This window comes from Vipera ursinii (genome assembly GCF_947247035.1).
Source record: "Vipera ursinii genome assembly, chromosome: 1".
In the NCBI taxonomy this organism is placed as follows: Eukaryota; Metazoa; Chordata; class Lepidosauria; order Squamata; family Viperidae; genus Vipera; species Vipera ursinii.
Window position 1 is genome coordinate 353548027 of NC_139512.1, and position 132500 is coordinate 353680526.

Consider the following 132500-nt stretch of genomic DNA (forward strand, 5'->3'; position numbering starts at 1 on the left):
AGACCGAGTGCCCAAACTGCAACCCAAAACCCACTTATGTATCCTCGGATGCCAGGTGGGCGTGGCCCATTGGGTGGGCGTGGCCCATTGAGTGGGTGTGGCCCATTGGGTGGGCGTGGCTGCGGTGGTAGCTGCAGACTGGGTGCGACTAAAATGTTCAATCAATCAATTCCAATTTTGCGAGAACTTTTTTCCCCCCACAAGACGTTGATAAATTGAACCTTTTTTGGGGGGTACATGGTGGCAGAGGCCTAAAGCGAAAAGGTTTTATAAAACCCAGCTGAAGGCCTAGGACTGGGGCGATGGTGCACGTGCCCACAGAGAGGGCTCTGCGTGCCACCTGTGGCACGCGTGCCATAGGTTCGCCATCACAGCCCTATGCCATTTCAGACAAATGGCTGTCCAGTCTCTTCTTAAAAACCTCACAGCTTCTGGAGGCAGGTGGTTCCACTGGTTAACTGTTCTCACTGTCAGGAAATGCCAAGCACGTATCTCTCAATGGTTCTTTGCGCCCCTCGTAGCTTTTGTGTTGATTGTGAGGTTAGTGTCCATATTTCACCGGCATGTTATAGCAGGTAGCACAAACCGATCGAAAACTTTTCTCTTCAGGCATAGGAGGAAGTTTTTGAAAACTACAGTATCCTTAGCTTGCCGAATGCCTGCCAGCCAGATTTAACATGCCATACAATTTCCTTTATTGTATAACCTTCCATTGAGATCCATTGGCCCCAAACATGGGGCAAATCTTTATTTCCTGTTTTCAGCCTTATCTCAAAGGCCATCGAACAGGCTGTAGTCACACCGGACAGTTCATATATTTGTGTAAATTACTAACAAAGAATTTAGGGAGGCTGATATGCATTTCAGACTCATTAGTCTTCATCAGTCAGTCATACCCTTCATACCCAGGTTCGAATCTCAGAAGGGTATGACTGACTGATGAAGACTAATGAGTCCGAAATGCATATCAGCCTCCCTAAATTCTTTGTTAGTAATTTACACACATATATATATATATATATCTTTCTGCGGTGAATTTATTAAACATAACCTGGCTCTTTTTCAGAGTTAGGTCTTACCTTACCTTAATACAGCAATGCAGGTAATTCTCAAATTATGGCCACCCAAAGTCTCCCTTGCTAAGCAAGCCAATTGCTAGGTGACTATTGCCTCATTTGAACACCTTTCTTCGCGCAGTTGTTAAGTGAACCACTGCAGGTGTTAAGTTAGTAACGTGGCTAAGTGAATCCAGCTTCCCCATTGACTTTGCTCGTCAGAAGGTCGCAAAAGGGGATCATGCGACCCACGGTCACAAGTATGGACCAGTTGCCAAGCATCTGAATTTTTATCAGGTGATCACGGGGGATGCTAAAAAGGCTGTAAGTGTGAAAAACAGTTATAGGCCACTTTTTCAGTGCTGTTGTAACTTTGAACAGTCACTAAATGAAGTGTTGTGAGTCGAGGACTACCTGCATTTCTTATCAATGGAAGAGAATATTTGTAGCTCAGGGTTGAACTGTTGTGCTCACTGGCTTTGGTTATTTTCTTGCCGACGTTTCATGACCTAACTAGGTAACATCATCAGTGCTTGAAGGGAGTTGGGTTTGTTCTTATATTTATATATGAGTGGCTTGCCCTGTCAGTGTTGGTGGGAGTATCCTTGGTGGTTGTTTGATTAGGCTGTAGTTTACTGTTAGCTTATGCATCTGAGTTGGTAGTTCCTTGATTGGGATATTGTTTATTTCTCAATTGTTGGGCTAGTGCAGGGGTCCACAACCTTGACAACTTTAAGACGTCATCATCATCATCATCGTCATCATCATCATCATCATCATCATCATCATCATAGTTGGAAAGGACCTTGGAGGTCATCTAGTCCAACCCCCTGCTCAGGCAGGAAACCGTATACCATTTCAGACAAACGGCTGTCCAGTCTCTTCTTAAAAACTTCCAGTGTTGGAGCATCCACAGCTTCTGGAGGCAGGTTGTTCCAATGATTAATTGTTCTGTCAGGAAGTTTCTCCTTAGTTCTAGGTTACTTGATTAGTTTCCATCTGTTGCTTCTTGTCCTGCCCTCAGGTGCTTTGGAGAATAGCTTGACTCCATCTTCTTTGTGGCAGCCCCTGAGATACTGGAACGCTGCTATCGTGTCACCCCTAATCCTTCTCATCATTAAACCAGACATACCCAATTGCAGCAGCCATCCCTTACATGTATTAGCCTCCCCTGATCATCTTTGTTGCTCTTCTCTGCACTCTTTCTAGAGTCTCAACATCTTTTTTTCATCGTGGTGACCAAAATTGGATGCAGTATTCCAGGTGTGGCCTTACCAAGGCATTGCAAAGTAGTATTAATGCTTCACGTGATCTTGATTCTATCCCTCTGTTAATGCAGCCTAGAACTGCATTGGCTTTTTTGGCAGCTGCAGCACACGGCTGGCTCAATTCAATGCCAGAATTCTGGGAGCTGAAGTCCACAAGTCTTAAAGTTGTCAGGGTTGCAGACCCCTGGTCTAGTGTTAATCCTGGTGAATCACTGCTCATCTGGGTATTAATTGTTTGGGTCTTTTTGTTTCCTTTTTGGCTTTTTGATTGTCTCTTTTGAATGACGGGTAGGTTTAGGTTTAGGTTTAGGTTTTATTAAATTTTTATACCGCCCTTCTCCCGAAGGACTCAGGGCGGTGAACAGGGCATATCATAAAACTACAAAAATACAAAAGTTAAAAAAGAATTAAATTATTGCCCACAGTAAAAACAATAGAAAATATATATAAATATTAAAACCCTAAGTAACTCCCCATCAGGCCAGGCCAGCTTGTTCGAATAAATGGGTCTTTAACCCATCCGGAGCTCAACCGGCAGCTGATTCCACAAAGCCGGAGCGCCCACAGAGAAGGCCCTCCCCCTGGGGGCCACCAGCCGACATTCTCTGACTGGAGGCACCCTGAGGAGGCCCTCTCTGTGGGAACGCACAGGGCGGAGGAGAGTCGACGCCGGCAGCAGGTGGTCCCCGAGGTATTCCGGACCCATGCCATGTAAGGACTTAAAAACCATCACCAAGACCTTGAACCGCACCCGGAAGACAACTGGTAACCAATGCAACTCGCGGAGCAAAGGTGTAACATGGGAGTACCGGGAAACTCCCAAGACAACTCTCGCGGCCGCATTCTGTACCAGTTGGAGCCTCCGAGTGGTCTTCAAGGGAAGCCCCATGTAGAGAGCATTGCAATAGTCAAGACGAGAGGTCACGAGCGCATGAGTGACCGTACACAGGGCATCCCGGTCTAGATAGGGCCGCAACTGACGCACCAGGCGAACCTGTGCGAAAGCCCCCCTAGTCACGGCTACTACATGATCTTCTAAGGTAAGCTGTGCATCTAGGAGGACTCCCAAGTTGCGAGCCCTATCTGTTAGCTGTTGTTTATCTCTATGTGCCTGTGGATGGCCGATATGTCTGAGTGTCAGGCTTCCTGGAATTCTTTGGCATTTTTTATACTTGGTTTGTTCTAGGATGCTTACATTTTCCCATTTGAAACTGTGTTGAAGTCTGTCCCTGGGTTGTGCAATTAAGGAGCTTTCTTCATGTCTTCTGATCGTTAGCTGGTAATCTCGGATGCTCTTTATTTCTTATTTAGGACATGTAAGTAGACATTTTCCATGGAGACAGAACAGGGATGGCATCATCATATTTATAGCTTCTGTTGTTTGAGGTTTGGGTGTCACTGCGTTATTTTATTGGTTTTGTTGACGATTTTTTATTAGATGTTTTATTGAGGGCATTTTTAAACTGTATTTTTACTGATTTACAGTATATATTGTTGGCCGTTGCCTCCAGCTTTTGGGAATTTGAATTTCAAACAAATAAATTGCTACTTCCTGGGAGGTTAAAAATGCAATTATTGGATGTTCCTTAGACTTTGTTTTTCATTGCAGGGCTTTTGAAGCATGATTTCACGAGCGGAAATGATTCACAGCCAGAAGGAAATAAATCTGATTTTAAAGTCATTTAGTCCTTTTTAGTCATTGGTTTAAAGGGGTTTTGTCATTTTTCATTGAGGCTGCCTCCTCTGAATTTTGCAGACAGGGCCCTGGTTAAGATTTTATGACATTTTAAATAGTGTCTTGATTGAGAATGATCAGTCCAACAGGAGAAAGAAATTAAAGGTTGCTTTTTTCATTCCTGGAAGCCACAATGTTTTTTTTTCCCCCGCTTATTTTTTTTAATGCCCTTTGAATTAATTTAAATTAGTTCTTTTCCCCCCTTTTATTCTTTTAATGTCTCAGAAGGGGGAAAGTCTGCACAGCAACTGAGAATTCTGTTGTCTAATGAAAGTATTGAATTTATTTACGTATTTATGCAATTTATGTCTCATCTTTCCTCCACAGGTTAATGGCAGTACACATAGCAATCTCTCCTTTTTTATTGAAAAGTTTTAAAATACATTTTATCTTTAGCAATCCCCCCTCCCCCTCCCCTCCCTATCCCTCCCTACCCCTCCCCCCTCTCCTTGAATGTTAGCCCCTAAATGTACCTGGGAGTTAAATAATTTAAATAGTTTCCAAATCCCCTTTGCCCCATATGAGTTGGCCTTGCCATTCTTTGTGCAGTTTAAATCACTCTTATTAAACTCCCAAATGCAGGTGGTCCTCAACTTACGACCACAACTGAGCCCAAATGGGGTTGTTGTTAAGCTGAGACATCTGTTAAGTGAGTTTTGCCCCAATTTACGACCTTTCTTACCACAGTTGTTAAGGGAATCATGCAATTGTTTAATTAGTCACACGGTTGTTAAGTCTGGCTTCCCCATTGGCTTTGCTTGTCAGAAGGTCGCAAAACTTGATCACACGATCCCGGGACACTGCGACCGTCATAAATACGAGTCAGTTGCCCAGCATCTGAATTTTAATCAGGTGACCATGGGGATGCTGCAACGGTCATAAGTGTGGAAAACGGTCAACAGTCACTTTTTGCCGTGCTGTTGTAACTTTGAATACCCCCTAAACAAATTGTTGTAGGTTGCCCTGTTTCCTGATTTGAAGAAGCAAGATTCTAGTCCACATTGGGACTGAAATAACTAATAGGATACAGTGAAAATGAGAAAGAGTCAAGACTAAAGAGGATGATACAATAGCAATGCTTGTTTCTGTAACAAAAGATGACGATTTATACTCCACCAGTTCCGTGGAGAAAAGGCTTTTCCACGGACCAGAAAGTGCGTGTTTTTGTGTGCTGCCTGCATCCCACGGATGGGGCTTTGCTTGTTTGTGTGGACCAGTTGCTGGCATGCCATGGCCTGGTACCGGTCCACGGACCAGGGGTTGGGGCCCCCTACTCTAACTCTTTCCCAGATGAAACATTATTTATTTAATTTATACGCCATCTATTTCCCAATTGCATGACTTCTGGTTGATTACATTTACAGGCAGGTCTCAACTTGCAACCCTTTCTTTAGTAACGGTTCGAAGTTGCAATGACACTGGGAAAAGTGACTTACCACTAGTCCTCACGCTTACGACCATTGCAGTATTCCTCCCCCCCAGTCATGTGATTAAAATTCAGACATTGGGCAACTGGCATGTATTTAGCACAGCTGCAACCGCTACGGCAAAAAAAGTTCGTAAAGTTGGGTGCAACTCACTTAAAAGGCACTTTGCTTAGCAATAGAAATGCTGGTCCCAATTGCAGTCGTAAGTCGAAGACTACCTGTAATCCTTTCCCTGGTTTCCTTCATCCCTTTCTCTTCAAACTCACTCTCCTGAGTCTAGTTAAATCTTTTATACTTGAAGATTATCTACCTGCTGCCAATTTACTTGTGCCATTAGCAGAAGCCAACTCCGTTTGTAGTACTGTTGATCAGGGGTCCATCAAAAAGAGTCTCTCCTTGATGCCCACCCTCGAAGAACATTAAGGGGAGCTCTACTTTGACCGCTGATGGATTCTCTTTTGCTTTCGTAGGGTAGCTGATCCTTTTGTTGTTGTTGTTAGCTGCGAAGTCGTGTCCGACCCATCGCGACCCTATGGACAACATTCCTCCAGGCCTTCCTGTCCTCTACCATCTTCTGGAGTCCATTTAAGCTCACGCCTACTGCTTCAGTGACTCCATCCAGCCACCTCATTCTCTGTCGTCCCCTTCTTCTATTGCCCTCGATCTTTCCCAGCATTAGGCTCTTCTCCAGTGAGTCCTTCCTTCTCATTAGGTGGCCAAAGTACTTGAGTTTTAGCTTCAGGATCTGGCCTTCTAAAGAGCAGTCAGGATTGATCTCCTCTAGGACTGACCGGTTTGATCGCCTTGCAGTCCAAGGGACTCGCAGGAGTCTTCTCCAGCACCACAGTTCAAAGGCCTCAATTCTTTGGCGCTCAGCCTTTCTTATGGTCCAACTTTCACTGCCATACGTTGCAACTGGGAAGACCATAGCCTTGACTATACGCACTTTTGTTGACAGGGTGATGTCTCTGCTTTTTAGTGTGCTGTCTAGATTTGCCATGGCTTTCCTCCCCAGGAGCAAGCGTCTTTTAATTTCTTGGCTACAGTCCCCATCTACAGTGATCTTGGAGCCCAGGAAAATAAAATCTGTCACTACCTCCATTTCTTCCCCATCTATTTGCCAGGAATTGAGAGGGCCAGATGCCATGATCTTGGTTTTCTTAATGTTAAGTTTCAACCCAAGTTTTGCACTCTCCTTCTTCACCTGCAACAAGAGGCTCTTTAGTTCTTCTTCACTTTCTGCCATTAGAGTGGTATCATCTGCGTATCTTAGGTTGTTGATATTTCTTCCGGCAATCTTAATTCCAACTTTTGATTCATCTAGCCCTGCCTTTCTCATGATGTGCTCTGCATATAAGTTAAATAGGCAGGGCGACAGTATACAGCCTTGCCGGACTCCTTTCCCAATTTTGAACCAATCAGTGGTTCCGTGTCCAGTTCTCACTGTTGCTTCTTGACCCGCATATAGGTTTCTCAAGAGACAAATAAGATGGTCTGGTACTCCCATCTCTTTAAGAACTTGCCACAGTTTGTTATGATCCACACAATCAAAGGCTTTAGCATAGTCAATGAAGCAGAAGTAGATGTTTTTCTGGAACTCCCTAGCTTTCTCCATGATCCAGCGTATGTTGGCAATTTGATCTCTAGTTCCTCTGCCTCTTCGAAATCCTGCCTGCACTTCTGGTAGTTCTCGATCCACATACTGCTGAAGTCTAGCTTGTAGGATTTTAAGCATGACTTTACTAGCATGAGAAATGAGTGCAATGGTGCGATAGTTTGAACATTCTTTGGCACTGCCTTTCTTTGGAATTGGAATGTAAACTGATCTTTTCCAATCCTGTGGCCATTGTTGAGTTTTCCAAATTTGCTGGCAAATTGAGTGTAGCACTTTTACTGCATTGTCTTTTAAGATTTTGAATAGCTCAGCTGGAATACTGTCACCTCCACTAGCTTTGTTGTTGCTCAGCTTTTCTAAGGCCCACTTCACTTCACATTCTAGGATGTCTGGCTCTAGGTCAGTGACCACTTCATTGTGATTATCAGGGACGTTAAGCTCATTCTTGTATAGTTCTTCTGTGTAATTTTGCCACCTCTTCTTAATCTCTTCTGCCTCTGTTAGGTCCCTGCCATTTTGGTCCTTTATCATGCCCATTTTTGCATTAAACGTTCCCTTCATTTCTCCAATTTTCTTGAAAAGATCTCTGGTCCTCCCTATTCTATTATTTTCTTCTATTTCTTTGCACTGTTCATTTAAGAAGGCATTCTTATCTCTTCTAGCTATTCTCTGGAATTCTGCATTCAATTGGGTGTATCTTTCTTTTTCTCCCTTGCCTTTCGCTTCCCTCCTTTCCTCAGCTATTTGCAAAGCTTCCTCAGACAGCCATTTTGCTTTCTTGCATTTCTTTTTCTTTGGGATGGTTTTGGTTGCTACCTGTTGTACAATGTCGCGAACCTCTGTCCATAGTTCTTCAGGCACTCTGTCTATCAGATCTAATTCCTTAAATCTATTTGTCACCTCTACTGTATATTCAACAGGGATATGATTTAATTCATACCTGAGTGGCCTAGTGCTTTTCCCTACTTTCTTCAGTTTAAGCCTAAACTTTGCAAGGAGAAGCTCATGGTCTGAGCCACAGTCAGCTCCTGGTCTTGTTTTTACTGACTGTATAGAGCTTCTCCATCTTTGGCTGCAGAGCATATAGTCAATCTGATTTCTGTGTTGACCATCTGGTGATGTCCATGTGTAGAGCCGTCTCTTGGGTTGTTGGAAAAGAGTGTTTGCTATGACCATCGTATTCTCTTGACAGAATTCTATCAGCCTGTGCCCTGCTTCATTTTGCACTCCAAGGCCAAACTTGCCTGTTATTCCAGTTATCTTTTGGCTTCCTACTTTAGCATTCCAATCCCCCATGATGATAAGAACATCATTTTTGGGTGTTAGTTCTATAAGGTGCTGTAGTGCTTCATAGAACTGGTCAATTTCATCCTCTTCAGCACTGGTGGTTGGGGCATAGACCTGGACTACTGTGATATTGAATGGTTTGCCTTGGATTCGAACTGAGATCATTCTGTCATTTTGAGGATTGTATCCCAGTATTGCTTTTCCTACTCTTTTATTGACTATGAAGGCTACTCCATTTCTTCTGAAGGATTCTTGCCCACAGTAGTATACCTGATGGTCATCTGAATTAAATTCACCCATTCCTGTCCATTTTAGTTCGCTGATACCTAAGATGTCGATGTTCAGTCTTGTCATCTCTTGTTTGACCACGTCCAGTTTTCCTTGATTCATGGATCTTACATTCCAGGTTCCTATGGAGAAAAAATCCTTACAGCATCGGACTTTCCTTTCACCACCAGACATATCCACAGCTGAGCGTCCTTTCGGCTTTGGCCCAGTCGCTTCATTCTTTCTGGCGCTACTAGTACTAGCCCTCTGCTCTTCCCCAGTAGCATATTGGACACCTTCCGACCTGAGGGGCTCATCTTCCAGCATCATATCGTTTTGCCTTTTGGTACTGTCCATGGGGTTTTCATGGCAAAGATACTGGAGTGGTTTGCCATTTCCTTCTCCAGTGGATCACGTTTTGTCAGAACTCTCTGCTATGACCTGTCCGTCTTGGGTGGCCCTGCACGGCATAGCTCATAGCTTCATTGAATTACGCAAGCCCCTTCGCCACGACAAGGCAGTAATCCATGAAGGGGAGCTGATCCTTTAGGAAGCCTCAAAGCCTTGGTGGCGCAGTGGGCTGATGCCTCCTTAAGTAACACCAGCTGCCTGCAATTAGTGCAGGTTCGAGTCCCACCAGGCTCAAGGTTGACTCAGCCTTCCATCCTTCCAAGGTAGGTAAAATGAGGACCCAGATTGTTGGGGGCAATTAAGCTGACTTTGTAATAATGCCGCTTGGGGTGTGTGTGAAAGCCCTAATAAGCAGGCATATACATAGAATGAAGGCTACTGCTAAGCTTGTAAGCCGCCCTGAGTCTTCGGAGAAGGGCGGGATATAAATGGAATTTTAAAAAAAAATTACTCATGCACTAAGACTTCTGGGGGTGAATTGCAGTCGCACGATAACCGGATCCTTTTTTTTTTTATGATGAACCTAGCCAGCCTTCAAGCCTAATTTAAAGAGATCTGGTTCCACAAAGTGGAATTCGGCTAGAATTTCATGAGTAAAACCTCAATATGGTTTTGAGTACTTCCATTGCAATGAATATCTGAAGGGCAAGTGCATTTTTTTTTAATACCGACATCGCTACAGTTCTCTGGTTTGGAAGGAAAGGGAAAGAAACGAGAGGAATTTTTTCAATTTATACATATCCAAAGGTCCTGGGCAATCTCAGAAGAACATAGAATAACAGAGTTGGAAGGGATCTTGGAGAGCATCTAGTCCAACTCCTTGCTTGAGCGAGACACCCTGTACCATTTCAGACAAGTGACTGTCCAGTCTCTTCTTAAAAGCCTCCAGCAATGTTTTTATGTTTATGTTTTATGTTTTATTTAATTTATATACCGCCCTTCTCCCTGGGGACTCAGGGCGGTTCACAGGGCATATAAATAAAAATACAATACTATACAAAAGTTAAAACAAAGATTAAATCAGTGCCCAATTAAAAAACAATAATACAATCTAAAATGACAATTTAAAACCCAACTCCCCCATCAGGCCAGACCGGCCAATTCAAACAAATGGGTCTTCAGACCACGACGGAAAGTTCGGAGGTCCGATGCCGTCCGGAGCTCCACCGGCAGTTGGTTCCACAAAGCCGGGGCACCCACAGAGAAGGCTCTCCCCCTGGGGGCCGCCAGTCGGCATTCCCTGACCGGAGGCACCCTGAGGAGGCCCTCTCTGTGGGAACGCACAGGGCGGAGGGGAGTTGAAGCCGGCAGCAGGTGGTCCCCGAGGTACCCCGGACCCATGCCATGTAGGGACTTAAAGATCATAACTAAGACCTTGAACCTCACCCGGAAGACAACTGGTAACCAATGCAGCTCGCGGAGCAAAGGTGTAACATGGGAGTACCGGGAAACTCCCAAGACAACTCTCGCGGCCGCATTCTGTACCAGTTGGAGCCTCCGAGTGGTCTTCAAGGGAAGCCCCATGTAGAGAGCATTACAGTAGTCAAGGCGAGAGGTCACGAGCGCATGAGTGACCGTGCACAGGGCATCCCGGTCCAGATAGGGCCGCAACTGGCGCACCAGGCGAACCTGGGCAAAAGCCCCCCTAGTCACGGCCACTACATGATCTTCTAGGGTAAGCCGTGAATCTAGGAGGACTCCCAAGTTGCGAGCCCTATCCACGGGGGGTAAGAGCTCACCCCCCATAGAAAGAGATGGAACATTTTGAATGTCCCGGGATGCCGGAATGCACAGCCACTCAGTCTTGTCAGGGTTGAGCTGAAGTCTGTTCCTCCCCATCCAGACCCGAACCGCCTCCAGGCAACGGGACATCACAGCGAGGGCATCACTGGGGTGGTTTGGGGTCGAAAAGAAAAGTTGGGTATTGTTGTGACTCAGGGCCAGCCTGTGGGTCCGACAGCTGGCTCCGACGTATCGGAGGACTCAGATGAGGGGGAGGAGGGAGACGAACCGGCTGATGATGGTTTGGAGGCTTTGCAGAGTCCTCAGCCGGGGACCTCTTCTCAGCTGCGTGAGCCCGAGAGTGCGGAGGATGATGACCCACAGCTGGCCCTGTTCAAGGACGCCCGACGCAGGAGGCAGTCGAGCAGGAACAAACAAAGAAAGGCTATGGGACTCCTCGGGAGGAGGCACAGGGAGACCACGCCCTGAGCTCTCTATAAAAGGAGTGTTTGGGGAGGGGCTGGTTGCTGAAAGCAACTTTTCCGCTTGAGAAGACAAGCTCTAGTGTTTTTGTTAACTGCGTAATTAAATCTTGGCAGAAGCCTTTTAGCCTTGGACGCTCTCCAGTCTCTTCTTTCTGATAAGGGGTTTGTTAGAAGAGGGCTGGTTCAGAACAGGTATCATCGGCATATTGATGATACCCAACTCCAAAACCACGAATGATCTCACCCAGCGGTTTCATGTAGATGTTGAACAGGAGAGGCGAGAGAACCGACCCCTGAGGAACTCCACAAACGAGAGACCTCGGGGTCGATCTCTGCCCCCCTGCCAACACCGACTGCGAACGTCCCAGGAGATAGGAGGAGAACCACCGAAGAACCGTGCCTCCCACTCCCAATCCCCTGAGACGCCGCAGCAAGATACCATGGTCGATGGTATCGAAAGCCGCCGAGAGGTCTAATAGGACTAGGACAGAGGAATATCCCCTGTCCCGAGCCCTCCAGAGATCATTCACCAGAGCGACCAATGCCGTCTCCATGCTGTACCCGGGCCTGAAACCCGATTGGTAGGGGTCCAGATAATCCGCTTCATCCAGGACCAGAGGGAGCTGATGCACCACCACACTCTCAACAACCTTCGCAAGAAAGCGAAGGTTGGAGACCGGACGAAAGTTGTTCAATACAGCTGGGTCCAAGGCAGGCTTCTTGAGGAGAGGTCTCACCACCGCCTCCTTCAAGACGGTGGGGAAATAACCCTCACTCAAAGAAGCAGATATAACCGCCTGGAGCCAGCCTCGTGTCCTCTCCCTAGCTGCATAAACCAGCCAGGAAGGGCACGGGTCCAACAAACATGTGGAGGAGCTCAGCCTCCCCATAATCCTGTCCACTTCATCAGGGGTCACAGAATCAAACTCTTCCCAGATAACATTGACAAGACCGTCCGTGTCCTGATCGCCTGACTCTGCCCAGCTGGAGTCCAAACCGGTCCGAATCCGAGCGATTTTATCCGACAGATGTTGACTAAATTCCTCGGCACGACCCTGCAAGGGATCCTCCCTCACCTCCTGATTAAGAAGTGAGCGAGTCACCCTAAACAGGGCGGCCGGGCGATTATCTGCGGACGCAATGAGGGTAGAGAAGTAATTACACCTCGCCACCCTCATCGCTGCGAGATAAGACCTAATATAGGTTCTTAACCGCAACCGGTCGGGTTAGGATCGGCTCGACCTCCAACAGCTCTCTAGGCCCCGTTTCCGACGCTTCATCTCCCGGAGCTCCACGGAGAACCATGGAGCTCGCTGGGATCTGCGCCGGGTCAGGGGCCGCAAGGGTACAACCCGGTCAAGTGCCTCAGTGGCTGCCCTTTCCCAGGTGGGAAAGGGCAATGGGGCACCCACAACTTCTGGAGGCAGGTTGTTCCACTGGTGAATTGTTCTCACTGTCAGGAAGTTTCTCCTTAGTTCTAGGTTGCTTCTCTCCTTGATTAGTTTCCATCCGTTGCTTCTTCTCCTGCCTTCAGGGGCTTTGGAGAATAGCTTGACTCCCTCTTCTTTGGGGCAGCCCCTGAGATACTGGAAGGCTGCTATCATGTCACCCCTCGTCCTTCTTTTCTAGACTGTCCATGCCCAATTCCTGCCTCCAACCCCCTAATCATTCTTGTTGTTTGCCCCTCCATCTCCCCTCTTCTCTTCTCTTCTCTTCTCTTCTCTTCTCTTCTCTTCTCTTCTCTTCTCTTCTCTTCTCTTCTCTTCTCTTCTCTTCTCTTCTCTTCTCTTCTCCTCTCTTCTCCTCTCCTCTCCTCTCCTCTCCTCTCCTCTCCTCTCCTCTCTTCTCTTCTCTTCTCCTCTCCTCTCCTCTCCTCCCCTCCCCTCCCCTCCCTTCCCTTCCCTTCCCCTCCTCCCCTCCCCTCCCCTTCCTTCCTTCCTTCCTTCCTTCCTTCCTTCCTTCCTTCCTTCCTTCCTTCCTTTCTTTCTTTCTCTTTCTTTCTTTCTTTCTTTCTTTCTTTCTTTCTTTCTTTCTTTCTTTCTTTCTTTCTTTCTTTCTTTCTTTCTTTCTTTCTTCTTCCTCTCTCTTTGTCCCTTCCTCTTCCTCTTCAGATCTGCCTGCCTCCAATACACCCAGCTATTGCACCTAGCATTCTTAGCCAAGTCTGTTTTTTTAAAAAAAATTGCCTCTTGAAAAACAAAAATGGGTACAGGCAACCAAGCTTGAAGAGGCAGTTAAGCTTGTGGAGTGTGTGTGTGTGTGTCTGTGTGTAATTGTAAAGTGACAATGCCCAGAAATCCCAAGGAAAGGTTTCTCCCCCTCCCCCACCCCTTTTTCCAGCCTGTCTTCCTTCCTTCATAATGATAAATGGCTTCATCAAGTTGGCTGCTTGGTGGGCAGGAGAGTAGCCAGGCCTGGCTGCCTTTGAGTGTCTCGCTAAGCCTTTATCGTGGTTTATTTTCTTTCTTCGAGGCTTCTGTTGAAGGAGATTGAGGTGAAGAAAGTTTTATCGGCTGAGGACAGGGAAAGGGGTTTGATGCATTCACTGGCTCAACTACGGACATAAAATAGACGACTTTTGTGCCAAGTGCTTTGTTCTGGCTGGGGTTGCACAATAAGGCTCCGGTAGGCCAATGTTTCTTAACCTTGGTAGCTTAAAGAAGTGTAGACTTCAACTCCCAGAATTCACGTCAAACCACGCAATCCAAGCCCCACCATGTATTTGTTTGTTTGTTCATGTACCCTATCTTTATTATTTTTACAAATGAGATGGCAAACACATCCAACACAGCTTCCTATTCCTATTTCCCAACAACAACCCTGTGAGGTGGCTTGGGCTGAGAGAGAGAGGGAGGGGGACTGGCCAAAAGCCACCCAGGAACTTTCATGCCTAAGGCGGGACTAGAACTGATAATCTCCTGGTGATTGGTCCAGAGTCACCCGGCTGATTTTCATGGCTAAGTACAGATTAGAACTCACCGCCTCCTGCTTTCTAGCCTGATGCCTTAACCACTAGGCCAGGGATAGGCAACCTTGGCTCTTTTATGACTCATGGACTTCAACTCCCAGAATTCCTGAGCCAGCATGGCTCAGTATGGAAACTTGTCCCTTTCTCCTCAGCATGGCTGGCTCAGGAATTCTGGGAGTTGAAGTCCACGAATCATAAAAGAGCAAAGGTTGCCTACCCTTGCATTGACTAGGCCAAACTGGCTTTCAGATTTATATATAATTCATATTGTATTGTATTGTATTGTATTGTATTGTGTTCTGTTCTGTTCTGTTCTGTTCTGTTTTGTTCTATTGCATTGCATTGCATTGCATTGCATTGTTTGATTTCTACACAATTAAACAAGATCTTCTGCCCTGGAGATCTTACTTGGTAACGTAATGAAACATCTACAACTCCAAATGATTCAAACCATATGCAGAAAAGTCCAACGATGCTACATATATTTATCGCTTCAACTTCAGTTTGGCTTCAACACAACAGCTGGAATTGGGTATGTCTAGGACGCGGTGGCTCAGTAGGTTAGGACGCTGAGCTTGTCGATCAGAAGGTCGGCAGTTTGGCGGGTCGAATCCCGAGTGCCGCGTAACAGAGTGAGCGCCTGTTACTCGTCCCAGCTTCTGCCAACCTAGCAGTTCAAAAGCACGTAAAAATGCAAGTAGAAAAATAGGGACCACTACGGTGGGAAGGTAACAGCGTTCCGTGCGCCTTTGGCGTCTAGTCATGCCGGCCACATGACCACGGAGACGTCTTTGGACAAGCGCTGGCTCTTCGGCTTTGAAACGGAGATGAGCACCGGCCCCTAGAGTCGGAAACGACTAGCACACATGTGCGGGGGAACCTTTACCTTTACCTTAGTAGTTTAATGAACAGAAGGACCAGGGGGGGACATGATAGCAGTGTTCCAATATCTCAGGGGCTGCCCCAAAGAAGAGGGAGTCAAGCTATTCTCCAAAGCACCAGAAGGCAGGACAAGAAGCAAGAGATGGAAACTAACCAAGGAGAGAAGCATCCTGGAATTAAGGAGAAACTTCTTGACAGTGAGAACAATTAACCAGTGGAACAACCTGCCTCCAGAGGCGGTGAATGCTCCATTACTGGAGGGTTTTAAGAAGAGACTGGACAGCCACTTGTCTGAAATGGTACAGGATCTCCTGCTTGAGCAGGGGGTTGAACTAGAAGACCTCCAAGATCCCTTCCAGCTCTATTTTGATTGGTTGACTTCAAGGACTGATTCTTATTTCACAGGTTTCTGGTGAAACACAACCTTTTAGCCGCGTATGACAAATCTGCAGTCAAGTGTTTCTCCAGGGTAGGGACAAAAAAGTCATAAAGGCGGCCACAGTTGTGGCATGGAAGTCCCACTTGGGTTTTTAGGTGCGTTGCACATTAAAAGTTGATTTATTTTATCTATTTTTGGATTTATTTATTCCCTTATTTTATTTTTTTATTCCCTGCCTTTATTATTTTTATAAATAACTCAAGGGGGCAAACATACATGATACTCTTTAACTCACAGTTTCCTGATGATAGGCCTAGTGTCAATCAGATGGTTGTCATGCCCAATGCAGGACTAGAACTCATCTTCTGGTGATTGGCCCAAAGTTTCCCAGCCAGCTTTCATGCCTAAGGTGGGACTAGAACTCACAGTCTCCTGGTGATTGGCCTAAAGTCATCCAACCAGCTTTCATGCCCAAGGCAGGACTAGAACTCACAGTCTCCTGGTGATTGGTCCGAAGTTACCCATCTGGCTTTCATGCCAACGGTGAAACTAGAACCCACCATCTCCTGGTTTTCACTAAACCAAGTGGCCACCATCCTGGCTTTTTCTTTTTAAGAAAACTATACCCTTCACACACCTTTGTTCCTTTATTTTTTTAAAGCAAGAGCAGATCAGAATGGTCCAGGTGGGAGAGGAAGGCTTGTGTGCCAAAACCCGAATTTCACTCCATATTTATGAGAACGCCGAAGAAGTGAACAAAGATTGCAGACAACGAAATGTACTTGCGATACAAATCTGGAACCAATGTTACTGTACTGATTTCAGGGAGAGTCTGCTCCGATTAAATCTGGAAGCAATCCAGAATTTGCAGATGTCCTGAGAATTTATTCTGCAGTGGATCAGCCCAAAAATTGCGAACCATTTGTACCTTCTGTCCAGGGGTGCCGGAGAATCCTAATATAGGCTGGAAAAATCCTGCCCTGGGCTTTCTCTTCTTGTAGGAAATTTCTCCTCCCTCTGAAAAGAAACTTAATTTTTTTTCCTACGTATTGCATTATGAATTAATGACATAATAAAAGTACTGTGAAGCAGCTTGAATGTTCCAGATTGCAAAGACTTCCTTTCTCCTTGTTGTAAGCAAATATCTTTTGCCAAAATGTGCCCCTTTTAATTCCAGATGTCGGCTTTTCTCAATTGCAAAGTCTGCCAAAAGTTAATGCATCCACTTTTTTTTTGACTCCATGAAATTAAGTTTCATACATATATATATACACTGCTCAAAAAAATAAAGGGAACACTTAAACAACACAATGTACTTTATTTAATAGTAGGATGTCTTATCTTGTGTTCCCTTTATTTTTTTGAGCAGTGTATATATATATATATATATGTACACACACACACACACACACACATATACACACACACACACACACACACACACACACACACACACACACATATATATATATATATATATATATATATATATATATATATATACGGTATACATACATACATACATACATACATACATACATACATACATACATATATATATATATATATATATATATATATATATATATATATATATAACAAAAAAGGCCTGGCATATTTTAACATGAGATTTAAAGATAGTCCTCGACTTACTAGTCTAAAGAAAAGAAGAAACAGGGGACAGGATAGCAATATTCCAATATTTGAGGGGCTGCCACGAAGAACAAGGTGTCAAACTATTGTTTAAAGCACCAGAGGGCTGGACAAGAAACAATGGTTGGAAACTAATCAAGGTAAAAAGCAACCTGGGATTAAGGAGAAAGTTCCAACAGTGAGGACAATTAACCAGTGGAACAGCTTGCCTCCAGAAATCGTGGGCGCTCCATCACTGGAGATTTTTAAGAAGAGACTACAGCCAGGGGTCAGCAACCTGAAACAGTGAAAGAGCCACTCGGAACCGGTTCCCTCAGAAAAGGAAAAACTGGGTTTGACTGAAGAGTGGAGCCAAGGCGAGATATGCACCTACCCTGCATATTTGATTGGTTGAACTTTTTTAGTCCCACTTTTTTTTTTTGGACTGCACATGGCAGAGGACTGGGAGCCACAGGAGATGTCTGAAAGAGCCGCATGCGGCTCCAGATCCGCAGGTTGCAGACCTGTGCACTAGACAGTCATCTGTCTGAGATGGTATAGGAGCTGGACTAGAAGACCTCAAAGGCCCCTTCCTGCTTCTATTCTATTCTATTCTATTCTATTCTATTCTATTCTATTCTATTCTATTCTATTCTATTCTATTCTATTCTATTCTATTCTATTCTATTCTATTCTATTCTACTCTCTATTCTATTCTACTCTATATTCCGTTCTTTCATTATTCTATTCTATTATTCTATTCTATTCTATTCTATTCTATTCTATTCTATTCTATTCTATTCTATTCTATTCTATTCTATTCTATTCTATTCTATTCTATTCTATTCTATTCTATATTCCGTTCTTTCATTATTCTGTTCTGTTCTGTTCTATTCTATTCTATTTATTTTTTATTTTTTATTTTAATTCCATTTATATCCCACCCTTCTCCGAAGACTCAGGGCGGCTTACAAGCTTAGCAGTAGCCTTCATTCTATGTATATGCCGTTTAGTGACTGTTCAAAGTTACAACAGTGCTGAAAAAGGGACTTATGACGGGGTCTTTGCGCTTATGATGTGATCCAATGATCACATGAACAAAATTTGGGCGCCTGGCAACTGGCATGTATTTGTGATCATTGCAGCATCCTGCCATCATGTGTTCAACTTTTGCAAGCTTCCCAGATGGCTTCCAACAAGCAAAGTTGGGGGAGGGGGGGAAGAAAGTTGGATTCATTTAATGACCGCATGAGTCGCTTAATTGCATTGGTTCACTTAACGGCCCTGGCAAAAAAAACCCTCAAAAAATTGGGTGTCACTTAACAACCGACTTGCCTAGTGCGAACGGTCATTAAAGGAACCGTTGTAAGTCGAGGACTATCTGTAAGTCCTCCTCCATCTGCTTTAATACAGGTAGTCCTCAACTTACAACAGTTCCTTTCGTGACCGTTCGCACTGAAAAAAGTGACTTAGGACCGTTTTCTCACTTAACGACCATTGCATTTCCCCCAGGGTCACATGATCAAAATTCTGACGTTGGGCAACTGACTCGTATTTATGACGGTCGGAGTGTCCCGGGGTCATGAGATCTCCTTTTGCGACCTTCCCAGCTGGCTTCCGACGAGCAAAGGGGTTAAAGGGAAAGCCGGATTCCCTTAACGACCGTATGGTTTGCTTAAAAACGGCAGTGACTTGTTCCAAAAGGGAGGCAAAAAAGGATGTGATTCACTTAAAACCATCTTGTTTAGCGATGGAAATTCTGATCCCAATTGTGGTCGTAAGTCAAGGATCAGAATAAACAGTCCTGCACATTACAAGTGAACTCCCCAATGGTTCGGTTTTTTTAAACAAAAAACAAAAATTCACTCAAGGAAGTTTCCACTGAGTAACCGCAATCCCAGCATCTATCTTCTAGTCCATGGGTAGGCAACCTTGGCCCTTTTATGACTCGCGGACTTCAACTCCCAGAATTCCTGAGCCAGCCATGCTGAGAGGAAAGGGAGAGGTTTCCATGCTGAGCCATGCTGGCTCAGGAATTCTGGGAGTTGAAGTCCACGAGTCATAAAAGAGCCAAGGTGGCCTACCCCTGTTCTAGTCCATGGGTAGGCAACCTTAGCTCTTTTATGACTTGTGGACTTCAAGTCCCAGAATTCCTGAGTCAGCCATGCTGAGGGGAAAGGGAGTTTCCATGCTGAGCCATGCTTGGCTTTGGAATTCTGGGAGTTGAAGTCCATGAGTCATAAAAGAGCCAAGGTGGCCTACCCCTGTTCTAGTCCATGGGTAGGCAACCTTGGCTCTTTTATGACTTGTGGACTTCAAGTCCCAGAATTCCTGAGTCAGCCATGCTGAGGGGAAAGGGAGTTTCCATGCAGAGCCATGCTTGGCTCAGGAATTCTGGGAGTTGAAGTCCATGAGTCATAAAAGAGCCAAGGTGGCCTACCCCTGTTCTAGTCCATGGGTAGGCAACCTTGGCTCTTTTATGACTTGTGGACTTCAAGTCCCAGAATTCCTGAGTCAGCCATGCTGAGGGGAAAGGGAGTTTCCATGCTGAGCCATGCTTGGCTCAGGAATTCTGGGAGTTGAAGTCCATGAGTCATAAAAGAGCCAAGGTGGCCTACCCCTGTTCTAGTCCATGGGTAGGCAACCTTGGCTCTTTTATGACTTGTGGACTTCAAGTCCCAGAATTCCTGAGTCAGCCATGCTGAGGGGAAAGGGAGTTTCCATGCTGAGCCATGCTGGCTCAGGAATTCTGGGAGTTGAAGTCCACAAGTCATGAAGAGGCCACAGTTCCCCCAAGCTGGCTGAGGAATTCTGGGACTTGAAGTCCACGAGTTATAAAAGAGCCAAGGTTGCCTACCCCTGTATAAATCTAGTCAGTGAAAGCCAGCAGTTATTTTTATGTACTGATATGCAAAATAAAAAGTTCATATTATAACAGGTGTTTTTTTTTTAAGAAAAAAAACCAACAAACAAGAATCTCTTTTGGTTTCTAATAGAGATTTATCTGTAGCATATATATGTTATGTAACCAAATCTTAAGTTTTTACAACAGAGAATGGTGTAAATAATAATGGGGGAGGAAATCCTTAAATAGCTCTCTTTTTTATTTTTATTTTTTAAAAAACCTCCTTGCAACATTTCGTTCTTTTACTAGGAATTTTATCGTACAAAGAGCAAAAGCTGAATGGAACACGTGGGCCTGCGTTTGTGAGAAAGATAATACATATTTTTATATAAAGATACATAGGTATATAAATAACTATTCAGCATGCAACATTGGTAGTGATGCCCCAATTTTGATTATTATTTTCTTTCTTTTAAAAAAAGAGCCAATCTTCTGTATGAAAAAATAACCCTTTCTTTAGCAACCTTGATGACAGGAAAATATCTTTTTTAAAAAAAAAAAATCCTTCTTCCCCCTGCCAAAAAAAGTACTTTGTGTTACTGACTTGTCCCTTACTATACAGATTCCTGTAAAAGGATGGGCTGGCCAAAAAAAAAACACCTTGATAAAACTTGGAATTTTTAAGAAGTTCAAAAGTTGCTTAGATCGTGTATTAACTTTCCATCTTTCATTCTTCTTTAAAAGCCAGGAATAAGAGTATTTCCAGCCAAGCTACCATTGGTTGGATGCTTTGAAGATTATTGTTTGACTGGTATGGTTTTCTGAGTGTTGAAGACTCCTAATATATGTGTATTTTGTTTATTTATTTATTTATTTTTATGTTATTTTTATAAATAACGCAAGGTGAAAAGCAACCAGATATCCATTCCTATTTCTATTTTCCCCATAACAACAACCCTGTGAAGTGGGTAGGGCTGAGAGAGAGTTACTAGCTCAAAGTCACCCAGCTGCTTTTCATGGGTAAAGCGGGATTAGAACTCTCAATCTCCCAGTGATTGGCCAAAGTCACCCAGCTGGATTTCATGCCTAAGACAGGACTAGAACTCACCATCTCCTGGTGATTGGCCCAAAGTCACCCAGCCAGCGTTCATGATTAAGGTGGTAATAGACCTCAGAGTCTCCTGGTGATTGGTCCAAAGTAATCCACACGGTTTTCATGCTTAAACCAGGACTAGAACTCACTGTCTCCTGGTGATTGGCCCAAAGTCACCCAGCCATCTTTCATGTCTAAGGCGGTACTAGAACTCGCAGTCTCCTGGTGATTGGCTCAAAGTGACTCAGCCAGCTTTTGTACCTAAGAAGGGACTAGAACTCACAGTTTTTAACCTGGTGCCTTCACCACTATGCCAAACTTCTATGGAATAAATCAGCTGAATCCACTCTGTGCAAGACAAGTCAAAAAAAGTCAAGATGGCGCTCACACCCACGATGTGCAAGCCATGTCAAAAAGGGGTCACACTGTTCAGCCACCATCTTGATTTTTTTTTCTTACCCACTTCACCTGGGATGTCCCTGGTCATTTCTTAATGCAAAAGGGTCAGCAGATGGATTTGCACAAACCACACAACCAAACATCCAGGGCTTGTTTCTGGGATAGGGTGACATGTGAACGCAGCCTGTATTGTTTATAAACCAGGGTTTATAGCTTAAAACATTGTGTAAGCCTATCTATGATTATTTTGCTAACCATAGTTAAATGAGTTAAGGCCTAACCTATGATGTGAACATCGATACTTAGTGTTGACCTTGCTTAACACACTGCTCGGATGGAAAGTAAGGCAAATTATTGGTTAGAAACCATTTCTGAGGGGTTCTCTGATTTTAAAAAAAATGCTCCATGAAGTTCAGGATAAAGCATCTAAATCTATTCCCTGCTGTGCTAGCTTTCTAGTTGCAGAGAGTTCTGAAACTTCCATCCCAGAACATTTCAGAAGTAGAAAGATTTTGCCTTGGGGCTAATTCCCTGCAAGAAAAAGAGAAGGTTAAACACATTTTAAAAGTATTTAAAGTCAATTCTCCGATACAGATGGTCCTTGACTCACAATGATTAGTTTAGTGACAGCTCGAAGTTACCACAGCACTGGAAAAAAAAAGTGACTTACGACCGTTTTTCGCACAGCCATTGTAGCATCCCTGTGGTCACGTGATCAAAATTCGGATGCCTGACAACTGACTCATATTTATGACGGTCGCAGTGTCCCAAGGTCACGTGATTTTCTTTTGCGACCTTCTGGCAAGGAAAGTCACTGGAGGAAGACCGATTCTGTTGCTGACTTAACAACTGCAGTGATTTGCTTAACAATTGTGACAAGAAGGTCACAAAATGGAGCAAAACTCACTTAACAATGGTTTCAGTTAACAACAGAAATCTGGGGCTCAATTGTGGTCGTAAGTCGAGGAATGTCTGTACAAATCCAGGCTGGAAATTGGAGGCGGGCCTTCACTATTTCATAACAAACCTGACTTTCTTACTAGGCAACACTGCCTCCTTTGCTGAAGGAGCTACAGCTGTATAATATTTCCGAGGGACAACTTCAACATTCACAGCTTCTGTATTTAGAATTTAGCTGGAATAATTTTCCGCGCTTCTCAGTCGAGCCTCAGGATTAAGGATGGATTAAGGGACATTGCTTGGGTTGTGGGGTGTTTCCCCAAGGACGGAAATTCCATTCTCTGCAATCCAGGAAATTAGAAAAACATGACCTCATATTTCTTTGGTTTTATCCAAGACAATTTAGCATCGCTAAGAATTTTGCTTATTTAAAAAAAAAAGGCAGAAAAACACTGATTTGTTTCTGCTCTTGGGAACGTGGAAGGCAGAACGTGGAAGGGGGGTGGGGGTGGCACTTTACACCACAACGTTTGAGGGAAACCATTTAACGCTTTTAGAAGCGACTCCATTTAAAAAAACACCCTCTCTTCTTTTTTTTTATGATCAGGTCTCCTATCACCCTAAATCAGAGGTCCCCAAACTTGGCAACTTTAAGAGTTGCGGACTTCAACTCCCAGAATTCCTCAGCCAGCCAATTCTGGGAGTTGAAGTCCACAAGTCTTAAAAGTTGCCAAGGTTGGAGACCCCTGCCCTAAATGGCTTAGGTTTAAGCAGGAATGGAGTGCATTGTACCTGTGTGTGTGTGTGTGTGTGTTTGTGTGTGTGTGTGTGTGTTCTGTCTGTCCTTCAAACCAAGGGCACCCAAAGTGGATTCACACACCCTCACATTTCCCTGCTGCTTCCCTTGCTTCCGGGCCACCAAGCCGGAAAGATTGGAGAACTCTGCTCCATTATGAATCTGGAGTCCCTTTCTGCCCACAAGAGAGGTAAGTTCAGCCCACCTTAAATTCCACTGACTCTCATCTACTGCCCATTTGCTTTGACCCTTAGTAGTTCAGACTGTTGTAGAGACCTTAAGCTTGCAATAAATCTTTATATTCATTTGAACTGCCTGGACATCTTGATTTTCCCCGCTTGACACTTGCCAGCAAAAAAAACAACACTGGCCTTTTTTGTTGTTGTTGTTGGTAAGTGATAATAACCAGAGGTAAAATCAGCTGCAGCTAAGGGGGAAAAATTGTGGGTTTTTTTTTGCTGCCCTCACCTCTGGGAGCCCAAGTTATGTCTATTGACTTTTCTTGGGTAGAGTGGAAGACCCTGGTTTTGACAGACAATCAAATGAAGCTTTGAGCGTTTTAGGAACTGTTAAGAGAAGGAGAGGCAGAGTCAAAAGAGGAATCAGCCTGGAATCGTTATGTTCCCACAAATGGTCTTAAGCCCAATCCCTCTTGAATTCCGCTGACTTTTATCTACTTAGTACTGAATGTTAGTTAATTAGATTCTGGTGTGCAGGCATGAGCAATGAATCTGTTTAACTGGAACCTAACATGTGATCCTGATTCTTCGCACCTGAAAGGAACTCAATGAGGGATGTGTCTCTCTAAGAGGCAAATACCCAACTGGATCCCTGGGACGGGGGTCCATGCTGCTAAGCCAAACCTCTTCCACCGAACTGACCCCACCCAACAGAGTTCATCTGGCATTGCACAGAAAGTTCCCAACGCCAACAGAAACACAAGTCGGCGTAGATGCTGCAGGTGTGCAAGGCCTCAGTGGATATTCACACCGAATTAAGCGTCCGGGAGCAGCGAATTGAAATCTCCTGACGACGCGTGGAATCATCCGTCAGTCCAGTTGTCCACTGTGCTCACTCCTGAATGGTATTGCAAGGAAGATTCCCTTGACAGGGAGAAAGTCTGGGAGTAGAGAAACTCGTTGGCCGGGCTTAAGTGCGGCGACGGAAGCTTCCTCTCTCCCATCCGTTCTCTGGGGAAGGGCGATGCGGGAATCCTTTCGCGGGGTTGGGAGAGCTGATTGTAGACAGTGAAAGGGCTGTTGCCCGGCAGCTGTGATCCTTGACCGGCTATGGGTGGAAGGCGTGGCATCATGGTGGTGGCCGTGAAGTGAGCGGGGAAGGGCTGGTAAGGGACAGTCTCCATGGTCTGGACGCTGTAACTGGTGTAAGGTGCAACCGAGGTCCACATATTGCAGCTCAGAGGGGGAGGGGGTGGGGGAGGAGGGGGAGGAGGAGGTGGAGGAGGAGGAGGAGGAGGAGGAGGAGGCAGATCTTCCACCCCTGACACGCCTGCAATTTCAGACCCGGAGTACATGCATGCTTCTCGTGGGGTCACCTCACCGCAATAGGGGGGGCTCAACATCTGTTGTTCGTAGGGTGGAGGTGACCGGAAGTAGGGGTCTTCTCCAGCGGAAGAGGTCGGTTCCAGATACGAACGTTTGCAGGGTAAGTCCAGATGCCGGGCGCCTTCTGTGGAGGTGCAAAGAATTCTGTTTAATCCTCGCTTTTTATTGGCTAGGTCAGAGGTCCCCAATCCCCGGTCAGTGGACCAATACCGGGCCGCGGCATGCCTGCAACTGGTCCGCACAAACAAGCAAAGCCCCATCCACGAGATGCAGGCAGCACACAAAACCACGCCCCCTCCATCCACGGGAAAACCTCTCTCCACGGAACCGGTCCCTGGTGGTGCCCAAAACATTGGGGACCTCTGGGCTAGGTAGTTCTCATTTAACAACAGCTCGCTTAATGACCCTTCAAAGTTACAATGAACAGGTCGTCCTTGACTTACAACTGCCAGTGAGCCTAAATTTTCCATGGCTCAGCAAGATGGTTACTAGATGAATTTGGGGCCATTTTACGACCTTGCTTGCCACCGTTCTTAAGGGAATCGCCGCAGCTGTTCTGTTAGTAGTACGGGTGTTAAGCAAGTCTGGCTTTCCCCATCGACTTTGCTTGTCAGAAGGTCGCAAAAGGGGATCACGTGATCCCGGGATGTCGCAACTGTCGTAAATACGAGTCAGTTGCCCAGCGTCCGAATTTTGATGACGTGACCATGGGTCATAAGGCTGAAAATGGCCTTAAGTCACTTTTTTTTCCGGTGCTTTTGTAACTTCAGACAGTCACTAAACAAATGGTTGTAATGAAGAACTACCGCTAGTCCTTAAGTGTGTAGGATAATTTTTTTTAAAAAAAAATTTGATCTGGAACATAATAAATTGCTTAAGGAACTTCCACGTCCACAGCATCTCACCACCTTTATTTTATTTTTTTCCTGAAAGGATTTTCCTCGTTAGCCAAAAAAAAAAAAAAAGAGCGCAGCCAGAGTCCAGCTAATCCTATCAATCTTAATTTCCAGGATTTTGTTCCATCAGCTGAGAATTTCAGTAACTTGGGCACCCGCTGCTTTCTTACATCCAGCGATTACTTTTTTTACAGACTTTGACAAGGAGCATGCCTCAGTGTTTTGATACTTGTGTTCAAAGGGGCCTTAAACAAGTATCGTGAGGGCTTTCCAGCAACGAAAACATGTTTTACATTTGCCAGGAGCCCTCCTTAGGAGACTGGAGAAATCTTGCAAGATAAAAATAAGGGCTTACTCCAGGAATGGTACAAAAAAAAAAAAAAGACAAGACAAGACCAGGGGGGAAAAAATCTAGTTGTTCAGAAAATATCTCCTTTCTTATCTGACAGTGTTCTGGGGTCAAGACATTTTGTTAACTCTCATAGGTTGCCCTGAGACGCTTTTTAAAATTGTTATTATTAGATTTGTATCCTGCCTTTTTTTACACACACAAACACACACACACACCTCTCAAAGTAGTGAAGGTGCCTAATATTCCTTCTTCCTCCTGTTTCCCCACAAGAATAACCCTGTGATGCATTTTGGGTTGAGACAGAGAACCTGGGCCAGAGCTACCCATCTGGTTTCCATGCCTAAGGCAGGACTAGAACTCACAGTCTCCTGATGATTGGCCCAAAGTAACCCAGTCAGTTTTCACGCCTAAGGCATAAAAGGTGGGACTAGAACTCACCATCTCCTGGTGATTGGCCGAAAGTCACCCTTCATGCCTAAAGTAAAACTAGAATTCATAATGTCCTATTGATTAGCCCAAAGTCACTCAGTCGGCTTTCATGCCCAAGGCAGAACTAGAACTCACCTTCGCCTGATGATTGGCCCAAAGTCACGCAGCCAGCTTTCATGCCTAAGGTAAAATTAGAATTCGCACTCTCCTGGTTTCTAAACCTGCACCTTCACTATGACACCAAACTGGCTCACTTATGTTGAAAGTGAATGGCACAAATTAATTTATTTTTGACAAAGGGTTTTAAGAGCTGGCGATATTAATGATTTAGTTTGCTTTCGGCCTAGTAACCATGTTGCTAATCTGTCTCTCTGTTCTTCCATCCTGCTTATGCATTACTAAAAATAATCTCATTGCAGTATCTCAGGGTTAGTTTCCTAATGCTGACGAACAAGCCAAACAAAAATTAAATAGTAAGCATTCTCTCAACCAATCAGGAACCCTTAGAGAGATTCAGTATAATCCCAGCTAATGAAGAACCTTTGAGAGGTTCCTGATCCCAACCAATCAGGAACCCTTGGGAAGGTCCAGCACGATCCCAGCTAGTGAAGAACCTTTGAGAGGTTCCTGATCCCAACCAATCAGGAACCCTTGGGAAGGTCCAGCACGATCCCAGCTAGTGAAGAACCTTTGAGAGATTCCTGATCCCAATGAATCAGGAACCCTTGGGAAGGTCCAGCACAATCCCAACTAATCAGGAACCCTTGGCAGGTTCAGCATGATCCCAACCAATCAGGAACTCTTGGGAAGGTCCAGCACGATCCCAGCTAATGAAGAACCTTTGAGAGATTCCTGATCCCAACCAATCAAGAACCTTTGGCAGGTTCAGCATGATCCCAACCAATCAGGAACCCTTGGGAAGGTCCAGCACGATCCCAGCTAACGAAGAACCTTTGAGAGGTTCCCGATCCCAACTCATCAGAAACCCTTGGGAAGGTTCAGCATGATCCCAACCAATCAGGAACCCTTTTAAGGCTCTGCAGCCAATCAGGAAGCCTTGGAAGCTTCCACATGCTCCAAAGGCCTAGTTCATTCCTTGACCTGGATTACTTAAGATGTCAAAAATCCCAGGCCTGCCTCAAGCCTGACCCTCTCCAGCAGAAGATTCCCCCATGGATCTGTTCAAAAAAGATCTCTCCCAGTTCCATTTCCTTGCCTCACCTCTCCGTTTCAGACAGTGGTAGAAGAGCCCAGATTCCCTCTGTCCCGAGAAGGTGTTAAGAGGCAGATCCTGGGCATCTGAGGCGGCAAACTGCATGTGAGCGCCATTCTCGTACTGGTAGTGGTGGAGGGACTGGTGGCTGCCGTGTGGTGGGCTGAAGTCCGATTTTCCGGAGAGTTGACCGTGTGTGGACACCAGCCTCTGCCTCATGATGGTCTTCGAGATCACAGGATACTCTTTGCTGCAAAGGTTAATAGAAAAGCGATGAAGTTTCCCTTGGCTGAGAAACAAAACGTTTTGTTCTTCCTCCTCAAGGAAAAACAAAACAAAACAGTCCAGCTGCCTTTGGAAAAAGCGCTTTTGAGGTAACTTGTCACCTGGATGACGGAGAATCTCCACAGGCAGTTAACTGGATTACAGGTAGACCTCGACGTACGACCCTGATTGATGCTCAAATTTTGGTTGCTAAGCAAGACGGTTGCTAAGTGAGTTTTGCCCCCTTTTACAACGTCATCCAGGTCATGGTTGTCCCAAAGGGGCTTTTTCAGGAGGACACTGGACTGTCTGGTTTTTCTCTGAAGACTTTTCACTTCTCATCCAAGAAGCTTCTTCGGTTCTGACTGGATGGCGGGGAAGGGAAGGATTTATACTCCTTGCAGACAGCTGGACATTTGCCTTCTTTTAGAGAGTCCTTGAGGCCACCTGGAGGTTTGTCTGTGTCCTCACGGTCACCTGAGTGATGCAAATGGGTGTGGAGCCTTCTTGGAACTGCGGAAAGGACTGTGTTGTATACTGGAGATGGATGATGTTGTGTCCCTCCCCCTCTGTTGAGAGAGGGATGTTCAGTTTGGACATAGATGGCCTCTTTGACTCCTCTTTCAAACCAGCAATTGTCTCTGTTCAGAGTGTGGACACAGATAAACTTCCAAGTAGCCTCAATGACACTCTAAAATAGGAGTCTTCAAACTTGGCCCTTTTAGGACTTGTGGACTTCAACTCCCAGAATTCCTCAGTCAGTGTGCCTAGCTGAGGAATTCTGGGAGTTGAAGTCCACAAGCCTTAATAGGGCCAAGTATGAAGACCCCTGCTCTAAAAGAATGCAAATGACCAGCTGTCTGCAAGGAGTATAAATTCTTTCGTTCCCCACCATCCAGTCAGAGCTGAAGAAGCTTCTTGGATGAGAAGCGAAACATTCAAAGAAAAACAAGGAAGTCCAGTTGCCTCCTGAAAAAGCACTTTTGGGACTCCTTTTACAGCCTCTCTTGACATGGTTCATTCAGACGCTCGGCAACTGACTCATATTCACGACAGTTGCAGTGTCCCGGGGTCACGCGATCCCCTTTTGTGACCCTCTGACAAACAAAGTCAATGGGGGAAAGCCAGATTCATTTAACAAGCGTGTTATATGAATACTTGTATAAGGTTTCCTTCTTGCATAGGGGGCTGGACTAGAAGACCTCCAAGGTCCCTTCCAACCCTATTTGTGCTGGTCAGAGTAAACAGCTATTGTAGGAATTAAGAACTGTCCCCTTAAGGGATAGCCTTCTGGGTAATGTAGTTTTAAGTCACCTGGTTACATCTGTATTTCGGATTGGCCATTGGGAGGGACTCCTGATTGGCTACCTGGGATTTCTGGCTATGTGCAGATCAGCAGGGTCTTTATGAATTCCAGCCATGCTCCTTCAACATGGGAAATACTATCTCTTTTCACCTACGTGTTTGGGATCAGATTATGAAATGTGCTTCAGAAGAATCTCTCCAGTAACTGTGAGTTAATGTTTAGAGAATGCCTGATGAATTAAAGTAATCTGCATGAAATCCTTTCCGTGGAGTTTATCTGCCTGTATCAAGTAATAGTAGTTTCTTTTACTTGAAACAGAACACTATTACTCTGTGTTTTATGTTCTAAAGATCAGGCGGGTCTACAAATTTCTCCCTAGCGTGCTAGCTGTGGATGTACGAGAAATATTTGATGCAAGGGACCCATTACGTTGTTTGATGCAAAAGCCTCTGAAACTGTGTTTTCCCAAAAATAAGACCGGGTCTTGTATTAATTTTTGCTCGAAAAGACACATCATCAGGGCTTATTTTCCAGTTAGGTCTTACATTCAGGTACTAAATACGGTATTAAATGCATCCGTCTGTCTGACAGTCTTAACTGAGGCTTTATTTTGGGGTGGGGCTTATATTACAAGCATCCTGAAAAATCATGCTAGGGCTTATTTCCTGGTTAGGTCTTAATTTTGGGGAAGCAGGGTACGTTCATGTAGATTTAAAATCTTTCTTTTGCAGCACTCAGAACCTCCCAGCTTTCAAAGTTTTAAAGTTCAGGGGGAAATTATAGAGTTTGGTGCCCTGATTTCAGTTAGGAAACGGGCGTGGGGTGGGTGAAGGTCATTTTGCATACCATGTAAAGCTATTATGACTTTCGTGAATTTCAAGTTCTGACATTAATGTACACTTAAGTGCCTACAGGTAGTCCTCAGATTACAAACCACAACTGATCCTCAAAATTCGGTAGCTAAATGAGTCAGTTGTTAAGTGAGTTTTGCCCCATTTTACGATTTTTCTTACCACGGTTGTTAAGTGAATCACTGCAGTTGTTCAGGTAGTAACACAGCTGTTAAGTGAATTTGGCTTCCCCATTGGCTTTGCTTGTCAGAAGGTCGCAAAAGGTGGGGGAGTCGCATGACCCCGGGACACTGCGACCGTCATAAATACGAGTCAGTGGCCAAGAGTCAGGATTTCGATGACATGATCATGGGGATGTGGCAATGGTCATAAGTATGAAAAACTGTCATAACTGCCTTTTTAAGGGCTGTTGTAACTTAGAACGGTCACTAAATGAATGGTTGTGAGTCAAGGACTACTTTATAGGGGACAGTGGTGGAATAAATGGATTCTTATTTGGGAATCTGTAACTTTGTAGTTACTTTCAAAATTTACAAGATGTAGCAGTAGAATACTCTGTGATATGTGCAAAGAATTGACTGGGAAAGCAGAATAGAATAGAATAGAATAGAATAGAATAGAATAGAATAGAATAGAATAGAATAGAATAGAATAGAATAGAATAGAATAGAATAGAATAGAATAGAAATAGAATAACAGAGTTGGAAGGGACCTTGGAGGTCATCTAGTCCAACCCCCTGTTCAGGCAGGAAACCCTATGCCATTTCAAACAAATGGATGTCCAGTCTCTTCTTAAAAACATCCATTGTTGGAGCATTCACAGCTTCTGGAGGCAAAGTTGTTCCACTGGTTAATTGTTCTAACTATCAGGAATTTCTTCTTAGTTCTAGGTTGCTTCTCTCCTTGATTAAATCCTCTCTGCTACTGTCATCTCCTACAGCAGGGGTCCCCAAACCCCAGGCCACAGCCTATTCGCAACCGGACCGCAGGCCACTACACAAATGTGCACGTGCAGCTCAACTTGTGCAAGTGATGGGTCAGTGTTTATGCGTGTGTGCATGCAGCTCCACTTGCAGTAGAGCTGCATGCACAGGCACATGCGCGCCGGCCTCCTGCTCATGCGAGTTGAGCTGCGCCTGCACATGCACGCCTGCCCATCACGCACGCAGTCCAGTTCCCCTCTTCCCCCCCCCCCGCCGGACTGCCAAACTGCAAAGTAGCCTAAATCCCTGGTATCTTATGTTGTCCATCTGCACCCTCAGCTTTCTTTGCAAAGCATCTGTGGCCTCAGTCCTCCCCAAGGGCCAAATGCTTTGCACTTTGCAACGTTCTGCAGTGTGCAACATGCTGCTTGGACGAAGGCCCATATGGACTTGGCAGAAGTGGACTATGAATCAGTGCCATGTGCAATACAGATGGGAAACAGATTCAGGGTGAGGTGTTTTGCCTGGGGCCACCCAAATTTCAAGAACTGAGCTGTGCTGTTAGACAGTGGATCCCCCAGGCGGAGAGAAGTCAGAGGCCGCTGGGTCGAACGGCGGCAGGCAAAAAAGCCAAGGCAATCCTAAAGTTGCATTAACAGAGGGATTCAATCAAGATCGCGGGAGGTACTAATGCCACTCTATAAAGCCTTAGTAAGACCACACCTAGAATACTACACTTGGAATAGGGCATCCAGTTTGGGTGTCACAATATCAAGAAGACGTTGAGACTCTAGAAAGAGTGCAGAGCAGAGCAACAAAGATGATCAGGGGACTGGAGGCTAAAACATATAAGGAACAGTTGCTGGAATTGGCTCTGCCTAATTTAATGAAGAGAAGGACCAGGGGGGACATGATAGCAGTCTTCTAGTATCTCAGGGGCTGCCACAAAGAAGAGGGAGTCAAGCTATTCTCCAAAATCCCTGAAGGCAGGACAAGAAGGCACAGATGGAAACTCATCAAGGAGAGAAGCAACCTAGAACTCAGGAGAAACTTCCTGACAGTGGAACAACCTGCCTCCAGAAGTTGTGAATGCTCCAACACTGGAAGTTTTTTAAAAGAGATTGGACAGCCATTTGTCTGAAATGGTATGACCTCCAACGTCCCTTCCAACTTTATTATTATTGTTGTTGTTGCTACTGTTGTTATTGTTATTGTTATGTATTGGGCTCACTTGTAACACCATGTGGTAAGCTGGAGCAGCTAACAGCTCTCCAGCAACTCAGACTCCCCATCTCCAGTACGGCTATTGGCTGCCCCTAGGCGGCAATAGGTTGCTTCAAACCTATTGGCTGCCACCTAGGGGCCAGACTATAAATTGCCGCAGGCTGCAGCCCAATTCTCAGTTCAGATCCTGCAAGCAATAAACCATGAGCTTTGCTGAACTCACTTGCCTCGTCTCCTTTCCTACACAACGAACTCACTACACAACACTGGTGACGAAGATGGGATCCTGCTTCTCCAAAAGAGATGAAGTTCACTAGGGGAGAGGCAGTGCACACCTGGCAGAAAAAGGCATTTCCCCCCTACCCACGGTCGTTTAGCCAGACATGCTAGCAACCACATGCTCAGTGGATCAACCCTGGGCCTTGGAGAAGCAGGATCAGAAGACGCAGGAACCAGCCGAGAAAACCAGAAGAATGTCGAAGGTCGGAAGGCTGCGCAAGTTTGATGTTAAGCATCCAGAGGGATGGCCATCCTACTTGTCCCAGGTAGAAAGCTACCTCCGGGCAAACCAGGTCACAGAAGACGGACTGAAGGCCGCCATGCTGCTCTGTGTGTGCGACCCAGCCACATTCGACCTGGCCAAAAATCTCTTTGCCCCGACGCCGCTGGAGTCAGTCTCCTACGCTGAGCTTAAGAAGAAGCTAGGAGAACATTTCCAGCCGAAGATGTTGGTGATTGCTTGGCATTACACATTCGAACAGCGAATGCAGCAGCCTGGTGAGACAGCATCAGAATACATCGCGGCCTTGAGGCAGGCCGCACGCCTGTGTAAATTTTTGAACGTTGAAGAGCGACTGCGAGACCGGCTCGTCTGCGGCCTACGAAACCGAACGCTCCAGCAAAGACTTGTTGCCAGACCGAATTTAACCTTCACTGAAGCCCAGGACGAAGTCATGGCAGACGAAGCCGCCGGGGGTGCAGTCCAAACAGTCCAGCCCGCCAAAACAACAAAACACGAAGAAACAGTCCACCATGAGGATGCCAAACGCTCAGAGGAATCTTCAGAGGAAGAAGATCCTGAAGTCAACAAGCTTCACAAGCAACCTGACGCACAGCACTGCAGCAGCAAGCAGCAAGAGACTCCTTACAAGGCAGTTCTCTTACCTAGATGTAAAGGTTGTGGCGGCAGCCACCAACGCGCTGATTGTAGATTCCGGTCAGCCACGTGCAGGGCCTGTGGCAAAACAGGCCACATCGCAGCGGCTTGCAGAGCTCGCCAGAGGGACCGGCCAGCGAAACACCAGTCAGAAGATCTGACCAGGAGAGGTACCGGGGTCCAGGGAATGTTTAGTGTGGGGTTTTGTAAAAGCTGCAGAAGTGTATGCCGCACCAGTGCCCGACGCCCCCTTAAATCAAAAATTAAACTGCAGGTGGAGCTACAAGGCGTCCCCTGTAAAATGGAGTTGGACACAGGCTCTGCTGTCTCCATTATTTCCCTGGACATTTTTAATTTCGTGTGCAGTTGCAATAGAAAATGGGCCAAGCTAAGGCCCTCCGACATAATTTTAACTGATTTTCAAAACGCTCAAGTCAAAGTTAAGGGGGAAGCCACCTTGGCTGTACTAAAAAGCAGAGACATCACCCTGTCAACAAAAGTGCATATAGTCAAGGCTATGGTCTTCCCAGTTGCAATGTATGGCAGTGAAAGTTGGACCATAAAAAAGGCTGAGTGCCAAAGAATTGAGGCCTTTCAACTATGGTGCTGGAGAAGACTCCTGCGAGTCCCCTGGACTGCAAGGCGATCAAACCGGTCAGTCCTAGAGGAGATCAACCCTGACTGTGTTATGTATTGGGCTCACTTGTAACACCATGTGGTAAGCTGGAGCAGCTAACGGCTCTCCAGCAACTCAGACACCCCGTCTCCAGTACGGCTATTGGCTGCCCCTAGGCGGCAATGGGTTGCTTTAAACCTATTGGCTGCCGCCTAGGGGCCAGGCTATAAATTGCTGCAGGCTGCAGCCCAATTCTCAGTTCAGATCCTGCAAGCAATAAACTATGAGCTTTGCTGAACTCACTTGCCTCGTCTCCTTTCCTGCGCAATGAACTCACTACACAACAGTTATTGTTATTATACTGCAAGAAGTTTTGGTCACCACACTATAAAAAAGTTGTTGAGACTCTAGAAAGAGTGCAGAGAAGAGCAACAAAGAGGATCAGGGGACTGGAGGCTAAAACATACAAAGAACGGTTGCTGCAATTGGGTATGGCTAGTCTCGTGAAGAGAAGGATCAGGGGAGACATGACAGCAGTGTCGCAATATTTGAGGGCTGTCACAGAGAGGACGGGGTCAACCTATTTTCCAAAGCCCCTGAAGGCCAGACAAGGAATTAATGGATGGAAACTGATCAAGGAGAGATTCAACCTAGAAATAAGGAGGAATTTCCTGACAGTGGGAACAATCAACCAAGGGAACAGACTGCCTTCAGATGTTGTGGGAGCTTCATCACTGGAAGCTTTCAAGAAGAGACCGGACTGCCATCTGTCAGAAATAGTATAGGGTCTCCTGCTTGGGCAATGGGTTGGGCTAGATGACCTACAAGGTCCCTTCAAACTCTGTTATTCTATATAAGAGCAGTTTTGTCCCCCTCCAATTGAAAAGGGAAGAAGTGATCATAGAATAGAATAATAGAATTACAGAGTTTGGAAGGAATAGAATAGAATAGAATAGAATAGAATAGAATAGAATAGAATAGAATAGAATAGAATAGAATAGAATAGAATAGAATAGAATAGAATAGAGCAGAGCAGAGCAGAGCAGAGTAGAGTAGAATAATGAAAGAATGGAATAGCATAGTGTGGCGTAGCGTAGTGTAGCATAGAATAGAGTAGAGTAGAGTAGAGTAGAGAATAGAATAATGAAAGAATGGAATAGCACAGCACAGCACAGAACAGAACAGAACAGAACAGAGCTGGAAGGGACCTTGGAGGTCTTCTAGTCCAGCCCCCTGTTTAAGCAGGAGAACCGATACCGTCTCAGACAAGTGGCTGTCTAGTCTCTTCTTAAAGACCTCCAGTGATGGAGCGCCCACAATTTCTGGAGGCAAGCTGTTCCACTGGTTGATTGTCCTCACTGTCAGGAAGTGTCTCCTTAATTCCAGCTTACTTGGACATTTTTTTTCAAAATTTTCCTTTTATCCCACCTTTGTAATCTTGCCACACGGAGATCGGTGTCGTCGCTCCCTCGGAAGCCTTTGGCAAACGGGTTGTTCTCTATCTTCAGCTGGGTGATCTATCGAGAGAAAGAAGAAGAAGAAGATGAGAAAGTTACATCCGGTTTGACACAACTCAGGATTCTTGGTCTGTTGAAGGCAAAGAGAGGTTTCATAGCTTCGGCAACTTAGGAACAGGAAACGGCAAACTTTATCAGGACATGGAGCCTGTTATAGGTAGCCCTCGGCTTACAACGGCAGTTCAGTCCAAAATTTCGGTTGCTGAATGAGGCAGTTGGTAAGAGGCTTTTGCCCCATTTTACGAGCTTTTTGCCGCATTAGTTAAGCGAATCGCTGCAGTTGTTAAATGAATCGTGCAGTCATTAAGCAAATCTAGCTTTCCCCATTGATTTTGCTTGTGGGAAGTCGGCTGGAAAGGTTACGAAGGGTGATCACATGACCCAGAGACACTGCTAGGTACCGGAATTTGGATCAGGTAACCGTCGGGATGCTACAACAGTCATAACTGTGAAAAATGGCTTTCTTCAGTGTTGTTGTTTCCACCTTTGGCATGAATCTGGGTGACTTTAAGCCAGTCACCAGAAGACAGTGAGTTCTAGTTCCATCTTAAGCATGAAAGCCAACTGGGGGACTTTAAGCCAATCAGCAGGAGACTGTGAGTTCTAGTTCCATCTTAGGCATGAAAGCCCACTGGGTGACTTTAAGCCAGACATGTCAAATTTGCGACGTCACATGACGTCATGCAAGGCATCAGGACAGTTTTGCCATTGCCGGTAATGGGGTGGGCGCGGCTTCCGTGCGACGCGTGCGGCCTGCAGACGGGCAGCTTGACACCCCTGCTTTAAGCCAATCACCAGGAGACAGTGAGTTGTAGTTCCATCTTAGGCATGACAGCCCTCTTGATGACTTTGGTCCAGTCACTCTCTCAGCCTAACCCAACTTATATGGATGTTGTTGTTGGTAAAATAGGAGAAAGGAATTTTACGTTTGCTGTTTTGAATTACTTATAAAGTAATAATGGTGGGGTTATATATATATATATTAAATGATGTATTAAATTATATAAATATATATATATATAAATATACCCACTCTTGGGGACCTGGAAAGCCTTCCCTTCAGAATTTACCTTACCCAGCATCCCACCAAGATTGCGCTGATGAAATTTGGCAGAAAATGAATGTTGACAGCCCAATTTGGGGCTTTAGAAATAGATAATAGGAATATTACAGCTCCATCTGTTTTGCTTTACTTCCCTCTGCCTGATTCCCCAAAACGGAAAAAAAGAAACAGCCAAAAAGTTCAGCCTTTGCTATAACCGCCACACAGCTGGTCCATGGCCTGTGGTCTTGGCAGGGCAAAAGAATCCTAGAATCATAGGGCTTGAAGGGACCTTGAGGTCTTCTAGTCCAGCCTCCCCCCCCCCATCCTAGGAGGAATCCTATACTATCCCAGACAAATGGCTGCCCGACCTTGCTTGAAATCCTCCAAGAATGGCCTGTGGGAAGTCAACCCCACCCCCCACCCCGAGAAGGAAATATTAAAAGGGCAGAATATTATATTTCCTCAAAGGATCTTAAAGAGGCAGAAAAGCATGCCCCATTTTTCTTAATAGCCCCAACTCTCCCTCCCCCAAGCAGAAACCAGCTCTGTAGAAATGCAGATGTGATCATCCATTCAGGAAGGTTGGAGCCTTAAAATCTACATACCCCACCCAAACTGTAAGACAGGACATAATAGGATTAACCCACAGATGCCAAAGGGGCACACTCAGACTCAGGTCAAAGTTCATGCCTCAAACAGGACCGGGAAACAACCTCAAGCGCCCCAGAGGGTATAAAAACCCACTCCCTACATGTGCTCGCTCTCTTTTCTTCCAGAGCCATCTCTCTGTCTGGCTCTCCTCTTCAATTAAACTGCAACCTTCTTTCTAAAGCGGTCACCACGTTGTTTATTCCCGGCTTGGACTGAACCCTGATGAAGACTTTTCCTTCCACAGGCCCCTTCACAACTCCAGGAATAAGGCGAGTCTATGGTAAACACTACAGGTAGTCCTCACCTTACGACCACAATTGAGGCCAAAATTTCCGTCGTTAAACAAGACAGTGGTTAGGTGAGGTTTTTGAGCCATTTTACAACGTTTCTTGCCGCAGTTGTTAAGTGAATCCCTTCATGTGTTAAGTCAGTAACACAGTTGCTGAGTGAATCTGGTTCCCCCCCCCATTGACTTTGCTTATCAGAAGGTTGCAAAAGGGGATCATGTGACACACACACACACACCCAGGACGCTCAACCGTCATATGTATGAGTCATTTGCCAAGCATCTGAAGTTTGATCACACGACCCTGGGGATGCTGCAATGGTCCTAAGTATGAAACCATAACTCACTTTTTTCAGTGCCTTTGTAACTTTGACCGGTTACTAAGTGAATGGTGGTAAGTCATGACTACCTATATTTCAAACCTCAGTTCTGTCCCAGGTATATTATTCTCTGAATATTTATTTGTTTGTTTAGCGAATTTATATCCCATCCATCTCACTGTCCAGCAAAGCAAGGCAGCTTAGCCCATTGTAAAAGCAAGCACAAGAGCCTAAAGCCTTAAATATTAAAATTTAATATTTTAAATTTGGGTCTGGGTTATCTTGGGTCCGGGTTACCTGAGGGAACACCTGCTGCCGGCATCAAGCTCCCTTCGTCCCGTGCGCTCCCACAGGGAGGGCCTTCTCAGGATACTGCCGGTTAAGGAATGCCGGCGGGTTATTCCCAGGGGAAGAGCATTCTCTGTGGGCGCGCCAGCCCTATGGAACCAACTCCCCACAGAACTTAGGACTGCCCCCGACCTTCGTTCATTTCTCCGGGACCTGAAAACTTGGCTCTTCGAGCTGTCTGGCCCAGGCTGAGGGGTTTTAATTTTATTGGGTTTTAGTTTAAATTGGGGACTTGATCTAATTAATTTTAATCTGATTTTAACTTTTGTATGTTTGTTTTTAACTCTCCCTATAAACCGCCCTGAGTCCTACGGGAATAGGGCGGTATATAATTTTTTTAAAAAAAAATGAACAGAGATTAAATTGGTAACCTCGCCTGTTCCTTTGTTCAACAGAAGGTGGCAGCCTTGAATCAACCTTGGCTGATCTCCAATGCTAAGGAGGATGGGAGGATAGGAGACCACTTGGAGATCCCACAGCTGGAGCTTGACCATCCTCTGCAGATGTTCCTCAAGCAGTGCCTGAAAAACTATCTTCTTGTTGGAGATGAGGACTTCCTACTCTGAGCAGCAACTTAATAAATCCCTGCAGACCACAAAAGACCATCGCTCTCCTTGTAAACCAGCATGCAGCCAAACTTATCTTAACTTGGGTTTTTTTGTGTGTGTGTGTGATGTTATTCACAAGAAGCATTTCCCGGCTGCAGCTGGCAGAATTTTCTGGCTAGGAATCTCTTTTTCCATTTCCCTCTTCCGAGCTTCTCGCTACAAGAGATTTACAACCAAGTTCCCTTTTCCCCTCCATTGCTTAGTGTTACGCACAACCCGGAGTCCTTCTGCTCTTATTCTTGGTGGGCTAGTTATTTATTTTATTCCCCTTGCATGCCCCCTCAGCCCTTGACACGATAGAGAGAAATTTAATAGACCCACAGTGAGTCTTAAAACATATTGCACTAAGCCACTGGAAAAAGTAGTTTTTTAAAAAAAAAATCACAAAAAAAGGGGGAAGCAAAATAAAGTTTTTCCGCATCCCTCTAAATGTCATCCAGAACACTTTACAGGTAACACTTTAAGGTGAGTGGACTTTAATAACTCCCAAAATTCCCCAGCCAGCATCCTTCTGTGGACTCAGGAACAACAATCAAAAATACTCTCACCAGATTTCTCCATTTTTGCCACGATGAGGCTACGATCCAATACTTAAAACCAACATTCCAAGTTAAAGAAGCATCTCTGTTTTGACCTGGAATTTTGTGTACCTTGGCTTAATTTGAGGCAGCCGAGTGCTCGATAGTAAAAATAAACTGCTTTCTTTTTTCGGAAAGAGAAAATAAACCCTGTCCAAAAAAATAATCAAAGTCCAAGAAAGCAGATGCCCGAATTGGCCTACAATGGGGATTCTGGACCATTTTCTGATGTACTCTTATATCACAGGAAGTTTACTAGATCGGGCTTCCCACCCCCGAGGGTGGTCCTCAACTCAGGTGCTGATAGAGCAAAAAAAAAAAAAATAAAAATCTTGTCACACTGTGTTAAGGCCCGTGGTGGCGCAGTGGTTAGAATGCAGTCTTGCAGGCTAATTCTGCCCACTGCCAGCAGTTCGATCCTGACTGGCTCAAGGTGGACTCAGCCATCCATCCTTCTGAGGTTGGTAAAATGGGGACCCAGATTGTTGGGGGCAAATATGCTGACTCTGTAAACTGCTTAGAGAGGGTTGTAAAGCTCTGTGAAGCAGTATATAAGTCTAAATGCTATTGCTATTGCTTCCTTCCTTCCTTCCTTCCTTCTCATGGTGACAGTGGTTAGAATGTGCTATTGCAAGCTAATTCTGCCAACTGCCAGCAGTTCGATCCTGACTGGCTCAAGGCTGACGCAGCCTTCCATCCTTCTGAGGTCGGTAAAATGGGGACCTAGATTGTTGGAGAACAACATGCCGACTCTGTAAACTGCTTAGAGAGGGCTGTAAAGCACTGTGAAGCGGTATATAAGTCTAAGTGCTATTGCAACGATAAAGGGAGTAACAATCTGCCCATTGTTTGTATGCCTGAGGGCACGACAAAATTCCAAGATTCATGTGGCCCCGGATGCTTCCACCATTGTGAATAACATGCTAGTTGTGCCCACATTTTGATCACATGACCGTGGGGATGCTGCAATGGTTGTACGTGTGAGTACTGATTGGATATCACTTTTCCCCCCACGTTGTTGTAACTTTGAATGGTTGCTAAAAAAAATGCTTGTAAGTCGAGGACTTCCTGTATCAAAATAACCACAATGTTAGGAGTCTCTGGAGATTTTCCATCCTCCAGGTCAGGGTTGTCCCAAAGGTGCTTTTTCCAAAAGGCCACCGGACTTTCCTGGGTTTTCCTTGAAGACATTTCGCTTCCCATCTAAGAAGCTTCTTCGGCTCTTCTTCAGTTCCATTCTCCACCATTCAGTCAGAACTGAGGAAGCTTCTTGGAGGAGAAGCGAAACATCCTCAAGGAAAAACAAAGAAAGCCCAGTTGCCTCTTGAAAAAGCACCTTTGGGACACACAGGGATAGGAAAAGACCCGTTTCTTTTATCTCATTTTTTTGTCCAGGTTTTTTTTATTATTATTACATTTATATCCCGCCATTCTCTGAAGACTCAGGGCGGCTTACAAGCTTAGCAGTAGCCTTCATTCTATGTATATGCCTGCTTATTAGGGCTTTCACCACCCCCCCAAGCGGCATTATTACAAAGTCAGCTTAATTGCCCCCAACAATCTGGGTCCTCATTTTACCTACCTGGGAAGGATGGAAGGCTGAGTCAACCTTGACCCTGGTGGGACTCGAACCTGCACTAATTGCAGGCAGCTGGTGTTACTTAAGGAGGCATTAGCCCACTGCTCCACCAAGGCTCTCTGTCTCTCTCTCTCTGTCTCTCTCTCTCTCTCTCTGTGCAATTAGGCACCAAACGAAGCTTTTTCTTTATTTTTATTTTTGCTTTATTCCTATAAAGATGGAAGCCAACAAAAGACACAAGAAATACCAACTGTGGAAGAATGGCAGATGAAAATGCTGGACTATATGGAACTCGCTGAGCTGACCGGGAGAATCCGTGACCAGGGAGAAGAGTCGGTGGAAGAAGATTGGAAGAAATTTAAGGACTATTTGAAGAAATATTGTCATATTAATTAGCTTGAAATGGACTTGGAAGTGCTTGTAGGTTGCAGTTTTTTAGAGTTTAATGTTTAGTATTAAGGATAATATGAAAGAATGATTGTTAAATGATAAGAAATTAAATATAGACAAGATATTAAATATGATTTAGAATTATGAAGTAGAAATTGCTAACGATGATCTACGATGAAACGCAGATAGGGGGGGGGGGCAACTTGAGGAAGTCACCTGAAAATGATTCGAAAGATTAAGAATAATGGAAGTTTAAGTATTCTTTTTGTATTTTTGTTGATTGTATTGTTTATGTTATGGTTTGTTTTTTATATGCATTTTTTGTTTATTATATGTTTTTATAAAAGCAATTATATATATATGTAAATTTTAAATTGCTAACAATTTGTTAGCAATTTAAAATTTACACAAATATGAGCTGTCACCGGTGTGAATATATATATATATATATATATATATATATATATATATATATATATATATAAAGATGGAAGCCAACAAGCCTGAAACGATCTGTGCCTGGAGTGCCAGGAGAGCAGCTTTGAAGCCGGGCGCTAAGAAAGCCATGTCTCAACCTCATTTAATGTAGAAATATTACCCGCTCCTCAAGACTGACATTTTAAGAGGGTCCCCAGGCTGATCCCTTTCCTTAAAGGTCCTCGAAATGCAGGCGGCTTCTGGACAGCTTCACTTTGCAACTGACAATTCTGCCCCAGGTGAAACAAGTTATAGGGGCTCCCGGTTCCTCCTGGCTGCTGCCTTGATCAAGCATTTTTTTTAAAAAAAAAATTTGGTCTGTTTTCTGCTAAAGCAGGATCATTTCTCCCAAACCCCCCCCCCACCCCCCACCCAGACCTCTTTTCCTTCTCCCCACCTCTGTATCCGGCCTGGCTTTTCCTAAAATGACACGAACCCTGTCAATTTTTTTTAAAAGCCCGTGCTTTAGATTTCATCAGGAAGCAAGCCGCCAGAGGGGGGGGGAGAAAAAAAAATTCACCGAGCCAGTTCCTTCCATAAATTTAATGGCTCTTTAAGCTTGCAAGTCCTCTTTTTTTTTTCTTCCCAGGACTCTGGAGGCATCTGGAGGTCTCCTTTTAAAGCCCGGGTGTGCCCCCCCCCCCCGCTTCATAAAAAGGAAGCCAGGCCTGGATTTACCAGGGTCAGACCGATTTGCAGAAGATTCTGGAACACTTTCTGACTCTCGGTTGATGGACAGTAGCAAATAAATAACGATCAGCTGCCAGGAAGCAGAGCATCAAATGGGGCGGGGGAGAAGGAAATCCCCTCAGGAACAGATTTTTCTCTGTGAAAAGATTTCAGGCCTAAGTTGGGGAGGGAAAAACACAGCCCCCCACCCCCACTTCTGCATTGTCTTTGGCTCCAGTTGGTGCCTCATGAAGGATAGCAAGAATTACGGGTAATCCCTGACTTGCGACTGCAATTGAGCCTAAGCGAGACAGTTGTTAAGTGAGTTTTGTCCCATTTTATGGCCCTTTTGCCACGGTTGTTAAGTGAATCACTGCAGTTGTTAAGTGAGTCACACGTTTGTGGAGCCAATCTGGGTTCCCCAACTGACTTTGCTTGTCAGAAAGGCCGCAAAAGGGGATCACGTGACCCCGGGACCCTGCAACCGTCATAAATATGAGTCAGTTGCCCAAGGTCCGAGTTTGGATCATGTGACCGTGGAGATGCTGCAACCTTCATAAGTGTGAAAACCGGTCATAAGTCCCCTTTTTAAAGTGCGGTTGTAACTTTGAACGGTCACTAAATGAATGGTTGTGCGTAAAGGACTACCTATAAGAAAAACAAAGGAATTCTGTTTTTTGGTGGATCGCGAAGGGTGAAAGTGAAGGAAAGTCACCTCAGGCCCAGCTCTGGGACCTGACAGGAGAAACATTTTCAAAATTTTCTTTCTTACTGTGGATTTGCTGAGTCCCAACCGGATCAAGGTTGACTCAGCCTTCCATTCTTCCAAGATCGGTAAAATAAGGACCCAGATTATTAGGGGCAAGATGCTGACTCTGTAAACCGCTTAGAGAGGATTGTAAAGCACTGTGAAGCGGTATATAAGACTAAGTGCTATTGCTATTGCTTCCTTCCTTTCCTTCTTTCTCTCCTTCCCTTTTCTCCTTCCTTCCTTCCTTCCTTCCTTCCTTCCTTCCTTCCTTCCTTCCCTTCCTTCCTTCCTTCCTTCCTTCCTTCCTTCCTTCCTTCCTTCCTATGGTGGCGCAATGGTTAGAATGCAGTATTGCAGGCTGACTCTGCCCACTGCCAGGAGTTCGATCCTGGACAGCTCACGGTTGACTCAGCCTTCCATCCTTCCGAGGTCGGTAAAATGAGGACCCAGATTATTAGGGACAAGATGCTGACTCTGTAAACTGCTTACAGAGGGCTGTAAAGCACTGTGAAGCGGTATATAAGTCTAAGCGCTATTGCTAGTGCTATCCCGGGTCTGTCTTCATGCTAACTTTCCACAATATTTCAAGAAAGCAGCCACAGGATCAGGCAGAGGGCAAAAAAGTCAAAGCTTGGACCGCATAGTTGTGGCTTCCATCTTGAGAGTTTGGACACAATTAAAAGAGGGTGGGGCTTCAATCATCTGGAGATTGGTGGGGCTTCAATCATCTAGAGAAGGTGGGGCTTCAATGTTTTGCTTGTGTCCAAAAACTCAAGATGGCAGCTACAATGATGTGGTCCAGGTTCTGCAGCTCTTTGAAGTGTGGGACTTGAACCCCATGTTCTGACTCCGGTTTTGACTTTTTTGACCTGGGCAAGGCAATGGACAAATCTTTTCCAATGGCTTCCATTCTAATTCCACTTCCCCCCCCCCACCCACTTCCTTGACCCTTACAAAAGGCTCCACCTTTTCTTCATGTTCAAATTGCAAGAGGCTTTATATATTTATTTATTAAAGAAATGTATATGGCTGCCCAACTCACAGATGGGTGGCTCTAGGCAGGTCACCACACTAAAACTCCACAACATGGCTGGCTAGGGAATTCTGGGAGCTGAGGTACCCCCATCTTAAAGTCGCCAAGATTAAGGAACGCTGTTGTGGGCAGTGCACAACATTAAAAACAGTGAGAAGAATAACAGGTCTTGAATAGAACAATTTCTGGATAATGTTCCTCAATACAGAGAACCCTAGGATTATTCAGTAGTTAATTTTTAATTTTTTGAGAGCAGTTTTGATTTCTCAGCATTTGGGAGGAAATGAAACCTAACAGAATTAGACCAGATTAATAACTGGTTGGGGAAGCTGAAGAGAAAATCCCAATACTGTAGCCTAGCCTGAAATGAATATTATAACAATGAATGGCAACTATTTCCTCCAGGTTGTTGCCAAAAAATTATGTAGATTTTTCCATTAAATCAGCAGGCGTTGAATGAATTTCAAGTAGAAATTTAATTTGGGGCTTATTTAAACTCTACTGTTGAGAGAGAACAAATAAATGCTTTCGTTTAATTTTGACCCAATACTATCTTATTAAAAATTTAATGCTTAAATAAGGTCAGAAGAAACAGGGGGGAAAAATTATACTGTACTGCCTACAATTAATTTCTGGACTGCACACAGCCTGCACATGTGGAAATGACCAAGACAGTTGTGGAAAAGAAAACTTCATATTTTTGAGAGTGATAATTCACAATTCACATGAGCTTGCTGGGATGAAGATGAATTGACCCTTTCAGATTTAAAGACATTCTAAAAAAAACCCTTACCTTGTTGATGTTTAATTTGCATCTTACATCGAATTCACAAAGCAAAAAAAAAAGGGGGGGTGGGCTTTGAAGTGAGCTACAAACCTACCTTATGATTTTGGTAGGATGTCACGGATATAAAGGAGGTTTCTGGAAATACGTGAGTGCAGAAAGCTGTGTTCTTTGAGCCAAATGCGTTGTTTTCATCCGCTTTCACTATGTGCAACCTGGGCTGGTATTTGTGCATGGAATTAAGAATAATCTGGGGGAGGAAAAGAAGATGGGGGAAAAAAACAATTATCAATAAAAGCCTGTTCTGCTAAAAGAAATCATTGGAGCAGAGCAAAACTTAAAAACAATTGAGTAGATTGCATTTGATTCCAAAGAGGAAGGCGAGTGTGTTGCTCTGCGATTGGTGCAACTGTGAAATCCAGTTGAGTCTAGAGGTAAAGGCACCAGCCTAGAAACCAGGATGCAGTGAGTTCTAGTCCTGCCTTAGGAATGGAAGCCAGCTGGGTGACTTTGGACCAATCACCAGGAGATAGTGAGTTCTAGTCCCAATTTAGGTATGAAAGCTGGCTGGGTGACTTTGGGACAATCGCCAGGAGACGGCGAGTTCTAGTCCTGCCTTAGGTATGAAAGGAAGCTGGGTGACCGGGCCAATCACCAGGAGACAGTGAGTTCCAGTCCTACCTTAGGTATGAAAGCTGGCTGGGTGACTTTGGATCAATCACCAGGAGACAGTGAGTTCTAGTCCCACCTTAGGTATGAAAGGCAGCTGGGGACCAAGCCAATCACCAGGAGACAGTGAGTTCCAGTCCTACCTTAGGTATGAAAGCTGGCTGGGTGACTTTGGATCAATCACCAGGAGACAGTGAGTTCTAGTCCCACCTTAGGCATAAAAGGCAGCTGGGTGACTTTGGACCAATCACCAGGAGAGGTGAGTTCTAGTCCCACATTAGGCATGAAAGCTGCCTGGGTGACTTTGGGCTAATCACTAGGAGACGTTGACTTCTAGTCTTGCCTTAGGCATGAAAGGCAGCTGGGTGACTGGGCCAATCACTAGAAGACGGTGAGTTCTAGTCCCACCTTAAACATGAGGAAGATCTACCAACTTGATCCTTCAAATGATGCATCCATTATTACTGTAACTCATGGCTGGGGAATTCTGGGAGTTGAAGTGTCCTCAAGTGTCTTAAGTTTGAAAAAAACACTGCTGAAATTGATTCTATCCACTTGGTTGCCGGTTGTCCTCTTCTTGTCCTTTCCACCATATCCAACGTTAAAGGCTTCTCCTGTAGCTCTCTTCACATCGTGTGTCCAAAATAGGATCAATTGACCCTGGAGAATTCAAATTCTCATTGGGAAAAAAAGCATCCAAGGAGGCACTTTTCTCCATTTCAGGATCTCTCTCCAGCTGACCCCACTTCATGGACCCCACTAGGAAGGTTAGAAGAAAACAGAAGCTCTTTCTTTGCGGGATTGATGAGCCTGTCCATTAGGCTGGGATCAGCTTTTTAATGGCCCCCCCTTTTTTTTGAAATCTGGATGTTTAACCTTACTCACAGAAGCAACTGCATCTTATACCCCCACCCTGAAATGCAGCTTTTATTGATGACATTTTCCAGATCAGGCCTCGCCCCCTTCTCTTTGAGAGAGAAGGAGAAAGTAGTATTTCTGAGCCTCACATGGCGGTGGTGGTGGGGGGGTGTTTTTCTTTTAACTCTTTTGCTGCAGCCCGGGCTTTGACCAGAAAAGAAAAAAAAAGTATGTACCGTTGACAACATCGATGTTCTAGCTCCGCGGTGGTGAACCTATGGCACGCGTGCCACAGGTGGCACGCAGAGCCCTCTCTGTGGGCACGCGCGCCGTCGCCCCAGACCTAGGCCTTCAGCTGGGTTTTATAAAACCTTTTCGCTTTAGGCCTCCGCCGCCGTGTGCAAAAAAAAAAAGGTTCAATCAATCAATCAATTTCAACTTCTCGCGCGAGAAAAAAAAAAGATCTCGCAAAGTTGGAATTGATTGATTGAACTTTTTAGTCCCACCCAGTCTGCAGCTACTGCTGCAGCCACGCCCACCCAATGGGCCACGCCCACCCAGCACCCGATGATACATAAGTGGGTTTTGGGTTGCATTTTGGGCACTCGGTCTCTAAAAGGTTCGCCATCACTGTTCTAGCTTCTCCTATTTGGTGCCCAAAGGTCCTTCAAGGAGAACCTCACTGGGTTTTATAAACATCTCTAAAAGCATTAATTGGTAGAATACATTTGATGACTTAAGACATGGGCGTTCTGTGATTCAAGAGTAACACAATAACAGAGTTGGAAGGGCCCTTGGAGGTCTTCTAGTCCAACCCCCTGTTCAAGCAAGAGATCCTATACTATTTCAGACAAGTGGTTGTCCAATCTGTTCTTAAAAACCTCCAGTGATGCAGACACAACTTCTAGAGACAAGTCATTCCACTGATTAATTGTTCTGTCAAGAAATTTCCACTTACAGTAGGTTTAACTTGCTTCTCTCCTTGATTGGTTTCCATCCATTGTTTCTTGTCCTGCCTTCAGGTGCTTTGGACAATAGCTTGACTGCCTCTTCTTTGGGGCAGCCCCTGAGATATTGGAACACTGCTGTCTACATGAGTCAGCAGTGTGTGGCAGCAGCCAAAAAAGCTAATACAATCTCTGGTTGTACACACAGAGGCATAGAACCAAAATCATGTGAAGGATTATAAATGCTTAGAAGGATTATAAATGCTTAGTAAGACCACACTTGGAATATTGCATCCAGTTTACAAAAAAGACTTTGGAAAAAGTGCAAAGAACAGCAATTAAGATGATTCAAGGCCTGGATATGAAGAACGGTTGCAGGAATTGGGTATGGCCAATCTAGAGAAAACGAGGACTTGGGGGTGACATGATAGCAGTATTCCAATATTTGAGGGGCTGTCACAAAGAAGAGGGGGTCAAATTATTTTCCAGAGCACCAGAAGGCAAGGCAAGAAACCATGGATGGAAACTAAGCAGGGAGAGAAGAAACCTGGAATTAAGGAGAAGCTTCCTAACAGTGAGAACAATTAACCAGTGGAACAGCTTGCCGATAATAGAATAGAATAGAATAGAGTAGAGTAGAGTAGAGTAGAGTAGAGTAGAGTAGAGTAGAGTAGAGTAGAGTAGAATAGAATAGAATAGAATAGAATAGAATAGAATAGAATAGAATAGAATAGAATAGAATAGAATAGAATAGAATAGAATAGAATAGAATAGAATAGAATAGCAGAGTTGGAAGGGACCTTGTAGGTCATCTAGTCCAACCCCCTGCCCAAGCAGGAGACCCTACACCATTTCTGACAGATGGCAGTCCAGTGTCTTCTTTAAATGAATAGAATAGAGCTGAAAGGGACCTTGGAGGTCTTCTAGTCCAGCCCCCTACTCAAGCAGAAGAACCTATACCATCTCAGACAGGTGACTGTCCAGTCTCTTCTTAAGACCTCCAGTGATGGGGCGCCCACAATTTCTGGTGGCAAGCTGTTCCACTGGTTGATTGTCCTCACTGTCAGGAGGTTTCTCCTTATTTCCAGGTTGAATCTCTCTTTGACCAGTTTCCACCCGTTATTCCTTGAGTGAAGCTAGGAGAAATGTTAGAAATTTCTCTTACGTGTCCAAAGGGATCCAGGTGGTTGTTGGTGAGTTTTAGCTTCTGGAAAGACACCAGTTGTCGCATCCAATGGGTTCCGGTGGCTGGAGAGTCAGGGTGAACATATAACCGGCCCGGCATCGCAGGTTCAGCTTTTCCAGCCACCATCCTAAGTGCAAAATACAAGAAGTTAAATGTCCCTACAGATAGTCCTTGACTTACGACCACAGTCGAGCTCAAAATTTCTGTTGCTAACTGAGACGTATGTTCAGTGAGCTTGGTCCCCAATTTGCAACCTTTCTTGCCACCGTGGTTAAGTTGGTAACACAGTTGTGAAGTGGAACTGGCTTCCCCCATTGACTTTGTGCAAGTTGTGTCGGAATGGCCGTATTGTTGTGTCCATTTAAATCAAGGGTCTTCAAACTCGGCCCTTTTATGACTCATGGACTTCAACTCCCAGAATTCCTCAGCCAGGCATGCTGGCTGAGGAATTCTGGGAGTTGAAGTCCATGAGTCATAAAAGGGCCGAGTTTGAAGACCCCTGATTTAAATAATGGATATTGTTCAGCAACCAAAAGCTAATGTTGGTACTCCTCGGCTTATGACCACAATTGAACCCAACATTTCTGTTGCTAAGTAAGCCTGCTTTGCCACAATTCGCAACCTTCCTTGCCACTGTTGTTAAGTGAATCACGGCGGTTGTTAAGTGAGTAACATGGTCGTTAAGTGAATCTGGCTCTCCCACCCATTGACTTTGCTTGTCAGAAGGTCACAAAAGGGGATCACGTAACGCTGGGACACTGCAACTGTCAAAAATACGAGTCAGTTGCTAAGCGTCCGAATTTTGATCACGTGGCCCTGGGGATGCTACATCAGCCGTATGTGTGAAAAATGGCTCTAAGTTACTTTTTTCTGTGCCGTCGTAACTCTGAACACTCACTAAACAAGCCGTTGTAAGCTGAGGACTTCCTGTATTTATAAGTTGATCAAGGCAGCTAGCCAACTCTTTGATAAAACCCGGCTTCCTTTTTTCAAATAAAACATTCGTACGGGGCAGCCATTTACACCAAATAACAGTACGGATAGTCCTCAACTTATGAATGCAATTGGGACCAGAATTTCTGTCGCAAAGCAAGGGGGTTGTTAAGAGAGTTGTCACGCATTTTACGACCTTTTTTTTTTTAACTGCAGTTGTTAAGCTGATCACTGCAGTTGCTAAGTTAATGATGTGGTCGTTAAGTGAATCCAGATTTCCCCCACTGACTGCCTGTCAGAATAGCATTAGCAAAAGCACTTAGACTTATATACCGCTTCACAGTGCTTTGCAGCCCTCTCTAAGCGGTTTACAGAGTCAGCCTATTTGCCCCCAACAATCTGGGTCCTCATTTTACCGACCTTGGAAGGATGGAAGGCTGAGTCAACCTTGAACTGGTCAGGATTGAACTTGCGCCGGTGGTCAAAGTTAGCCCACAATACAGTATTCTGACCACTGTGCCACCATGGCAAGTAAGTAAGTAAGTAAGTAAGTAAGTAAGTAAGTCAAAAGGAGAGAGAAAAGAAGGAAGGAGGGTAGGGAGGGAGGGAGAGAGGAAGGAAGGAAGGAGAAAAGGTCGGGAGATAAGGAAGGAAAGGATGGAAGCAAGCAATGGCAATAGCACTTGACTTATTTACCGCTCCACAGTGCTTTACAGCCCTCTCTAAGTGGTTTACAGAGTCAGCATTATTGCCCCCCCCAACAAACTGGGTCCTCATTTTTCCGACCTCGGAAGGATGGAAGGCTGAGTCAACCTTGAGCCAGTCAGGATCGAACTGCTGGCAGTCGGCAGAGTTTGCCTGCGATAGCAACAGCACTTAGACTTATATACCATTTCACATTGCTTTTACAGCCCTCTCTAAGCAATTTACAGAGTCAGCCTTTTTGCCCCCAACAATCTGGGTCCTCATTTTATCAACTTCAGAAGGAGGGAAGGCTGAGTCAACTTTGAGCCAGTCAGGATCGAACTGCTGGCTGTGGGCAGAGTTAGCCTGCAATACTGCATTCTAACCACTGCGCCACCAACTTTACTCATAAAAAATTGCCAGGTCTTTAAAGAGTGGGGTTAGACACCCAGCATGAACACAACCAGGAGGGAAAATCTTTGGGACAAAGTTAGCGAAGCCATGAAAACAGAACTGATTTTTTTTTAATCCCATTTATATCCTGCCCTTCTCCGAAGACTCAGGGCGGCTTACAATCTAAGCACAAATCAATGTGCTTAGCAATAGCCTTCATTCTATGTATATGCCTGCTTATTAGGGCTTTCGCCCCCCCCCAAACGGCATTATTACAAAGTCAGCTTATTGCCCCCAACAATCTGGGTCCTCATTTTACCGACCTCGGAAGGATGGAAGGCTGAGTCAACCTTGAGCCTGGTGGGATGCGAACCTGCGCTAATTGCAGGCAGCTGGTGTTACTTAAGGAGGCATTAGCCCACTGCTCCACCAAGGCTCTAATTAAACTTATAAGACTCTAATGAGCTGAAGGAAACCATTACGAACAGATTACACATTCATTTGAAACTGAGGCCACAAAATTATGTCAATTGTGCTATTCATCACTTACCACTTGTTATCGCAGAATTTGTACCGATGATCGTCAGCTGGGACGATATCAATCAGCAAGATGTACTTAGTCTTGGGGTTCATGCCGGTCACTTTCACTTTGTAGCTTGGAAACATCCTCCTTATGGAAAGGATGAAAGAAAGGAGGATGAGGAGGGGATGGGGATGGGGGGAAAGAGGGAGGAGGAGGAGAAGATAGAGATGGAGAGGAGGAGGAGGAGGAGGAGGAGGAGGAGGAGGAGGAGGAGGAGGAGGAGGAGGAGGAGGAGAATCAACATTAGACATACTGAAAAACCAAATCAGACTATAGACCATCTTTCTGTGACTTGCTTGGGATTATCATTCCCAGAATTTCTACGTCATCAACTTCTATAGCAACTGGAAAGGAAAAAAAAAGAGCTCGTTGGGGCAGGAGATCAAAAATGTCCGGCAAATGATGCCACACACCCCTTTTAGTGTAATGCATATAAAAGGTAAAGGTAAAGGTTCCCCCGCACATGCGTGCTAGTCGTTTCCGGCTCTAGGGGCCGGTGCTCATCTCCGTTTCAAAGCCGAAGAGCCAGCGCTTGTCCGAGGACGTCTCCGTGGTCATGTGTCCAGCATGACTGGACGCCAAAGGCGCAAGGAGCGCTGTTACCTTCCCACCTTAGTGGTCCCTATTTTTCTACTTGCATTTTTACGTGCTTTCGAACTGCTAGGTTGGCAGAAGCTGGGACGAGTAACAGGTGTTCACTCGGGATTCGACTCACCAAACTGCCGACCTTCTGATCAACATATGCGAGACATTAAAAAGAAATGGGGCTTTGGTCATACAGTTATGGTCACTATCTTGACTTTTATGCCTCTTCCCCCCACACCTGGTTATCACTGCTGGGACGTTTTAGCCTCCCCCATCATACATCTGAAAAACACACCGGTGGAGAAGTCTGTTTAGATCGCCTTCAAACTTTCATGGGAGAAAAACATTCATGGGATCCATCTGGGTGACTTCATGACTTCACCAGGAGATGGTGAGTTCTAGTCCCACTTAGGCATGAAAGCCAGCTGGGTGACTCTGGGCCAATCACCAGGTGATGGTGAGTTCTAGTCCCACTTAGGCATGAAAGCCATCTGGATGACTCTGGCCTGATTACCAGAAGACTGGGAGTTCTAATCCAGTTTAAGTTCATGAAAGCCATCTGGGTGATTTTGGGCCAATCACAAGGAGACAGTGAGTTCTAGTTCACTTAGGCATGAAAGCCAGCTAGGTGATTTTGGACTGATTACCAGAAGACTGGGAATTCTAGTCCAGCTTTAGTTCATGAAAGTCATCTGGGTGACTTTGGGCCAAACACCAGGAGACGGTGAGTTCTAGTCCCACTTAGGCATGAAAGCTGGCTGGGTGACTTTGGACCAGTCACAGTCTCTCAGCCCAGGCTACCTCACAGGGTTGTTGTTGGGGGGAGAATAGGAGGAGAAAGGTGTGTTAGATATGATCGCCACCTTGAGTTATAAATAAAGATAATAAAGGAGGGAAATAAATAGATAACAAGGAACATTCATCACAAGGACAATTGATATGCCCAAAGAAGAGAAAGCAGAGGTCAAACCACAGGGATGTGCAATCACAATTGAGTTGTAGAATTCTTACTCTCAAGGAGTGGCTATTTTTGGTCAATCTTTGTATTTGGAATTTCAGCTGGCCTTTCTCTTGTCTTCCTCTCTATTGTCCACTGTGCCCTCGGCCATGAGAATTCAGCCTCCTGACAATGGGCATTCTTAAAACTCAATGTGCAATCAAAATGGCCATCTTCACTTTTTTGACACCTTCCGTGCAGTAAGCAGTATAATAATAATAATAAAGTTGGAAGGGACCTTGGAGGTCATCTAGTCCAACCCCCTGCTCAGGGAGGAAACCCTATACCATTTCGGACAATGGTTGTCCAGTCTCTTCTTAAAAACTTCCAGTGTTGGAGCATTCACAGCTTCTGGAGGCAGGTTGTTCCACTGGTTAATTGTTCTGTCAGGAAGTTTCTCCTTAGTTCTAGGTTGCTTCTCTCTTTGATTAGTTTCCATCCATTGCTTCTTATCCTGCCTTCAGATGCTTTGGAGAAGAGCTTGACTCTATTCTTTGGGGCAGCCCCTGAGATACTGGAAGACTGCTATCATGTCACCCCTCGGCCTTCTCTTCGTTAAACTAGACATACCCAATTCCCACATCCGTTCCTTATATGTTTTAGCCTCCAGTCCCCTGATCATCTTTGCTGCTCTTCTCTGCACTCTTTCCAGAGTCTCGACATCTTTTTTACATCGTGGTGACCAAAACTGGATGCAGTATTCCAAGTGTGGCCTTACCAAGGCATTGTAAAGTGGTATTAATACTTCACGTGAAGTATTAACGTGATTGCTTAGTCCCTAGCGGCAAAATGGCTAGGGACTTCTAACAGCCTGTGTACAGGTAGTCCTCGTTTACCAACTGGCTCATTCAGCAACTGTTCAAAGTTACAGTGTGTGCTGCAAAAAAACCTTTCTAATATTGTTGACCCAGAATTAGGAGACAGCATATAGGAAGTATCAATTGTGAATATTTGCAGATGGCCCTGGCTGTCTTTGGGCACTTGCAGAGTCCTGGATGCAGGGTCGTGAAAGGACAGCAAGGAGAACACCCAATGTCCTAACACACCCGAGAACGTACAATATCCTTAAGGAAACACCCCAAAGGGAACATGTTTAGCTACTTCTGCTTTCTCCCTTCTTATCTACAATGTGCCAGACTTACTGGGTGAAATCTTTATCTTATGTTTGTCAGCTTTGCTGGGTGGCTGGCTTATGTAATCAGAAATACAAGGATTTCTTGTCATTTGGGGCTTCTCTCTTTTAGGGGAGCCCCTCCGTCTTTGTTCAGATGAATAAAAATGTAAAGCTTAAAGGCAACTTCTGGTTTCCTGTATTTTTTTTATCAAGCAAAACCTCAGAACCTCCACAGCAATGATAATAATAATAATAATAATAATAATAATAATAATAATAATAATAATAATAATAATAATAATGATGATGATGATGATGATGATGATGATGATGCCTGTGTCCGAAAAGTCGTGGGAACATAGGGTGGAAAAAGTTGTCGAGAATGAGAGGGTGAAGATCTTGTGGGACTTCCGAATACAGACAGATCGCCATTTGGAACACAACACGCCAGATATCACAGTCGTAGAGAACTGAAGCGTACAGCTGATTGATATCGCTGTACCAGGAGATGCCAGAGTCGAAGAAAAAGAACTGGGAAAAATTACAAAATACCGCGACCTGGCCATCGAAACTGCGCGATTATGGATGAAACGCGTAACAGTGATACCCATTGTCATCGGGCCACTGGGAACTAGGTCCAAAAACTTTGCAAAACACATCAAGAAATTGCAGCTTCCTGCAATAACTCCAGCAAAGCTACAAAAAACTGCGCTACTCGGAACATCTTACATTTTAAGGAGATACCTGGTTGATAGCTAGGACTAATGATTGACACGGGTTGCTGCCAGGTTTTTATATATATATATAGTGCAGGTTTTTTTATATATATATAACTCCAGCAAAGCTATAAAAAAACTGCGCTACTCAGAACATCTTACATTTTAAGGAGATACCTGGTTGATACCTAGGATGCTGGCAGCAACCCGTGTCAACCATTAGTGCCAGTCAGTTTGAGTGTTCAGTTGACTGAGTTTCATGTTTAATGAATAAAAGTTACTAAATAATAATAATGATAATGATAATAATGTTGGAAGGGACCTTGGAGGTCATCTAGTCCAACCCCCTGCTCAGGCAGGAAACCCTATACCATTTCAGACAAATGGCTGTCCAGTCTCTTCTTAAAAATTCCCAGTGTTGGGAGCTTTCGAGATTTAGCTTCAGTCTCTGCCCTTCCAAAGGACAGCCAGGGGTTGATTTCCTTTCGGAGTGGCTGATTAGAGACACCCTTAGACATGCAACTGCAAAAATACACTTCCGTATTGTAATTCTGCCGAGCGATTTGAGAGACGAAACGGGGGTGGGGGTCGGGGGTGGGGAAGTGGAGAAATGAAATTGCAGTGCTGTAATCAATCAATAAGGGACGCGGTGGCTCAGTGGGTTAGGACGCTGAGCTTGTCGATCAGAAGGTCGGCAGTTTGGCGGGTCGAATCCCGAGTGCCGCGTAGCAGAGTGAGCGCCTGTTACTCGTCCCAGCTTCTGCCAACCTAGCAGTTCGAAAGCACGTAAAAAATGCAAGTAGAAAAATAGGGACCACTCCGGTGGGAAGGTAACAGCGTTCCGTGCGCCTTTGGCGTCTAGTCATGCCGGCCACATGCCCACGGAGACGTCCTCGGACAAGCGCTGGCACTTTGGCTTTGAAACGGAGATGAGCACTGGCCCCTAGAGTCGGAAACGACTAGCACGCATGTGCGGGGGGAACCTTTACCTTTACTTTAATCAATTTTTAAGGCTGAGGTGTTTTTTTTCCCTTGCCATTTTTGGTTATTTTAAACTAAGGTTTAGCAAACCGTTCATGTGCACACGAGGACCCACAGATGGACGGGGCAGAGGCGAAGTTTGTTCAGCACAATTGTAAACAGAGCGCTGCACAAGGCTATTTTATGAGACCCGGGTTAGAACCGCTTCCTCTCCTTTTTTTTACCCACCCTATCCAAACCGAAGGGCCTTCGAAGCTACTCAAGGAGCCAACCTCTGAAATACTGTAAACCGTTAAGTGCTTTTTAATGGCATTTAAAATTAAGCTGCGGCATATGGACTTCATACGGGAGAGACAAGTCGGAGTTAATAATGTCCCGCAGAAGAGGGCTGTAAAATAAATAGCGCGAGCCGAAGTCCGACCGTAATATATACAAACTTTGGAATTTTTCTCGGCAGAACAAATAGGGAAACTTGCGCCTTCGCCCAGGTGTCGTTTAAGCGGCGGCCAGCCGCGCCGCAAAAGCTTGGAATAACACTGAGTGCCACAAATCAGGACCGATCAACCGCCCAGAGGCACCTGCCCGATTTTCACCTCCTTTTTCTGGGGGTGGGGTTGGGGGGGTGGAAGGAAAAAAAAACCCATCACGGAGGGCTCCCCACCTCCCTGCTTTTAGCTCCTGGCCGTTTCATCCTCCTAACAGGCTGGTGCGTTTTTAGGCACCCTCAGCAACAGGGACAGGAGTGGGGTGGGGTGGACCCCAACATTGTCACAGTATGAATAAAGACGCATCGTCAGCTTCTTGGTACAGCTGGGAGCTGCAACCAAAAATTGGAGGGAGGGGAGGGAAGGGAGAGACAGGGGAAGGGGAAGGAGGAAAAAGGAGGAGAGGGCCGGAAGGGGAAAGGGATAAGGGAAGGGGAAGTGGTAGGGAAAGGCGAAGGGGGAGGGGGAGGGGAAGAGGAAGGGATAAGGGGAGGAAGAAAGGAAGGGGAAGGGAGACAGGAAGGAAGGAAGGAAGGAAGGAAGGAAGGAAGGAAGGAAGGAAGGAAGGAAGGAAGGAAGGAAGGAAGGAAGGGGATGGGAGACAGGAAGGGAAAGGAAGGAAGAAAAAGAATGGAAGGAAGGAAGGAGGGAAGGAAGGAAGGAAGGAAGGAAGGGAGACAGGAAGGGGAAGGAAGGGGAAGGGAGGGGAAGGGAGGAAGGAAGGAAGGAAGCAAGGAAGGAAGGAAGGAAGGGGATGGGAGACAGGAAGGGAAAGGAAGGAAGAAAAAGAATGGAAGGATGGAAGGAGGGAAGGAAGGAAGGAAGGAAGGAAGGAAGGAAGGAAGGAAGGAAGGAAGGGAGACAGGAAGGGGAAGGAAGGGGAAGGGAGGAAGGAAAGAAGGAAGGAAGGAAGGAAGGGACAGGAAGGGGAAGGGAGGGGAAGGGAGGAAGGAAGGAAGGAAGGAAGGAAGGAAGGAAGGAAGGAAGGAAGGAAGGAAGGAAGGAAGGAAGGGGATGGGAGACAGGAAGGGAAAGGAAGGAAGAAAAAGAATGGAAGGAAGGAAGGAGGGAAGGAAGGAAGGAAGGGAGATAGGAAGGGGAAGGGAGGGGAAGGGAGGAAGGAAGGAAGGAAGGGACAGGAAGGGGAAGGGAGGGGAAGGGAGGAAGGAAGGAAGGAAGGAAGGAAGGAAGGAAGGAAGGAAGGAAGGAAGGAAGGAAGGAAGGAAGGAAGGGGATGGGAGGAAGGGAAAGGAAGGAAGAAAAAGAATGGAAGGAAGGAAGGAGGGAGGGAGGGAGGGAGAGACGGAACACCATCAGTGCTAGAAGGGAGTGGGATTTGCTTCCTCCTTATATATAAATGGATTGCTTTGTCAGTGTTGGTGGAAGAGTTTTTGATGCTTCCTTGACTGGGCTGTTGTTTGCTGTTAGATTTTTTGCCTTAGTAGGTGGTTGCTTGATTGGGTTATTGTTTACTGCTTGATTGTTTTGTCTAGTTTAACGAAGAGAAGGACGAGGGGGGACATGGTAGCAGCCTTCCAATATCTCAGGGGGGCTGCCCCAAAGAAGAGGGAGTCAAGCTAAGGAGAAACTTGCTGACAGTCAGAACAATTAACCAGTGGAACAACCTGCCTCCAGAAGTGGTGAATGCTCCAACACTGGAGGTTTTTAAGAAGAGACTGGACAGCCATTTGTCTGAAATGGTATAGGGTTTTCTGTACTGTACAGGGGGTTGGACTAGATCAGGGCTTTTCAACCACTGGTACGGGTACCACCTGTGGTACATTGGCACCTGGCAGGTGGTAGCTGACCATCCTAGAAAAGTGGTAGCGGGGGAGGGGAATGAGCTGAACTGGTGGCAGCACTGCACAAGCCTGAGCGAGAGACGGCTGGAGCTGCAGGGCTGTCAGGGCTCTGTGAAAGCGCCAGGATCAGCGCTTCTTAGGGGCTGTCGGGGCTCAGCGGAAGCACCAGGATCAGCGCCAGGCTCCAGCTGGAGCTCGGCGCTGATCCTGGCGCTTCTGCTGAGCCCAGAAGAAGTGCCGATCAGCTGGAATGTTGCAGCATCTCCAGGGTCTTGTGATTTGCATTCAGATGCTTGGCAATTGATTCATATTTATGACGGTCATAGTGTCCCAGGGTCATGTGAAGTGACCAAAACCTGCTGCAACCACCCAGCAGACGTGGGGAATAAAAACCAACCCCCCACCCCACCCCCACTGCCAATCCTCAACAGAAATGCTCACAAAGATGAAAACCTCGGACAGGAGGAAGAGCGCCGCCGGGCAGGCAGGCAGGTGTCTTGCTCGGCTGTGGTTTGGGGGGCACTTTTTTCAGTGCCATTGTAACGTCAGTCACTAAGTGAACTGTTCTAAGTCGAGGACTACCTGTATTTCATCACTTTTTTCTCTTTTTTTGTCATCAATTTTTTGACACCTTGCTAGGCGACTGGTGGTACTCGGATGTTGCCATATCCTAAAAGTGGTACAATGGGTGAAAAGGTTGAAAAGCCCTGGACTAGATGACCTCCAAGGTCCCTTCCAACATCATCATCATCATCATCATCATCATCATCATTATTATTATTATTATTATTATTATTATTATTATTATTATTATTATCAACAATCATCATCATCATCATCATTTTGATGTTACAGTTACAGTCTGCTAATCTGGGTGTTGACTGCTGGCAAGGAACGCTCCCATCAACCCTGACAGGGCCAGTCGCCCATCTCAGGATCTCCTCTGCCATTAAGAGTTGATTCTTTGGAGAAAGACTTTCCAGAGACTGAAATCTTTCTTCATTAATTGGAGGAGGAGGACAGCTGTTCCCCACCAGCCAGCTCCTTGATCTGCCATATCTAAAGCTTCACATCTGGCCCTGAGAAAGTAAACTGGGGCAGGGTGGTGGGGGTGGTGGAGAGGAAAATGTGTACTGGGAGTGGAAGTCCGCCCATCTTAAAGTGTCTAAGGTTGAAAAACACTGATCCACAGGGAACAACTGTGCAAAGGCGGTTTCATTGACAAACTCTTAGGCAACACACAAAAGTACCTCGGCAATCAGCAAGTCACATCACATGTTTAATCGATATCTGTCCACTCTTTGTCTTAAAAAGTGAGGCTGGTAAATTCTAAGACAGGGTCCAGTCTAGGAGTAGATACCTTATCTAAAATAATATTTACCCACACCCACATTAACGCCCCAATTTTGTGCAATTTGCAAAGCATGAATTAAACCAACAATCCAAGGACTCAAAGATAAAATTGAGGGAATACTGCAAGAGTAGCAATCACAAAATTCCTCTTGAACAGAGACGGACATCTCTCTGTTTGTGTTGGTGCTGGCATCCAGCTGCCAACCAATAAGGGCCTTAGATTCTTGTCAAAATATCAGGACACACTCCAGCTTCCCATGATTTCAAAAACCTACTTCCCACTTAGAAAAAGCTCCTTATAGCCCAAAGGCGAATACAACTAGTCCTCAACTTACAACCGTTTGCTTAGTGACTGTTCGAAGTTAGGCACTGAAGAAATGAGTTATGTTCATTTCCCACACCTACGACCATTGCAGGTGGTAACACGATCAAAAACTCAGATGCTTGGCAGCTAACTGGGCTAATGAACAGCAAAAGCCCTTCTGTGCCAACTCTGAAGATGCTCCATCAATCTCAAGAGACTGCCATCTTGGTTTCCTTGGCTGAGATTAGAGCAGCTGAAGATGAGCAGAATTTTCACGGTCACCCAAACTTTGGGTGATACCAAAGAACGTCACCCTAGCCCAGGGGTAGGCAACCTCGGCTCTTTTATGACTCGTGGACTTCAACTCCCAGAATTCCTGAGTCAGCTATGCTGACTCAGGAATTCTGGGAGTTGAAGTCCACGAATCATAAAAGAGCCGAGGTTGCCTACCCCTGACCTAGCCTTTGCAATCCCAACCCTATCGTAGCAAGGCTACTCGAAGTGTCCCTAAAAGAGGATACAGAACATAGATTAATGGGGTTGGAAGGGGACCCCTCTGCTCAAGTTGGAGACCCTTATACCATCCCAGATAAATGGTTGTCCAATCTATTTTTAAAGCCTCCAACGGATGGCGCACCCACGACTTCCAGAGGCAAAGCTGTTCCACTGGTTAATTGCCTTCCTTGTTAGGAAGTTTCTCCTTAATTCCAGGTTGCTTCTCTCCTTGTTTCCTTTCCATCCATTGCTTCTTGTCCTGCCTTCAGGTGCTTTGGAGAATAGCTTGACTCCCTCTTCTTTGGGGCAGCCCCTGAGATACTGGAACACTGCTATCGCGTCGTCCCTAAATTCTCTCTTGGTTGAGTGCCTGAATGACTACAGACCTGTTGCATTAACATCTGTAGTGATGAAATGCTTCGAAAGACTGGTTCTCCAACATCTTAGGACATGCCTCCCACCGGACTTCGACAAACATCAATTTGCCTACAGGGGGATCAGGTCAACAGACGATGCCATAGCTACTGCTCTACACCAGGGGTGTCAAACTCAATTTCAATGAGGCCCGCATCAGCATTGCGGTTGCCCTCAGAGGGCCGGGTGGGTATGGCCAGGGTGGGTGTGGCCTACTGTGTGGGCGTGGCTAGAGTGCATGTGGCCTACTGGGTGGGCGTGGCCAGCTCTACATCGTTGGCAGCAAGGGTGCCTATGGGGGCCTGGGCAGGAGTGGGAGAGATCTGAGGGTCTCTGGCAGAAGGAGGGTCTCTGGGCCAGGGCCAAGGCAGTGGCGGCCATTCCTTCACTGTTTCCAGGATGGCTTCGTGGGCCACATGAAACCTCTTTGCGGGCCGGATCTGGCCCCCGGGCCTTGTGTTTGACATGTCTGCTCTACACTCTGTAGCAAGCCATCTGGAGAAACCTGGAAGCTATGTTAGGATGCTTTTCCTTGATTACAGCTCAGCTTTCAACACCATTTTGCCGAGCATTCTTATTGAAAAGCTGACTCACTTGAATTTCCCCCCCTCCATCTGCGATTGGATTAAAGACTTTCTAAGGGCTACAAACAGTGAGGGTCGGGTCTGTTTTATCCACACACACCCCTGAAGCTTTGCTCCGGCTCACCACAGGGCTGCGTGCTTAGCCCCTACCTGTGCTCATTCTACACATACGATTGCGTATCGTCCGACCCATCTACTGCGATAATTAAGTTCGCAGATGATACCACTGTAGTGGGTCTTATTACAAGTGGAGATGAAACAGCGTACAGGGGGGAGGTACAAAAACTATCCATATGGTGTTTAGAGAACCACTTGCACCTGAACATCGGCAAGACAAAAGAGATGGTGCTAGACTTCTGGAGGAAAAGAGAGGAACCAGCCCCACTTTACATCGGGGGGGGGGCTGTGTGGAGAGAGTCTCCTCCTTTAAATTCCTGGGAGTCTACCTCTGTGAAGGTCTGACCTGGAAAGTTAACACAACCCAGGTGGCTAGAAAGGCCCAACAGAGGCCTCACTTTCTTAGGGTCTTGCGGAAGAACAGGGTAGAACTACGGCTAATGACCCTCTTTTACCGGTCTACTATAGAGAGCGTCCTCTCGTATGGTATTGTGGTTTGGTATGCTGGTCTGACAGCCGCGGATAGGAAAGCATTACAGACGGTGGTGAGCACAGCACAAAACATCGTGGGCTGTCCCCTGACACCACTGGATGACCTCGCCAGGGCCCGCTGCCTTGGAAGAGTGAGGAAAATTCTCAGGGATGACTCACACCCTGGTTGGTACCTCTTTACTCTCCTACCGTCGGGTAGGAGATACTGTAGGAGTATAGCCAGCAGGCTGAAGAACAGCTTCTATCCATGGGCTGTCAGGCTCTTGAACGGGGAATAATTTTATAATTTGATGTATGATTGACTTCCGAGGCCGGTGTGTGTTGTGCAATCAGCTCACATGGTGTAACAAGATGGTGGGTTTGTTGTCACTGTGAGTTGTGGTGGTGGGGTTGGGGGCACGAAGGGAGGCTCAGCCAATCTCAACGTATACATGGTTGTAGTTTGACGATAAAGGTCCATTCATTAGGCTAGTTCCCATGATCGTTCATCCCACGGTTTAGCCTCCAGACCCCTGGTTATCTTTGTTGCTCTTCTCTGCAAAGCTGGCTGAAACAGCAGAGAAGCAAGCCGTGGTCACTGAGACTGGCTTCCTTGTTGGCCTGTCTTTAGAGACCCACCTTGTCCCATCCTTCTCCCAGAGGACGTGCCCCGCTGTCTTTCTACACAAACAGCCTGTTTTGGCAAGCCCTTGACCAACTCTGCTGGTGGCCAAGAACAAAGCAAAATCAAGGGAAAAGGGGAAGAAAAAAAAAGATATAGAAAGAAAAGCCGAGGTTAAAATAGCTCGGCGATGAAGTGCGAATGACTTATTCCTGTATAATGAAGTGCTCTCTGTGTTGTTCGGTTTGTCCCAGGAACGCCGGATCCTCGCAAATGGCTTTTAAATGAACTGTGAGAGGAGAAACTTCTGAAGATTTCCATGTTTTACAGCTGGGCTTGCGATCGTGTTGGTCGTGGGGGTGGGTGGGTGGGGATTTATTGATTTATTTGTCTCCCAGAGTCAGCCCACAGCTCTCGACTCCCTGTCAGCAGGCACGGATTCAGAATGAAAGACTAACCAAGTTGAAAGGGACCTTGGAGGTCTTCTAGTCCAGCTCCCCACTCAAGCAGGGAAGCCTGTATCATTGCAGACAAATGGTTGTCCAGTCTCTTCTTAAAAACTTCCAGTGTTGGAGCACCCACAACCTCTGGAGGCAGGTTGTTCCACTGGGTTAATTGTTCTCACTGTCAGGAAGTTTCTCCTTAGTTCTAAGTTGCTTCTCTCCTTGATTAGTTTCCATCCGTTGCTTCTTGTCCTGCCTTCAGGTGCTTTAGAGAATAGAATTAGAATTAGAATAATAGAGTTGGAAGGGACCTTGTAGGTCATCCAGTCCAATCCCAACACCCAAGCAGGAGATCCTGGCAGATGGCTGTCCAGTTTCTTCCTAAAAACTTCCAGTGTTGGAGCACCCACAACTTCTGGAGGCAAGTCGTTCCACTGGTTTATTTTTCTCACTGTCAGGAAATTCCTCCTTAGTTCTAGGTTGCTTCTCTCTTTGATTAGTTTCCATCCGTTGCTTCTTGTCCTGCCTTCAGGCGCTTTGGAGAAGAGCTTGACTCCCTCTTCTTTGGGGCAGCCCCTGAGATATGGGAATGCTGCTATCATGTCACCCCTTGTCCTTCTCTTCATTAGACCAGACATACCCAATTCCAGCAACTGTTCTTCATATGTTTTAGCCTCCAGTCCCCTGATCATCTTTGTTGCTCTCCCCCGCTGAACGCCACTCCAAAGATATTCACTTATGGACACCAAGTCTCAGAAGGATGTTTTTTTTTAAAGAGAGAGAGAGAGACAGAGAGACAGAGAGAGAGAGAGAGAGAGAGAGAGGGAAGGAGGGAGAGAGAGAAAGAGAGATGCGATGGAGATGACATAGGAAAATAATCTGGCTGATGGAAACTATTTGAGCAAGATCAAAGGAATTTTGGTCCATGTCCCTCCGTTCCCAGGGCACCGCACTCTTCCTACGCCAGCTCCGCTTATCATACCACGCCGCTCGGCTCTGACGTGTGATATACAAAACGAGGACAGGCCCTCTTTGAAGTACAGGATTAGCCCGGGCCCGATCCTTACTCCAGAATAACAAACAATACAGGTTCAAGAGGAGTTCTCCTTGGCTAGTTCATTTGTCAGCCACAAATTCATTCTCAGCACCCATCAGTACCCTTGAACTCGTGGCCCGTGGACAGATCGAAGAGATTTATCTGGTGGTGGAGCCCTGGCCGATAACGGGGATGGACCGTTTCTAAATTTGGAGATAAATCTAGACAGGGAGGGAGAGGCAGAGACAGAGCGTACCATCTAGGATTTATATAAACCACTGTCTTTCCCACTCCGGCTTTTCTTTAAAAACTTTTTTCCCCTTCCCTAGAAAATAGAATAGAATAGAATAGAATAGAATAGAATAGAATAGAATAGAATAGAATAGAATAGAATAGAATAGAATAGAATAGAATAGAATAGAATAGAAAATATGGAATAGAATAGAATAGAATAGAATAGAATAGAATAGAATAGAATAGAATAGAATAGAATAGAATAGAATAGAATCTTTATTGAGAATAGAATAGAATAGAATAGAATAGAATAGAATAGAATAGAATAGAATAGAATAGAATCTTTATTGAGAATAGAATAGAACAGAATAGAATTAGAATAGAATAATGAAAGAATAGAATAGAATAATGAAAAAATAGAATAGAACAGAACAGAACAGAACAGAACAGAACAGAACAGAATAGAATAGAATAGAATAGAATAGAATAGAATAGAATAACAGAGTTGGAAGGGAACTTGGAGGTCATCTAGTCCAACCCCCTGCTCAGGCACAAAACCCTATACCATTTCAGACAAATGGCTGTCCAGTCTCTTCTTAAAAACTTCCAATGATGGAGCACCCTCAATTCAAGGAGGCAGGTTGTTCCACTGATTAATTGTTCTCACTGTCAGGAAACTTCTCCTTAGTTCCAGGTTGCTTCTCTCCTTGATGAGTTTCCATCCATTGCTTCATCTCCTGCTGGCTAAGTTACAGGTAGTCCTCGTCTGACGGCCACAATCAAACCCCAAACTTCTCTTGCTGAGCAAGACGGCTGTTAAGTGAGTTTTGCCCCATTTGATGACCTTCCTGGCCGCAGTTGCTAAAGGGAATCGTTGCCATTGTTAAATTAGTCACACAGTTGTTAAGCGAATCTGGCTTCCCCATCAACTTTGCTTGTCAGAAGGTCGCAAAAGGGGAACATGGCAACCGTCACAATTATGAGTCAGTTGCCCAGCATCTGAATTTATGAACGCGTGACCCTGGGGCTGCTACAACGGTCGTTAAGTATGAAAAATGGTCAAAAGTTTCTTTTTTCAGTGCCTTCCTAATTTCGAGCATTCACAGAGCGAACGGCTGTAAATTGAGGACTACTTGTAGGCTGTCAGATTTAAAGAGAATATTTTGCCTCTTCTAACCACTGGTTGACTTCTCTTAGCTTTCCAACCAGGCCTCTAAATTGAGCTGGTTACTTTCTGCCCGGCAAAAAGTAATAATAACAAAAATAATTTAAAAAATCCCCTGTCTCTCCAGCCTTGACCACTCAAAGCATAACAAAGCTAAAATTAGATTTCCACTTAGCCAAAGGTAAATCTTCAAGAGGGCTTCGTAAATACTACACAAGTGGGGGCATGGTTAATGACACTGCTGAGTTTCATAAGCAATGTGCAGGTACTGTAGACCTCAACTGACCACCCCAATTGAGCCCAAAATTTCTGTTGCTGAGCAAAACAGTCATTAAGTGACTTTCCCCCCCGCCCCCATTTTATGACCTTCCTTGGCACAATTGTTAAGTGACTCGCTGCAGTTGTTAAGTTTAAAGCAGGGGTCTTCCAACTTGGCCCTTTTAGGACTTGTGGACTTCAACTCCCAGAATTCCTCAGCCAGCGTGCCTGGCTGAGGAATTCTGGGAGTTGAAGTCCACAAGCAGGGGTCTTCCAACTTGGCCCTTTTAGGACTTGTGGACTTCAACTCCCAGAATTCCTCAGCCAGCGTGCCTGGCTGAGGAATTCTGGGAGTTGAAGTCTACAAGCAGGGGTCTTCCAACTTGACCCTTTTAGGACTTGTGGACTTCAACTCCCAGAATTCCTCAGCCAGCGTGCCTGGCTGAGGAATTCTGGGAGTTGAAGTCCACAAGTCCTAAAAGGGCCAAGTTGGAAGACCCCTGCTTTAAAGTAACACAGCTGTTAAGTAAATTTGGCTTCCCCGTTGACTTTGCTTGTCAGGAGGTCACAAAAAGGGGACCTGGCACCCTGCAACTGCCATAAATATGAGACGGTTGCCGAGCGTCTGAATTTTGATCAGGTGAACAGCGGTTGTGTGAAAAATGGTCATAAGTCACTTTTTGCAGTGCTCTTGTAACTTTGGACGGTCACTACAAGTGAAGGAGGACCTGTAATTGCCTCCATCAGACAAAACTGGCATTATCCAGGTTAGCAAAAGATGGGCTTCTAAGCAAACTGTCTACAAACCTTCATTGATAAACAATCTTTTGCCCGACTGCTTTAATCAGGGTTAGTCTTGCCAATGTGCAAAGTCGTCCTAGCTTATTAACTTTATATCAGCTGGCTCAACCCCAATGCATGAAAAAAAACGCACGATGAAACCAGATTCTCGATTCAATCACCAAAAGCCACACTGAAAGCAATCTGGCACTTACAAACCCATCACAAACCATCATGACAAATAATAGCTTCTTGTCCAACTACCTTAAGCCAAAAGCAGATCAGAAGATGGTTCAACCATCAGGTAGTCCTCGACTTAACGACCACAACTGAACCCACCATTTTGTTTGCTTAAGCGAGGCAGTTGTTAAAAATGGCGTTTTGCCCCCATTTTTATGATCTTGGCACTTGTTAAATTAGTAACATGGTTGTTAAGTGAAACTGGCTTCCCCATTGACTTTGCTTGTCTGAAGGTCACAAAAGGGAGTCACGTGACCCTGGCACTCTGCAACTGTCGTAAGTACATGCCAGTTGCCAAGCATCTGAAATCTGCTCACGTGATCACTAAGATGCTATAATAGCCGTAAGTGTGAACAAGAGTCATAAGTCACTTTTTCCAGTGCCCTCGTAACTTCCAATAGTCACTAAATGAATGTTTGTAAGTTGAAGACTAGCTATCACGGACAAACCCTGGTAAGTTGATATTTAATTATGGAACTTTGATTCTCCCCATGTGTTTGGCTTTAAGAGCTAAACAACAGGAAGGACTTGACATACTAAGAATTACCGTATGATCGCTATTGTTATTCCACGCTCTTTTTCACACATTAACCAGTTCATTCAATCCTAGAATCGTTTAAAGGACTGCAAAAAAAAACCCACAACCTGGAGATTCGGAGGCTTAACCCACTGCCTGTTTCCCAAATAAATAAATATTTTTTCCCAAAAAAAGCTACTCTGGGTGCCAAGATAAAGTCATAATAAAATCCTGGAACTCAAAAAGTGCGTAGATTTATGCTTGGAGACATTCCACGTCTTGTATACTGGGTCTTCTCTGTCATTTATCCGCCAAACAGCCACCTCGTTTTATGCGAAGTTCAGGGAACTTGGTTAATATAAACTCCTTTTTTTCCCCAAAATCTTTTGATGATCTTAATATGAAATAATCTCTCTGGTTCCCGCCCCCCCCCTCCTGTAACTAAAACAGCCAAACATCGGAAAGATAGTGGGAGCATTTTAAAGATGTTTCCACTTTATAAATCACACATTCTTGGCAAACTGGCCTATTGTAGCAAGTTCTGATTTTTTTTTTTATCCCTGGGTCTAAAAGGGAGTCAAGAATCGGTAAGTAACATCTATTACTAAGATGTTAGTAATAAATCCTGGCTAATTTATAGACCTGCTTTCTTCTTGCCTTGTGCAAACAGCAGATGAGAGTAGCAAGCTTCTGCGGGTTATTCTTTTACTCTGCTTTAAGTTGGGGGGGGGTGTTTTTCTTCCTTTTTTATGTATAAGGCAACCTCACTTTGATCGTGCCACTATCTTTTAAATCAGCCAAGCTTGGACTTCTTCAACCCTTCCCAAGAAGTCTCCTTCTTTCCTGCCTTATCTTCCTGATAAATTTCCATCACTTATTTTGCCTTCTTCGCTTGGCAATCTGCAAAGTGTTGTCATTCCTGGATGAGCCAGCTCCCTTTTTTGGAGATGAAAATGCAAAGTGGAGTGTGAGCCAGTTTGGTCTCCTGGCTAGAAATCAGGAGATGGTGAGTTCTAGTTCCACCTTAGGCATGAAAAAACCCAGCTGGGTGACTTTGGGCCAATCACCGGGAGACTGTGAGTTCTAGTCCCGCCTTATGTATGAAAGCCATTGGGTGACTTTGGGCTAATCACCAGGAGTCTGTGAGTTCTAGTGGCGTCTTAGGCGTGAAAGCTGCTGGGTGACTTTGGGCAAATCACCCAGGAGTCTGTGAGTTCTAATCCCGCTTTAGGCATGAAAGCCAGATGGATGGCTTTGGGCCAATCACCAGGAGATAGTGAGTTCTAGTCCTGCCTTAGGCATGAAGGTCGCTGGGTGAATTTGAGCCAATCACCAGGAGTCTGTGAATTCTAATCCCGCTTTAGGCATGAAAGCCAGTTGGATGACTTTGGGCCAATCACCAGGAGACGGTGAGTTCTAGTGACGTCTTAGGCATGAAAGCTGCTGGGTGACCTTGGGCTAATCACCAGGAGACTGTGAGTTCTAGTCCTGCCTTAGGTATGAAAGCCAGCTGGATGGCTTTGGGCCAATCACCAGGAGATGGTGAGTTGTAGTCCTACCTTAGGCATGAAAGTCGCTGGGTGAATTTGAGCCAATCGCCAGGAGTCTGTGAGTTCTAATCCCGCCTTAGGCATGAAAGCCAGCTGGATAATTTAGGCATGAAAGTTGCTGGGTTACTTTGAGCCAATCTCAGCCCAACGTACCTCACAGGGTTGTTGTGGGGAAATTAGGAAGAGGACGGAGTATTAGATATTTATGCCATCTTGAATTATTTATAAAAATAATAAAGCAGAATTAAAAAAAATTAAAAATCCAAAACAGGAATCACATGCTCTCTTAGGATCAAGATAAGGTGCAGAGACACCAAAGCTTGGGCTTGCAATGGTAATTAACCTGCAAAATGTGGATGCTGGAACTATCTGGAAACCGTGGTCAAGTATGATTGTAGAATATTTAATGAAAAGAATTGTAACAGTTTCGCCGTCATGAATTGGTGGGAAGCAGTTCCTCCCTCTACCTCCGGGAAACATAGGCAGTCCTCGACTTACGACCACAGTTGAGCAAGAAATTCCCGTTGCTAAGTGAGGCAGTGGTTAAGTGTACGTTTCGCCCCATTTTACCACCTTTCTTGCCACGGTTCTTAAGCAAATCATTGCACTTGTTAAGTCAGTAACGTGGCTGTTAAGTCAACCTGGGTTCCCCGAAGTCGCAAAAGTTGATGACATGACTCCGGGACACGGCAACCGTCATAAATAATAAGCCAGTTGTCAGGCGTCTGGATCTGGATCATGTGACCACGAGGACGTTGCAATGATCATAAGTGGGAAAAATGATCATAAGTCACTTTTCCCCCTAGTGTTGTTGTCAATTTGAAGGCTCACGCAATGAATGGGTTGTAAGTCGAGAACTACCATGATTTTCAACTAGGAAAAGTATAAGGACAATTCGATTGATCCCAGCTTTCTTCCAAGGAATTCAGAAAAGGAGCTAGGCCAGGGGTAGGCAACCTTGGCTCTTTTATGACCCATGGACTTCAACTCCCAGAATTCCTGAGCCAGCAGGGCTCAGCATGGAAACCTCTCCATTTCTCCTCAGCATGGTTGGCTGAGGAATTCTGGGAGTTGAAGTCCACAAGTCTTAAAGTTGCCAAGTTTGGAGACCCCTGAACTAGGCCTTACACAGCTAAACTGGCTAGGCCAGGGGTAGGCCACCTTGGCTCTTTTATGACTCGTGGACTTCAACTCCCAGAATTCCTGAGCCAGCGTGGCTCAGCATGGAAACCTCTCCCTTTCCCCTCAGCATAGCTAGCTCAGGAATTCTGGGAGTTGAAGTCCATGAGTCATAATAGAGCCAAGGGTGCCTAGCCCTGAGCTAGGCTGTCCCTTTGCACCCTGACAACAACCCTGTAAAGTAGGCTCAGCAGCAACAAGACATGCTAAATAAAAACTGGAAATAGAGGTAGATATTGAAACCGATTGTTGTAAAAGCAAAAGCAAGCTTACCTCCCGGCTTTAGTTATGATCATCTCGGTCCCGGCTTCGTGAAATTTCTTCCATAGCTCTTTTTCATGCAAATACACCTTGATATTCTCAATGGTCTTCCAATACATCGAGAAAGAACAAAAATTAAAAAGTGAGATAAGATGCTGGCTTGTGGAAGGAGACAGTTGGTGCCTCTTCTCTAATAGAAGAGCGAGGAGTCCTCATTGGCTTGGGCCGAAACAAAGCCCTACAGGTCGTCCTCAACTTACAGCAATTTGTTTAGTGACCGTTCGAAGTTACAGCGGCACTGGGAAAAAAGGGACTTAGGATCCTTTTTCACACTTCACAGCCATTGCAGCATCCCCCATGGTCACGTGACCAAAATTCAGAGGCTTGGCAACTGGCGTGTACTTAAGACGGTTGCTGTGCCCCGGGATCACATGATCTCATTTTGCGACCTTCTGACAGGCCAAGTCAAAGGGGAAGTCAGATTCACTTAACAACCATCTTATTAACTTAAGAGCTGCGGCGATCCCATGCGGCTAACTTAACAGCTGCAGTGATTCACTTAGCAACTGTGGCAGTAAAGGTTGTAAAATGGGGCAAAACAGCCACCGTGCTTAGCAACCGACATTCTGGGCACAGTCGGAAACTTTAAGCATGGCTGGCTGGGGAAGTCCAAAGTCTTAAAGGGGCCATGGTTGGACACCCCTGTTTAAGACCATAGCCTTTGCTGATCTTTTTGCAGCCCAGACTTCCTTTTCTAAAAATATGGTTCCTCATTCACTGATATTTCAAAAAAGAGCAGATAGTTGTAGCTATAAGCTTTACCCTTTTGATTCTGACCCCATCCACTTCTGAAATAAGCAGATTTTTGACAGACTCTACCCTACATTTTTCTCCCTGCATGATAGGTAAGTCCTCCACTTGTGATGCCAATTGGGATCCAAATTTCCATTGCTAAACAAGGCAGTGATGAAGTGAATCAGGCCCGAATTTATCACCTTTTGGGGGGTGGGGCACAGTTGTTCAGCGAATCAGTGCAGTTCTTAAGTGAATTAATGGTCATTAAACAAATCCAGCTTCTCCGATCGGCTTTGCCGGTCCGAAATCATCTGGGAAGGTCACAAAGGGGGATCACATGATCCCGGGATGCTGCAGTTGTGGTAAACTATATGCAGGTTGCCAAGCAACCAAATTTGGATGCTGCAACGGTCTTAAGTGTGAGGACTGGTTGTAAGTCACCTTTTTTAGTGCCAATTGTGACTTTGAATGGCCGTTAAACAATTGGTTGTTTGTTGAGGACCCTGAGGATTGGGATAATTTAATATTCAAAGCTGAGTTTGGATCCCCCATTTTAATAGAATAGAATAGAATAGAATAGAATAGAATAGAATAGAATAGAATAGAATAGAATAGAATAGAATAGAATAGAATAGGAATAAGAATTAGGAATGGAATGGAATGGAATGGAATGGAATGGAATGGAATAGAATAGAATAGAATAGAATAGAATAGAATAGAATAGAATAGAATAGAATAGAATAGAATAGAATAGAATAGAATAGAATAGAATAGAAGCTGGAAGGGACCGTGGAGGTCTTCTAGTCCAGCCCCCTGTTCAAGCAGGAGAACCTATACCATTCAGACAAGTGACTGTCTAGTCTTTTCTTAAAAACCTCCAGCGATGGAGCAGCCATGATTTCTGTGGGTAAGCTGTTCCACTGGTTAATTGTCCTCACTGTCAGGAAGTTTCTCCCTAATTCCAGGTTGCTTCTCTCTTTGATCAGTTTCCAACCGTTGTTTCTCGTCCTTCCCTCTGGTGCTCTGGTGAACAACCTGACCCCCTCTTCTTTGTGGCAGATACCGGAACACTGCTATCATGTCTCCCCTATTTCTTTTTTTCTTTAGACTGGCCAAACCCAAGTTCCTCAGCCATTCTTGGTATGTTTTGGTCTCCAGGCCTTTGATCATCTTAGTTGCTCTTCTCTGAAGAAGAAAGATACTAACAATGCGGGATCAAAATATGTGATATTTTGATGTTTTGACTTCTGCTAAGGCAGACAAGCTGATCGTTTTTATTGGCATTTGTCACCAATTCGACTATGGAACTATGGAACATAGAAATAGAAATTACTATTTATAGAAATTACTATTTATAGAAATTACTCAGCGTGCCTGGCTGAGGAATTCTGGGAGTTGAAGTCCACAAGTCATAAAAGGGCCGAGTTTGAAGACCCCTGGTCTATAAGCAGGAACCTGACCACCAGAACAGAGCCACCTCCCAGCCATCAAAGTTTTTCCTCAGAAAATGTCTCCTCCAGGAGATCTGATGATTGACAAAGTAATTTCCCAGGAAACGAATTAGATCTTATTTGCAATTTTAACACTGCCTCTCCCCATTTCTGGATTCTGAAGTGCTGGGTCAGTCTGGTGGCCACGTTTCACAAACTTGGCGACTTTAAGACATGTGGACTTCAACGCCCAGAATTCCCCAGCCAGAAACTTTTAAGAACTATGGACTCCAACTTCCAGAATTCCACAACCAGCAGCTTTAACATGAGTAAACTCCAACTTCCAGAATTTTGGCTGGGGAATTCTGGTCATTGAAGTCCAGACGTCTTAAAGTTGCCAGGTTTGAGACACACTGGCCTGGCGTGGTCTTCTAGCTTGATGGTTATGGAATTCTGGGAGTTGTCCACATTCCTTAAAGTTGCCAAGCTTGAGAAACATCCGAAAACTTCTTTCATGTGCTAATTGCTTACCTGTTCTGCATCTGGGACCTGAGGACTGTTCAGGGGTGTGCTGCTGACACCCGCGACCCCAAGAACTGGAGACCCTCCCGTGGCTTCAGCATGGGCAGGGCCCTGAGGCACCACAAACCCATCCTCCACGTCCGACAAGCTTTTCTCCTGGAGCATCTCCTGAAAGTGAGCAAGCCAACAGAAATCAGTCAATTTGCTGTAGTCCAGGTGCCACCCAGCAAAAGGGATTCTACAGAATTGGGTTGTCCTTGCCTTCAAAGTGAAGTCAGCCAAACTTTTGCCCTTGATCACTTTCTTTTTACAGTAAATTGGTGTGTTCCCCCACCCCACCCCCAGAATGGAATGGCTGAAACGAGCTCCAAAAAGCTAAGCTGGTGGCTGTACCTGTGAGATATCCGCCTTCCTCTCTTTCTCTGCAGTGCAATGGGAAGGAGAGGTGGAGCTTTCACCGAACAGATATAGCAGTCCTTAACTTACAACCATTCGTTTAGCAACTATTTCAAGTTACAACAGCACTGGTAGAAATGACTTACGACCACTCCTCACCCTTACAACCTGTCACAGCATCCCCGGGGTCACATGATCAAACTCCAGGTGCTTGGCAACCAGCCTGCCTTTATAGCATCCCAGAATCGCATGAACTCCGTTGGCGACCTTCCCAGGGAGATTCTGACATAGTTATAGTTATAGTTTATTTGATTTATATACCGCCCTTCTCCTTGGTAGGGACTCAGGGCGGTTCACAGGGCATATATAAAAAAGACAATACAAAAATTAAAAAAAGATTAAACCCATGCCCAATTAAAACAGTAATACAAATTTAAAAAACAATTAAAAACCCATAATCCCCCATCAGGCCAGACCAGCTATTTCAAACAGGTGGGTCTTCAGGCCCCGACGGAAAGTTCGGAGGTCTGGTGCCATCCGGAGCTCCACCGGCAGTTGATTCCATAATGCCGGGGCGCCCACAGAGAAGGCCCTCCCCCTGGGGGCCACCAGTCGGCATTCCCTGACTGGCGGCACCCTGAGGAGGCCCTCTCTGTGGGAACGCACAGGGCGGAGGGGAATCGATGCCGGCAGCAGGTGGTCCCTGAGGTATCCCGGACCCATGCCATGTAGGGACTTAAAGATCGTAACCAACACCTTGAACCTCACCCGAAAGACAACTGGTAACCAATGCAGCTCGCGGAGCAAAGGTGTAACATGGGAGTACCGGGAAACTCCCAAGACAACTCCCAAGACATGCAAAGCCAAGGGGGGTGGGGGCAGGGGGATATGGATTCAATTAACAGTGATTCGCTTAACAACCACGTGATTCACTTAATGGCCACATGATTCATTTAACAGCTGCAGTGATTCAATGAACAACCATGTGATTCTCTGAGTAACTGCAGGGATTTGCTTAACAGCCCTGTGATTTACTTAGCCACATGATTCATTTAGCAACTGAAGCGATTCACTAAAGAACCACGTGATTCACTTAAGAACTGCAGTGATTCGATTAACAACCATCTGATTCCCTCAACTAATGTGGTTCACTTAACAGCCATAGGATTCATTTAACAACTGCAGGGATTCACTTAACAACCACGTGATTCACTTAACAGCCACATGATTCATTTAACAAATGCAGGGATTCACTTAACAACCATGTGATTCACTTAACAGCTACCATGATTTGATTAACAACCACATGATTCCCTTAGCTAATGTGATTCGCTTGACAGCCACACAATTCATTTAACAACTGCAGTGATTCACTTAACAACCACATGATTCTAGTCCTAATTATGGTCATAAGCTAAGGACTATGTGTACATGTCCACCAACTTCACTCCTTTGAATCTTCCTATGTATTATCCCAGTGGTCCCCAACCTTTGAGGCTTGGGGGTCTGGCTGGCGGGTGGAGAAGGGAACTGGACCACACTAGCAATGGGCTGGCACTCGCTCACACACAGCCATTCCACAAGTGACGGGCCAGCGCTCACGCGTGTGAGCACCTACCAACCCACTGCTCATGGAAGTTGACCTGCACACGTGCAGGCTCCGGCTAGCCACAGTAGTGGGGTTGGGGACCCCTGAATTATCCTATTCTTTGCCATCTTGACTTTGGTTGCCAGCTGTTTTGATGGACAGGAAAATTCTCTCCATCCATGGAAGATACTCATGTCGATGTCAACGCTGCTAATGTCGGATGTCCTTGCCTTGACAACGTATGGAGATGTGCAGCCATTTTCCTTCTTGTGTTTTTCTCTTAGAATTAGAGTTAGAATTAGATGATACTGGGGGGGGGAGGAATGTGCACGAGAGTTTAGCTAGACATAACAATACTGAACCTAGTGTGAGAACCAAGGTTATTGAAATAAGAGATGATAAGAATTGGTGGACTGGAGAACTGGAGGGGAAGCCCGCATTTCAAACTAATTGGAGAATGTGATTTATGACTGTTAATTAGAGGAGGGAATTGTGCTTTGATACTATGTGCTGATTCAGATTTTGGCTTCTCCTATGTATGTGCTGATGCTATGCTACTCAAATAAAGATTCTTTAAGGTAAACAATGCCTTGAAGTTCTTTGGAGAGTTTCATCTGTCGGAGCCATGACGGTCAATTTCCCAGGGTTTCCCTTTTGGAAATAAAGGAAGGATGTGAATTAAAATCTGGGCCCACCAAAAAAAGAATTCTTGGTTTACGACTCATTTGTACAATAGTCCTTGACTTACAGCCATCCACTGAGTGATCCTTCAAACAGCACTGAAATAAAGTGACTTGTGACGGTTTTTCACACTTTAACGACCCTTGCAGCATCCCCACCGTCCTGCGATCAGAATTTAGATGCTGGGCAACCAACTTGTATTTGTGATGGTCGCAGTGTCCCGTGTGAAAGTCATCTTTTCTGACTTTGTGACAAGCAAAGTCAGCGGGGAAGCCAGATGCATTGAACACTGCGACCGTCACAAATACGAGTCGGTTGCCCAGCATCTGCCTTGGTGGAGCAGTGGGCTAATGCCTCCTTAAGTAACGCCAGCTGCCTGCAATTAGTGCAGGTTCGAGTCCCACCAGGCTCAAGGTTGAATCAGCCTTCCATCCTTCCGAGGTAGGTAAAATGAGGACCCAGATTGTTGGGGGCAATAAGTCGACTTTGTAATAATGCCGCTTGGGGGGGGACGCCCTAATAATAAGCAGGCATATACATAGAATGAAGGCTATTGCTAAGCACATTGATTTGTGCTTCTTAGATTGTAAGCCGCCCTGAGTCTTCGGAGAAGGGCGGGATATAAATGGGATAAAAAAAACAAACTGTGTGACTAACGTAACAACCGCATGGTTCACTTAGCAACTGTGGCAAGAAACATCGCAAAATGGGGCAAAACTCACTTAATGATTGTCTTGCTTGGCAAGGGAAATTTTGGGCTTGGGTTGTGATCGTAAGTTGAAAATCACCTCTAGTCAAGGGAAGAACAAAACTCTCATTTCTCATGGCAGAATAGGAAAACCAGCAGAGCCTCCTTCCAAAAGCATAACTAGATGGAGGTAGACATTGTGTATGATTTGGAGACAATTTTATTGGCAGAGTAAAACCACACCTTGTCACAGTGTATTTACAGGTAATGGCAAGGTAGCAATAGCACTTAGGCTTATATACCGCTTCACAGTGCTTTACAGCCCTCTCTAAGGAGTTTACAGATATAGAATAGAATAGAATAGAATAGAATAGAATAGAATAGAATAGAATAGAATAGAATAGAATAGAATAGAATAGAATAGAATAGAATAGCACTTATATACCTCTTCACAGTGCTACACAGCCCTCGCTTTAGCGGTTTACAGGGTCGGCCTATTTGACCCCAACAATCTGGGTCCTCATTTTACCGACCTCGGAAGGAGGGAAGGCTGAGTCAACCTTGGGCTGGTCAGGATCGAACTGCTGGCAGTGGGCAGAATCAGCCTGCAATACTGCATCCTAACCACTGTGCCACCATGGCAAGAATAGATTAGAACGGAACGGAACAGAGTGGAGTGGAGTGGAGTGGAGTGGAACGGAACGGAACGGAACGGAACAGAACAGAACAGAACAGAACAGAACAGAATAACGTATATACCGCTTCACAGTGCTTTACAGCCCTCTCTAAGCGGTTTACAGAGTCAGCATATTTGCCCCCAACAATCTGAGTCCTCATTTTACCGACTTCAGAAGGATGGAAGGCTGAGTCAACCCTGAGCCGGTTAGGATCGAACTCCTGGCAGTGGGCAGAGTCAGCCTGCAATACCGCATTCTCACCACTGCCTCATCACAGTAGCAACAACCGTGGCCAGAAAAAGTTGTAAAATGGGGGCAAAACTCATTTAACCACTGCCTTGCTTAACAAGCAAAATCCTGGGCTCCCTTGTGGTTATAAATCAAGGACTCCCTCTACTCCAAAAGCGCATTGCTCCAAGGTGGAAGAAGGAGCCTTCTTGGCTTTTTAAATCACCCTCGCCGGGCATATAAAACACAGTAGGCCTGACCACCCAGCGGCCTCCTTTTTCCTTATTTATTTATTTGGTTTCAATAGCGGCAGCCCACCCACTCGCCCAGATGAACACATGGAAGCGGCACTCCATAAAAACAAGCCGAACATAGCAGCCAAGCCAAATAAAAGAAAGAGAGAGAACCGTTTTTAAACAAATCGTAACGCAGGAAGAATAACCAGCAGCAACATTGGTGGAGGTGGAGGCAGAGCAGCAAAGAGGGCCGTAAAAAAGCCAGCTCTCAAATGATAAAGGCGGGGATAGAAAGAAATGCATCAAAAATGCAAATGGCGGCCCGGCCTGCAGGAGAAGCCGATATCCGTGCCAAGGTGTCACCATAAAGAAGGCCCAGGGGGAGGGGGTGTTCAATTTTTCTCAGGGCTTTGGGACACTGTGTAATCTGATGAAAGGCCTGGAGGCTAAAACATACGAAGAACGGTTGTGGGACTTGGGTTTGGCCGCTAGTCTAAAGAAAAGAAGAAATAGGGGAGACATGATAGCAGTATTCCGGTATTTGAGGGGGTCACGTTATTCTCCAAAGCACCAGAGGGCAGGACGAGAAACAATGGCTGGAAACTGATCAAAGAGAGAAGCAACCTGGAATTAGGGAGAAACTTCCTGACAGTGAGGACAATCAGCCAGTGGAACCAGAAATCGAGGGCGCTCCATCACTGGAGATTTTTAAGAAGAGACTAGATAGTCACTTGTCTGAGATGGTACAGGTTCTCCTGCTTGAACAGGGGGCTGGACTAGAAGACCTCCAAGGTCCCTTTCAACTCTGTTACTCTTCTCTTCTCTTCTCTTCTCTTCTCAATAAAGATTCTATTCTATTCTTGTTCTGATTCTATTCTATTCTATTCTATTCTATTCTATTCTATTCTCAATAAAGATTTCTATTCTATTCTATTCTACTTTACTTTATTTTCAATAAAGATTCTATTCTATTCTATTCTATTCCATTCCATTCCATTCCATTCCATTCCATTCCATTCCATTCCATTCCATTCTATTCTATTCTATTCTATTCTATTCTATTCTATTCTATTCTATTCTATTCTATTCTGGAAAAGCTTCATATTGATGTGGTTGTTACTTGTAGAAATACTAGAAAAATGTCTATATTCAATTGTTATCTACTAAAATTATTAAGAAATGTACTAATTTAAGGTTGATAAAAGAGGCTACTATTGGAAGAAAAGCAAAGCTACTACATGGAGTATGGAATTATAGGAACTAATTGTTATTGATTGTTTGTAAATCTAAGCCCAGACAACGTGCCGTTTACCAAACATTAATGGTGATTGTGTTAAAAAATAATTAGTAAAATATATTAAAGATCCCCCTCCCCCTTCAGAAGTCAATTTGCAGCTTGTCTTTGACCTTTGCCAACTGTTCAAAGTCATAACACGGCTGATTAAAAGCAACTTATGACCCTAATTTCTTGGAATTCCGACTGTTCCAGCATCCCTATGGTCAGGTGATCTAGTAAACAACTACAGATAGTCCTCGTCTTACAATGACAACTGAGGCCCAAAATTTCTGTTGTTAAGCGAGACATTTGTTAAGTGAGTTTTGTCCCATTTTTACGACCTTTCCTGCCGCCATTGCTAAGGGAATCACTACAGTGGATAGGTTGGTTACCCAGCTGTGATGTGAATCCGGCTTCCCCATTGACTTTGCTTGTCAGACGGTAGCAAAAGGGGATCAACCTGACCCCGGGACACTGCAACAGTCATAAGTGTGAACCAGTTGCCAAGCGCCTGACTTTTGATCACGTGATCATGGGGATGCTGCAAAGGTGGTAACTGTGAAAACTAGTCATACCGTATTTTCCGGCGTATAAGATGACTTTTGAACCCCTGAAAATCTTCTCAAAAGTTGGGGGGGTCGTCTTATATGCCGGGTCGTCTTATACGCCGGAAAATACGGTAAGTCACTTTTTTCAGTGCCGTCGTAACATTGAACGGTCACTAAATGAGCTGTTGTAAGTAGAGGACTACCTCGGCTTACAACAAACCAGTGCTTACCCTGGGAAAGTGAACGGGTAAACTCTACTATCACCAGCCTTATTTCTTAAAACTCCTTCAGTAGGTTCGCCAACTGATAACGATACGATAGTTCAAACAGAAATTTGATGTACGGGAATTACAAGCTTCTCTCCAATAACAGAAGAACATTGGAAAAGCTGGAAACACATACACATACAACCTCCCAGTGAAAAAAAACAACAATCCAACCAACTTTTTTGCTTTTCAGGGGATCTTGTCCCATCTTATCCAAGAAAGTCAGCTGGGTGACTTTGGGCCCATCACCAGGAGACGGTGAGTTCTAGTCCCGCCTTAGGCATGAAAGCCAACTGGGTGACTTTGGGCCAATCACCAGGAGACGGGGAGTTCTAGTCCCGCCTTATCCGTGAAAGCCAGCTGGGTGACTTTGGGCCAATCACCAGGAGATGGTGAGTTCTAGTCCTGCCTTAGGCATAAAAAAAAATCAGCTGGATGATTTTAGGGCTATTCCCCAGAAGATGGTGAGTTCTAGTTCTACCTTTGAAAGCTGACTGAGTGACTTTGAGCCTCTCTCTCTCTCTGTCTCTCTGTCTCTCTGTGTGTGTCTCGCTCTGTGTGTCTCTCTCTGTCTCTCTCTGTCTCTCTCTCTGTCCAACCCACCTCACAAGGTTTCTGTTGTTGGGGAAAATAGTAGGAAGAAAGACTATTAGGTATGTTTGTCAAACAGCACTTTGAGTTGTTTATAAAAATAATAATAATAAATAAATAAATAATAGTAATAAAATAAAAATAATAAATAATAATATAATATAATATAATATAATATAATATAATATAATATAATATAATATAATATAATATAATATAATATAATATAATATAATATAATATAATATAATATAATAATAATATAATAATATAATATAATATAATATAATATAATATAATATAATATAATATAATATAATATAATATAATATAATAATATAATATAATATAATATAATATAATATAATATAATATAATATAATATAATATAATATAATATAATATAATATAATATAATATAATATAATATAATATAATATAATAATATAATATAATATAATATAATATAATATAATATAATATAATATAATATTGCTGTGTTTTAAACCACTCTTTTGTGATGAAAAACAGTACAGTAATCTTGTGTGCTTGCATTTGTCTGTGTGCTTCAGATCATCTTCTCACTGGAGGCCAAATGGCTAAAACTATTTGCGTTTTTTACAGTCGCGTTACCATTTTAAGTACGTAGAGCAAGGGTTATTCCAGAATAATTAACTTTTCAGAATAAACATTCCCATGTTTTATTTAAATATATTGCCGCATTTTAGTTCAACCATCATTTCCAATTCTCTTTCCACCCCAATTTCCTTCAGATGTATTGTTTAGAATTTCGCCAGGGAAAAAAAAAATTCATAATAAGGCTAAAATATCATTATTGTATCATAATGAGAGACCGCTACAAATGCTTCATCCTATCTTAGTCTGGGTAGCAAGATATTATTCTTCTACTCTTAAATTCATTTGCTTAAGAGTAAAGGACATTTTTTTTCCAGGAAAACCTCTTTTCCTATATTTAAGAGATTTAGGAGCCAACGTACAGAAGATCACAGCACTGTTTGAAATTGCACAGACGTAACATTGGGGAAAAAAAATCACCAAATTCCGTTTCAAGTGAAACAATGGAGAATCCAGCAAGATCACTCCTTACTCAGGTTTTTGATCATCACAGTGTTCCAGTATCTCAGGGGCTGCCCCAAAGAAAAGGGAGTCAAGCTATTCTCCAAAGTCCCTGAAGGCAGGACAAGAAGCAACGGATGGAAAGTAACCAAGGAGAGAAGCAACCTGGAACTAAGGAGAAACTTCCTCACAGTGAGAGCAATTAACCAGTGGAACAACCTGCCTCCAGAAGCTGCGAATGCTCCAACACTGGAAGTTTTTAAGAAGAGACTGGACAGCCATTTGTCTGAAATGGTATAGGGTTTCCTGCCTGAGCAGGGGGTTGGACTAGATGACCTCTAAGGTTCCTTCCAACTATTATTATTATTATTATTATTATTATTATTATTATTATTATTATTATTATTATTATTATTATTATTATTATTATTATTATCCTTTGACTATTTCTTCAGTGAAGGAATCCCTAGAAACTTTCCATCTGCCTGGAAAATTTACCCAGATTATTTGTTCTAAAAATGCCGCCTGTGCTGCTTTTTTTTTTTTTACAAAAATTATCTTTATTTTTTTTCCCCTTCCCCGCAGTTTTAGAATTTTTGCAGCGTGATGTGGTTAAAGGGAAGCGTTATTTGAGTCTTCCTTTAGCACTGACACATACAGGTTGTTCTCAACTTACGATCACAATTGAGGCCCAAAATTTCTGTTCTTACGGGAGACCTTTTTTAAGTGAGCTTTGGCCCATCTTACGCCCTTTCTTGCAACGGTTGTTAAGCGAATCACTGCAGTTGTTAAGCCAGTCACCCAGTTGTTAAGTGAATCTGGCTTCTTCTCCCTTGACTTTGCTTGTCAGAAACTCACAAAAAGGGGATCACGTGATCCCGGGACACTGCGACCATCATAAATATGAACCAGTTGCCAAGTGTTGGGATTTTGATCACCTGAATACGGGGACGTGGCAATGGCCACAAGTGTGAAAGACGGTCACAATAAGTCACATTTTTTCAGCAGTGTTGTAACTTTGAACGGTCGCTAAACGAACAACTGTAGATCAAGGATTAGCCATATAGAATATGGCTTAGTAGAATCTGTTTCGATCGGGAGAGAAAAATATTTTTTTGGACTTTAAAAAAAAAAAAGCTGCATTAAGCTGCAATTACACAGAAATTTACCAGGAAGCAAAGTCTGTTAAAAGAGAATTCTTATTTCTGAGAAGGCCCCTAGCTGTCTGCATGGAGGATCGTTTTATTTTTCGACTACCCACCTCCCCACCCACCCACCCTTATTTAGAAAGATGGAAGGCTAGTTGTTTTTAAGATTCTCCTCTCTTTCCCCAAGTTCCTTATCTGGAATCCATTTTTAGCATTGGTATTAAGGCTGGAGACAGACCCACGGATGCCTCCTCGCTGTAAACATCCCAAACGGTGAATCTCACTCAAGATAAAAGAGAGAGACTGGGAAAAAAGCAATAAAGATTTTTAAAAAGAAGGGGGAGGGGGGTGAGAAGGGAAGGAAAAACAGCCGAGAAGTTGCATTTCCTTCATATTTAAGAGGAATTACACCCTGTCTCCAAAAAAAAAACAAAACCCAAAGCCAGGATACTAAAACCCGGGAATTGTGTTTTTGGCAGTTGTGTTGATCCTTCTTTATGTTTTCCCGAGAGTAACAGGAGGACCCCCACAAACATCCTCCAGTTTATCCTGGTTAATTTAATTTCTTTCCCCCCTTTTGCGACAAGGATTGTCTGGAAGTTGAGCGCTCTTAGGAATGACTTGGGAATGGCCCCCACCGGCGATCAAACCGGTCAGTCCTAGAGGAGATCAACCCTGACTACTCTTTAGAAGGCCACATCCTGAAGCTGAAACTCAAATGCTTTGGCCACCTAATGAGAAGGAAGGACTCACTGGAGAAGAGCCTAATGCTGGGAAAGATTGAGGGTAAGAGAAGAAGGGGACAACAGAGAATGAGGTGGCTGGATGGAGTCACTGAAGCAGGAGGCGTGAGCCTAAATGGACTCCAGAAGATAGTAGAGGACAGTAAGGCCTGGAGTAATGTTGTCCATGGGGTCGCGATGGGTCGGACACGGCTTCGCAACTAACAACAACAACAACAGGTATTGCTCATTTCAGGGAGAGCAGCTAAGAGTAGCTAAGATGTAACCCAACAGATTCAGACAGGGTATGCATTGCAAGGAAAGCTGCACGTTGTCGGTAGAGTTTACACAACTTGGGGTCAGCTCAAAGTCTAACCCGTTAAGCCAAATTATCTTGCTGGATTTCTTTCGGGAGGGGCTAATCCGTTAACTCCGGCGAGCAGGTCTTGTGAACGTGGAAGTCAATTCTGTGTTTAGCTGGAGAGAGAGAGAGAGGGCAATCCTCTTCTTTGCGGGTTGTGCACATTCCTTTGGACCCCCTTCAAGGAACCCCCCCCCAAAAAAAACCTCAAACAAAAGAGCGAGGCGTCTCCTAAATCCATTAGTTTCAGCCCCTCAAGAATTTACCCCAAAGGTTTGAGAGAGAGAGAGAGTGAATGAGAGAGAGAAAGAGAAAGAGAATGAGAAAGAGAGAGAAAGAGAGAAAGAGAATGAGAAAAAGAAAGAGAGAGAGAGAATGAGAGAGAGAATGAGAAAGAGAAAGAGAAAGAGAGAGAGAAAGGGAATGAGAAAGAAAGAGAGAGAGAGTGAATGAGAGAAAGAGAGAAAGAGAGAGAATGAGAGAGAGAAAGAATGAGAAAGAGAGAGAGAAAGAGAATGAAAGAAAGAGAATGAGAGAGAGAGAGAGAAAGAGAAAGAAAGAGAGAGAGTGAATGAGAGAGAGAGAATGAGAGAGAAAGAATGAGAAAGAGAAAGAACAAGAATGAGAAAGAGAGAGAGAGAGAGAATAAAAAAGAGAATGAGAAAGAGAGAGAGTGAATGAGAGAAAGAGAGAAAGAGAGAGAGAAAGAATGAGAAAGAGAGAGAAAGAACGAGAATGAGAAAGAGAGAGAGAAAGAGAATGAAAGAAAGAGAATGAGAAAGAAAGAGAGAGAGAGAAAGAAAGAGAAAGAAAGAAAGAGAGAGAGAGAGAGAATTAGGGCCCAGCTTACAGCCACTCTGCCCCTCCTCACCAGGCAGGACTACAACTCCCATCATCCCCATCTCTAGCCCCGGGTGACCCAGCTTCCCCGGTACGGCCAAACGGCTCCTGTCCCAGGTCTGGCCCGGCCTGATAGCCCGTGGAGCCCCACCTCAGAGACCTTTCACCTCTGAAGCTGCTGCTCATTCTTGCGAAGGCGCCCCTGCTCCACCCCACCACCCCCCCTTTACTTCGGAGCAGCCCCGCAGAGCCTCTGACGAGCCAAATCGGATTCGAAAAAGGCTCCCTTAACCCAGGAAGGTTCAACCACGGCGACTTTTAAAGAGTTGTGGACCAACTCCCAGAGAAGTCCCCAGGTCTTCAAAGTCGCCAAGACCGAACACCCCCTGCCTTTCACCTCACAAAGCCTCGCTTAGTTAGGATCGCTTGAAATCCCCTCGGGACCCCCCCCCTCCCCGGCCATCCTAGGCTCCCGCTTCGAAGGAGGCAGAGGGGCGGCGGAAGGAACCGCCTGGCGGAGTGACTTCGGATTTCAGAATAAGAGGTGGAGAATAAGAGTTGGAAGGGGCCTTGGAGGTCTTCTAGTCCAACCCCTCGCTCCAGCGGGAGAGACCCTCTGCACCGTTTCCTAGCGGTGGTTGTCCAGTCTCTTCTTGAAGACCTCCACGTGATGGAGCCCCCCCCACCCCGACTTCTGGTGGCAAGTCGTTCCACGGATGAAATTGTTCTCACGGATGGGAAGTTTCTCCTCGCTTCCAGGTTGCTTCTCTCCTGGATGTGTTTCCATCCGTTGCTTCTTGTCTTGCCTTCTGGGTGCCTTGGGGAATAGGTTGACACACCACCACCCCCCACTCTTCTTTGGGGTAGCCCCTGAGATACTGGCACGCTGCTATCACGGGAGCCGGGGCGATTTCTCCATCCTACGCGAAAACCTCCCTCGTAAGGAAGGCCGGCCGCCACCTTCTCGCGGTTGGAAAGCCGCTTCAAACCCGACCGGGCACGAGGGGGCTCTTCCGACATTTATTTTTATTTTTATTTATTTTATTTTAATTCCATTTATATCCCGCCCTTCTCCGAAGACTCAGGGCGGCTTACAAGCTTAGCAGTAGCCTTCATTCTATGTATATTTTTTTTATTTTTTATTTTAATTCCATTTATATCCCGCCCTTCTCCCAAGACTCAGGGCGGCTTACAAGCTTAGCAGTAGCCTTCATTCTATGTATATTTTTTATTTTTTTATTTTAATTCCATTTATATCCCGCCCTTCTCCCAAGACTCAGGGCGGCTTACAAGCTTAGCAGTAGCCTTCATTCTATGTATATTTTTTATTTTAATTCCATTTATATCCCGCCCTTCTCCCAAGACTCAGGGCGGCTTACAAGCTTAGCAGTAGCCTTCATTCTATGTCTATGCCTGCTTGTTAGGGCTTTCACACACACACCCCAAGCGGTATTATTACAAAGTCAGCTTAATTGCCCCCAACAATCTGGGTCCTCATTTGACCGACCTCGGAAGGATGGAAGGCTGAGTCAACCTTGAGCCTTAATAATAACACCAGTAATAATCATAAGAGTTGGAAGGGACCTTAGAGGTCTTCTAGTCCAACCCCCCACCCCACCCCACCCCCTTCTCAGGCAGGAAACCCTAGATCTTCCGCCGGGTTAAAGCGCGAAGCCGGCGTCCAATTCGGATTAACACCCCCTCCACCCACCCACCCCGCTTCTCCTTCCAAAGACGCACCCGCTCCGTTCCTCTCCAGTTAGCCAAAGCAGGATCACGGCGCCGTTTCGTGACAAAAAGGCCGTTTGAACGCGACCGCTTGGGGGGGGGGGAAGCAGAAGCCGGCCATAGCGCCAGCGAGGCTTTTTGACTAAGCCCCCCCCTCCTCCCCCCCCACACACACACCAAAAAAAAAAAAAAGGCGCAACCGAATTTGTTCCAGAGGCAGGAAACAGATTCTCCTGGTCTTTGGACATTTCCAGAAGTAAAACCCCTGCAAGGAGCTAATTTGGGGAGACCTTAAGAAATGCTTTCTCCCCGTTCCCCTCTGTGCTTCCACACAACCGCCTTTGCTGCGTGGCGAGAGCCCGGCGGGCCAAGAGGCGCGTCAGGATCTCCCGTTTGGCTTTTGGAGAGCTGATCCGCGTTTCTCCTGCCTTGTCTATCTTTTTTTTTAATTATTGAAAAGTTTTAAAATGCATTTTTAAAACATATACCCCATCTACCCCACCCCTCTCCCCATATTCCTCCCATCCCAACACGCTCCCCCCCCCCCCCGACTTCCCAGAGCCGAACACAGGGTATTACATCATACAATCTTACTCTAAAATATTCTAATTACTATAATTACTCTTTTAAAGCCTATCGCACTTTAACTCTCCTTAACCATAGAAAAGAAAAAATAATCTAGCCTCTAATGACGATAACTAATAACTATTCAAATGCTAAGTGATACTTTGTAGTCCCATATCTGTTCTGAATAAAATCAGTCCATCTTTTCCATTCCACTATACATTCCACTCTTGCGAGTGATCTTTCGCAGATGCCGAGATTTTAGCCATTTCTGCCAAGTTCGAAACTTTCAAAGTCCATTCTTCAATAGTAGGCAGGTCCTCCTTCTTCCAGTATTGCGCTACCAAAAGTCTTGCAGCTGTTATTAAATTCAGCATCAATTTGGTTTCTATAGCCTTAGCAGCAGGGGGTTGGACTAGATGACCTCCAAGGTCCCTTCCATCATCATCATCATCATCATCATCATCATCATCATCATCATCATCATCATTATTATTATTATTATTATTATTATTATTATTATTATTATTATTATTATTATTATTATTATTATCAGTGATAATACCCAACAAAAACAATTGTGGTAATTGCCTTGTCTGTCTTAAATGGACAGGAGTCCCCCCCCCTATCTTGCCCACGGGAGCGTTGACCGGAATTCCTTCTGGGAATCTTTTGTTTTGTTTTTAAATATGATCCTCTTATTGTTGACTGCTGAGTGATGTACTTTAAGATGGGAGGCCGTGTGCATTTTCTAAAGAAATGCAATAAATGAATAGGGTGGTCGTGATATTTGCACTGCTCCTAGATAAGAGAAGATAACCTTTGTTGTCTTTCTTTCTTTCTTTTTTTTTTTTTTGCTGTGGGCACAACAGCACACAACAAAGATGAAATGTAGTTGCCCGCTCTCAAAGTGGAACATTTTGTGCAACTTTTTTTTTTTTTTTTGCAATTGGTGAATTGTCCAAATGCTTTTTTCCCCCAGGTTGGTTATCATTATTGTTATATTACTTTGGCCCTTATTATAATAATAATATTACGACACCACATCAGCAAGTATTGGGTGTGTGTGTGCAATTGGCAAAAGGAAACTCGGGACCAAATTGGCCTTCATTCGGCAGGGGATAAGACCATGGCTAAAACGATGAGGATGATTATAACACCATCAAACATCTCCATCTGCCTATCCCAGATCCTTGGGAAGGACTCAATGGGTGGACAAAAAGAAAATTCCAGATCCCGTCTGACTGTGCAACCAGCCAATAATATTAATAATATTTTAATAATATATCAGTTGATCACATATAATAACACATTAATATAATTAATAATATACCATATATGATGATAATCATATATAATATAGATTCAGCCAATTTGGCCTGGTAAAAAGACACCAGGCTGCAAAGCAAGAGACTGTGAGTTTTAGTTCTGCCTTAGCCGTGAAAAAAAAAAAAAGGCTGAGCGCCAAAGAATTGAGGCCTTTGAACTGTGGTGCTGGAGAAGACTCCTGCGAGTCCCTTGGACTGCAAGGCGATCAAACCGGTCAGTCCTAGAGGAGATCAACCCTGACTGCTCTTTAGAAGGCCAGATCCTGAAGCTAAAACTCAAATCCTTTGGCCACCTAATGAGAAGGACTCACTGAAGAAGAGCCTAATGCTGGGAAAGGTTGAGGGCAAGAGAAGAAGGGGACGACAGAGAACGAGGTGGCTGGATGGAGTCACTGAAGCAGGAGGCGTGAGCTTAAATGGGCTCCAGAAGATGGTAGAGGACAGGAAGGCCTGGAGGAACGTTGTCCATAGGGTCGCGATGGGTCGGACATGACTTCGCAGCTAACAACAACAGCCGTGAAAGCCACCTGGGTGGCTTTGGGCCAGTCGCCTTTTCACAGCCCAAACTACCTCACACAGGGTTGCTGTCGTGGGGAAAACAGGAGGAGACAGATGTGTTGGATATTAAGATAACCTTTATTGTCTTCTCTTTTTTTCCCCTGCAGGCACAACGGCACACATCAAAAATGAACGTTAGTTGCCAGCTCTCAAAGTGAAACACGTACATGATGCACACCTAAACATACTATACGCAACATACCAACATACGTATAGACCCACACCCCTACATATATACACGGCAAATAAATATTAAATGCTGTCCATCTTAAATAAGGGACGTGGTGGCTCAGTGGGTTAGGACGCTGAGCTTGTCGATCAGAAGGTTGGCAGTTTGGCGGGTCGAATCCCAAGGGCCTCGTAACAGAGTGTAACAGAGTGAGCGCCTGTTACTCGTCCCAGCTTCTGCCAACCTAGCAGTTCGAAAGCAAGTAGAAAGTAAAAATGCAAGTAGAAAAATAGGGACCACTACGGTGGGAAGGTAGCAGCGTTCCGTGCGCCTTTGGCATCTAGTCATGGCGGCCACATGACCACGGAGACGTCCTCGACAAACACTGGCTTTTCGGATTTGAAATGGAGATGAGCACCGGCCCCTAGAGTTGACTAGCACGCATGTGCAGAGGAACCTTTACCTTTACCTATCTTGAATATATAACGAAGGAGGAAGGTTGAGAGTTCGCCAGGTTAATGCTGTATGGAATATGTTCACCGCCTTGAGTGATTGGTATAATAATAATAATAATAATAATAATAATAATAATAATAATGATTATGATAATAATAATAATAATAATAATAATAATAATAATAATAATAATAATAATAATAATAATAATGATAATAATGATAATAATAATAATGGCAGGGTACAGGTAAATTCATTAATTAAAAGTATTGATCAGATTTGGTAATTCATGCCGAGTCTCACGCCCCCCCCTTTACATACCTTACCTTTTGTTTCTTTCATTTACTCAAGGCTTAAGCAATTTTAAAAGGAGACCGCTTGATCCTCCGAAGTGGCATCCGTTTGGGAGTCAATTATAGCAGGGCTAATTTTGAGGCTGAATGTTAGTTGTTTCTAGAAAAGGTAGGGGAGACAGGATTTTCATGAAATACAAAGAGGGGTGTCTCGAAAGGTGCTTTTTTTTTCCTCCCCAAAGGCAACGGGACTTTCTTGCTTCTCTCTCTCCCCCCCCCCCTACCCCCTTGAAAACGTTTCGCTTGTCATCCAAGAAGCTTCTTCGGTTCTGTAACGAGACGTCTCCGAGCGAGAGAGGGGAAAAAACAAGAACGTCTCAGTTGCCTATGGAAAAGCACCTTCGGGACAGCCGCGACCTGGATGGTTGAGAATCTCCATAGACGCCGAGAAGATTTGCTTGATTTCCACCTTATCGCGAGCGGGAGGTGGTAGCTGGGGGACCGAGAAGGCCACGAGGCCTAGAAACTTGACTCGCAACCCAAGGAAGTGAGAAGCGCAAAGGAGAGAGAGAGAGAGAGAGAGAGAGAGAGAGAGAGAGAGAGAGAGAGAGAGAGAGAGAGAGATGGGGGCTCAAAGTCACTCGGTCAGCTTTCAAAGGTAGAACTAGATAGAACTAGAACTCACCATCTTCTGGATGAATAACTAACTGTTCCCTGTTTTCCAAACGGCAGACGATCAGATACGCCAGTGTCTTAATTTTTTTTTCGCTCGTGGGGAACCCGTAGCCAGATCTCGCTCACAATTATTTTAAGATTGTTAAGGAGACGGTGCATCCTCAAGCCGTGCTGTTAAACCAGCGGATTTACTCCCCAGACAAGGTGAAAAAAAACTAACCGATTTGAACCCTCCTCTGAGGAAGCAGCTGCTTACTCTCAAGTAGAACCGCGCTAGTTCGGCTTTGGGGGGGGTCTCCGCTTCAATTCTGGACAGTCCAAGCTGACCACCACCACCACCCCCGCCCCCCGAAAGATTTTTTTTCTCCCCCCCAGGCTAGAAATAGGATTAACCCTGCCTTTGGGACAAGCCGTCAGAATTCCCAGTTTCTGACATTTTCTTTTTAAAAAAGATAATAAGTTAGTTCTCAAAAACCGCAGCACGTCTCTCGCTTCGTTATCTTTTTCAGGACGTTTTTGGAAAGAAAGAAAGAAAGAAAGAAAGAAAGAAAGAAAGAAAGAAAGAAAGAAAGAAAGAAAGAAAGAAAGAAAGAAAGAAAGAAAGAAAGAAAGAAAGAAAGAAAGAAAGAAAGAAAGAAAGAAAGAAAGAAAGAAAGAAAGAAAGAAAGAAAGAAAGAAAGAAAGGTTAGTTTCGAATAGAGGGTCGGCGGCCCCCGAAGGAGCTGTCTAATTTTAATTTTTGAAAAATACAGGCGGGGGTGTCTGTTCTTAAAATAAAGACATCCAGGCGCACCCATTGGCAAGGGGGTGGGAAAAACTGCATTTCTTTATCCTTAAAAGTGCATTTATAGAACGGATTGATCCCAGTTAATTATATTCAATGGGTTGCATTTTCCGTTCTTTTTCGAGAGAAGAAGTGGGGGGGGAGAAACCCTTTAAAATCAACGCGTTCCCTCCATTTCAACGGAATGAAAGGAGTTAAGGACGAAGGCAAATGGCTCATTCTTGAGCGCCCTTTGTAAAATTTTCGCTGACCGATAAGCCGTCGGGAGTTTAATTGTAACTAAATCCGAAGAGCAGGAAAGAAGTTTCGGGCTGCTTGGGGGGGGGGGTCTTTAAATGGCTTAAGGGGAGCCGCTTCCACACGTTTTTAAAACTAAACCCAAATAGGAAAGATTTGAGCAGGAAAAGTGCATCGGACAGAGCTGTTCATAGGTACTTGGACAATTCGCCCAGGAAATCATTATTACATACACATGACATATTATATACATATTACATACACGATTACGTTTTTTGTAATCCTTTTTTTTTAAATGGCCAAGAAAATCCAGGGCTTCTCCTCCTTTTAAAAATAAAACCCGGAAGTTCCCGGAAAGTCAGTCCTGGAACAGGGCAGAGCAGTCCTAAAGGATTACTGGAGAAGCAAAAAAAATTTAAATTTTAAAAGAAGATGCTGGACAGAGAGCCTTGAAAGGCTTTCCAACCCGCCTCTTTAAAAGAAAAAGAAAAAAAAAGAAATATTGAAAGGCAATCTGAGGGTGAGTTAAGCTATGGTTAGATAAGGCCCATTGGTAAGCTTCCGCCTCAGTTTCTCAGCCTGTAAAACAGAGAGGTTTGGAAAAACCCTGATGCAAAAAAGCAGACACTGCGCGAGGGGACGAGCTCTAGCACTGCTGATTCTTAGGACTAATATTACTAGCGGACGGAAATCAGTAGGAAGGCAACTAATACCCTCAATACCATTAGCCGTCAAAGTCCTACAGGATTCCTACAGCTGCTCCTAACCCAAATTAAGATGGGGAAGGAATTTTTCCCCCACCTTTCCCAAGAGAAACAAATGAATCTGTCCAATGAGGGGGGGGGCGATATGAGACGCCCCTTACTCACCATTCTTTGGAATAACCTCTTCCCCTCACGGCTGCTCAGACTGATGCTTAGAAGAAGACCCCTTTCAAATTTGGGGTCAATAATGGAAAGATCGACTCTTCCCTTCCCCCCCCCCGCCCCCACGGAAAGCTTGCAATGGATTCTTCGATCCCCAATCCCGCCAGGTCGCACAGGATTTTGCTGGAATCTGGGAAGAGGCGACCGATCGAGCTGCCTGGCTCTCGGATATACAACTCGGGTTGTCCTAAGCTGGGTTGAGTTGGGACGATTCGTCCTCTTCAAAAAAACAGTCACTTCAAAAAACAACAACAAACACCTCGACTCGAAGTCCGCACCCACATTACACAAAAGATGTTGAGATTTTTTTGGGGGGGGAAGTGCGGAGAAGAGTAACAAAGACTATTAAAGACCTGGAGACTAAAACACACGAAGAACAGGATTTGGGTATGGCTCGTCTAGAGAAAAGAAAGACTTGGGGGTGATATGATAACAGTCTTCCAGTATTTGAGGGGCCGCCACAAAGAAGAGGTGTGTGTGTGTGTGTCAATCTATTTTCCAAAGCCCCTGAAGGCAGGACAAGAAACAAGGGATGGAAACTACTCAAGGAGAGAAGCAACCTGGAACTAAGGAGAAACTTCCTGACAAGTGAGGACAATTAACCGGTGGAGCAGTTTTCCTTCAGAAGTTGTGGGTGCTCCAACACTGGAGGTTTTTAAGAAGAGACTGGACAGCCACTTGTCTCAAATTGCAGAGGGGTCTCCTGTTTGAGGAAGGGGTTGGACTAGAAGACCTCCAAGGTCCCTTCCAGCCCTATTCTGATTGATTGATTGGTTGGTTGGTTGATACAGCAATTTCTAAGTACTTTCTAAGTAGGGAGCCAAATGCAGTACTGCAGGCTACTTCTGCTGCCTGCCTGCTGCCTGTAGTTCGACTCTCACCAGCTCAAGGTTGACTCAGCCTTCCCTCCTTCCGAGGTCGGTAAAATGAGGGTGCAGATTGTTGGGAGCAAATATGCTGACTCTGTAAACCGCTTAGAGAGGGCTGTAAAGCACCGTGAAGCGGTATATAAGTCTAAGTGCTATTGCTATTAAGATCCACCCTGTCCTGAAATATTGCAAGCTGGCAGAATTCAACAGGGTTTAACCGGGCTGAACCCACGGTTCTTAGGCCTGGCTTCCATCCCAACCAAGAATTAAAAGTCAGGGCGGGACGGACGCTGGAGTGCGATTCGCCCCCTTTTAGTCCGGAGAGGAAGGGGCAATTGATAAATTCCCGCCACATCTCGGCTTGACCGCTTTCGTTTCTCCCACTCGCGGACGCATACCTGAACTTTCTTAAAACGCCTTCTCAGCCCGTGCAGAGCCTTCTCCAGGCAGGCCCGTTTGGCATCCCCACCGGGACAAGGGGTTCGAAGAGCCGCTACGAAGTTCAAAGGTTTCGCCGCTCTCTAGACCCACAGGCGGGTCGCGAAACTTTGCAAACGAAGCGGCGCTCGTTCAACGGCGGCCGCTAAACAATTGCGCCGAGGGGCGCCCGAAGTTCGCCCTCCCCGGGGGCAAGCGGGAGAGCGAAACTGACGCGAACCCGGCGAACGGTTTCGCCTTCAGAGCGTTGGAAGGAGAACGCGAACCGCAGGATACACAATTTGTACATATATGTGTACACAAACACACACACACACACACACACACACACAGAGACGGATGTGTGTGAGGCGCACACGCCCTCCTACCGGTTAATAGATAATAGGGCCTTTATACACCATTGATGAAAAACCAAACTTTCCTCTTTTCAATAGAAAAAAAAAAGAATCAATCAATCAATTGACTCAGCCTTCCATCCTTCTGAGGTAGGTAAAATGAGGACCCAGATTGTTGGGGGCAATTAAGCTGACTTTGTAATAATGCAGCTTGGGGTGTGTGTGAAAGCCCTAACAAGCAGGCATATACATAGAATGAAGGCTACTGCTAAGCTTGTAAGCCGCCCTGAGTCTTCGGAGAAGGGCGGGATACAAATGTAATAAAAATAAATAAAATAAATAAATAATCATCCCTGGGTGATTTCAGCGCTGCGTAACGTGGGTTCTCTTTCTTAAAAAAAACCACCTTTCCAAAAAATAAATCTGGATTACAAGCGACGAGGCTCGGCTTTTCTTGCAGCCTTTCCCCCCCCCCCCGCGACCCCGCCTCAGAACGCTTCCCCGGCGGCGAATCCGGTCCCTAACCGGAGAGGCCTTCAAGCGGCCTGACTCCGAAGCGAGCGAAATTCGCTCCGGGATCGGCCTCTGCAAAGCAAGGCCGGGCTGAAGGCAGCCCAGGGCCGTTTGAAAAAGGAAGGGCGGTTGTGAAAAGGGGAAAGAAGCCACAGCTGGATCGTGGATCGGAGGGTGGCCCCCCCTTTTTTTTTTTTTTTGCAAAAAGAAAATGTCAAGTTTAGGGACAAATTTTACATTCCCCCCCCCTTTTTTTTTTGCAAGAAGGCTGCCAATCTTGTAAGCCGCCCTGAGTCTTCGGAGAAGGGCGGGATATAAATGGAATTAAAATAAAATAAAAAATCTTTGCAAGAAGAAGAGAGAGGTGGAAATCAGACCGTTTTTCATTTTAGTAGAACTTTCCCGGTGGGGCTGTCGGAAAAGAGGACCCGCGCCCTCTTAGCGTTAAGTGCGCGCCCCCCCCCAAAAAAATAGCCATCCAGGCGCACTTTGCATTCCTAAGAATCTACGCTCGACTTTCCGATCCCCAGAATTGCCCGTCAACCTGCTTTTCGCGAGTCAACCTGCTTTTCGCGACACGCCAGGGCCGCCTCAGCCCACGCTTCTCTTTCTCCCCCCCCCCCCGCTCCCCTTAATCCAGCGAGCAAGCTTGAAAGGCCCTTTTTAAAAAAGAAAGAAAGAAAGAAAGAAAGAAAGAAAGAAAGAAAGAAAGAAAGAAAGAAAGAAAGAAAGAAAGAAAGAAAGAAAGAAAGAAAGAAAGAAAGAAAAAGAAAGGAAGGGAAGGGAAGGGAAGGAACACACACACAAAAGCCTCTGGCTGCAACCAGGCCCATGCCACGCGGGGACTGCATTCCCACAACCAGCTGACTCGGGGTTGAGAAAAACACACACACACACACACACACACCCCAAAACCAGTAAATGCCTTTCAAGAAAGGTTAGGCGTCTGGACTCGTAGTGATTTAGCGAGCCCAGGTCAGGTTGCACCTGGGAGACTTCCGGAAGCAGGAGTCAAGGAGTCGTGGGAATGCAGGCACCCTGTTGATTTTTTTTCCCCTCCCCTGGACAATGCCTGAAAGATGCCCTTCCTTCTTTAGGGCGTGAGTGGGGGGGGGGTGCATGGGTCCTTCCCCACCTCCCAGTCCTGTGCTGGAGGGTCCAACAGGCGAGAAAACACCGCAAAAGACCTGTCCCCTCCCTCTCCACCCCCACCCGCGTCGGCCTCGCGGAGGATCTTTGCCAAGGGAGTGGGGGGGGGGACCGGCATCGCTCCGACTCACAGTAAGTCCCCGAGGGTCGAAGGTGGGAGGACCAGATGTGCAGCTGCAGCGGCGTCGTCGTCAAGAACATCCTGCGGGGCTCCGCATCCTCGAGGGGAAAAAAAAACAACCTTTCGCGGATCAGCAAATCCCGCGCAGCGACATCCAGAGCCAGAGAATTCTTTTTTTTTTTCCTTCTTTCTTTTTCTTCCCCCCCCCCCCGCCCGGGCAAAATAATAACAGTGGTAGTGACAATAACAGCACTTTTTAAAAGGGCCAAGGAGAAAAAAAAAAGACAGTCTCTTCTCTTGAAAGGTGGGTGGGTGGGTGAGGGGTCTCCCCCAAAGAAGACAGGATCGGAGGGAGGGGGCAGGTGGTGGTGGCGGCGGTGTGTGGGGGGGGGAAACAGGAGAGAAAGCAGCTTTCGGCTCCAGGCTACTGGCAGCGCCAAAAGGATCTCTTCGGATCGCCTCTTCAACTGTTCCATAAAACGCCTGCGAGGGACGGAGTAACGGGCTGCCCTCCCGCGTCTCGCCCCCCCCCCCACACCACTCTGCTGACGTCGCTGCTGTCAATCTTCAGCCCAAGATTTTCCAAACCAGCCGGGGCTGCTTCTCGCCCTCCCTCCCTCCCCACCCGATTGAGCAAAGACCTTTCTTCCAATCGGGATGTTTTTGCCAAATTCTCCCAATACCCCTGGATCTCAGCGCAGGGGACCACCACTACCCCCCCTCCCCAATCCAGCTTTCTCCCTGCTTGCTCCCCCCATCCCGCCCCATCCCCGCAACCAAATTCTCCCAGCCTTGCAAACCTTCCAGAAAAGCCAGAGGCGCAGGCAAGCTGGGAGGAGGGAGGGAGGGAGGGAGGGAGGGCCAGCGAAGCCCCCTCCTGGTTTAAATTAAGGGTACATCTGGAAAGCACAGCCCGGAGGATTCCTCGCCACGCTCCAGGCAGCGGCCCAACCGGGCGGGCTGTCTATATGGAGATTCTCCGTCATCCCCGGTCACAGTTATTCCAATGATGATTGTTCACGAGGGAGACTGGACTTTCTGAGTTTTGTTTTGTTTTGTTTTGTTTTGAAGACGTTTCTCTTCTCATCCAAGAAGCTTCTTCAGTTCTGGGCGGGTAGAACGGCTGCAGGACAGAGATTCCCACCGGCCTCGATCCTGAACAGATCTTGCCCTGTCTGGTAGCGCACAGCTGCGTAAAGACGCTAGAATGGAATGGAATGGAATAGAATAGAATGAATCTTTATTTAGAATAGAATAGAAAAGAATAGAATAGAATAGAATAGAGAATAGAATAGAATAGAATAGAATAGAATAGAATAGAATAGAATAGAATAGAATAGAATAGAATAGAATAGAATAGAATAGAATAGAATAGAATAGAATCAGGAAGAAGAATGGAGTGGAGTGGAGTGGAATGGAATGGAATAGAATAGAATAGAATAGATCTTTATTTAGAATAGAATAGAATAGAATAGAACAGAACAGAATATAAAATCTTTATTGAGAATAGAATAGAATGGAATAGAATGGAATGGAATAGAGTGGAGTGGAGTGGAGTGGAATGGAATAGAATATTAGAATAGAATAGAATAGAATAGAATAGAATAGAATAGAATAGAATAGAATAGAATAGAATAGAAACAGGAAGAGGAAGAGGAAGAGGAAGAGGAAGAGGAAGAAGAGGAATAGAACAGAATAGAATAGAAACAGGAAGAACAGAACAGAACAGAACAGAACAGAATAGAATAGAATAGAATAGAATAGAACAGAAAATATGGAATAGAACAGAACAGAATAGAATATTTACATAGAATAGAATAGAATATAGAATATAGAATCTTTATTGAGAATATTACAGAATAGAATCTTTAAATAGAAGAGAAGAGAAGAGAAGCTGGAAGGGACCTTGGAGGTCTTCTAGTCCAACCCCCTGCTCAAGCAGGAGACCCTCTACCATCTCAGACAAGTGACTGTCCAGTCTCTTCTTAAAAACTTCCAGTGATGGAGCACCCACGATTTCTGGAGGCAAGCTGTTCCACTGGTTGATTGTCCTCACTGTCAGGAAGTTTCTCCTTAATTCCAGGTTGCTTCTCTCTTTGATCAGTTTCCAACCATTGTTTCTCGTCCTTCCCTCTGGTGCTTTGGAGAATAGTTTGACCCCCCTCTTCTTTCTGGCAGCCCCTCAGATCCTGGATCACTGCTATCATCTCTCCCCTGTTTCTTCTTTTCTTTAGACTGGCCAAACCCAAGTCCTGCAGCTGTTCTTCCTAAGGTTTACTCTCCAGGCCTTGGATCATCTTAGCTGCTCTTCTCTGAACTTTTTCCAAAGTCTCAACATCTTTTTTGTAATCTGGTGACCAAAATTGGCTGCAGCATTCCAGGTGTGGTCTTACTAAGGTTTTATAGGAGCAGTTCTAAACTGGCTTAAGGATGCACAAAGCTTGCTCCAGGATTTCCAAGGATCCAGAAGGAGATTTTGAGGACAAACCCCAATCCTGAGCCATCCTTCCCCATCTGTACAGATAGACTGCTTAGGAACATGTAGGCTCCATTCTGCCTTCTTAACTAAATATGTTCCACTTCCGGCCTTATTATTTCAAGAAGGAAAAAGGGAAAGGCACCGATAGAGGAGAATATTTATAGTTCAGGGTTGAAATGCAGGCTGCTTGGTGCTCTCTGAGCTGGGTGGTTTTCTTGCAGACGTTTCATGACCCAGCTAGGCAACATCATCAGTGCTCGGAGGGAATGGTGTCCCACCAACACTGACAGGGCAAGCCACTAGTATATAAAAAAAGAGCAAACCCCGCTCCCTCCTAGCATGATGATGTTACCTAGTTGGGTCATGAAATGTCTGCAAGAAAACAACCCAGCTCAGAGAGCACCAAGGACTCCCTATCCATCCCATCCAATCCCATCCAATCCTATCCATCCATCCACCATCCATCATCTCAATCTGTCTGTCTCTGTTTGTCTGCCAGCCTGCTTGCCTCTCTCTCTCTCTCTCTATCTGTCTGTCGGTCGATCGGTCTGTCATCTATCTATCATCTATCTATCTGTCTGTCTGTCTGTCTATCATCTATGTATCATCTATCTATCTATCTATCTATCTATCTATCTATCTATCTATCTATCTATCTATCATCTATCATCTGTTTATCTATCATCTATCTATCCACCCATTCACATCTGTCTGTCTGTCTATCTATCATCTGTCTATCATCTACTTATCATCTATCATCTGTTTATCTATCTATCTATCTATCATCTGTCTGTCTATCTATCTATCTATCTATCTATCTATCCATTCACATCTATGTCTGTCTGTCTGTCATCTGTCTATCATCTATCTGTCTGTCTGTCTATCATCTATCTATCATCTATCTATATCTATCTATCATCTATCATCTGTTTATCTGTATATGATCTATCTATCTATCCATCCATTCACATCTGTCTCTGTCTATCTATCTATCTATCTATCTATCTATCTATCTATCTATCTATCTATCTATCTATCATCTATCTACCTATCATCTATCATCTGTTTATCTATCATCTGTCTGTCTGTCTATCTATCTATCTATTCACATCTATCTGTCTGTCTGTCTGTCATCTGTCTATCTATCATCTGTCTGTCTGTCTATCATCTATCTATCATCTATCTATCTATCATCTGTTTATCTGTCTATCATCTATCTCTCTATCCATCCATTCACATCTGTCTGTCTATCTATCTATCTATCTATCTATCTATCTATCTATCTATCTATCATCTGTCTATCATCTATCATCTATCTACCTATCATCTATCATCTGTTTATCTATCTATCATCTGTCTGTCTATCTATTCACATCTGTCTGTCTGTCTGTCATCTGTCTATCATTATCTATCTATCTGTCTGTCTGTCTGTCTGTCTATCATCTATCTATCTATCTATCTATCTATCTATCTATCTATCTATCTATCCATTCACATCTATCTGTCTGTCTGTCTGTCTGTCAAATCAAAGAACCAACAGGGCAAGCCACTCTATATAAACAGACAGCAAACCCCACTCCCTTCTAGCGCTGATGATGTTACCTAGTTGGGTCATGAAATGTCTGCAAGTAAACAACCAAGTATGGAGAGCACCAAGGACCCCACAATTCAACCCTCCTCCTTCATATTCTCCTCTAAGAATTAATCTCTTGCTCCTACTGGGTGTTCATCTGGACTGTGGCAGCCACGTTCTGGTGGGGAAAGCAAAGGCTGCATAGGTCCATTTTACAGATGGGAAAAATGGAGGCTGAGAAATCCAAAACCCTCTCTAAAGTCTGGGGCAGTTTGGAACCTACAACATTTCCTGAGTCATTTTGTGGGATAACCGTGAAACAACAAGAAGTGAAAAAGTAGCACTTCTTTAGACCAGGAGTGTCCAACCTTGGCAACTTTAAGACCTGTGGACTTCAACTCCCAGAATTCCCCATGCTGGCTGGGGAATTCTGAACTTGAAGTCCACAAATCTTAAAGTTTGCCAGGATTGGAGCCCCCTGTTTTAGACGAACATATCCCGTCAAAGGACATCTGTTTTTGATTAAGCGACCTGCAGTTCACAAAAATTTATGCCTTTAATAACATTTGTTAGTTGGAATTTTTGGCCCATATATTCCTTCTGATTGGGTAATGTGACCACAAAGACAAGCAATATTTATATGTTGTGTTATACGGTCATACAGTACATAAATATAACACATCATGGGGACATTTGGGGGGGGACATAAAATTAAAATAACACTTTAGATCAGTCCAATCACAAATTTGATTCAGAGTTTCACCTCTAGCAATGGTAAGTTGCCACCTCTGGGGTTCCTGCCCCACGCCATCTGCTGACATTTAAAGATAAATGATAAACTGCTATTGTCTAGGGAGGCTTGATGCATCTTTAGCAAAGCCTCTGACGTCAGGCAGGGACCTGTGGTTAACTGGGCTTGTGAATAAACAGGAGGCGATTGCTTAGAAATTTCTTTTCCTACCTAAAACCCCATTCCAACCAGCATCGGACCACCTTCCCATACCCAATTCACAGCCTCTTCCCCCCAAGCCAGTCAATTGCTTGAACAGAGAAACCAACTTCTAAATCAAAATGAGCAAACTCCATTCATTGGCCAATAATTCAATGTGCAAACGGTAAAATATTCTGAATGTGTAAGGCAATTAGGCTAGTTCCAACCCCAAAGCATATTCATTTTGTGCTTTTAATTTACAGTACACAAAGTCAGCTGTTGTGGATTCTCCATCCAGCCTCTGTGTGTGTGTGTGTGCAGAAACACAGAATATAACCCCCAATTTTGAACCCACTGGTCATATCCATCATTGGAGGTTTTCAAAAAGAGACTGGACGATCATTTGTCTGAAATGGTCCAGGGTCTCCTGGTTGAGCAGGGGGTTGGACTAGAAGACCTCCAGGGTCCCTTCCAAGTCTACTATTCTATGTTCTATGTTTCTTAAACTTCAAGGCAAGAATCAGCTACGAACCCCAAATGAATCCTGAAAAGTAAGGAACTAACCCCCCCGTGAAGAAGCAGACCCCAATGAAGGTCTGGAATCTGGAATCTCCTTCAAGAATAACAAGGTTCCTTGCGCCAAACGTTTTAAGGGCCTTAAGCCTTCAAGCCCCTAGCTCTGTCTTTCTCAACGCTGACAGCTTGAAGTTGCGTGGACTTCAACTCCCAGAATTCCCCAGCCTGCCTGTGGGAATTCCAGCTCTAGACATACAGGCTGGCACTAGAGCCTTGGTGGAGCAGTGGGCTAATGCCTCCTTAAGCAACACCAGCTGCCTGCAATTAGTGCAGGTTCGAGTCCCACCAGGCTCAAGGTTGACTCAGCCTTCCATCCTTCCCAGGTAGGTAAAACGAGGACCCAGATTGTTGGGGGCAATAAGATGACTTTGTAATAATGCCGCTTGGGGGGGGAAGCCCTAATAAGCAGGCATATACATAGAATGAAGGCTATTGCTAAGCACATTGATTTGTGCTTCTTAGATTGTAAGCCGCCCTGAGTCTTCGGAGGAGGGCGGGATATAAATGGGATTTAAAAAAAACAAACCAGATGTGGTGGTAGCAGACAAGGACCAGAACACAGCGGTGGTGACAGATGTTAACAGGGCCAAATCACAGCAGCCTGAGGAACAAGGGGGATGAGAAGATGGAGAATGAAGGAGACACAGGAGGGGACATGGAAAGTCATGGCCAAAGTGGCCTCAGTAGTGGCAAGAAACTCAACTGGAAGAGACCCCGACAGATCCCAGGAATCATATCAGAGCTTTTTGGTCAGAGCAGTGCAATGCTAGGAACAGCTGAGATCCTGTGCAAAACTCTCAAAACGCTTGACTCAGAAACAGAGCTTGTTAAAGATTGTATGATTAAATGGGCCCAAAATATCCAAGAAGTTATTACAATGGATACGTGGGAAAGGATTTGGGTGAGGAACGTAAAATTTACACAAGCTCAAAATCTAAGAGAGAATTTTTACAAAATGTTTTATAGATGGCATTTAGATCCTAAAAAGCTTGCAAGTATATACCCGAATTATCAGCCTAAATGTTGGAGGTGCGGTGACGAAGACGCAACATATTTTCACATATGGTGGACTTGTAAAAAGGTTAAGGCTTTTTGGATAAAAGTCTGGTGGAACATGCAGAAGATTTTTAAACAGAGGATAAAGTTTTGTCCGCAACTTTTTTTGTTGGGAATAATTACAGATGCTACAGTTGTGGACACTAAGTTGATGTTGAATTTAATTACGGCAGCAAGACTCTTAATAGGTCAGTATTGGAAGAAGGAGGAACTGCCGACTATAGAAGAATGGACTTTAAAGGTTTCTGACCTGGCAGAGATGGCAAAGATATCGGCCTATTTGAAAGATCATTCGCAAGAACGCTATATTATGGAGTGGAGAAAATGGATTGAGTATATCCAGAACAAATACGGGACTAAGAAGTTTCATGTAGCATTTGAATAAGTCTTCCTTTCTTTTTCCCTTTTTTTATATATATTTTTATATATTCTATATTAATAGTGTTTGTAGTTATCCTATATAAGCTAGAGAGTGATAGATTTTAGAGTTTACGGTTGTTAGCATATGGTTGTTTATGATTCTTTTTTTTTTTGTTTTTTATACCTTGTACTTAGCTCTGGGAAGTCGGGGGGCGGGAGGGGGGGAGGGGTAAGGAGGGAGGGATAGGGGAGGGGTAGGGGGGTTTGTTAAAGATAAAATGTATGATAAAACTTTTCAATAAAAAACAAAACTCTCAAAACGCACAAACCACCGTTTGCATTTCTTCCATCGGATAAGGAAAACATTTATTTCTCCTTCTGTCCTGGCCACTTTTTGCAGAGGAAGGATGGAGAGCCAACATCTGGACAAACTACATCACTGTCTGGTGTGGTGGTAGCAGAGCCTCAGATAGAAGGTCCACGCAGAGAGTGGCGAGGACAGCTGAGAAGATTACAGGAAACTCGCTTCCGTTGATTCAGGATACGGCTTGCAAGCGCTTATATGTGCTTAGAGCTCAGAGAATTGTTAGAGAACCACCACCCCCACCCCTTCCTCACCCACTGCAGGGTCTGTTCCTGTTGCTCTCCTCCGGGAGGAGGAGGTTTCGAAGTATTTCTAGATTCTGCAACAGCTTTGCTCCTTATGCTATCCCTCTTGTACATTCGCAGGATTCTTTCCCCCCCTCCCCCGCCGCCATGTACCTAGACTGTGATGTTTTCCGGTGTCATATGTGTGTGTGTGTGTGTTTGTGGGTATATGCATAATGGTATTTTTTTGAAAGCTGAATGCAATGAAATTTCATTTTAATGTATGCTAAAGTGACAATAAAGATTCTATTCTGTTGTATTTTATTCTGTTCTGTTCTTGTTGCTGTTCTTATTTCTATTCTATTCTATTCTATTATTTTATTCTATTCTATTCTATCATTATTCTATTCTATTCTATTCTATTCTATTCTAATGCTTTGTGCTTAGATTGTAAGCCGCCCTGAGTCTTCGGAGAAGGGCGGAATATAAATGGGATTATAATAAAAATAAATAAATATTCTATTCTATTCTATTCTATTCTATTCTATTCTATTCTATTCTATTCTATTCTATTCTATTCTATTCTATTCTATTCTATTCTATTCTATTATTCTATTCTATTCTATTCTATTATTCTATTCTATTCTATTCTATCATTATTCTATTCTATTCTATTCTATTCTATTCTATTCTATTCTATTCTATTCTATTCTACTGCTTTGTGCTTAGATTGTAAGCCGCCCTGAGTCTTCGGAGAAGGGCTTAATATAAATGGGATTATAATAAAAATAAATATTCTATTCTATTCTATTCTATTCTATTCTATTCTATTCTATTCTATTCTATTCTATTCTATTCTATTCTATTCTATTCTTCTGTTCTGTTCTGTTCTGTTCTGTTCAAAATTCCCCATACTCTGGTAGAGGATCTGAGATCAGGAAGACACAGATCACCCAAAGGGTGAGAAGAGATTTTTTTATACATATATACATATGCACATATACAAGTACTCCTTGACTTACAGCAGTTTGCTTAGTGGCCATTCAAAGTTATAACAGCACTGAAAAAAGTGACTGATGACCATTTTTCACACTTATGACCATTGCAGCATTTCCAAGGTCATGTGATTTACATTTGGATGCTTGCCAGCTGACTCACATTTATGACGGTTGCAGTGTCCCCGGGTCCTGTGACGATCAAAGTCAATGGGGAAGCCAGATTCACTTAACGACTAGATTATTAAGTTAACAACTGCAGTGATTCACTTAACAAAAGTGGCGAGAAAAGACATAAAATGGGGCAAAACTCACTTAACAAATTTCTCACTTAGCAACATAAATTTCGGGGTCAGCTGTGGTCATAAGTCAAGGATGACCTGTACACATATATACATATTTACATGCTCCTTACATATATTGGTAGTCCTCGACTTATGACAGTTGAGCCCAAAATTTCCGTTGCTAAGCGAGACAGTTATTAAGTGAATTTTGCCCCATTTCACGACCACAGTTGTTAAGTGAATCACACACTTCTAAAGTTAGTAATGCAGTTGCTAAGTGAATCTGACTTCCCTATTGAAATTGCTTGTCAGGAGGTTGCAAAAGGACCCAGATTGATGGGGGCAATTAAGCTGACTTTGTAATAATGCCGCTTGGGGTGTGTGTGTGTGTGAAAGCCCTAACAAGCAGGCATATACATAGAATGAAGGCTACTGCTAAGCTTGTAAGCCGCCCTGAGTCTTCGGAGAAGGGCGGGATATAAATGGAATTAAAATAAAAAATAAAAATAAATAAATAAATAAAAAGTGACCACATGACCCCAGGACACTGCAACCGTCATAAATGTGAGCCAGTTGCCCAGCGTCCAAATTTTCATATGTGACCTTGGGGATGCTGCGACGGTCATAAGTATGAAAAATGGCCGTAAGTCATTTTTTGGTGCTGTTGCAATTTCAAATGGTCACTAAACGAATGGCTGTAAGTCAAGGACTCTCTGTAAGGACAAACACTGCAGTGAATACAATACACACTGTGTAAACCCTAAAGTGATCCCCTCTTTTAACGAAGGGGACAAGGGAAGTCGCATATAGGTAAAGTGGAGGACTGTTTATATACTATTAAATTTTATACCGTTCCGCAACATTTACAGAACTCCTCTGGTTTGCTCCTTCCCCCTGCAGTGATCAACAGCCTGCAGGGCCAAAATCATTGTAATTGCAAATTCGTTCTGGACTGACTTTTTTCTTTTCTTTTAAATGACTCCAACCTTGGAACCAATAAACATCATAGATAGATAGATGAGATAGACAGAGAGAGAGGGGGGGGGGCAGGGAGACATACAGATAGATCTAGGAGATAGATTCAAGAGATGATAGATGGATGGATGGATGGATGGATGGATGGATGGATGGATAGATAGATACAGATATAGCTATAGATAGATATAGCTATAGATAGACAGATATAGCTAGAGATAGATAGATAGATAGATAGATAGATAGATAGATAGATAGATAGATAGATATAGCTATACATAGATAGTTAGATAGATACGTAGATATAGCTAGCTAGCTAGAGATAGAGATAGATAGATAGATAGATAGATAGATAGATAGATAGATAGATAGATATAGATAGATATAGATATATAGATATAGATAGATATAGAGATAGATAGATAGATAGATAGATAGATAGATAGATAGATAGATAGATATAGATAGATATAGAGATAGATAGATATAGAGATAGATGATAGATAGATAGATAGATAGATAGATAGATAGATAGATAGATGATAGATAGATAGATATAGCTAGAGATAGATAGATTGATGGATAGATATAGCTAACTAGCTAGAGATAGATAGATAGATAGATAGATAGATAGATAGATAGATAGATAGATAGATAGATAGATAGATAGATAGGTGGGTGGGTGGGTGGGTGGGTGGGTGGGTGGGTGGGTGGATGGATGGATGGATGGATGGATGGATGGATAGACAGACAGACAAACAGACAGACAGACAGACAGACAGACAGACAGACAGACAGACAGACAGAGATGGAGACAGGCAGGCAGACTTAGTATTTAGGACCGATGTGAAGCTCTGAACTCAGGTAAGAAGGCGGAGAGATGGTAGCCACTTCGGAGCAAGGAAAGGCGCGGCCCCTTCATGCAGGAGATGCCGGATTGGCACCGGTTTTCTTTCAAATCCGGAGAGTACTTTTCATGGTAAAAGAGAGGTTTCTCCAAAGAAATCGGCCCCGAAAGAACAAAGCCAAGAGAAAAGAGAATGGAATGGGATCTGGCCAATTTTTAAAATGTGTACAGTATGTACACAGAGACGGACACACAGGAACACACAAACACGTACAAGCCCCCTTAGCCATAAATCAAAGGCAGCATTTAATGCGGACTGTTGGACCTCTTCTCACCTTTAACCAAGAGATAAAAATAGTAATAATAAATAAAGTCTATAATAAATAAGTTTGGAAAGTGGGCTGAATCTACGGTTTTTTTTCCAGGAGAGGATTTTGAGGTATATATCAGGGAAGTGCCTATTTCCACGTAGGAAGTGGTGTGGTTTTCCCCTGAGAAAACTCGTGGCTCCTCAATAGAGTGCCGCAAGGAGACTTCCAGTAGCTAAGATTCCAGTCCTCAGTACCCTTTCTTTAGCCGGGAAGCTCCGAAGCATAAATCGGATTGGCACCGGAATAAACGTGGCCACCTTTCTGGTGAATAAGGTCGCTCTCCTCGCCTTAGTAAAACATAAATCATTTTAAAGCCACATTCCGCTAAAATTTCATCGGTTAGCTGTTGTTTAGGCAACACTGTTTTTCTTCGAATGTCTCTAAGCGTTCAATTAAAGTCTTGAGATTATTCAGAATTATGCTTTTTTCTTGGCGTATCAGAAGTCCCCAGAAAGACGCCAAAACTGCATCTCTTGCCAAGAGAGGGAGAGATGGGGGATGAGGAAGGAAGGAAGGAAGGAAGGAAGGAAGGAAGGAAGGAAGGAAGGAAGGAAGGAAGGAAGGAAGGAAAACAAGAGAGCAGGGAGAGAGGGACGGAGGGAGGAAGGGAGGAAAGGATGAAGGAAGAAGGAAGGAAGGAAGGAAGGAAGGAAGGAAGGAAGGAAGGAAGGAAGGAAGGAAGCAATGAAATAAGGAAGGAAGGAAAACAAGAGAACGGGGAGGGAGGAGAGGGAGGGAGGGAGGGAGGAAGGGAGGAAAGAATGAAGGAATAAAGAAGGAACGAAGCAATGAAATAGGGAGGGAAGGAAGGAAGGAAAACAAGAGAACAGGAAGGAAGGAAGGAAGGAAGGAAGGAAGGAAGGAAGGAAGGAAGGAAGGAAGGAAGGAAGGAAGGAAGGAAGGAAGGCTTCAGAATTGGCCAGAGGGCTGCTTCTCCCAACTCACGGCTCCTGAAATTTAGACAACAACAACAACAACAACCACAACCCAACGCACGCCTTCAGTTTTGGTTCAAATATGATTTTAAAAGGGACAGGAGAGAGGGTGTGTGTGTGTGGGGGGGGAAACCAGCCTCCAAGTCATTTATCCGGGAAAACAGCGGCGCGGGCCCCAATCCGACTCGACTCCGGAGTCAATTCTACACGCAAGCTGGCCTCTTCACCTCCCCTTCCCCTCCCCTCCCCCCGCGCCGCCACCCTCCCTCCTGCTCTCCTTCTCGCAAAGAATAGACTTTTTCGAACTCTCCCAGCTATGGGCGCAACTCCACGTAGTAGCTAGAGAGTAGCCCGGAGCGGAATCTTACTCTTCCGCCGCCCCGAGAGCAACCTGACCACCGCTTCGGATCGCAGCCTGGACGCCAGGCGGGTCTCGCTTTGAGGTTTACTCCGAAGTAAGCGGGTTGCCGCCAGAGGAAGCACCCTCACCCTCCCCCCCCCCGTTCCTCCCTCCCCCTCTCCTCGCTCCGGGCTCTGGGTCTCTGCAGAAGCGGGGCTGGTAAAAGGGGGGGGTGGGGGCGCGATCCTGCAGAGGCAAAGCCGGACAGGCGCTTTTTTTTTTTTTTTAGCATCCGAAATTTGCAAAAGAAGACTGGAGAGCGTTACTCGGAAGTAAATCTTCGGGGATCCTCTTTAGAGTTCCAGTTGATCCGCTCTTTCTGGCCTCCGCACACGAAACAAGAAGAAGAAGAAGAAAAAAAAATGACCTTAAATTCACCATCCCCACCATCACCACCTCCAGGAATCCCCAATACGTATTGGGGGGCGGAGGGGAGGGAAAGGGAGAAATTCGGATTAAATCGGATGGCTTTCGGATTTTTCCCAGGTCTGGGATTGGGCGTTTTGTCTCTTGTTTTTTTTTTTTTTTTTGTTCTTTCTCTTGGCTCCCAGCTTTTTTTTTTTCTTAGAGAAAGGAAAAGAGAAATATAGATTTGGGTCAGCGAGAAACTAGAAACGGATCGAGTTTCCTCTCTGAAGAATTTGTGCGTGTGTGTGTGCGCGGGCTTCGTTTCTTCCGAAAAAATAGTCCGATGTTTCCTACTGCTAAACTTGTAAGCCGCCCTGAGTCTTCGGAGAAAGGCGGGATATAAATGCAATTAAAATAAAAAATAAAAAATAATCATGTTAATAGGAATAAAGGGCCGTCGAAGTAGCGAGGGCGCCAAAGCTAGAAGGATTTACGAAATCCGCAAATTCTCGTGAGCGGTAAGGAAAGCGAAGAAGAGAGGGCGAGGGCGCTTGGAAAGGCCTTTGGCATTCTCGGCTACAGTGAGGACTAGAATCTTGAAACGTACGGGGCAGGCGATCCTCTAACTACTGAGGGGGCGCGGGTGGGGGGGGGGCGGAATAAGCTAACCCTAAAGGCGTAAAAGTTTAGTTCTGAGAAAGGAGGAAAACGGCTCCATACCTTTCTTGAGCTCAAACGGGTCTGTGTTCCGCGCGTCCTTGGATCTGTTCACACAACACGCGCGTCGCCCAAGCAGTTCCGTAACAAAGAGCTGCAGTGTGAAGTTTGGTTAATGCTAATTTAGGGGCGGGGCGGGGGGGATTTGATTTTCCAAGTGACAACGCGTGGGGTCGTGTGAATGCAACCTGCTTAGCAACTAGAAGAAGCTTGGGTAGGGCTCAATAAGCAGAGGCCGTTCACACGGCCTGCCTGACTTAGGAGCAGAGAGATGGGGCGCCCTTCTGGGCCCGCTTACTGCGAAAAAAACGCCGAGGAAATTGGGGGTTACTTCTCAGGAGGTGTTCAAGGATGGGAAATTCCAGCTAAACACTTGTGTTTGTTTTTATTTTAATTTTCTTTGCCTTCAATCGGAATCTGTGCCCCAGAGAGGTCTTTTATTTAAGCAGCAAAACAGGTCGCTCGCAAAATATCTGGCTGAAATTCTCTCTCTCCCCCCCCTCTCTCATATTTATCTATTATCTATCTATCTATCATTGGTATCATCTATCTATCCCTCTCTCTCTAATTTATCTATTATCTATCTATCTATCTATCTATCTATCTATCTATCTATCCATCCATCTTATTGGTATCATCTATCTATCCCTCTCTCTAATTTATTATCTATCTATCTATCTATCTATCTATCTATCTATCTATCTATCCATCCATCCATCTTATTGGTATCATCTATCTATCCCTTTCTCTCTCTAATTTATCTATCTATCTATCTATCTATCTATCTATCTATCTATCTATCTATCTATCTATCTATCTATCATCCATCCATCTCTATCTATCTATCTATCTATCTATCTATCTATCTATCTATCTATCTATCTATCTATCTATCTATCTATCTATCTATCTATCATCTATCTATCTATCTATCTATCTTATCTATCTATCTATCTATCTATCTATCTATCTATCTATCTATCTATCTATCTATCTATCTATCTTATTGGTATCATCTATCTATCCCCCTCTCTCTAATTTATCTATTATCTATCTGTCTTATTGGTATCATCTCTCTCTCTCTCTCTTTCTAATTTATCATTATCTATCTATCCATCCATCCATCTATCTTATTGGTATCATCTATCCATCCCTCTCTCTAATCCATCTATCTATCTATCTATCTATCTATCATCTATCTATCTATCTATCTATCTATCTATCTATCTATCCATTCATCCATCTATCTTATTGGTATCATCTATCCATCCCTCTCTCTAATCCATCCATCCATCTATCTATCTATCTATCTATCTATCTATCTATCTATCTATCTATCTATCTATCTATCTATCTATCTACCTATCCATCCATCCATCCATCCATTCATCCATCTCTGTCTACACAATATCAAAACGAGAGACAGAAGAGCGAGAAAAAAGGAGAAAGGAAGAGAAAACTAAAGGAAAAAAATGTAACCGCGGAAAGTAAAATAAAAATGATAATAAAGGAAAATAGCGACTGGCAAACTCCTAAGCGCCGTTTTAAACCGACAGCCTCAAAAGGAGGCCGAGGAAGTGAGGCCGTGGTAGGGGGTCCCCGTAACACAGCGGGGGGGGGGAGCGTCTGTTTCAACAAAAAGCGCGTCGCCCCTCAGGTGGAGGGGAAAGAAATCCCCAGCCGTCCTGTAGTTTTCGAACCGGCGCCTGAGATTCCTTGCAGGAATCCACCCGGATTCCCTTTGCAAGCGCTAACGAGACCCCACTTTTGCATGGCAAGACCGGCTGCAGAACTCCTGGGCCGAGTGTGCCCAGGAGCGCGCAGAGGCCAGGCCAGCGGAGCCCCATCCCTAGGCCCGCAGCAGACGCCCAAGGCGACCCAAAGGCCACGCAGAGACTGCCTGGTTAGGCAAAGGTGGTCTCGGATATTCCAGGGAGGGAGGGAGGGAGGGACGGAGGGAGGGAGGGAGGGAGGGAGGAAGGAAGGAAGGAAGGAAGGAAGGAAGGAAGGAAGGAAGGAGGGAGGAAGGAAGGAAGGAAGGAAGGGAGGAAGGAAGGGAGGAAGAAAGTTGGAAGAGAGGAAGAAGAAAAGAGAGGCTGAGGGAGGGAGGGAGGGAGGGAGGGAGTAAGAAGAGAGGAAGGAAGGAAGGAGGGAGGGAGAGAGGGAAGGAAGGAAGGAAGGAAGGAAGGGCAAAAGGGAGAGAGGAAGAAAGTTGGAAGAGAAGAAGAAGAAAAGAGAGGCCAAAGAAGGGAGGGAGAGAGGGAGTAAGAAGAGAGGAAGGAAGGAAGGAAGGAAGGAAGGAAGGAAGGAAGGAAGGAAGGAAGGAAGGAAGGAAGGAAGGGCAAAAGGGAGAGAGGAAGAAAGTTGGAAGAGAAGAAGAAGAAAAGAGAGGCCAAAGAAGGGAGGGAGAGAGGGAGTAAGAAGAGAGGAAGGAAGGAAGGAAGGAAGGAAGGAAGGAAGGAAGGAAGGAAGGAAGGAAGGAAGGAAGGGCAAAAGGGAGAGAGGAAGAAAGTTGGAAGAAGAAGAAAAGAGAAGCCAAGGAAGGGAGGGAGGGAGGGAGTAAGAAGAGAGGAAGGAAGGAAGGAAGGAAGGAAGGAAGGAAGGAAGGAAGGAAGGAAGGAAGGAAGGAAGGGCAGGTGGGAGAGAGGAAGTTAAAAGAGAGGAAAAGAGGAGAAGGAAGGAAGGCCGCGCGCACACACACACCCACACCCCCAATGCCTACATACACGCAGATTCTCTCGCTCCTGCCTACAGAGACGTGTGAACGCGCGTCAAAGCGCCAGCCATTTCCTCCCCCGCCTGCGCCCCGCTTCCCCCTTACCTTCCCGGGTCCCGAGTCAGCGCCGGCCACCTTCCCAGCCCCTCCGAAGGGGCGACATTCCAGGCGGGAGACCAGCGAGAGTTTCCCCAGCCGAGGCTCACGCCTGGGCGCAAAAAAAGGAAAAAGAGGAAAAAAAAAGGAAAGGAAAAAAAAAGGCTGCCCTCTTTCTGGACGGGGCGGGCTGTCCCCCCCCCCGTTTTTTTTAAAAAAAATGCTCCCCCTCCCTCCGGAAAGTGAATTGCAACCCTCCCAGCGTCACGTGGTCGCAGAAATTCGGAAGAGAAGCCGAGTGGAAAGCGGGGGGGGGGGGGAAGGGTGGTGGGGTGGGTAGGTGGATAAACCGGGTTCAGACGTTTACGTGCACGGGTTTTCTCTCCCGCGACTTTAAATCTGTTTATGATATAACTCACAGCTGTCTAGCATCTGATCCTAAAGGAGGAGGGGGAGTGGGAGGAGGACGAGGGGGGGGAAGGGAAAAGGGGGGGACAGAAGAACCAGATCAATCCTTGACCTGGGTAAGCATGCCTGTGAGTTTGGTGGGGGTTGTCAAAATACCAAACACAGATAGTCCTCTCGTCTCGTAACGGCTCACTTAGTGACCGTTCAAAGTTACGACGGCGCTGAAAAAAAAGCGACCGAGGACCGCTTTTCACAGTTACCGCCTTTGCGGCATTCCCACGATCACGTGATCAAAATTCGGAGGCTCGGCAACTGACTCACATTTATGACGGTTGCAGTGTCCCCGGGGGGTCACGGGATCCCCTTTTGGGACCTTCTGACAAGCAAAGTCAGAGACGGGGGGGGGGCGGGGGGGTTAGCCAGATTCATTTAACAACCGTGTCACTCACTTAACCACTGATTAAGTGATTCACTTAACGACTTTGGCAAGGATGGTTGTTAAAACGGAGCGAAATTCAATGAACAAATGCCTCGCTTAACAGCAGAAACTTGGGCCTCAACTGTCGTCTTAACTCAAGGACTACCTGTCCTTCGCTATACTTTATTTTTTTTTACTCTTTCCCCATTTTCTCCAGTTGTCCGTCCAGCCATCAAAAATCGTGGCATGAAATATTGAGGAGGCCGACTCTGGGATAAGGAGGGGTGGGTGGGATCCTGCATGCCCCGTTATTTGATTGTGAGGATGAAAATAAATAATAAAAATTTGAATCAGGCCATAGAATGTTTCCATTTCTGCCCAGTGTGAAATTTGGCAGGCAAGAGAGAACCAGTAGGATTATTCCCTCAATATTTTCATCTTTTTTCTGAAGTCTTATATTCTTTTTCTAGATGCAGGTATAAAACGCTTTCTGAGTCTATTATCTATTATCTATTATCTATTATCTATTATCTATTATCTATTATCTATTATCTATTATCTATTATCTATTATCTATTATCTATTATCTATTATCTATTATCTATTATCTATTATCTATTATCTATTATCTATTATCTATTATCTATTATCTATTATCTATTATCTATTATCTATTATCGATCCTCGCACAGTCAGCCAGATGTTCAAACTGGATTTGGCATTTTTGTCTACCTATCCTTACCAAGGACCTGGGATAGGCAGATGTGGATGTTTGATGGTATTACAGATCTCGTGGCAGGATGGAGGCAGTTCCTAGTAAGGCTGCCTTTTGCAATTGACTCATGGCGGATTTGTCAATGCCGATGATGGTGTTCAAGTGGTGCTCCAGTTGTGTTGGGATTGCACCCAAGGTGCCTATTACTATTGGTGCCACCCTTGCTTGCCTTTGCTACAGTCTTTCTTTTTCTATTTGTAGATGATGATGATGATGATGATGATGATGATGATGATTCCCTCAATATTTTCATCTTTTTCTGAAGTCTTATATTCTTTTTCTAGATGCAGGCATAAAATGCTTTCTGAGTCTGTTATCTATTATCTATTATCATTGTTGTTGCTATTATTATTATTATTATTATTATTATTATTATTATTATTATTATTATTAATTATTATTATTATTATTATTAATTATTATTATTATTATTATTATTATTATTATTATTATTATTATTATTATTATTATTATTATTATTATTCCCTCAATATTTTCATCTTTTTTCTGAAGTCTTAACATTCTTTTTCTAGATGCAGGCATAAAATGCTTTCTGAGTCTGTTATCTATTATCTATTATCATTGTTGTTGCTATTATTATTATTATTATTATTATTATTATTATTATTATTATTATTATTCCCTCAATATTTTCATCTTTTTCTGAAGTCTTATATTCTTTTTCTAGATGCAGGCATAAAATGCTTTCTGAGTCTGTTATCTAATCTATTAGCATTGTTGTTGCTATTATTATTATTATTATTATTATTATTATTATTATTATTTCCTCAATATTTTCATCTTTTTCTGAAGTCTTATATTCTTTTTCTAGATGCAGGCATAAAATGTTTTCTGAGTCTGTTATCTAATCTATTAGCATTGTTGCTATTATTATTATTATTATTATTATTATTATTATTATTATTATTCCCTCAATATTTTCATCTTTTTCTGAAGTCTTATATTCTTTTTCTAGATGCAGGCATAAAATGCTTTCTGGGTCTGTTATCTATTATCTATTATCGTTGTTGCTATTATTGTTGTTGTTGTTGTTACCATTTTCTTCAACTGCTCCCCTTTCAAATCAATCCCTGCAGAATCTGGCATCTTGGCCAGATTGAAAATTTGGGGACCCCCTGCCCTTTCAAACCCCACATCCTCTGCCTGCCACATTCCCACGTAAAGCTTTTGTGGGTTTCTTACTTCTTGATATAGAGCGGAAGGGAGACCTAGAATAAACCCTCGTGGCGGTGTTTGAAAAGGTAGGGGAAAAAAGTTGTTTCTGACTTCCGCAAGTTTTTGCTGTTTGCATTGGGATGTTTTCACTGGATCAGGAATCCATGTTTCTCAACCGTGGGAACTTTAAGAGGGATGGAGTTCAACTCCCAGAATTCCCCAGCCAACCTTGAAAGTTTCCAAGGGTTGAGAAACTGCATATGGTGGAACTAACTTCCAAGGAAAATGTGGCACAACTTAACTCAATCCTTTGGCTCCATAAGTTCTCTTCAAGGAGTGAAGCAACCTAGAACTAAGGAGAAACTTCCTGACAGTGAGAGCAATTAACCAGTAGAACAACTTGGTTTTTAAGAAGAAATTGGAAACTCATCAAGGAGAGAAGCAACCTGTAACTAACGGGAAACTTCCTGACAGTCAGAACAATTACCCAGTGGAACAACCTGCCTCCAGAAGCTGTGAATGCTCTAACACTGGAAGTTTTTAAGAAGAGACTGGACACCCCATTTGTCTGAAATGGTATAGGGTTTCCTGCCTGAGCAGGGGGTTGGACTAGATGACCTCCAAGGTCCCTTCCGACTCTGTTAACCTGGTAATGCAAATTGCCAAGAACTCTCCAGGTTGAATGAAACCAATCCCTAGATATAGTGATCCGGTATAACATTCATTGTGAATGCAGCATGTAGGTTGAAACAAGCAACGCCAGTTCAGGTGAGATGACAGGTTCTGTATTCTTCCCACTTTCCAGAAATAAAGAGGCTTTTTTTTTATAACCACCCATTGATTTTTCCAGCTAGGCCTCCAGCTAGTTTCCTCTGTGTCATTTAATATATGTGGGTATATGCATAATTAAGTATGTATTTATTTTTTTCATATTTATGTAGTGTATATCGGAGGTGGTGACCCTTTGAGAGCTGAATGCAATGAAATTTCATTTTAACATATGCCAATTAGTGTACATTCAAAGTGACAATAAAGTTATTATTATTATTCTATTCTATTATTCTATTCTGTTCTGTTCTACTTCTGTTCCTTTCCATTCCATTCCGTTCCATTCCATTCCGTTCTGTTCTGTTCTGTTCTGTTCTATTCTCAATAAAGATTCTATTCTATTCTATTCTATTCTATTCTATTCTATTCTATTCTATTCTATTCTATTCTATTCTATTCTATTCTCAATAAAGATTATTCTATTCTATTCTATTCTATTCTATTCTATTCTATTCTATTCTATTCTATTCTATTCTCAATAAAGATTATTCTATTCTATTCTATTCTATTCTATTCTATTCTATTCTATTCTCAATAAAGATTATTCTATTCTATTCTATTCTATTCTATTCTATTCTATTCTATTTTATTCTATTCTATTCTATTCTCAATAAAGATTATTCTATTTTATTCTATTCTATTCTATTCCATATTTTCTATTCTATTCTATTCTCAATAAAGATTATTCTATTCTATTCTATTCTATTCTATTCTATTCTATTCTATTCTATTCTATTCTATTCTATTCTCAATAAAGATTATTCTATTCTATTCTATTCCATATTTTCTATTCTATTTTATTCTATTCTATTCTATTCTATTCTATTCTATTCTACTCTATTCTATTCTATTCTCAATAAAGATTATTCTATTCTATTCCATATTTTCTCTTCTCTTCTCTTCTCTTCTCTTCTCTTCTCTTCTCTTCTATTCTATTCTATTCTACTCTACTCTATTCTATTCTATTCTATTCTACTCTATTCTATTCTATTCTATTCTATTCTATTCTATTCTATTCTACTCTATTCTATTCTATTCTCAATAAAGATTATTCTATTCTATTCCATATTTTCTCTTCTCTTCTCTTCTCTTCTCTTCTCTTCTCTTCTCTTCTCTTCTCTTCTCTTCTCTTCTATTCTATTCTATTCTATTCTATTCTACTCTATTCTATTCTCAATAAAGATTATTCTATTCTATTCCATATTTTCTCTTCTCTTCTCTTCTCTTCTCTTCTCTTCTCTTCTCTTCTCTTCTCTTCTCTTCTCTTCTCTTCTCTTCTATTCTATTCTATTCTATTCTATTCTATTCTATTCTATTCTATTCCACTTACAACGCTTGGTTTAGTGACCGTTCAAAGTTACAACAGCCCTGGAAAAAGTGACTTATGACCGTTTTTCACACTTGAGACCCTTGCAGCATCCCCGTGGTCACTTGATCAAAATTTGCTCGCTTGGCCACCAGCATGTATTTATGACGCTTGCCTTGTCCTGGGGTCATGTGATCACCTTTTGCTCCCTCCTGATCAGTACAGCCAATGCAGGAACCAGATTTCGCTTAACAACCTTTAGGCATTCACTTAACAACTGTGGCAAGAACGGTCGTACAATGGGGCGCAACTCACGAAACGACTGCCTGGGCTAGCAAGAGAAATTTAAGGCTCAACTGTGGTCATCAGTTGAGGACTACCTGAGCTGAGTTCAGTCTTGACAACAGGAAAGTCCTCTTGAGGTTTTCTGCTGCAAATTTATGCCTGTCCATAGGCCAGGCCTTCTCAGACCCCGGCGAATTATTATTTTGATTTGAGGGCAGGAACCAGGCAGCATCTGCAGGGGTGGGGGGAAAAAACTCAAAAGGGCAGCCAGGTGTAACCCACACACACAAAAAAAGAACAGGTTGTCCATGGCACAGAAAAGCCATTCCTGTAAGTTACCAGAAGCCAGAGTCAAAAGCCGTAACGTTTTAAAGTCCTGGTGAATTCAGTGGGCTGGCTTTGTTATTGTTATTGCCACTAAGTGGTGTCCACTCTTTGCAACCCCACGGACCACAGCACACCAGGTCCGCCTGTCTTCCACTGTCTCTTGGAGTTTGCCCAAAGTCGCGTTCATTGCCTTGATGGCACCATCTAACTAAAACATACGAAGAACGGCCGCAGGACTTGGGTTTGGCTAGTGTAAAGAAAAAGAAGAAACAGGGGGGACATGATAGCAGTTTTCCAGTATCTGAGGGGCTGCCACAAAGAAGAGGGGGTCAAATTATTCTCCAAAGCACCAGAGGAAAGGACGAGAAACAATGGATGGAAACTGATCCAAGAGAGAAGCAACCTGGAATTAAGGAGAAAGTTCCTGACAGTGAGGAAAATTAAGCAGTGGAACAGCTTGCCACCAGAAATCGTGGGTGCTCCATCACTGGAGATCTTTAAGAAGAGACTAAACAGTCACCTGTCTGAGATGGTATAGGTTCTCCTGCTTTAGCAGGGGGCTGGACTAGAAGATCTCCAAGGTCCCTTCCAATTCTATTCTATTCTATTCTATTCTATTCTATTCTATTCTATTCTATTCTATTCTATTCTATTCTATTCTATTCTATTCTATTCTATTCTATTCTAATCTCAACCTCTGCCATCCCTTTCCTCTCTGCTCTTCCATCTTTCCCAACCTCAAGGTTTTCTCCAAGGAGTCCTCATTTAGTGGCCAAAGTCTTTGAGCTTCAGCATCAGGATCTGTCCTTCCAAAGAGCTTGCCTTAGAATGCAGCTGGCCCTCGACGTACGACCACAATCGAGCCCAACATTTCTGTTGCTAAGCGAAACATTTATTAAGTGAGTTTTGCCCCATTTGACGACATTTATTTATTTATTTATTTTGCCCAGGGATAAGTTAGCATCCCGGTTGTGAAGCAAATCTGGCTTCCCCCTTGACTTTACTTGTCAGAAGGTTGCAAAAAGGGGATCAAGTGACGTCCTGGACATTGCAACGGTCATAAGTATGAACCCAGTTGGCAAGCCTCTGAATTTTGATCACATGACTGTGGGGCATCTACAAAGGTGGCAAGTGTGAAAAAATGGTCACGTTTTTCAGTTGTGTTGTAACTTCGAGCGGTCACCAAATGGGCTGTGGTAAGTTGAACATTACCTGTGCAAAATATATGGAAGATTGAGCAAATCTATCTATCTATCTATCTATCTATCTATCTATCTATCTATCTATCTATCTATCTATCTATCTATCTATCTATCCATCCATCCATCCATCCATCCATCCATCCATCCATCCATCTATCTATCTATCTATCTATCTATCTATCTATCTATCTATCTATCTATCTATCTATCTATCCATCTATCTATCTATCTATCTATCTATCTATCTATCTATCTATCTATCCGTATCTATCTATCCGTATCTATCTATCTATCTATCTATCTATCTATCTATCTATCTATCTATCTATCTATCTATCTATCTATATCTATCTATCTATTTATCCATCCATATCTATCTATCTATCTATCTATCTATCTATCTATCTATCTATCTATCTATCTATCTATCTATCTATCTATCTTATTGGTATCATCTATCTATCCCTCTCTCTCTAATTTATCTGTTATCTATCTATCTATCCATCCATCTTATTGGTATCATCTATCTATCCCTTTCTCTCTCTAATTTATCTATTATCTATCTATCTATCTATCTGTCTGTCTGTCTGTCTGTCTGTCTGTCTATCTATCTATCTATCTTCTATCTATCTATCTATCTATCTATCTTCTATCTATCTATCTATCTATCTATCTATCTATCTATCTATCTATCTATCTATCTATCTATCTATGCCTGGGGAACGATATCACCAGATTTTAGGACCATGCTTCCTTGTTGTGACCAGGAGGGACGTGGTGAATCCAGCATCCCGACTTTTTTCATGGAGTTTACTCAGCACTACCCTCGCTTTAACTAGGTTGCTTGCCTCTCTCGTGTGAACAGAGCACATGATTTAAGGCAGAGGTCCCAAACCTTTTGGGCACCAGGGACCTTCCGTGGCCCGGAGGGCATGTGGTTTTGTGTACTGCCTGAATCTCACAGATGGGGCTTTGCTTGTTTGTGCGGACCGGTTGCTGGCATGCCGTGGCCCGGTACCGGTCCACGGACCCAGGATTGGGGACCCCTGATTTAAGGGTTTTTTTTTCTTAGACTGAGCACTGATTTTCTTCTCTCTTATTTGAGGAGGGGACGGTGTTTGATGCAGACACCCATAAAGAGAAGAATTTAGGATGTTTTTTTTAGAAAGAGAAACTGTTCTCTGTGCAGTTTGTCTCCCTGTTGAAATGTATTCCACCCAAATCTACACACACTTCAGGATTGTTCACTTCCAAATCGTGCCCGTCCTCCGTAAGCTAATTAAAGCCTTTTTTTTTTTCCTCGGCAGATCCAAATCTTGGCCCTAATGGACTAACGGCTAAAAACAGGGCAAAATTAAGGTGAAACGATTGATTAAACTCCTTGTGATTTATTCTCCACCATCTGAAAATAATTTATCATGATTTTCGAGTTTCTTTTGTTCAGAGAGAGGTCAGTGAGAGAGGACACCAGACACCACGCCTGTGGATGATTCTTTTTTTTTTCCCCAACAAAAAAAAGATCTCCCATCTCCTCCAAAAACTCAAAGTATATTTTAAGAGAAATGGCAAAAAAAATAAGAAAGAGAGAGATAATCTCCTTTTTGAAGAGTGAAAGGAGAGAAAAGGAAGAGAAAAAAAAACAAGGAGAAAAGTTTGAGAATTGGGAATCTTCTACTCTTCCATCCCCAAGTAGCAAAAATTAGTCAATTTCAGACCGGTGGTATTTTCAGATTTTTTAAAAAAACAATACATTATTTTTTTCTTACAGCATCAGTGTAAAAGCAACCTAAATGAAGCACCATTCAGTCGGATTCAAGGCTGTGGATTTTTTTTTTTTAAGCAATGTGGCAGAGCGAATAAAGTAAGCAAATTTGCTTTCGTTCCACTGGATGATTTTACATCCAGAAGTCTTTATAAAGTCAAACACCTCGGCTTTCTCAATTAGCCTAATTGTATGCATTTTTAAAAAAAAATACGGGGGAGATTTTTTAAATTATTATTAGAGCTATGCTTTTTTCCAACAACTTCTTTCCATTCAAATGTTGAGATCGGAAGAATTACGAGGCGGGTGTATATATATATATATATATATTTTCCCCACATCTACCCTGAAGGATTTTTTTTCTCTCTCTCTCTTAGTAAAATATAATATTTAGGAGTGCGGCCCAATTTTTGTACAGATTTATTCACTAGATAAGCTTGCTCAGTGGAATTTATAGTCAATGTATTTATTACACAACCGTATACGTATAAAGACTAGAAAGCTTATATTTTGTTTATTTAGAGATATATTTTGCCAACTTTATAGTCTCCAGACTGTCTGTCAACTGAACCCATGCTTTTCTAAATTCAATGTGTTTCTGAATTAAATTCCAATTTGTTTAACGAGTTGATATTTTAGGAATATAAGAATTTAGGAATATTGTATTATTATCTAAAAACTTATTTATTTGAACAAGCCGGCCTGGTCTGATGGGTTTGGGGTATTTTAACATTAATTTTAATTAATTGTTATTGTAATTGGGCTTTAATATTTAATTTTATCTTAACTTTTGTATACTGTATTTTTATTGTATTTATCGCCCTGTACACCGCCCTGAGTCCTTCGGGAGAAGGGCGGTATAGAAATTAAATTATTATTATTATGATTATTTCAGTTCTGTGTATTGGTCTAACATAAGGGTCTAACTGGGGTTATTTGGTAGTATTTGGGATTCTAATTATTTCTTTTCTTTTCCTCTTTTCCCTTCTTAATCTAATCCTTTTTCTTTTCCCCCTTTCTTCCTTTTCTAAATTTTACTAATCTCTTAAAATACCACATTTGGTATCCAGAACTGGGTCTCAAGCTGCCCAAATCTTCGAGGCTTCAAACATCACCTTCCTAGAATTCTGATTTTAAAAAATGAGATTTCCTGAGATTTAAATTTGGGTTTGATTTCTTCAAGACAAACAAACAGAAAACATTTCCTTCCCCTGGGTCTTGTTCTTTACACAATGGGAAATATTTGGAAAATAGTTCTTTTTTTTTAAAAAAAAAAACAGACTAAAATATTACTTGGCATGGGGCAGAAATATCCTTTAATGATTTTGGAACAAATCGCTAACTGTAGAAACACACGTCTCCCTTCACACGGATTTTTAAAGGATATAAATTGCAAACGTGTATGGTGCTGTAAATCTTGAAATGGAAAGCTAAATTATGTGGATGGGTGTTCTCATAGGTGGGAATAAATGGCCCTTGAGGGCAGCCGCCTCAGCTATGAATTTGATTTTGGCTCTGCAGCCACTTTAAATGATTTGATTCTCCTTTTAAAAAAAAATATTTTAAATATTAGGTAGAGGAAGGAGAATACAAGCAACAATGATTTTTTTTTAAAAAAATATGTTGGAATATTATGTATGAAATATGGAAAGAAAGGAAGGAGTAAGAGAGTAAGAGAAAAAAAGAAGGTGGATAGAAGGGAGGGGGGAGGAAGGGAAAGAAAGAAAGAAAGAAAGAAAGAAAGAAAGAAAGAAAGAAAGAAAGAAAGAAAGAAAGGAAGGAAGGAAGGAAGGAAGGAGGGAGGGAGGGAGGGAGGGAGGGAGGGAGGGAAGGAAGGAAGGAAGGAAGGAAGGAAGGAAGGAAGGAAGGAAGGAAGGAAGGAAGGAAGGAATGAGAAGGGAGGAAAAGAAGGAAAGATAGAGAGGGATGGAGGGAGGGAAGAGAAGAGAGAGAGAGAGAAAGAAGGAGGGAAGGAAGAGGAAGGAAGGAAGGAGAGGGGAGGGAGAGAGGGAGAGAAGAAAGAGGGAGGGAGGGAGGGAAGGAAGGAAGGAAGGAAGGAATAAAGAGGAAGGAAGAGAGGGAGAGAAGGAGGGAGGGAAGGGAAGAAGGAAGGGAGGAAGAAAGTTGGTGTCCATTAAGTATTATGATCTTAAAGCATGACCAGAACAGAGAATTTTGTACAGAGCAAAATTGCATAAGCAATTATCTATGCCGTTGGAATATACCACATCAAATATTAAATCAGGGATCTCCAACTTCGGCAACTTTTAAGACCTGTGGACTTCAGCATGCTGGCTGGGGAATTCTGGGAGTTGAAGTCCAAAGGATTTAAAGTTGCCAAGGCTGTATTTTAATTCTGGCTCAAAAATCCAGACTTTCTGGACTTGTTTCCGACTGAAAACAATGGAAAATAAAAACATGAAATTTGGGGAATAGTAGTATCCTAATTAAGAAGATTACATGGGGGGTGGCCAGGTCAGATAATGCTTTCCTGTGCATTTATCTATTCTTAACTATTAGAATTTTTAAAACAAAACAAAAACCTCACGCACAGCAAAAAGCCTGGGGGATAACCCAAGGCGCCTTGATAGCCGTCTATACCATTTGGGGGAACCCTTGGATCCAAGTTATATATATCAGTTAGTCCTCGACTTACGACCTCAACTGAGCCCAAAATTTATGTCGTTAAGTGAGACATTTGCTAAGTGAATTTTGCCCCAGTTTTACGACCTTTCTTGCCACAGTCGTTAAGGTCATCACTGCAGTCGTTAAATTAGTAACACGGTCGTTGAGTGAACCTGGCTTCCCCCATTGACTGTGCTTGTCACAAGGTCGCCAAAGGGGGTCACCTGATCCCGGGATGCTGCAACCGTCATAAGTACATGCCAGTTGCCAAGCGTCCGAATTTTGATCACATGACTATAGGGGATGCTGCAACGGTCGTAAGTGTGAAAAATGGACATGTCGTTTTTTTCGGTGCCGTTGTGACTTCAAATGGTCACTAAGTGAAGCGTTGTAAGTTCGAGAACTCTCTCTATTTTGCTCAGCTTTCTTTCTGCTTATGGATTACAGCCTTCGCTGCAGAGCTGCACAATTACAGCTAGTCCTGGATTTAGTACCACAACATTTCCATTGCGAAACAACCCCGTTGTTAAGCGAGCTTTGCCCCATTTTACGACCTTTCTTGTCACGGTGGTTAAGCAGATCACGGCAGCCAGCAACACAATTGCGGAACAGCTTTGCCTCCAGAAATCGTGGGCGCTCCATCACTGGAGATTTTTAAGAAGAGGTTAGGCAGTCATTTGTCTGAGATGGTAGAAGCTTTTCTGCTTGAGCCGGGGGGGCTGGACTAGAAGACCTCCAAGGTCCCTTCCAGCTCTTTTCTATACAAAAGTAAATCTGGAGTCCCCCTTGACTTTGTTTGTCCGAAGGTCACAAAAGGGGAATCACATGAATCCTGGGAACACTGCGACCGTCATAAATGTAAATCATTTGCCAAGCTTCTGAATTTTGAGCAGGCGATCATGGGGAGGCTGCAAAGGTCGTAACGGTGAAAAAAAAAAGGCCATCAGGGCCGTCGCAACTTTGAACGGTCGCTAAATGAACTCTTGTAATTTACGATGCCGCCCGTATCCAGTTTTCATCCCTTCCCCTCTCAGAATTTCTCCTCCTTGGTGTGTGTGTTGTTTTTTTTTATAGTTTCAGCAAGCAATCGATCTGAGCTGATTCTGCCTCTGAAACAAAACGTTTCCTCCCCCCCCCCAACCAAGTAGATAAAAGGGTTGCAGACTTTCCATTTCCATCTCTCCACCCCCCTACCCACCCACCCCCCACCTCCCCGCTTGGAGCAAAAAAAAAAACCCGCCCTCGAGATGAGGTTTGTGAGTGTGAGTTTAAAAGAATCAGGCTAAAAAGCTTTTTTTCTTCCTCCGCCTTTAATGTAATTTTGGAAAAAGAAAACCCGAGACCACGTTTGCTATGTAAACAAAGAAAGTGAGTGTTTGAAGCAAAGAAGGAGAAGAAGAAAAAAAGAGAATACTTGTCAGAATGTGTGGCTTTGAACTTTCCGGTTTTTTTTTTTTCTTCCTTGGGAAGAGTGGAAGGAGCAGGGAGAAATAAAGGAAATAAATCAAAACTACGCAGGCTTGGCCGGAGGTTTAACGCGACTCGAACCCGCCTTCCTTTCCTTCATCTTTTCCTCAAATAGCTCCATCTCAAAGGCCTGGGAAGCAGCATCAAAGGTTTTGCGTGTCTTTGGAGGGTGACAAATGAGAAAAACAAAAACAAAAAACCAGCTATGACCAGCCATTGGACAGGCTGGAAGTGACAGTTTATCTACATTCCCTTTAAAATAGGATCCAACACAAAGAAACTAGCCCTCAAAACCGATGCAGAGGTTCATTTGTTTAGTCCTCGGTATCCCACTTTTAATATTTTGTATCCTGCCTTCGGTACATTCACCGATAACTCAAGGAGGCGAACGGAACCCACATAACTTCCTCCTCTTATTTTCCCCGTAACAACAACCCTGTGAGGTGTGGTTGGGCTGAGAGAGAGGGACTAGCCCAGGGGTAGGCAACCTTGGCTCTTTTATATGACTCGTGGACTTCAACTCCCAGAATTCCTCAGCCAGCATGGCTCAGCTTGGAAACCTCTGCCTTTCCCCTCAGCATGGCTGGCTGAGGAATTCTGGGAGTTGAAGTCCACGAGTCATAAAAGAGCCAAGGTTGCCTAGCCCTGGACTAGCCCAACGTCAACCAGCAGGCTTTCATGCCTAAGGTGGGACTAGAACTCACTGTCTCTTGGTGATCAGCCCAAAGTTACTCAGCTGGCTTCCACACATAAGGTGGGACTAGAACTCACCGTCTCCTGGTGATTGGCTCAAAGTCACCCAGCTGACTTTCATGCCTAAGGCAGGATTAGAACTCACCATCTCCTGGTGATTGGCCCAGAGTCACCCAGCTGGCTTTCATGCCTAAGGCGGGACTAGAACTCACCATCTCCTGGTGATTGGCCCAGAGTCACCCAGCTGGCTTTCATGCCTAAGGCGGGACTAGAACTCGCCATCTCTTGGTGATTGGCCCAGAGTCACCCAGCTGGCTTTCACGCCTAAGGCGGGACTAGAACTCACCATGTCCTGGTGATTGGCCCAGAGTCACCCAGCTGGCTTTCACGCCTTAGGTGGGACTAGAATTCACACTCCTGGTGTGAACCTCTCATGTGCAATCATCGTAAATGCATACTGGTAACCAGGCGTCCGAAATTTTGATTAAGTGACTGTGGGGATGCTGCCACAGTCACAAGTGTGAGAACTGTTTATAAGTCATTTTTTTTCAGTGACCTTTGAACAGTCACTAAGCAAACCATTGTAAACAGGGGACCAGTTGTACAGTTAAAGTCCCATGCTTTCGAACGTGTGAGGTAGTGCAAATTTGGATCAGTTGGTCCCTTCCTGTCCAGCTAAGTTTACAGCAATGGAGAGATCCCCAGAGGAGCAAACCAGCAGATCTCTCGCTCTTAGTCTCCCCCAGGCCAGACTAGGCAGTATATAAATCAAATAAACTATAACTATAACTATAACTATAGTCTAGTGTAAAAAGGTAAAGGTAAAGTTTCCCCCGCACATGCGTGCTAGTCGTTTCCGACTCTAGGGGTCGGTGCTTATCTCCGTTTCAAAGCCGAAGAGCCAGCGCTTGTCCGAGGACGTCTCCGTGGTCATGTGGCCGGCATGACTAGACGCCAAAGGCGCACGGAACGCTGTTACCTTCCCACCGCAGTGGTCCCTATTTTTCTACTTGCATTTTTACGGGCTTTCGAACTGCTAGGTTGGCAGAAGCTGGGACGAGTAACAGGCGCTCACTCTGCTACACGGCACTCGGGATTTGACCCGCCAAACTGCCGACCTTCAGATCGACAAGCTCAGCGTCCTAACCCACTGAGCCACCGCGTCCCTTAGTCTAGTGTAGGGGACTCCAAACTTGGCAACTTTAAGATTTGTGGACTTCAACTCCCAGAATGCCCCAGTCCGCATGGAGTTGGACACCCCTGGTCTAGTGGGGAAGGTGCTGAATCTGGTGTGGCTAGGCCAGGGGTAAGCAACCTTGGCTCTTTTATGACTCGTGGACTTCAACTCCCAGAATTCCTGAGCCAGCCATGCTGAGGAGAAATGGAGAGGTTTCCATACTGGGCCTTGCCAGCCCAGGAATTCTGGGAGTTGAAGTCCACGAGTCATAAAAGAGCCAAGGTTGCTTACCACTGGGCTAGGCCCAGGTTGAAGATCCCCTTTATCTTCTGGGCCAATCATCCCCTCTCAGCTTTCACCAGGGAATCATAGAATAGAAAGGGACTCAAGAGCTCATCAAGTCTCACCTGTGTAGGAGAAGAAATGGCAAAACCCAAAGGCGGAGTTAAAAGAGAGATCAGCCTAGAATCCCTACCTTGGAATTTGTTGCTGGGCTACAGCAAATAAGTACAAGGTGCAGCGACAGAAGACTTCAACTCCCAGAATTCTGACCTGGCTGCTTAAAGCTTGGAATTCTGGGAGTTGAAGTCCATACATCTTAAAATGGTCAAGGTTGGGAAACATTGCATTAGAGCAGGGGTCTTCAAACTTGGCCCTTTTAGGACTTGTGGACTTCAACTCCCAGAATTCCTTAGCCAGGCTGGCTGAGGAATTCTGGGAGTTGAAGTCCACAAGTCCTAAAAGGGCCAAGTTTGAAGACTCCTGCATTAGAGTAATCTAACCTAGAAGTTCACAGCAGCACATCAGACATAGAAATCATGTCTTTCCTCCAGATGGGAATATATCTGGGTTATCCACTGAAGCAGATAAAAGAAACAGTCATCCACTTTTTGCTGTTATTGCAAATAGTCCTCAACATACGACCACAATTGAGCCCAAAATTTTTGTTGCTAAGTGAGTCATTGGTTCAGTGAATTTAGCCCCCTTTTACAACTTTCCTTGCCACAGTTGTTAAGTGAAACGCTGCAGTTGTTAAGTTTGTAACGAGTTGTTAAGTGAATCTGGCTTCCCCCACTGACTTTGCTTGCCAGAAAGTCACCAAAGGGGATCACGTGACCCTGGGACACTGGAACCGTCATAAATATGAGTCAGTCCTCAAGCATCTGAATGTAAATCAGGTGACCACGGGGATGCTGCAAAGGTCAGAAGTCCCTTTTTTCACTGCCGCTGTACCTTCAAATGGTCACTAAATGAAACTGTTGCATGTCGAGGACCACCGGCATTGCACTTTATTCAATGCCCTTGTAACTTTGAACAGTCATTAAATGCATGGTTATAAAATGAGAACGTTGGAAGTTGGCTTATCCAGAGAGAGCCGAAACCACACCTGGAATGCTGCAGCCAATTTTGGTCACCACACTACAAAAAAGATGTTGAGGCCTTGGAAAAAGTTCAGAGAAGAGCAACTAAGATGATCAAAGCATGGAGACTAAAACATACGAAGAACGGCTGCGGGACTTGGGTTTGGCTAGTCTAAATTAAAAAAAGGAATAGGGGAGACATGATAGCAGTATTCCAGTATTTGAGGGGCTGCCACAAAGAAGATGGGGGTCAAGTTATTCTCCAAAGCACCAGAGGGAAGGACGAGAAACTATGGTTGGAAACTGACCAAAGAGAGAAGCAACCTGGAATTAAGGAGAAAGTTCCTGACAGTGAGGACAATCAACCAGTGGAACAGCTTGCCACCAGAAATCGTGGGTGCTCCATCACTGGAGATTTTTAAAAAGAGGCTGGACACTTCTCTGAGATGGTATAGGTTCTCCTGTTTGAGCAGGGGGCTGGACTAGAAGTCCTCCAAGGTCCCTTCTATTCTATTCTATTCTATTCTATTCTATTCTATTCTATTCTATTCTATTCTATTCTATTCTATTCTATTCTATTCTATTCTATTCTATTCTATTCTATTCTATTCTATTCTATCCTACTCTACTCTACTCTACTCTACTCTACTCCATATTTTCTATTCTATTCTATTCTATTCTATCCTACTCTACTCTACTCTACTCTACTCCACTCCACTCCACTCCACTCCATCTATTCTATTCTATTCTATTCTATTCTATTCTATTCTATTCTATTCTATTCTATTCTATTCTATTCTATTCTATTCTATTCTATTCTATTCTATTCTATTCTATTCTATTCTATTCTATTCTATTCTATTCTATTCTATTCTACTCTACTCTACTCTACTCTACTCTACTCTACTCTACTCCATATTTTCTATTCTATTCTATTCTATTCTATTCTATTCTATTCTATTCTATTCTATTCTATTCTATTCTATTCTATTCTATTCTATTCTACTCTACTCTACTCTACTCTACTCTACTCCATATTTTCTATTCTATTCTATTCTATTCTATTCTATTCTATTCTATTCTATTCTATTCTATTCTATTCTATTCTACTCTACTCTACTCTACTCTACTCTACTCTACTCTACTCCATATTTTCTATTCTATTCTATTCTATTCTATTCTATTCTATTCTATTCTATTCTATTCTATTCTATTCTATTCTATTCTACTCTACTCTACTCTACTCTACTCTACTCCATATTTTCTATTCTATTCTATTCTATTCTATTCTATTCTATTCTATTCTACTCTACTCTACTCTACTCTACTCTACTCCATATTTTCTATTCTATTCTATTCTATTCTATTCTATTCTATTCTATCCTACTCTACTCTACTCTACTCTACTCTACTCCATATTTTCTATTCTATTCTATTCTATTCTATTCTATTCTATCCTACTCTACTCTACTCTACTCTACTCCACTCCACTCCACTCCACTCCACTCCATCTATTCTATTCTATTCTATTCTATTCTATTCTATTCTATTCTATTCTATTCTATTCTATTCTATTCTATTCTATTCTATTCTATTCTATTCTATTCTATTCTATTCTACTCTACTCTACTCTACTCTACTCCATATTTTCTATTCTATTCTATTCTATTCTATTCTATTCTATTCTATTCTATTCTATTCTATTCTATTCTATTCTATTCTATTCTACTCTACTCTACTCTACTCTACTCCATATTTTCTATTCTATTCTATTCTATTCTATTCTATTCTATTCTATTCTATTCTATTCTATTCTATTCTATTCTACTCTACTCTACTCTACTCTACTCCATATTTTCTATTCTATTCTATTCTATTCTATTCTATTCTATTCTATTCTATTCTATTCTATTCTATTCTATTCTATTCTATTCTATCCTATTCTATCCTACTCTACTCTACTCTACTCTACTCTACTCTACTCTACTCTACTCCACTCCACTCCACTCCACTCCACTCCATCTATTCTATTCTTTTCTATTCTTTTCTATTCTTTTCTATTCTTTTCTATTCTATTCTATTCTATTCTATTCTATTCTATTCTATTCTATTCTATTCTATTCTATTCTATTCTATTCTATTCTATTCTATTCTATTCTATTCTACTCTACTCCATTCCATTCCACTCCATATTTTCTATTCTATTCTATTCTATTCTATTCTATTCTATTCTATTCTATTCTATTCTATTCTATTCTATTCTATTCTATTCTATTCTATTCTATTCTATTCTATTCTATTCTATTCTATTCTATTCTATTCTTAGCTTCAGCCCCCCTCATCCTGGTGACCACCTCGCCTTTTTAAAACCACAACCTGCAGACACCTCTGGACAATCTCTGGTTTGGCTTCAGGCCTGTTTCGGTCTGAACCTTTGCAGAAATAGCATGTTAAAAAAACGGGAAGTGAGAAAAGATGGTATCGGATCCTTGACTTGATCCACAGCAGGGCTGGAGTCCCCTTTGACTTAATCTCTGCAGGATCTGCTGTTCCGTTTGGAGAAAACCCTTAGGTCAAAGATTCGGGTCACACCTCTCGTGTCATGGGTAAATAAACTGGCACGGTGCCCTATGTTGTGTGTGTGTGTGTGTGTGTGTGTGTGTGTGTGTGAGAGAGAGAGAGAGAGAGAGAGAGAGAGAGAGAGAGAGAGAGAGAGAGAGATATTCTTGCAAGGCCTTTCTTGTCAACATCAAATCACAGAGCACCGAAAAAGCTGGGGAGGGGGGTGCTGGATTTGTGGGGGGTGGGCATGCAGGCGTCAGGCAAATCCAGAGAAGCAGCCTGGGAAAATCACTCATCACTGCCTTACAGCTGGCTTGACCACTAAATGCTTACCAAGGCCCTGTTCCTCCCTCTTGTTTCTCTTTTTAAATCAGATTGGTGGGTGGGGGGGGGAGAATTATGAGCTTGATTTTTGCAGATCAAAATAACAGGATAACAGACTTGGAAGGGCCCTTGGAGGTCTTCTAGTCCAACCCCCAGCTCGGGCAGGAAATCCTATATCAGAGGTCTCCAGCCTTTTGAGCACCAGGGACCGGTTACATGGAAAGAGGTTTTTCCGCGGACCGGAGTGGATGTGGTTTTTTGTGCTGCCTGCATCTTGCGGATGGGGCTTTGCTTGTTTGTGCAGACCAGTTGCTGGCATGCTGCGGACCAGTACTGGTCCCCTGACTGGGGGTTGGGGACCCCTGCCCTATACCATTTCGGACAAATGGCTGTCCAGTCTCTTGTTAAAAACTTCCAGTGTTGGAGCATTCACAGCTTCTGGAGGCAGGTTGTTCCACTGGTTAATTGTTCTCACTGTCAGGAAGTTTCTCCTCAGTTCTAGGTTGCTTCTCTCCTTGACTAGTTTCCATCCGTTGCTTCTTGTTCTGCCTTCAGGGCCTTTGGAGAAGAGCTTGACTCCCTCTTCTTTGGGGCAGCCCCTGAGATATTGGAACACCTCTATCATGTCACTCCTCACCCTTCTCTTCATTAAACTACTAGACATGCCCAATTCCAGCAAACGTTCTTTCTATGTTTTAGATTCCAGTCCCCTGATCCTCTTTGTTGCTCTTCTCTGCACTCTTTCCAGAGTCTCAACATCTTTTTTACATCGTGGTGACCAAAACTGGATGCAGTATTCCAGGTGTGGCCTTACCAAGGCCTTGTAAAGTGGTATTAGTACTTCACGTGATCTTGATTCTATCCCTCTGTTAATGCAGCCCAGCACTGTGTTGGCTTTTTTGGCAGCTGCAGCACACAATCATAGTTAAATGATTGTCCACTAGGACTCCGAGATCCCTCTCACAGTAACTACTATTGAGCAAGGTACCCCTACTATACCTGAACATTTGGTTTTTCTTGCCTAAATGTAGAACCTTACTTTTTTCACCATTGAATTTCATTTTGTTAGATAGCGCCCGGTGTTCGAGTCTGTCCAGATCCTCCAGTATCTTAAGCCTATCTTCTGGAGTGTTGGCTATTCCTGCCAGCTTGGTGTCGTCTGCAAATTTGATGAGTTCCCCATCTATCCCCTCATCCAAATCGTTGATGAAGATGTTGAAGAGCACTGGGCCCAGAACAGAGCCCTGGGCCACCCCACTACACACTTCCTTCCATCTAGTTGCGGTTCCATTGAGGACCATACCCTGAGTACCACCAGTCAGCCAGCTACGAATCCATCTGGTGGTGATGCTATCTAACCCACATTTTTCTACCTTATCAAGTAGTAGTTTGTGATCTACTTTATCAAATGCCTTACTGAAGTCCAAGTAAATTATATCCAGAGCATACCTCTGATCCACTAATTTTGTCACTTGGTTAAGGAATGCAGTAAATCATCAGAAGAGAACTGCAGATAAAGGGGAGCAGATGGCTATTTTAACAGTTTAACCTTTCTCATGGTGGGACTACAGGCAGTCCTTGATTTACGACTATAACAGAGTCCAAAGTTTCCTTGGCCAAACAAGACGACCTTTTTGGCCACAGCTGTTTTAAGGGAATTACTGCAGTTGTTCAATGAATCATGGGGCTGTCTAGCGGATCCGGCTTCCCCCATCGACTTTGCTTGTCAGAAAGTCGCAAAAGGGGATCACGTGATCCCAGGACGCTGCAACCGCCATAAATACAATGCCGATTACCAAGGGTCCAAATTTTGGGTCACATGACCCTGGGGATGCTGCGATCGTTTGTAAGCCGAGGGGCTAGCGGTATTCTTATTAATTTATTGTTTTTTTCTAGAGACCTCAAGAGCATGGAGAGAATAGAGAGCTTCCATCTTCCTCTTCAATTCCTAGTAATAATAATTTATTAAATTTATATGCCCCCTTCCCTGACTTGTCCCTTCCTCTTTCCCCTGCCTCCTTCCCTTCCTTTCCCTTTCATTCCTCCACTCCACTCCATTTCCTTTCCTTCCCTTCTTTTTCCTTCCCTTCCTTCCCCTCCTTTCCTTCCCTTTCCTTTCTTCCTTTCCTTTCCCTTCTCTTCCCTTCCCTTCCCCTTCCCTTTTCCCTTCCCTTTCCTTTCCTTTCCTTCCCTTCCCTTCCCTTCCTCTCTTTTCCTTTCTTCCTTTCCTTTCCTTTCTTCCTTTCCTTTCCTTTCCTTCCTTCCCTTCCCCTTCCTTTTCCCTTCCCTTCCCTTTCCTTTCCTTTCCTTTCCTTCCCTTCCCTTTCCTCTCTTTTCCTTTCTTCCTTTCCTTTCCTTTCTTCCTTTCCTTTCCTTCTTCCTTTCCTTTCC

The 132500-nt window shown here is 44.1% G+C and overlaps 1 protein-coding gene across 1 annotated transcript; it reads right to left on the reverse strand.

The window, feature by feature from the left end:
• Window positions 1–24208: 24208 nt before the first annotated feature.
• On the reverse strand, window positions 24209–72865 carry TBX4 (T-box transcription factor 4; the record flags this gene model as incomplete). Its single annotated transcript, XM_083379777.1, has 8 exons — window positions 24209–24855; window positions 27630–27871; window positions 35390–35478; window positions 45095–45247; window positions 48637–48784; window positions 51218–51337; window positions 69966–70060; window positions 72710–72865. The coding sequence occupies 8 exons, from the start codon at window positions 72863–72865 to the stop codon at window positions 24209–24211; spliced, it is 1650 nt and encodes a 549-aa protein (XP_083235903.1).
• Between the last annotated feature and the right edge of the window lie 59635 nt (window positions 72866–132500).